Source organism: Bufo gargarizans, chromosome 10, assembly GCF_014858855.1.
Source record: "Bufo gargarizans isolate SCDJY-AF-19 chromosome 10, ASM1485885v1, whole genome shotgun sequence".
In the NCBI taxonomy this organism is placed as follows: Eukaryota; Metazoa; Chordata; class Amphibia; order Anura; family Bufonidae; genus Bufo; species Bufo gargarizans.
In genome coordinates, this window is record NC_058089.1 from 131,115,521 (window position 1) to 131,250,531 (window position 135,011).

Genomic DNA, 135,011 nt, shown 5'->3' on the forward strand with positions numbered 1-135,011 from the left:
GTATATAGCAACAGAGGCCTCCTCCTATCTACACGTATACAGTATATAGGAACAGACGCCTCCTCCTATCTACACGTATACAGTATATAGGAACAGACGCCTCCTCCTATCTACACGTATACAGTATATAGGAACAGAGGCCTCCTCCTATCTACACGTATACAGTATATAGGAACAGACGCCTCCTCCTATCTACACGTATACAGTATATAGGAACAGAGGCCTCCTCCTATCTACACGTATACAGTATATAGGAACAGACGCCTCCTCCTATCTACACGTATACAGTATATAGGAACAGACGCCTCCTCCTATCTACACGTATACAGTATATAGGAACAGAGGCCTCCTCCTATCTACACGTATACAGTATATAGGAACAGACGCCTCCTCCTATCTACACGTATACAGTATATAGCAACAGAGGCCTCCTCCTATCTACACGTATACAGTATATAGGAACAGACGCCTTCTCCTATCTACACGTATACAGTATATAGCAACAGAGGCCTCCTCCTATCTACACGTATACAGTATATAGGAACAGACGCCTCCTCCTATCTACACGTATACAGTATATAGGAACAGACGCCTCCTCCTATCTACACGTATACAGTATATAGCAACAGAGGCCTCCTCCTATCTACACGTATACAGTATATAGGAACAGACGCCTCCTCCTATCTACACGTATACAGTATATAGGAACAGACGCCTCCTCCTATCTACACGTATACAGGATATAGGAACAGACGCCTCCTCCTATCTACACGTATACAGTATATAGGAACAGACGCCTCCTCCTATCTACACGTATACAGTATATAGCAACAGAGGCCTCCTCCTATCTACACGTATACAGTATATAGGAACAGACGCCTCCTCCTATCTACACGTATACAGTATATAGGAACAGAGGCCTCTTCCTATCTACACGTATACAGTATATAGGAACAGAGGCCTCCTCCTATCTACACGTATACAGTATATAGGAACAGAGGCCTCCTCCTATCTACACGTATACAGTATATAGGAACAGACGCCTCCTCCTATCTACACTTATACAGTATATAGGAACAGAGGCCTCCTCCTATCTACACGTATACAGTATATAGGAACAGACGCCTCCTCCTATCTACACGTATACAGTATATAGGAACAGACGCCTTCTCCTATCTACACGTATACAGTATATAGGAACAGACGCCTCCTCCTATCTACACGTATACAGGATATAGGAACAGACGCCTCCTCCTATCTACACGTATACAGTATATAGGAACAGACGCCTTCTCCTATCTACACGTATACAGTATATAGGAACAGAGGCCTCCTCCTATCTACACGTATACAGTATATTGCAACAGAGGCCTCCTCCTATCTACACGTATACAGTATATAGGAACAGAGGCCTCCTCCTATCTACACGTATACAGTATATAGGAACAGAGGCCTCCTCCTATCTACACGTATACAGTATATAGGAACAGACGCCTCCTCCTATCTACACGTATACAGTATATAGGAACAGACGCCTTCTCCTATCTACACGTATACAGTATATAGGAACAGAGGCCTCCTCCTATCTACACGTATACAGTATATTGCAACAGAGGCCTCCTCCTATCTACACGTATACAGTATATAGGAACAGAGGCCTCCTCCTATCTACACGTATACAGTATATAGGAACAGAGCCTCCTCCTATCTACACGTATACAGTATATAGGAACAGACGCCTCCTCCTATCTACACGATACAGTATATAGGAACAGACGCCTTCTCCTATCTACACGTATACAGTATATAGGAACAGACGCCTCCTCCTATCTACACGTATACAGTATATAGGAACAGAGGCCTCCTCCTATCTACACGTATACAGTATATAGGAACAGAGGCCTCCTCCTATCTACACGTATACAGTATATAGGAACAGAGGCCTCCTCCTATCTACACGTATACAGTATATAGGAACAGACGCCTCCTCCTATCTACACGTATACAGTATATAGGAACAGAGGCCTCCTCCTATCTACACGTATACAGTATATAGGAACAGAGGCCTCCTCCTATCTACACGTATACAGTATATAGCAACAGAGGCCTCCTCCTATCTACACGTATACAGTATATAGGAACAGACGCCTCCTCCTATCTACACGTATACAGTATATAGCAACAGAGGCCTCCTCCTATCTACACGTATACAGTATATAGGAACAGACGCCTCCTCCTATCTACACGTATCAGTATATAGGAACAGACGCCTCCTCTATCTACACGTATACAGTATATAGCAACAGACGCCTCCTCCTATCTACACGTATACAGTATATAGGAACAGAGGCCTCCTCCTATCTACACGTATACAGTATATAGGAACAGACGCCTCCTCCTATCTACACGTATACAGTATATAGCAACAGAGGCCTCCTCCTATCTACACGTATACAGTATATAGGAACAGACGCCTCCTCCTATCTACACGTATACAGTATATAGCAACAGACGCCTCCTCCTATCTACACGTATACAGTATATAGGAACAGAGGCCTCCTCCTATCTACACGTATACAGTATATAGGAACAGACGCCTCCTCCTATCTACACGTATACAGTATATAGGAACAGACGCCTCCTCCTATCTACACGTATACAGTATATAGGAACAGAGGCCTCCTCCTATCTACACGTATACAGTATATAGGAACAGAGGCCTCCTCCTATCTACACGTATACAGTATATAGGAACAGAGGCCTCCTCCTATCTACACGTATACAGTATATAGGAACAGACGCCTCCTCCTATCTACACGTATACAGTATATAGGAACAGAGGCCTCCTCCTATCTACACGTATACAGTATATAGGAACAGACGCCTTCTCCTATCTACACGTATACAGTATATAGCAACAGAGGCCTCCTCCTATCTACACGTATACAGTATATAGGAACAGACGCCTCCTCCTATCTACACGTATACAGTATATAGGAACAGACGCCTCCTCCTATCTACACGTATACAGGATATAGGAACAGACGCCTCCTCCTATCTACACGTATACAGTATATAGGAACAGACGCCTCCTCCTATCTACACGTATACAGTATATAGCAACAGAGGCCTCCTCCTATCTACACGTATACAGTATATAGGAACAGAGGCCTCCTCCTATCTACACGTATACAGTATATAGGAACAGACGCCTCCTCCTATCTACACGTATACAGTATATAGGAACAGACGCCTCCTCCTATCTACACGTATACAGTATATAGCAACAGAGGCCTCCTCCTATCTACACGTATACAGTATATAGGAACAGACGCCTCCTCCTATCTACACGTATACAGGATATAGGAACAGACGCCTCCTCCTATCTACACGTATACAGTATATAGGAACAGACGCCTCCTCCTATCTACACGTATACAGTATATAGCAACAGAGGCCTCCTCCTATCTACACGTATACAGTATATAGGAACAGAGGCCTCCTCCTATCTACACTTTTTTCAGAGCACCTCCTCTGGCTGTACCGAGAGGACCAATCATGTTTAGTGGAAGGTAAACGTAAGGCAGTACTCGCCTGTGTCCACTGGGTGGCGGAATAGTACTACGGGACTCCAGATCTACAAACATTCCCCTCGGATCCCTCCACTAGGACCTGACAACTCATCACTGCTAATACTGACACCGGGAGATCTGCAGAACATCGCTCTGTCCTCTCTACCTCCTGACAGATACATAGTGATATAGCTTGCAGATTATTACACCACTGACCCCTCTAGAGATCTGCAGAACATCTCTCTGTCCTCTCTACCTCCTGACAGATACATAGTGATAGTTCCTGCAGATTATTACACTACTGACCTCTCTAGAGATCTGCAGAACATCGCTCTGTCCTCTCTACCTCCTGACACATAGTGATATATCCTGCAGATTATTACACCACTGACCTCTCTATAGAGCTGCAGAACATCGCTCTGTCCTCTCTACCTCCTGACAGATACATAGTGATAGATCCTGCAGATTATTACACCTCTGACCTCTCTAGAGGTCAGCAGAACATTATAAGACAACAACTCTCATCGTGCTCTGTGGAGAAGCAAGTATGGAGGGTTTGGTGCGGATCCTCAGGAATTCCACATCTGCCCGGGGCTGAGCTCACAGCTGCAGCATTGGTGGTTCAGTGGTAGAATTCTCGCCTGCCACGCGGGAGGCCCGGGTTCGATTCCCGGCCAATGCACAGCAGATTTTTTTCCTGTATACGTTTTATCTCTATATCTGTGCATTTATATAAATCTGATCTTAGATCACTGGTGGAAGCAGCGGTCTTTCTGTTTTGCGGCTCAGAATCGCAGCGTCGGTCTGTCCTGGCGGATTTTCTGCGATCTGAAGTAGTGGAGCGGGGAAGTAGACCTGGCGGCTCTGCCTTGTGGCCGGAGGACCTGCTGGGGTCATGTGCAGGTCCTTTGGATCATAGTACAAAGCTGCCATGTTGCCTTTTTGGTACTGATTTTTGGCAAAAAACTCAATAAAACTGCAGTGCACATCCAGTCTGTGGGTCTGTGGCCCCCGGGAGCCGCCCAAACTGCCCGTATTGTAATCTATTATTGCTTACTCTGCTGCGGGTCCAGGGGGACCTGGGAATGACGAGTGACAACCCCAATTGAAGCTGCAGTGGAGGACACTGGGCTATGTCCGGTGACAGGTGACTCTGGGGGTACATCTGGGGGGTACATGTGGTGACTCTGGGGGTACATGTGGTGACTCTGGGGGTACATCTGGGGGTTACATGTGACTGGGGGGTACATATGGGGGGTACATGTGGTGACTCTGGGGGTACATGTGGTGACTGGGGGTTCATCTGGGGGTACATGTGACTGGGGGTACATCTGGGGAGTACATGTGACTGGGGGTACATGTGACTGGGGGTACATCTGGGGAGTACATGTGACTGGGGGTACATCTGGGTGGTACATGTGGTGACTGGGGGTACATGTGGTGACTGGGGGTTCATCTGGGGGGTACATGTGGTGACCTCTGGGGTACATCTAGGGGGTACATGTGGTGACTCTGGGGGTACATATGGGGGGTACATGTGACTGGGGGTACATGTGGTGACTGGGGGTACATCTGGGGGGTACATGTGGTGACTCTGGGGTACATCTAGGGGGTACATGTGGTGACTCTGGGGGTACATATGGGGGGTACATGTGACTGGGGGTACATGTGGTGACTGGGGGTACATCTGGGGGGTACATGTGGTGACTCTGGGAGTACATGTGGTGACTCTGGGGTACATCTGGGGGTACATGTGACTGGGGGTACATGTGGTGACTGGGGGTACATATGGGGGGTACATGTGACTGGGGGTACATCTGGGGGGTACATGTGGTGACTCTGGGGGTACATCTGAGGGTACATGTGGTGACTGGGGGTTCATCTGGGGGGTACATATGGGGGGTACATGTGACTGGGGGTACATCTGGGGGGTACATGTGACGGGGTACATCTGGGGAGTACATGTGGTGACTCTGGGGTACATCTGGGGGTACATGTGACTGGGGGTACATCTGGGGAGTACATGTGACTGGGGGTACATGTGGTGACTCTGGGGTACATCTGACAGGGTACATCTGGGGGGTACATGTGGTGACTGGGGGTACATCTGGGGGGTACATGTGGTGACTCTGGGGTACATGTGACTGGGGGTACATCTGGGGGGTACATGTGGTGACTGGGGGTACATCTGGGGGTACATGTGGTGACTCTGGGGTACATGTGACTGGGGGTACATCTGGGGGGTACATGTGACTCTGGGGTACATGTGGTGACTGGGGTACATCTGGGGGGTACATGTGGTGACTCTGGGGGTACATGTGGTGACTGGGGGTACATCTGGGGGGTACATGTGGTGACTCTGGGGTACATCTGGGGGGTACATGTGACTGGGGGTCCATGTGGTGACTGGGGGGTACATGTGACTGTGGGTACATCTGGGGGGTACATGTGGTGACTGGGGGTACATCTGGGGAGTACATGTGGTGACTCTGGGGGTACATGTGGTGACTGGGGGTTCATCTGGGGGGTACATGTGGTGACTCTGGGGGTACATGTGACTGGGGGTACATCTGGGGGGTACATGTGGTGACTGGGGGTACATGTGGGGAGTACATGTGGTGACTCTGGGGTTACATATGGGGGGTACATGTGGTGACTCTGGGGGTACATATGGGGGGTACATGTGACTGGGGGTACATCTGGGGGGTACATGTGGTGACTGGGGGTACATGTGGGGAGTACATGTGGTGACTCTGGGGTTACATATGGGGGGTACATGTGGTGACTCTGGGGTACATCTGGGGGGTACATGTGACTGAGGGTACATCTGAGGAGTACATGTGACTGGGGGTACATGTGGTGACTGGGGGTACATCTGGGGGGTACATGTGGTGACTCTGGGGGTACATGTGGTGACTGGGGGTTCATCTGGGGGGTACATCTAGGGGGTACATGTGGTGACTCTGGGGGTACATGTGACTGGGGGTACATGTGGTGACTGGGGGTACATCTGGGGGGTACATGTGGTGACTGGGGTTACATCTGGGGGGTACATGTGACTGGGGGTACATCTGGGGAGTACATGTGACTGGGGGTACATCTGGGGGGTACATGTGGTGACTGGGGGTACATGTGGTGACGGGGTACATCTGGGGAGTACATGTGACTGGGGGTACATGTGGGGGGTACATGTGACTGGGGGTACATGTGGTGACTGGGGGTACATCTGGGGAGTACATGTGGTGACTGGGGGTTCATCTGGGGGGTACATGTGGTGACTCTGGGGGTTCATTTGGGGAGTACATGTGGTGACTCTGGGGTTACATATGGGGGGTACATGTGGTGACTCTGGGGTACATCTGGGGGGTACATGTGACTGGGGGTACATCTGGGGAGTACATGTGGTGACTCTGGGGTTACATATGGGGGGTACATGTGGTGACTGGGGTTCATCTGGGGAGTACATGTGGTGACTCTGGGGTTACATATGGGGGGTACATGTGGTGACTCTGGGGTACATCTGGGGAGTACATGTGACTGGGGGTACATGTGGTGACTGGGGGTACATGTGGTGACTCTGGGGTACATGTGACTGGGGGTACATCTGGAGGGTACATGTGGTGACTGGGGGTACATCTGGGGGGTACATGTGGTGACTCTGGGGTACATGTGACTGGGGGTACATCTGGGGGGTACATGTGGTGACTGGGGGTACATCTGGGGGGTACATGTGGTGACTCTGGGGTACATGTGACTGGGGTACATCTGGGGGGTACATGTGGTGACTGGGGTACATCTGGGGAGTACATGTGGTGACTGGGGGTACATGTGGTGACTCTGGGGGTACATGTGGTGACTCTGGGGGTACATCTGGGGGGTACATGTGGTGACTCTGGGGTACATCTGGGGGGTACATGTGACTGGGGGTCCATGTGGTAACTGGGGGGTACATGTGACTGTGGGCACATCTGGGGGTCCATGCGGTGACTCTGGGGGCACATCTGGGGGTCCATGTGGTGACTCTGGGGGCACATCTGGGGGTCCATGTGGTGACTCTGGGGGTACATATAGGGGGTCCATGTGGTGACTCTGGGGGTCCATGCGGTGACTCTGGGGGCACATCTGGGGGTCCATGCGGTGACTCTGGGGGCACATCTGGGGGTCCATGCGGTGACTCTGGGGGTCCATGCGGTGACTCTGGGGGGGGTCCATGCGGTGACTCTGGGGGTCCATGCGGTGACTCTGGGGGCACATCTGGGGGTCCATGCGGTGACTCTGGGGGGTCCATGCGGTGACTCTGGGGGCACATCTGGGGGTCCATGTGGTGACTCTGGGGGCACATCTGGGGGTCCATGTGGTGACTCTGGGGGTACATATAGGGGGTCCATGTGGTGACTCTGGGGGGTCCATGCGGTGACTCTGGGGGCACATCTGGGGGTCCATGCGGTGACTCTGGGGGCACATCTGGGGGTCCATGCGGTGACTCTGGGGGGTCCATGCGGTGACTCTGGGGGCACATCTGGGGGTCCATGCGGTGACTCTGGGGGGTCCATGCGGTGACTCTGGGGGCACATCTGGGGGTCCATGCGGTGACTCTGGGGGCACATCTGGGGGTCCATGCGGTGACTCTGGGGGCACATCTGGGGGTCCATGCGGTGACTCTGGGGGCACATCTGGGGGTCCATGCGGTGACTCCAGGTACCTCCGCTGACAGGTCCGGTTTCCATGGTGACGCGGGGGGGTGTATCCGGCGGCGGAGGATGCCAGGCCCCGCCCCCCGCCGCCGCCGCTGTCTCGGGTTAGACCGCTGTCCTCATTGCGCAGTCGCTGCGTCTTGTCAGCTCCGTCAGTCCCGGGAGCGGCAGCCAATGCAGCGGGAGGAGGAGGAGGCGGGGGCCGGGACATAACCGAGGAGGAGGGAGAGGGCTCGGCAGCTGCAGTGCTCATCCCCCCGTACACGGCGAGCATCCCCCGGAATGCTGGGGAGCCCGGGGTCCCTGAGCGCGCCCCTGAGCTGAGCCCCGGGCCCCCCGGAGCCCCGTCTTCACAGCTTGTGTGCAGGGGCCGCGGTACGTGCATGTCCACGGGGGGCAGATTTAACTTTGACGATGGGGGGTCTTACTGCGGCGGCTGGCAGGACGGCAAGGCGCACGGGCACGGCATCTGCACGGGTCCCAGGGGCCAGGGCGAGTACACGGGCTCCTGGAGCCACGGCTTCGAGGTGCTGGGCGTCTACACCTGGCCCAGCGGCAACACCTACCAGGGCACCTGGGCGCAGGGCAAGCGCCATGGCATCGGCGTGGAGAGCAAGGGCAAGTGGGTGTACCGGGGCGAGTGGACCAACGGCTTCAAGGGGCGCTACGGGGTGCGGGAGAGCGCGGGCACCGGCGCCAAGTACGAGGGCACCTGGACCAACGGGCTGCAGGATGGCTACGGCACCGAGACCTACTCCGACGGAGGTAAGACCCCGGGCCCCTGTGTACACCGAGGGCCCCTGTGTAGTCCCATGTCATGTACAGACTGAGGGCCCCTGTGTAGTCCCATGTCATGTACAGACTGAGGGCCCCTGTGTAGTCCCATGTCATGTACAGACTGAGGGCCCCTGTGTAGTCCCATGTCACGTACAGACTGAGGGCCCCTGTGTAGTCCCATGTCACGTACAGACTGAGGGCCCCTGTGTAGTCCCATGTCACGTACAGACTGAGGGCCCCTGTGTAGTCCCATGTCACGTACAGACTGAGGGCCCCTGTGTAGTCCCATGTCACGTACAGACTGAGGGCCCCTGGATGGTGGGTGGTCCCATGTCACATACAGACTGAGGGCCCCTGGATGGTCCCCTTGTCATGTATAGACTGAGGGCCCCTGGATAGTCCCATGTCATATACAGACTGAGGGCCCCTGTGTAGTCCCATGTCATGTACAGACTGAGGGCCCCTGTGTAGTCCCATGTCATGTATAGACTGAGGGCCCCTGGATGGTGGATGGTCCCCTTGTCATGTATAGACTGAGGGCCCCTGTGTAGTCCCATGTCATGTACAGACTGAGGGCCCCTGGATGGTCCCATGTCAAGACTGAGGGCCCCTGGATGGTGGATGGTCCCATGTCATGTATAGACTGAGGGCCCCTGGATAGTCCCATGTCATGTACAGACTGAGGGCCCCTGGATGGTTGATGGTCTGTTTTTTTTTTTATGCTCATACTGAGGGCCCCTGGATGGTGGATGGTCCCATGTCACGTACAGACTGAGGGCCCCTGGATGGTCCCATGTCACGTACAGACTGAGGGCCCCTGGATGGTCCCATGTCACGTACAGACTGAGGGCCCCTGGATGGTCCCATGTCACGTACAGACTGAGGGCCCCTGGATGGTCCCATGTCACGTACAGACTGAGGGCCCCTGGATGGTCCCATGTCACGTACAGACTGAGGGCCCCTGGATGGTCCCATGTCACGTACAGACTGAGGGCCCCTGGATGGTCCCATGTCACGTACAGACTGAGGGCCCCTGGATGGTCCCATGTCACGTACAGACTGAGGGCCCCTGGATGGTCCCATGTCACGTACAGACTGAGGGCCCCTGCATGGTGGATGGTCTGTTTTTTTTATGCTCATACTGAGGGACCATGGACAGCTCCATGTCCTGTACACACTGAGGTCCCCTGCATGGTGGATGGTCCCATGTCATGTACAGACTTAGGGCCCCTGGATGGTCCCTTGCCAAGTGTAGACTTAGGGCCCCTGGATGGTCGAGTGTTATGTGTAGACTTAGGGCCCCTAGATTGTCCCATGTCCTGTACACACTGAGGGCCCCTAGATGGTCCAGTGTTATGTAGAGACTGAGGGCCCCTGGATGGTACCCTGTCATGTGTACAGTGAGGGCCTCTGGACATCCTCATGTTATTCACTGAGGGCCCTAGGAAGATCTCCCAGCTGTGGGTAGTGGAGTTGGTGATCGGCGCTCTCCGAACCCCCTCTGCAGATCTCACCCTCCACTGGCTTCACCATTGCATTGTACCCGCCGGGTGGCACAGCTGATGTGTGGGCACTGCCCCCCAAGTGCCTGCGTGTGAGGATCATTCCAGATGGAGCCTCCTGTCCTGTGCCCAACTGACTGCGTACAGCGCCGCCCGACAGACAGAAATATCAGACAGACGGATGGAGAGATGGACGGATATCTCTATCAATGTAAGAGTGAAGCCCATATTAGACGGCGCAAATATTGTACGAGTCTCATGAGATGTAATAGGTACGAGAGATTAAACGCAGAGCCGGGAATCGCACGTTTCTCGCCATTCGCGATTTTTTCCTCCTGCTAAATCCGTGTTCCTCGGTCACAGATCCGTTGGTAGAACATGGAGTCGCTTATGGATCACATTGAGGCGCGATACTTTGTAGCGAACTATTAATGACCGAAAGTACAAACGAACATCGCTCTATGTGATGTAACGGTCTCCTAAAACCGTAGAAATGAGAGAGATCCGAGCTACGGATATCGGCTGGTGACCGCGCACGTAGATCTGTACTGAACAAGTACTTACCTTCTGTGTCACCTCCGGCTCCTCATAGATTGTAAGCTCTTGTGTCTCCTCCGGCTCCTCATAGATTGTAAGCTCTTGTGTCTCCTCCGGCTCCTCATAGATTGTAAGCTCTTGTGTCTCCTCCGGCTCCTCATAGATTGTAAGCTCTTGTGTCTCCTCCATCTCCTCATAGATTGTAAGCTCTTGTGTCTCCTCCGGCTCCTCATAGATTGTAAGCTCTTGTGTCTCCTCCATCTTCTCATAGATTGTAAGCTCTTGTGTCTCCTCCATCTTCTCATAGATTGTAAGCTCTTGTGTCTCCCCCGGCTCCTCATAGATTGTAAGCTCTTGTGTCACCCCCGGCTCCTCACAGATTGTAAGCTCTTGTGTCCTCCTCCGCCTCCTCATAGATTGTAAGCTCTTGTGTCTCCCCCGGCTCCTCATAGATTGTAAGCTCTTGTGTCTCCTCCATCTTCTCATAGATTGTAAGCTCTTGTGTCTCCTCCGGCTCCTCATAGATTGTAAGCTCTTGTGTCACCCCGGCTCCTCATAGATTGTAAGCTCTTGTGTCTCCTCCGCCTCCTCATAGATTGTAAGCTCTTGTGTCTCCCCCGGCTCCTCATAGATTGTAAGCTCTTGTGTCTCCTCCATCTTCTCATAGATTGTAAGCTCTTGTGTCTCCTCCGGCTCCTCATAGATTGTAAGCTCTTGTGTCTCCTCCGGCTCCTCATAGATTGTAAGCTCTTGTGTCTCCTCCGTCTCCTCATAGATTGTAAGCTCTTGTGTCTCCTCCATCTTCTCATAGATTGTAAGCTCTTGTGTCTCCTCCGGCTCCTCATAGATTGTAAGCTCTTGTGTCTCCTCCATCTCCTCATAGATTGTAAGCTCTTGTGTCTCCCCCGGCTCCTCATAGATTGTAAGCTCTTGTGTCTCCTCCATCTCCTCATAGATTGTAAGCTCTTGTGTCTCCCCCGGCTCCTCATAGATTGTAAGCTCTTGTGTCTCCTCCATCTCCTCATAGATTGTAAGCTCTTGTGTCTCCCCGGCTCCTCATAGATTGTAAGCTCTTGTGTCTCCTCCATCTTCTCATAGATTGTAAGCTCTTGTGTCTCCCCCGGCTCCTCATAGATTGTAAGCTCTTGTGTCTCCTCCATCTCCTCATAGATTGTAAGCTCTTGTGTCTCCTCCATCTCCTCATAGATTGTAAGCTCTTGTGTCTCCTCCATCTCCTCATAGATTGTAAGCTCTTGTGTCACCCCCGGCTCCTCATAGATTGTAAGCTCTTGTGTCTCCTCCGTCTCCTCATAGATTGTAAGCTCTTGTGTCTTCTCCATCTTCTCATAGATTGTAAGCTCTTGTGTCTCCCCCGGCTCCTCATAGATTGTAAGCTCTTGTGTCTCCTCCGGCTCCTCATAGATTGTAAGCTCTTGTGTCTCCTCCGGCTCCTCATAGATTGTAAGCTCTTGTGTCTCCTCCATCTTCTCATAGATTGTAAGCTCTTGTGTCTCCCCCGGCTCCTCATAGATTGTAAGCTCTTGTGTCTCCTCCGGCTCCTCATAGATTGTAAGCTCTTGTGTCTCCCCCGGCTCCTCATAGATTGTAAGCTCTTGTGTCTCCTCCATCTCCTCATAGATTGTAAGCTCTTGTGTCACCCCCGGCTCCTCATAGATTGTAAGCTCTTGTGTCACCCCCGGCTCCTCATAGATTGTAAGCTCTTGTGTCTCCCCCGGCTCCTCATAGATTGTAAGCTCTTGTGTCTCCTCCATCTCCTCATAGATTGTAAGCTCTTGTGTCTCCTCCGGCTCCTCATAGATTGTAAGCTCTTGTGTCTCCGCTCCTCATAGATTGTAAGCTCTTGTGTCTCTCCGGCCCTCATAGATTGTAAGCTCTTGTGTCACCCCCGGCTCCTCATAGATTGTAAGCTCTTGTGTCTCCTCATCTTCTCATAGATTGTAAGCTCTTGTGTCTCCTCCCGGCTTCCTCATAGATTGTAACGTCTTGTGTCCTCCTCCATGCTCCTGCATAGATTGTAAGCTCTTGTGTCTTCCTCCAGGCTCCTCAGAGATTGTAAGCTCTTGTGTCTCCTCCGGCTCCTCAAGAGATTGTAAGCTCTTGTGTTCATCCTCCTGCTCCTCATAGATTGTAAGCTCTGTGTCCTCCTCCGGCTCCTCAAAAAATTAGATTGTAAGCTCTTAGTGTCTCACTCCGGCTTCCTCATAGATTGGTAAGCTCTTGTGTCGCCTCCGGCTCCTCAGAGATTGTAAAGCTCTTGTGTCACCTCCGGCTCCTCATAGATTGTAAGCTCTTGTGTCTCCCCGGCTTCCAATCATAGATGGTAAGCTCTTGTGTCTCCTCCGGCTCCTCATAGAGTGTAAGCTCTTGTGTCTCCTCCGGCTCCTCATAGATTGTAAGCTCTTGTGTTCCCCCCGGCTCCTCATAGATTGTAAGCTCTTGTGTCTCCTCCGGCTCCTCATAGATGTAAGCTTTGTGTACCCCCGGCTCCTCATAGATTGTAAGCTCTTGTGTCTCCTCCGGCTCCTCATAGATTGTAAGCTCTTGTGTCTCCTCCGGCTCCTCATAGATTGTAAGCTCTTGGTCTCCTCCGGCTCCTCATAGATTGTAAGCTCTTGTGTCTCCCTCCGGCTCCTCATAGATTGTAAGCTCTGTGTCTCCTCCGGCTCCTCATAGATTGTAAGCTCTTGTGTCTCCTCCGGCTCCTCATAGATTGTAAGTCTTGTGTCTCCTCCGGCTCCTCATAGATTGTAAGCTCTTGTGTCTCCTCCGGCTCCTCATAGATTGTAAGCTCTGTGTCCTCCTCCGGCTCCTCATAGATTGTAAGCTCTTGTGTCTCCTCCGGCTCCTCATAGATTGTAAGCTCTTGTGTCTCCTCCGGCTCCTCATAGATTGTAAGCTCTTGTGTTCTCCTCCGGCTCCTCATAGATTGTAAGCTCTTGTGTCTCCTCCGGCTCCTCATAGATTGTAAGCTCTTGTGTCTCCCCCGGCTCCTCATAGATTGTAAGCTCTTGTGTCTCCTCCGGCTCCTCATAGATTGTAAGCTCTTGTGTCTCCTCCGGCTCCTCATAGATTGTAAGCTCTTGTGTCTCCTCCGGCTCCTCATAGATTGTAAGCTCTTGTGTCTCCTCCGGCTCCTCATAGATTGTAAGCTCTTGTGATCGGGGCCCTCACTTGGTTTGTACATGAGCCCCTGAGTGTAAAATGCTGCGCAATAGAAAGATTATTATTGATAGAGGGACAGATATTAGAGAGAAGGATCTATTTGAAGCTCTGAGATGGAGATTGTACAGATGTGACACAGACCGATCTCTCTCCTGCATTGATCTGCATAACCTCTAACAGCTATTGATCTAGTTCTCTAATATCGATGTAACTCTTAGATACATATTGGATACATTGGTATAAGAGAGAGATTGCTGTCAGGTGGATGGATAGTTAGTGGTCGGCTCTTCTGTCTTTATGCAAAGCTGCCTCGTTTTCTGGATGGATCTATCTATGGAATATCTAGCTAATATCTATTATACAGTGCCTTGCAAAAGTATTCACCCCCTTGACTTTTTCCGTGTTTAGTTACATAACAGCCTTAAGTTAAATGTTTTGCTAATCTGAATTGTATGTGATGGATCAGAACACAATAGTCTAAATCGGTGAAGTGAAATGAGAATAATATATAAATAAAACTATTGTTTAAGAAATAGAAAAAAGAAAATTGCCCTGTGCGGATGTATTCACCCCCTTTGTTAGGAAGCCCATAAAAAGCTCTGGTGCAACCAATTACTATTCAGAAGATACATAATTAGTGACATGATGTCACCTGTGTGCAATCTAAGTGTCACATCATCTGTCATTACATATACACACCAGAGGCTGCAACACCTAAGCAAGAGGCATCACTAACCAAACACTGCCGTGAAGACCGAGGAGCTCTCCAAACAAGTAAGGGACAATGTTGTGGAGAAGTACAAGTCAGGGCTAGGTTATAAAGAATATCCAAATCTGTGATGATCCCCAGAAGCTCCATCAAATCTATCATAACCAGATGGAAAGAACATGGCACAACAGCAAACCTGCCAAGAGACGGCCGCCCACCAATACTGACGGACCGGGCAAGGAGGGCATTAATCAGAGAGGCCTAAGGTAACCCTGGAGGAGCTGCAGAGTTCCACAGCAGAGACTGGAGGATCTGTACAGAGGACGACAATAAGCCGTACACGCCAGAGAGTTGGGCTTTATGGCGGAGCAGCCAAAAGAAGCCATTACTGTCAGCTAGAAACAATAAGGCCTGTGGGAGACTCCCAAAATGTATGGAGGAAGGGGCTCTGGTCTGAGGAGACCATCAAAGAAAACGCTGTGTCTGGCGCAAACCCAACACATCACCCAAAGAGCACCATCCCCACATGGTGGTGGCAGCATCATACTGGGGGGGCTGGGAAACTGGTCAGAGCTGAGGGGATGGATGGTGCTAAATCTAGGGATATTGCTGAGCAGAACCTGCCCCACTCTGAGCGTGATCTGAGGCCAGGACGGAGGCTCGCCTTCCAGCAGGACAATGGCCCCAAACACACGGCAAAAGCAACACTTGAGTGGTTTAAGGCCCCTTTCACACGGACGCGTATTCCGTGCGGATGCGATGTGTGAGTTGAACGTATGGCACCCGCACTGAATCCTGACCCATTAATTTCTATGGGGCTGTGCACATGAGCGTTGATTTTCACGCATCACTTATGCGTTGAGTGAAAATCGCAGCATGCTCTATATTGTGCGATTTTTTTTCACGCGACGCAGGCCCCATAGAAGTGAATGGAGCTGTGTGAAAATTGCAAGTAAGTGCGGATGCGGTGCGATTTTCACGCACGGTTGCTAGGAGACGATCGGGAGGGAGACCCGATCATTATTATTTTCCCTTATAACATGGTTATAAGGGAAAATAATAGCATTCTGAATACAGACTGCATAGTATAATAGAGCTGGAGGGGTTAAAAATTTTTTTTTTAACTCCCCTTAGTCCACTTGATCGCGAAGCCCGGCATCTCCTTGTGTCTCCTTTGTTGAATAGGACCTGTGGTGAGCATTAATTACAGGTAAAGGACCTTTGATGATGTCACTCCGGTCATCACATGGTACGTCACATGATTTTTTACCATGGTGAATCACCATGGTAAAAGACCATGTGATGACCGGAGTGATGTCATCAAAGGTCCTGTTGCTGTAATTAATGCTCACCACAGGTCCTATTCAACAAAGACACAAGGAGATGCCGGGCTTCGCGATCAAGTGGACTAAGGTGAGTTAAAAAAAAAATTTTTAACCCCTCCAGCACTATTATACTATGCAGTCTGTAGTCAGAATGCTATTATTTTCCCTTTATAACCATGTTATAAGGGAAAATAATACAATCTACAGAACACCGATCCCAAGCCCGAACTTCTGTGAAGAAGTCCGTGTCTGGGTACCAAACATGCGCGATTTTTCTCACACGAGTGCAAAACGCATGACAATGTTTTGCACTCGCGTGGAAAAATCGCGCATTTTCCCGCAACGCACCCGCCTCTTATCTGGGCCAGTTATTTTGTCCTGTTTGTTTGCATCACAATAAAAAAAAAAACATCTTCAAAGTTGTCGGCAGGTTCTGTAATTACATGATGCAGATCCTCAAACAATCCATGGTAATTCCAGGGTGTGAGGCACCAAAACACGAAAAAAGTCAAGGGGGGTGAATACTTTTGCAAGGCACTGTATACTAGATCAGTGTTTCCCAACCAGTGTGCCTCCAGCTGTTGCAAAACTACAACTCCCAGCATGCCCGGACAGCATTTGGCTGTGCGGGCATGCTGGGAGTTGTAGTTTTGTAACAGCTGGAGGCACACTGGTTGGGAAACACTGTATTAGATGGATATGAGACATGGATCAATACATCTTAGATAGATAAATGTCAGATCTGCAGTCCATGCCCGCTGCCACTGTCCCCTGTGGGCGCCGACGCTACACCACTCACAATGCCGTCTGGCATCCTGGTCGCCCGCGCCCTCTCTATGTTGGTGCTCCTGCCTTATGCTCCCCTAGGGTGCGCTAAATGGCCAATGTGTGTGATCCCAAATCCTTCCCTAGTCAATGACTGAGGGTCCTTGGGCAGAGGGTGCCTGAGCGTTAGGTTCCCTGGTGAACAGCAAAGCTGTTTGATAGTCTAGTGCTATTGCAGTTACCTGTTTTTGTCCTGCGTTCCTGCCACGCTCCAGTCCATGTGCTCCTGCACTTCTAGTTTTAGTTCAGTTCTGTACCCAGTCTGTGCTCCAGTCAAGTCCCCGCCTGCCTGCCTGCCTCGTGTGCTTCACCAGTCCCCGCCTGCCTGCCTGCCTCGTGTGCTTCACCAGTCCCCGCCTGCCTGCCTGCCTCGTGTGCTTCACCAGTCCCCGCCTGCCTCGTGTGCTTCACCAGTCCCCGCCTGCCTCGTGTGCTTCACCAGTCCCCGCCTGCCTCGTGTGCTTCACCAGTCCCCGCCTGCCTCGTGTGCTTCACCAGTCCCCGCCTGCCTCGTGTGCTTCACCAGTCCCCGCCTGCCTCGTGTGCTTCACCAGTCCCCGCCTGCCTCGTGTGCTTCACCAGTCCCCGCCTGCCTCGTGTGCTTCACCAGTCCCCGCCTGCCTCGTGTGCTTCACCAGTCCCCGCCTGCCTCGTGTGCTTCACCAGTCCCCGCCTGCCTCGTGTGCTTCACCAGTCCCCGCCTGCCTCGTGTGCTTCACCAGTCCCCGCCTGCCTCGTGTGCTTCACCAGTCCCCGCCTGCCTCGTGTGCTTCACCAGTCCCCGCCTGCCTCGTGTGCTTCACCAGTCCCCGCCTGCCGCGTGTGCTTCACCAGTCCCCGCCTGCCTCGTGTGCTTCACCAGTCCCCGCCTGCCTCGTGTGCTTCACCAGTCCCCGCCTGCCTCGTGTGCTTCACCAGTCCCCGCCTGCCTCGTGTGCTTCACCAGTCCCCGCCTGCCTCGTGTGCTTCACCAGTCCCCGCCTGCCTCGTGTGCTTCACCAGTCCCCGCCTGCCTCGTGTGCTTCACCAGTCCCCGCCTGCCTGCCTGCCTCGTGTGCTTCACCAGTCCCCGCCTGCCTCGTGTGCTTCACCAGTCCCCGCCTGCCTATCGTTATCTTTCTCAGCGCTATAGAAGTAAGTGAATAGATCTGCGGCAGATGACAGATAAATGTGAAGTAGATGTTACATCTACAGATAGAAGGTAGATATGAGATCGATACCTTTTACCCTCACCTACTGTGTCGTTCCTCCATACCTTTTAGATTGTAAGCTCTTGCAGGCAGGGTCCTCTCCCACTCTGTAATAGTCTGATAATGGTTTTATGTTCCCCCAAAATGGGAGAAAATGGCAGTGAGTCTTATAGTCAGAATGTTAATGACCGCTTCCATTATGGGTGCAGGGAGGTGAGGTCTTCTTCTGGGTCCCGCTGTAGGTGCGCACTATGAACTGATGCTGTGTGCCGTCACAGTACCCAGAAGAAGCGATGGAGAGGTGCGTCCTGTGTCCACAACAAGCGAGGTAAGTTTATTTATTTTTAACGTCAGGTCTGATTGGGGGTCTGATCTGAGGCTGATTGATTGGGGGTCTGATCTGAGGCTGATTGATTGGGGGTCTGATCTGAGGCTGATTGATTGGGGGTCTGATCTGAGGCTGATTGATTGATTGGGGGTCTGATCTGAGGCTGATTGGGGGTCTGATCTGAGGCTGATTGGGGGTCTGATCTGAGGCTGATTGATTGGGGGTCTGATCTGAGGCTGATTGATTGGGGGTCTGATCTGAGGCTGATTGATTGGGGGTCTGATCTGAGGCTGATTGATTGGGGGTCTGATCTGAGGCTGATTGATTGATTGGGGGTCTGATCTGAGGCTGATTGATTGATTGGGGGTCTGATCTGAGGCTGATTGATTGATTGGGGGTCTGATCTGAGGCTGATTGATTGATTGGGGGTCTGATCTGAGGTCAGTATTTTCCTACTCCAAATCCTAGGTGTGTCTTATAGTCCAAAAGATACGGTAGATCTGAGATAGGTAGATATTAGATAAATCGCCTGCTGATTTTATTTTCTGTAAATATAGATAAATGGCGCAGATCTTGCGTTATGAGGTCAGAAGTTGTAAGAGAAAGTAGAATGTTTGAGGGTTTGCTACAATTATATCCATGATTTGCAGTTTAACAGAAACATTGTAGCAACCAGAAGCTGATGACATCACACCTTGCACTTTCCTGAGGGGGCACAATCATGCTGTGTAGTGGGGTCATGAGCCTAATAGGAGGAGGAATGGATGATGGGAGTTATTAATGAGCTAATGCTGATGAGAATTATCTTCCACTTTCCCAGGAACTGTAGTAAAATTTTGGAGGCTGCTAGGTTATTACTATAATGTTACAGGCCCAGTTATTAGTGGAGATTAGGTCAGACCAGTATGATGACCCGTAGACAGGCGCCGCCTATCATCTTTTTCATTCCTTATGGTTTTCTGATTTGTCCGTAATTTCTGGATTATCCAAAGAAAACAACAATTCGGGTTGGCAGCGTTAGTAAGGTGATCCTGAGATAATGCCCTAGCCCCGCCATTACGTCCCCCTGTTATCATTCCTCCCACCATCACTGCCCCCCGGTCTCTTCTGTGCTGAATTATTTAATCTTATTTTTGTTGCAGTTTGTGCTTTTTATGTACAAATATAAATATAAGGTAGTCACATGACCGCTGGTCCACCACATGATATGGCTGTGTACGTGTATAGTACCGCAGGTGACATGAGGGCAGGTTATATACAGTGCAGGCGGTGCGTCTCACTGCTGTCTCTCTGCTGCAATGTTTAAGGGAAGGTTAATGAAAAATAACAATATATATATATACCGCTACTATCTTATGTTCACTTCTCATAATACAAATATCCTGAGTACATTCATTGTGGCATCTCCTATCCATCTATCCATCTATATCTCTATATATCTCTCTCATATATATATATATATATATATATATATATATATATATATATATATATATATATATATATATATATATATATATATATATATATATATATATATTTTCTCCTATCCATATGGCGGGTGATATATAATTGGGGCCGATCCTCATGCAGATCCGCTGAGCATCAAACTGCAAATCTGCTGCAGAAATCACAGATTTCCACCCGGAATCTCAGGAGATAAGCGTCAGATTCTCTGTAGACAGATCATAGCCTTACACATTCCACCATCTTGCACATCAGCCCCTGTGTCGGGATTCGCCAGTGCCTTGAGCGTCGTCATCCCGTGTACCAGTGTGTATCTATAGGTGAACCGTGGTCTTGACCCTGCACTATGGATGGATTAATGCAGATATTAACCCCCGCCACGAGATCCTCCGATACCTGGATAATTGCGGCTGCAGAGCTCGTTCCCTGCGCAGCATCGGCGCTGGATTATTTAGCTATCTGTCCCTGTAATGAGATTTGCCTCTGGGTCCTCAGCTGGAAATATATTGGTATCTGGGGAGAAGTGGGCGCAGCGTGTCACCGCCGGCCCCCTCCCTGGTCATGTGATTGATTGGTGCGCCCATTAATTTATGGAGGGGGGGCGCGCGCGCAGAGTCTTGATCAATATTGGCTGTGGGTTCCTTGGAGAGCATGTGCAAGGCATCGGATCCACATTGCTGAGCGCTTTCATGGCGGGGACCGCGGCACCAAATCTGCTCCATCTGCAGGAACATGTACATGGGTAGAGGGGGGGCATATGACATGTTCCCGTCAGGACCTGGGCGAATTATAAGATGCTGGATGTGAGCTGCCCATGGCGGAGGGATCGCCCCCTCCCTGCTGGGGAATCATCAGTGTAATGAACAGCAGGTCTTATTTGTTACTCCATTTCCCTGGGAGACCGGCACGTACGCAGCGACCGCGCTCTGCAGAGACCAGATCATTAGTGAGGATCCGCCGGATGGGGGGGCGTCATGTCCGCCCAGAGCCCAGCCCTGTAATCAGTCCTCTCCTGTGTACCTACCTCACCCTGGCCGTGTGCGCCAATAGCTGCACATGTATAATACACATATGATCAGCGGTGACATCACTAGAGATCAGCGGTGACATCACTGAGAATGCTGCCTATCCATTGACTAGAGATCATCTGTGAGATCACTGAGAATGCCGCTTATCCATCACTAGAGATCAGCGGTGCATGAATGCTATTTTCCAGTACGCACACTTTACAGGTGAGAATATAGGCTCTGGTCACAGTGGACGGTGCGGCAGGTGTGCGATGTTCTGTGGTTTCCTGCAGCTCATTTTCCACATTCTCCTTATAAAGTAATGCGCCCTGAAAACCTCAGACCAGGAGCCGAGGGTATGAAACGCCCCTGTAATCTGTACTCGGTGCCACCATGACAGGTGCCCGGCTCAGCACCCACATAAGGCAGTGATTGTAGCATCGCCCTGAGCAGCCCGTCCCCCAGTCAGTTGCGGGCTGTGCCGCTGTAACCTCAGATGATTCCTCCCGCGTCCCAGTGTGGGCGCCGCATGTTAATTAGTGTAATTGCAGCGGCCGAGGGGTGTATTAGGAGGTTCTGCAGCGGCCGAGGGGTGTATTAGGAGGTTCTGCAGGGGCCGAGGGGTGTATTAGGAGGTTCTGCAGCGGCCGAGGGGTGTATTAGGAGGTTCTGCAGCGGCCGAGGGGTGTATTAGGAGGTTCTGCAGGGGCCGAGGGGTGTATTAGGAGGTTCTGCAGCGGCCGAGGGGTGTATTAGGAGGTTCTGCAGGGGCTGAGGTGTGTATTAGGAGGTTCTGCAGGGGCCGGGGGGTGTATTAGGAGGTTCTGCAGCGGCCGAGGGGTGTATTAGGAGGTTCTGCAGCGGCCGAGGGGTGTATTAGGAGGTTCTGCAGCGGCCGAGGGGTGTATTAGGAGGTTCTGCAGGGGCCGAGGGGTGTATTAGGAGGTTCTGCAGGGGCCGAGGGGTGTATTAGGAGGTTCTGCAGCGGCCGAGGGGTGTATTAGGAGGTTCTGCAGCGGCCGAGGGGTGTATTAGGAGGTTCTGCAGCGGCCGAGGGGTGTATTAGGAGGTTCTGCAGGGGCCGGGGGGTGTATTAGGAGGTTCTGCAGGGGCCGGGGGGTGTATTAGGAGGTTCTGCAGGGGCCGGGGGGTGTATTAGGAGGTTCTGCAGGGGCCGAGGGGTGTATTAGGAGGTTCTGCAGGGGCCGAGGGGTGTATTAGGAGGTTCTGCAGGGGCCGAGGGGTGTATTAGGAGGTTCTGCAGGGGCCGAGGGGTGTATTAGGAGGTTCTGCAGGGGCCGAGGGGTGTATTAGGAGGTTCTGCAGGGGCCGAGGGGTGTATTAGGAGGTTCTGCAGGGGCCGAGGGGTACATTAGGAGGTTCTGCAGGGGCCGGGGGGTGTATTAGGAGGTTCTGCAGGGGCCGAGGGGTGTATGAGGAGGTTCTGCAGCGGCCGAGGGGTGTATTAGGAGGTTCATAATAAGAGTTTAATAAAAAGTTCTACGAGTTTTCTAATATCCTTTGTGGAATTCCTCCACGCTGGCAAGATCTCTGCTTGCTGTCACTTTTTTTTTCTACAGTGAGCCGGCCTTCCTCCAGGGATTGAAGCTCATAGGTTTACCTGGTCGGGCAGGATTTATGCAGGTTGGTGCTGGTCATGCAGGAGTCAGGGAAAGCTGGGTGACATCCCCGGTGTGGCTGCCGCGGGGGCTGTATGGCCTCACCCAGCTTTCCCAGAAACTGAAACATCTGAACAGAATTGGTGCTGCCCTGACAGAAGAGGACACCTCCAGTTCTATCATTTTCCTGGGGATTTTCCTTGTTTTTGGGGAGACTCCTCTCTATTTAAGTGTTTGCGGACCCTTCGCCTCTCCTGACTTGTCTGTTTTAGGAAATTACAATTCTGGAACCTCCTTTCATTTAACTGCTTTCTGCCGTTCCTCTGTTATTCCTTCTGGAAGTTTGTGAATACATTGACAGTTTGGGTTTTATGGCACAGTTGTCAGTTTAGTCATGTTTCCAGTAGGAATAAAAGAGGACCGGTACCATGCAGAACACCAATGGGGTAAGCTGATCCCAAATTATTGCCTGAGGAACACAAAGCAGGCATGTCAGGAAAGGTGGGGTCTTTAAAACCTTCCCTCCGAGGGTCCCCATCAGAAGTCCCCCTTCCTTCCCACCGTTCCCCCTGCTGAACCGACTGTTAACACTGTAAGTACCAGTCAGCGGGGAGGCCGGAGAGCTGTACTCTGTACGGGGACCGCAGACTGCAGAGATATGGTCTGTACTCTGTAGCCAGGACGGCACAGTAAAGCCTCCATGCTGCAGACTAGGGTGGTCAGGAGGGGCACAGACGCCCGGGGCGATAGCCGGAACATCTGTGGGGAGGGGCGATGGCCGGAACATCTGTGGGGAGGGGCGATGGCCGGAACATCTGTGGGGAGGGGCGATGGCCGGAACATCTGTGGGGAGGGGCGATGGCCGGAACATCTGTGGGGAGGGGCGATGGCCGGAACATCTGTGGGGAGGGGCGATGGCCGGAACATCTGTGGGGAGGGGCGATGGCCGGAACATCTGTGGGGAGGGGCTTGTCCACAGGATTGACGGTAAGTGTCCAACCATTGGGAATCCCACCAGTCAGGAGAATGGGGCCCTTTGCCCCGTATGAATGGAGTGATTGAGCGTGCTCACGGCAGCTCCATTCATGCTCGACCACCACTCCATTCATATGGTGGACACAGGACCCCCGTTCTCCTGATTGGTGGGGTTCCCGATGGTTGGACGCTTACCCCCAATTCTGAGACCACCCTCGATGGTGGAGCACAGAGGGGTCTGTGACTTTCTAATATTCTGTTCTTCGCTGCTTGCTGACCTGCCGAGCCGTAAAACCTGTCCAAATACTTCTCACAGCTGTGGGTTTGTTACAGTTGTATCTCCAGACCCCAGGCTGTCCCCTCAGTGGGCCCCTGTGCAGCACCCTGGAGAGCGCTGCGGTGTCGTCCAGGCTCGCAGCTGCCGCCCAGTTGCAGCACAGGAGCGGATTCTGCCACGTCAGGGGTTTGTCCATTGGACGCAGTATAACCGTCTGGTGCCAGCACGGTTAATGGATAATGGAGATTACTTAGCGCTCGGCTCCTGCCCCTCCCCCAACAGCCAATGCAGCAGCCAAACAGTGACTGAAGTGTTAAGTGCAGGAGGCGGCGAGCGCCCGCAGTTAGATCGCATTATTATCGCCATTCATGTTTCTGCCTGCGCTTCCCACAATGAATCTCCACCGCCAGAGCGGACTTAGCGCCAGGATTCCACACTGCTTCATTTCTTCGTTTGTCTTTACAGTTGTCCGAGCTCCGCTTTCCTGCTACACTGCGCCAAATCCTCTGTGTAAACTGACATGATAAAATGGTGTCTTCCCGCAGCCACCACTAGAGGGAGCTGAGGACCTTGCTCGGGCACAACAGGACCGTCCGGCGCCAGGACAGGGCAGCGATTAGAGGGCTCCGCGGGGAAAGTGAGCGCGGTGAGACCTTCACCCGTACTACAGAAGAGAGAGGCCACCACACCATTAGGCCCCTTTCGCGCGGGTGCGATGCGTGAGGTGAACGCATTGCACCCGCACTGGATCCCGACCCATTCATTTCTATGGGGCTGTGCACACGAGCGGTGATTATGACGCATCACTTGTGCGTTGTGCGAAAATTGCAGTATGTTCCTCTTTGTGCGTTTTTCACGCAACGCAGGCCCCATAGAAGTGAATGGGGCTGCGTGAAAATCGCAAGCAAGTGCGGATGCGGTGCGATTTTCACGCACGGTTGCTAGGAGACGATCGGGATGGGGACCCGATCATATTATTTTCCCTTATAACATGGTTATAAGGGAAAATAATAGCATTCTGAATACAATAAGTACAATAGCGCTGGAGGGGTTAAAAATAATAATTTAACTCCCCTCATCCACTTGTTCGCGCAGCCGGCATCTCCTTCTGTCTTCATCTTTGCTGTTCACAGGAAAAGGACCTGTGGTGACATCACTGCACTCATCACATGGTCCGTCACCATGGTAAAAGATCATGTGATGAGCGCAGTGACGTCATCAAAGGTCCTATTCCTCAAAGAAGAAGACAGAAGAGAAGCTGCTGCGCGAGCAAGTGGATTAAGGTGAGTTAAAAAAATTATTTTTTTTTTTTAACCCCTCCAGCGCTATTGTACTATGCAGTCTGTATTCACCATGTTATAAGGGAAAATAATACAATCTACACAACACCGAACTTCTGTACCAAACATGCGCGATTTTTCTCACGCGAGTGCAAAACGCATTACAATGTTTTGCACCCGCACAGAAAAAAACGCAAACATGGAACGCAATCGCAGTGAAAACTGACTTGTTTTAGTGTAAAAATTGCACCATTTTCCCTGAACGCATCCGGCCCCAATCCGCAACGCCCATGTGAAAGCGGCTTTAAACACAGCCCGGCGCGAACCGCTTATGAAAGGTGAGGGGGTGCGCGGTTATGCCCTGTTCTGATTGCGCCCATGGGCGGGGGGCTTGTTGACATTTAGAGCCCCTATAACCCACTAAAGCCAAAAGTACAAGGTGCAAGTGATCAGTATGGTTTCCATGAATGTTCCCTTTCACTGACAGCAAGCAGAGCTCTTGAAACCCATAAATGTTCATTATACAGGAATCAAACTAAGTCATGAATGTCGACAGCATGTCCTAGCCCCACCCCTTAGCACCACCACTGTCATTAGCCCCGCCCCTTAGCAACACCACTGTCATTAGCCCCGCCCCTTAGCACCACCACTGTCATTAGCCCCACCCCTTTAATGAGCACCAACACTGTCATTAGCACCACCACTGTCATTAGCCCCGCCCCTTTAATGAGCACCACCACTGACATTAGCCCCGCCCCTTAGCACCACCACTGTCATGAGCACCACCACTGTCATTAGCCCCGCCCCTTTAATGAGCACCACCACTGACATTAGCCCCGCCCCTTAGCACCACCACTGTCATGAGCACCACCACTGTCACTAGCCCCGCCCCTTAGCACCACCTGTCACTAGAGGGGTCATGTAAAGTGATGGCCCCCACTGACCCCGGGGTAGTACTGCAGCTCTGTCCCTTTTTCCTCTGCACAGTGGCCCCTGGAGAAGTGTGGGGCCCACTGCAGATCTCTGCAGTCTTGGGATCCCAGTGACGGCTGTCACATGATGTAGGCGGAGCCGCGTTCGCCTACATGCATGTGGAATGTGAAGGGACGTGACTGCAGGTTTACCCGGAGACGTCCTGGAGCCGAGGGCTTAGTCAGGAAGGTGATCGGGTTTAGTGTCCACCAATCACATAATCCTCTTTGTGCTGCTCCTGACAGAGGACGGCGCCAAAGTCTGCACCGCCGGACAGCGCCTCTCTGATGTCACCCACAGGGCGAGCCCCTCCTCATGTCTACCCTGGGGGTTATCTGATCTCTAGTGATGGATAGGCGGCATTCTCAGTGATGGCACCGCTGATCTCTAGTGAACGGATGGGCGGCATTCTCAGTGGTGTCACCGCTGATCTCTAGTGATGGATAGGCGGAATTCGCAGTGATGTCACCGCTGATCTCTAGTGATGGATAGGCGGAATTCTCAGTGATGTCACCGCTGATCTCTAGTGAACAGATAGGCGACATTCTCAGTGATGGCACCGCTGATCTCTAGTGAACGGATAGGTGGCATTCTCAGTGATGGCACCGCTGATCTCTGGTGAATGGATAGGCGGCATTCTCAGTGATGGCACCGCTGATCTCTAGTGAATGGATAGGCGGCATTCTCAGTGATGTCACCGCTGATCTCTAGTGAACGGATAGGCGGCATTCTCACTGATGGCACCGCTGATCTCTAGTGAACGGATAGGCGGCATTCTCAGTGATGGCACCGCTGATCTCTAGTGAACAGATAGGCGGCATTCTCCGTGATGGCACCGCTGATCTCTGGTGAACGGATAGGCGGCATTCTCCGTGATGGCACCGCTGATCTCTGGTGAACGGATAGGCGGCATTCTCAGTGATGGCACCGCTGATCTCTACCGCTGGAGCCCCAGTGCTCATTGTAGGTTCTACATTAATCTCTGGGTGGTGACGTCCCCGTTCTCTGACCCAGAATTCACCATCTGCTTATTAGGCCTCATGCACACGGCCGTTGCCCTAGTATTCCAGGAACAGCGCCACACATTGTACAGTGGCTGTGTTTGGTATTGCAGCTTGAGCCTCGCTGCTGGGCATCGGACCCCCACCGATCAGATATTGAGGATAGCTTCGCAGGATAAGAGTCTGCAGATTCAGACCTCGCCCGGCCTGATATAAACATGGCGGCGTGCGATCTCCGGGGGTTCACACTTGTGCTATTACGGGACACAAGAGGCGTTGATTGTGACAGGTCAGGAGAGCGCGCCTCGTGACGGCTCGTATGTGGGAGGCAGGGTGGCGCTGCTGCGCGCCTCGCCCTCTCAGGATCAGCTGACATAACGATTAATGGAGATGGCAGGGGCGACTGAGGGAGTGTGCCCCGTGTTGTGGGGGAGCTCGCTGCAGGGACACGCTCCCTATCGACGCTCCTCTGATAAATGACGTGTGTTCTCCAGAGCTTCATCCTGTTGTCTCGGGGGCCGAGGCGTAGAATAACGTACAGCGCAGCCGCCCCTCACCCCGTCCTATGAATAGGCCGAGCACTCAGGAAAGCTGGATGAGCATCCCCTTGTGTGCAGAGGAGGACGTGCTGGTTGTCACCCAGCTTTCCCAGGAACAGATATCAGGACGACTTGGGGACTGGTGGCCTCCATGTGGGACGACGCGTTCATCTGCAGGAAGAGAGACTGCAGAGAACTGGGGAGCGGTCTGACAGGAGCAGCGGCGGGTACTTAGCGGAAGTGTTTGCAGAGAAGTCTCAGGCGAGCTGCCGCCACATCTGGCACCGCGCGCCTCAGCCGCCTGCCGAGTGGCACTGGAGCTGCCGCATGTTATCAAGTGCGAAACGCCAGAAAGTTACTACCTGATACTAACATAGCGCCAGAGATGTGCTACCTGATACCAGCATAGCCCCAGAGATGTGCTACCTGATACTAGCATAGCCCCAGAGATGTGCTACCTGATACTAGCATAGCGCCAGAGATGTGCTACCTGATACTAGCATAGCGCCAGAGATGTGCTTCCTGATACTAGCATAGCCTCAGAGATGTGCTACCTGATACTAGCATAGCCCCAGAGATGTGCTACCTGATACCAGCATAGCCCCAGAGATGTGCTACCTGATACCAGCATAGCCCCAGAGATGTGCTACCTGATACCAGCATAGCGCCAGAGATGTGCTACCTGATACTAGCATAGCCCCAGAGATGTGCTACCTGATACTAGCATAGCCCCAGAGATGTGCTACCTGATACTAACATAGCGCCAGAGATGTGCTTCCTGATACTAGCATAGCCCCAGAGATGTGCTACCTGATACTAACATAGCGCCAGAGATGTGCTACCTGATACCAGCATAGCCCCAGAGATGTGCTACCTGATACTAACATAGCGCCAGAGATGTGCTTCCTGATACTAGCATAGCCCAGAGATGTGCTACCTGATACTAACATAGCGCCAGAGATGTGCTACCTGATACCAGCATAGCCCCAGAGATGTGCTACCTGATACTAGCATAGCCCCAGAGATGTGCTACCTGATACCAGCATAGCCCCAGAGATGTGCTACCTGATACCAGCATAGCCCCAGAGATGTGCTACCTGATACTAGCATAGCCCCAGAGATGTGCTACCTGATACCAGCCTAGCCCCAGAGATGTGCTACCTGATACCAGCCTAGCCCCAGAGATGTGCTACCTGATACCAACATAGCGCCAGAGATGTGCTACCTGATACCAGCATAGCCCCAGAGATGTGCTACCTGATACCAACATAGCGCCAGAGATGTGCTACCTGATACCAGCATAGCCCCAGAGATGTGCTACCTGATACCAGCATAGCCCCAGAGATGTGCTACCTGATACCAGCATAGCCCCAGAGATGTGCTACCTGATACCAGCATAGCCCCAGAGATGTGCTACCTGATACCAGCATAGCCCCAGAGATGTGCTACCTGATACCAGCATAGCCCCAGAGATGTGCTACCTGATACCAGCATAGCCCCAGAGATGTGCTACCTGATACCAGCATAGCCCCAGAGATGTGCTACCTGATACTAGCATAGCCCCAGAGATGTGCTACCTGATACCAGCATAGCCCCAGAGATGTGCTACCTGATACCAGCATAGCCCCAGAGATGTGCTACCTGATACCAGCATAGCCCCAGAGATGTGCTACCTGATACCAGCATAGCCCCAGAGATGTGCTTCCTGATGCAAAGCCTATTCAGCTATATTGGAGATATTCCAATGGACATGTCCGGACGCCCTCAGGCTGATGTCAGCAGTAAGTATATGAGGCAAGCTGGACAGATTTGGATAAAGTGATCTGTTATCATCAGTTTTGAAACTTAAAGGGCGTCTGTCCCCTCCATATGGCCATATACAGCGCTTACATGGCTCTGTAGCAAAACCTACACAGGACTGTAACGGGACCTTTGTTATTTTCTTTAGACTTCCAGAAGCAGGAAAAACGACGTTTATTTCATATGCAACTGAGCACTCGCAAGTGCACAGGGGCGGCGTTGAGTGTGCGGGTGCCCGGGGGCGGCGTTGAGTGTGCGGGTGCCCAGAGGCGGCGTTGAGTGTGCGGGTGCCCGGGGGCGGCGTTGAGTGTGCGGGTGCCCAGAGGCGGCGTTGAGTGTGCGGGTGCCCGGGGGCGGCGTTGAGCGTGCGGGTGCCCGGGGGCGGCGTTGAGCGTGCGGGTGCCCGGGGGCGGCGTTGAGCGTGCGGGCGCCCGGGGGCGGCGTTGAGCGTGCGGGTGCCCGGGGGCGGCGTTGAGCGTGCGGGTGCCCGGGGGCGGCGTTGAGCGTGCGGGCGCCCGGGGGCGGCGTTGAGCGTGCGGGTGCCCGGGGGCGGCGTTGAGCGTGCGGGTGCCCGGGGGCGGCGTTGAGCGTGCGGGTGCCCGGGGGCGGCGTTGAGCGTGCGGGCGCCCGGGGCGGCGTTGAGCGTGCGGGTGCCCGGGGGCGGCGTTGAGTGTGCGGGTGCAGCTCGGGATGCGTTGTGCTCGTAGTGCAGAACTTCCTTGGGAACAGACGCGCTGCAGACTCTGCTGAACTAGTAGACAACCTGCTGACAGCACATGAACAACTTGGCTGCCGGATGTCAGTGAAAGTGCATTTCTTGCATTCCCATCTTGACTTTTTCCTAAGGCTACTTTCACACTAGCGTTCAGTACGGATCCGTCTGCATTATTTTAGCAAAAAAAAGCTAAGTGTGAAAATAGCCTCGTACGGATCCGTCCAGACTTTCAATGTAAAGTCAATGGGGGACGGATCCGCTTGAAGATTGAGCCACATTGTGGCATCTTCAAACGGATCCGTCCCCATTGACTTACATTGAAAGTCTGGACGGATCCGCACGGATCCGCACGCCTCCGAACGGCCAGGCGGACACCCGAACGCTGCAAGCAGCGTTCAGCTGTCCGCCTGTCCGTGCGGAGGCGAGCGGAGCGGAGGCTGAACGCCGCCAGACTGATGCAGTCTGAGCGGATCCGCCTCCATTCAGACTGCATCAGGGCTGGACAGCTGCGTTCGGGTCCGCTCGTGAGCTCCTTCAAACGGAACTCACGAGCGGACCCATGAACGCTAGTGTGAAAGGAGCCTAAATTTGGGACACGTAAGTGATGAACATGAGAGCAGTTCCATAAAGATATTTCTAGAATGCAGAACAGGTATCAAGGCCGCGGGAATCCCAACATGATGGCGACTACTGCTGGTTGATGCAACGGGAAAATATGACTGTACACAAATGCAGAAGAGAAGCCTGAAGCACTTTTAGCAGCACTGGGCCTCGCTCAAGTCAGACTTTTAAATAAATAAAAAATAGACTTTTTTAAATGTTGTTATTCCATTACATTTTCATACACTGTTTACTGCACAAACTTTGATGTAGATCAGGAAATGGTTGGAGTAAAACTCGTTCTGTTCCAAATGATTCAATGCTTTCCAAGTGCTTCATTCATTTAGACATACTTATGCATAGCAACAATTTGTGACGTGTTACAGCAATTCTGGCCGGATTCGTGATCCGCACACTGGACTTAGTATAGCACAAATGGTTTTTGCCCAGTAGCAGACGAAACGTTTTTTGTTTGTTTGTTTTGTTGCGTGGTGGATAGTGGTATCTGGGTGTCACGCGGACATCTGTACTTTCTATAGAATCTTTTATATTCATTTTTTGCTGATTTTTGTAAACATAAAGACTATTGACAACATAAGAATTATTGATTTGTTTGATCAGGATCTGTCTGGTGGTCTCGATCCCTTCTCAGGGCATCCTAGGGATATATAAAAAATTCCTGACACCGGATCGCCCTTATCGGGGCCGCCATTACGTTTTATAGGCAGGGCCAATAGTCGGCAGGGGAAGCAGTAAGGGCAAGTATTTTCCGTTTCGGACCACCCTGGTCTCGGCGCCTCTGACTCCCTGCAATATCAGTTTCTTTCACTAACTTGGGGTAATTTTGACAGTTATAAAGGGTACATCTTATACTGGTGATGGAACTCTGCAACCTTTTTGGTACCAACATAGCACCAGCGACATGCTTCCTGATACCAACATAGCGCCAGCGACATGCTTCCTGATACCAACATAGCGCCAGCGACATGCTTCCTGATACCAACATAGCGCCAGCGACATGCTTCCTGATACCAACATAGCGCCAGCGACATGCTTCCTGATACCAACATAGCGCCAGCGACATGCTTCCTGATACCAACATAGCGCCAGCGACATGCTTCCTGATACCAACATAGCGCCAGCGACATGCTTCCTGATACCAACATAGCGCCAGCGACATGCTTCCTGATACCAACATAGCGCCAGCGACATGCTTCCTGATACCAACATAGCGCCAGCGACATGCTTCCTGATACCAACATAGCGCCAGCGACATGCTTCCTGATACCAACATAGCGCCAGCGACATGCTTCCTGAGTAATGAGCTCCCTCTAGTGGTGACTGTATAATCTGTATGTAGTGAGCTCCCTCTAGTGGTGTCTGTATAATCTGTATGTAGTGAGCTCCCTCTAGTGGTGACTGTATAATCTGTATGCAGTGAGCTCCCTCTAGTGGTGGCTGTATAATCTGTATGTAGTGAGCTCCCTCTAGTGGTGACTGTATAATCTGTATGCAGTGAGCTCCCTCTAGTGGTGGCTGTGAGCTCCCTCTAGTGGTGGCTGTATAATCTGTATGTAGTGAGCTCCCTCTAGTGGTGACTGTATAATCTGTATGTAGTGAGCTCCCTCTAGTGGTGACTGTGTATAATCTGTATGCAGTGAGCTCCCTCTAGTGGTGGCTGTATAATCTGTATGTAGTGAGCTCCCTCTAGTGGTGACTGTATAATCTGTATGTAGTGAGCTCCCTCTAGTGGTGGCTGTATAATCTGTATGTAGTGAGCGCCCTCTAGTGGTGGCTGTATAATCTGTATGTAGTGAGCTCCCTCTAGTGGTGACTGTATAATCTGTATGTAGTGAGCTTCCCCTAGTGGTGGTTGTATAATCTGTATGTAGTGAGCTCCCTCTAGTGGTGGCTGTATAATCTGTATGTAGTGAGCTCCCTCTAGTGGTGGCTGTATAATCTGTATGTAGTGAGCTCCCTCTAGTGGTGGCTGTATAATCTGTATGTAGTGAGCTCCCTCTAGTGGTGGCTGTATAATCTGTATGTAGTGAGCTCCCTCTAGTGGTGGCTGTATAATCTGTATGTAGTGAGCTCCCTCTAGTGGTGACTGTATATTCTGTATGTAGTGAGCTCCCTCTAGTGGTGGCTGTATAATCTGCATGTAGTGAGCTCCCTCTAGTGGTGACTGTATATTCTGCATGTAGTGAGCTCCCCCTAGTGGTGGCTGTATAATCTGTATGCAGTGAGCTCCCTCTAGTGGTGACTGTATAATCTGTATGTAGTGAGCTCCCCCTAGTGGTGACTGTATAATCTGTATGCAGTGAGCTCCCTCTAGTGGTGGCTGTATAATCTGTATGTAGTGAGCTCCATCTAGTGGTGGCTGTATAATCTGTATGTAGTGAGCTCCCTCTAGTGGTGACTGTGTATAATCTGTATGTAGTGAGCTCCCCCTAGTGGTGGCTGTATAATCTGTATGTAGTGAGCTCCCTCTAGTGGTGGCTGTATAATCTGTATGTAGGGAGCTCCCTCTAGTGGTGGCTGTATAATCTGTATGTAGTGAGCGCCCTCTAGTGGTGGCTGTATAATCTGTATGTAGTATGCTCCCCCTAGTGGTAGCTGTATAATCTGTATGTAGTGAGCTCCCTCTAGTGGTGGCTGTATAATCTGTATGTAGTGAGCTCCCTCTAGTGGTGGCTGTATAATCTGTGTGTAGTGAGCTCCCTCTAGTGGTGGCTGTATAATCTGTATGTAGTGAGCTCCCTCTAGTGGTGACTTTAGAATATTTTCTGTGTTGATGCAGAGGATTTGGAGCTCTGTATCGGAGACGATTACATGTTCTCTCCGGTTTTACTGTGTTGTTCCTTTATCATTGTCATGGGACGATGTCTTGTATATCACGATATGTAAATGACAGTTTGCTCTTGCTCAGAGTGAATGCTGACAGTGGGTCATAACCAGATATTTTTAGAATGTGTAGGTCGGCGTGCGATGCCATACTGACCCCCATCTCTGTGTCTTCTAGGTACTTACCAAGGTCAGTGGGCGGCAGGAATACGCCAGGGCTATGGAGTGCGCCAGAGCGTCCCATATGGAATGGCTGCCGTTATCCGCTCCCCCCTTCGGACCTCTATAAACTCCCTCCGCAGCGAGCACACCAACGGGACGGCAATGCATCCGGATGCCTCCTGCGGGGTGGCGGGCAGCCCGGCTGTCTCTCGAGGGGGCTTTGTGTTGATGGCCCACAGTGACGCTGAGATGTTAAAGAACAAGAAGAAGGGAATCTTCAGGAGGTCCATCCTCAGTGGCCTGAAGCTGCGCAAGTCCGAATCAAAGAGCTCCCTCGCCAGCCAGCGGAGCAAACAGAGCTCGTTCCGCAGCGAAGCCGGCATGAGCACCGTGAGCTCCACCGCAAGCGACATCAACTCCACCATCAGCCTGGGCGAGGGCGAGACGGAGCTCTCAGTCATCGAGGATGACATCGACGCCACCACCACCGAGGTCTACATGGGGGAATGGAAGCACGACAAGCGCTCGGGTTTTGGCGTAAGTCAGCGCTCGGACGGTCTGAAGTACGAGGGGGAGTGGGCCAATAATAAGAGGCACGGGTACGGGTGCATGACTTTTCCTGATGGGACGAAGGAGGAAGGGAAATACAAGCAAAATGTCCTGGTGAGCGGCAAGAGGAAGAACCTGATCCCTCTCAGAGCCAGCAAGATCCGGGAGAAGGTGGACCGGGCCGTGGAGCAAGCCGAGAGGGCCAGTAACATTGCCAAGCAGAAGGCCGAGATCGCAGCCTCCAGGTGAGGACGGGGCGCCCTGGGGGCGGGATGTGTGGGCGTAGAGGGGTCGTTGGGCTCCTCCTGACGGCAGATAATGGTCTCTTATTACAGTAAAATAATAAATGCGGGTAATGAAGGCAGCCATATCCGCAGATGAGCGACACGAAACCCGCCGTCCACACTCCTCCAGTATGCAGGCCCCCCTCCTGTATGCAGGTCCCCCCCCCGGCCCTCCTCCTGTATGCAGGCCCCCGGCCTCCCTCCTGTATGCCGGCCCTCCTCCTGTATGCAGGCCCCCGGCCCCCCTCCTGTATGCCGGCCCTCCTCCTGTATGCAGGCCCCCCCGCCCTCCTCCTGTATGCAGGCCCCCCGGCCTCCTCCTCCTGTATGCAGGTCCCCCCGCCTCCTCCTCCTGTATGCAGGTCCCCCCCGGCCCTCCTCCTGTATTCAGGTCCCCCCCCGGCCCTCCTCCTGTATTCAGGTCCCCCCCCGGCCCTCCTCCTGTATTCAGGTCCCCCCCCGGCCCTCCTCCTGTATTCAGGTCCCCCCCCCGGCCCTCCTCCTGTATTCAGGTCCCCCCCCGGCCCTCCTCCTGTATTCAGGTCCCCCCCGGCCCTCCTCCTGTATGCAGGTCCCCCCCCGGCCCTCCTCCTGTATGCAGGTCCCCCAGCCTCCTCCTCCTGTATGCAGGTCCCCCCCGGCCCTCCTCCTGTATTCAGGTCCCCCCCCGGCCCTCCTCCTGTATTCAGGTCCCCCCCCCGGCCCTCCTCCTGTATTCAGGTCCCCCCCCCGGCCCTCCTCCTGTATTCAGGTCCCCCCCCGGCCCTCCTCCTGTATTCAGGTCCCCCCCCCGGCCCTCCTCCTGTATTCAGGTCCCCCCCCGGCCCTCCTCCTGTATTCAGGTCCCCCCCCGGCCCTCCTCCTGTATTCAGGTCCCCCCCCGGCCCTCCTCCTGTATTCAGGTCCCCCCCGGCCCTCCTCCTGTATGCAGGTCCCCCCCCGGCCCTCCTCCTGTATGCAGGTCCCCCCCCGGCCCTCCTCCTGTATTCAGGTCCCCCCCGGCCCTCCTCCTGTATTCAGGTCCCCCCCGGCCTTCCTCCTGTATGCAGGTCCCCCCCCGGCCCTCCTCCTGTATGCCGGCCCTCCTCCTGTATGCCGGCCCCTTTTCACAGACTCCTGTCTACCCCCTACTCATCTGAGGCCATACGACATACAATCACTTACCTCTTTGCAGTCAGGATGGTGTCTGTGGTCGAAGAGGATATAGTTTTAAGACTAGATGGTAAGTGGAGGATAATGGGCACTTTGGGTGGCCATGGGCCCCTGGGACCCCCTGACTGGCTGAACTGAGAGGTAACCCACATAGTACACTCCGCCTCGGAGTGGTGTAAGTCGCCCCCGGCCTCGCTGTACGCCAGGGGTATCACCGGGCGGAGTGTGAAGCTTGTGACATGTGCTTCGTGTATTTGTGTTATCATGGCTGCCATATGTACACGCTATAGGTAAAGCCGTAGCTATAGGGGGTACAGCGGCAGCAGGCCTAAATCCTGGGGGCCCAATATCCCTTCCTACCAGTATGATAAATGACACGTGGTAAGTCGGGGGCCCTGGTACAGATTTTGCATCGGGCCCAGGAGCTGGATGTTGGGTTCCTTTTACATAGGAAGACTGAGCGCCGATTGACGCCACATGCTCATTGGCGCTATGCGGCAATCGTCTTGAGGATGGCGATGAATGATCATTATTACGATCATTCATCCACCATGCAGTTTGCATATTGTTGGGGCAGATCCCTGTTTAAATTGGGAGAGGTGCCGCAAAACATGCAATCCCCCAACAAACGACCATTTGCATCTCGGTTATATGCAGCAGTGCTCATTGGCGCGTGGGACATACGTGCGTGGCCCGTTCCGCGTGGGTATGCAGCCGCAGTTGTGACCTGACGTTTAGGCTCCTGCCGTGGCCTCCCCCACACCTTCACGTATTACACAGAGTGACTGCAGACGGGGAATTCCTCCACTTGACCCAGTTCCCCTCCTCCTAATCCATTCCAGCATTATTCTGTGCTGCCACGCGCCTGCCCTCCTGAATCACCTTGCTGCAGAGCCAGGGTGGCATCCTCCGCAATACCCTCGCCGTGCCGCCCTCCGGTGTTACAGTGTATCCAATCCTCTGAGCTGAACGCCTGGACTCCAAGCTGCGACATTGTAGTGAACTATGACAACAGGAGAAAGATTGTCTAGACTAAAAACATTGTAACAAACCCTCAGCTTTGAGTAGTATTCGGCTAGAAGGGGTTTTCACGCTGTACGGCCTGAACCGTCTCCTTATATTATAAATTGCGTGTATTTCTGAGAAGTACGTATGTTGGCAATTGTGATTAGTGACACAACCTCGGGTGCATTGTCTAAGGTAGTCGGAAATCCAGCTCCTGTCTTATCACAGGCTCAGGCCATTGCTTTGTCACTCCCCATGCTTTACACTACAGCTCTGCATTCACTCACAGCTATGACCAAGAATTCCATCCTATCTGTATGGTTTGCTGGGGTCTGTGAAACTCTTGTTCTCCCAGAGGCTCATACTGATCATTTATCCTCCGTGCCTTAGGCCCCCTTCACACGGGAGTTGCAGGAAAAGGTGCGGGTGCGTTGCAGGAACACGCACGATTTTTCAGCGCGAGTACAAAACATTGTAATGCGTTTTGCACGCGCGTGAGAAAAATCGTCATGTTTGGTACCCAGACACGGCCTTCTTCACAGAAGTTCGGGCTTGGGATTGATGTTCTGAAGATTGTATTATTTTCCCTTATAACATGGTTATAAGGGGAAATAACAGCATTCTGAATACAGACTGCATAGTACAATAGCGCTGGAGGGGTTAACAACATTTTTTTAACTGTCCTTGATCCACTTGCTCGCACAGCCTGGTTTTTCTTCTGTGCTGTGTGCAGGAAAAGTACCTGTGGTGACGTCACTCCGGTCATCACATGGTTCGTCACATGGTCCACCACCATGGTAAAAGATCATGTGATGGACCATGTGATGAGTGCAGTGACGTCACCACAGGTCCTGTTACTGCACACAGCACAGATGAAGACAGAAGAGATGCCGGGCTGCGCAAGCAAGTGGATTAGGCTACATTCACACGTCAGTATTTTCCTATATCCCGATTTTCGGTCCGTTTTTTGCGGATCCGTTGTTCCTGAAAATGTTTCCGTATGTCATCCGTTTTTTGCGGATCCGCAAAAAACGGAAACATGTATAAAGTTCAATAATCAAATAAAGTTGTTTGGATTTCTTTGAAAAAAAATTGAAAAAATAAAATAAAATAAATTTGTTATGTGTTTCCAGGAACGGATTCCGCATAAAACGGATGACATACGGAATGACATCCGAATGTCTTCCGTTTTTTGCGGATCCATTGACTTTGTATTGTACCAGGATCCGAATTTTGCGGACAAGAATAGGACATGTTTTATATTTAAACGGACATGCGGAACGGAACAACGGAAACGGACAGCACACATTGTGCTGTCCGATTTTTTTCCAGGACCCATTGAAAATGAATGGGTCCAGATCTGGTCCTGATCTGTTCCGCAAAAAACGGAACAGATCAGGAAAGAAAAAACGGACGTGTGAATGGACCCTTAAGGTGAGTTAAAAAATATTTTTTTAACCCCTCCAGCGCTATTATACTATGCAGTCAGTATTCAGAATGCTATTATTTTCCCTTATAACCATGTTATAAGGGAAAATAATAATGATCGGGTCTCCATCCCGATCGTCTCCTAGCAACCGTGCGTGAAAATCGCACCGCATCCGCACTTGCTTGCAAATGCTTGCGATTTTCATGCAGCCCCATTCACTTCTATGGAGCCTGCGTTGCGTGAAAAACGCACAAAATAGAACATGCTGCGATTTTCACGCAACGCACAAGTGATGCGTGAAAATCACCGCTCATGTGCACAGCCCCATAGAAATGAATGGGTCGGGGTTCAGTGCGGGTGCAATGCGTTCAACTCACGGAAATCTCGCCCGTGTGAAAGGGGCCTAATAATGGGTTGGCGCAGCCCAATATTCCAGTCACCTGCTCTCCACTGACCGAACCCTTCCTGTCTCTGTCCCTGCAGTCTTCAGGCAGAATATTGGCTACATGGTGGCATTTTACTACACATTTCCCTTTACCCTATAGAGGCATAAAAGTAAAATGTAATAGCAGCGTCCTGTTCACAAAAAGGTTGACGGTTGTTACTTGTTACCGGCAGATGTTACTACAATGTGACTAAATTACTACATGAAAAAGTTATATTTACCACCTCTGACATCATCAACGCAGACTTTATACCTCTCTATAAATAGATCGCACTACATGCACAGTCCAGTATTATCAGTGGTACAGAAATCCAACTATTGTAATGCTGACCCTGTGTATGAGAGAACTGCTATAATACTGCTCCTATGTACAAGAATATAACTACTATAATACTGCTCCTATGTACAGGAATATAACTACTATAATACTGCTCCTATGTACAAGAATATAACTACTATAATACTTGCTCCTATGTACAAGAATATAACTACTATAATACTTGCTCCTATGTACAAGAATATAACTACTATAATACTGCTCCTATGTACAAGAATATAACTACTATAATACTGCTCCTATGTACAAGAATATAACTATTATAATACTGCCTCCTATGTACAGGAATATAACTACTATAATACTGCTCCTATGTACAAGAATATAACTACTATAATACTGCCTCCTATGTACAGGAATATAACTACTATAATACTGCTCCTATGTACAAGAATATAACTACTATAATACTGCCTCCTATGTACAAGAATATAACTACTATAATACTGCTCCTATGTACAAGAATATAACTACTATAATACCGCTCCTATGTACAGGAATATAACTACTATAATACTACCTCCTATGTACAGGAATATAACTGCTATAATACTGCTCCTATGTACAAGAATATAACTACTATAATACTGCCTCCTATGTACAAGAATATAACTACTATAATACTGCTCCTATGTACAAGAATATAACTACTATAATACTACCTCCTATGTACAAGAATATAACTACTATAATACTGCTCCTATGTACAAGAATATAACTACTATAATACTGCCTCCTATGTACAAGAATATAACTACTATAATACTGCTCCTATGTACAAGAATATAACTACTATAATACTGCTCCTATGTACAAGAATATAACTGCTATAATACTGCTCCTATGTACAGGAATATAACTGCTATAATACTGCTCCTGTGTACAGGAATATAACTACTATAATACTGCTCCTATGTACAAGAATATAACTGCTATAATACTGCCTCCTATGTACAAGAATATAACTACTATAATACTGCTCCTATGTACAAGAATATAACTACTATAATACTGCTCCTATGTACAAGAATATAACTACTATAATACTGCTCCTATGTACAAGAATATAACTACTATAATACTGCTCCTATGTACAAGAATATAACTACTATAATACTGCTCCTATGTACAGGAATATTACTACTATAATACTGCCTCTATGTACAAGAATATAACTACTATAATACTGCCTCCTATGTACAGGAATATTACTACTATAATACTGCCTCCTATGTGCAAGAATATAACTACTATAATACTGCTCCTATGTACAAGAATATAACTACTATAATACTGCTCCTATGTACAAGAATATAACTACTATAATACTGCTCCTATGTACAGGAATATAACTGCTATAATACTGCCTCCTATGTACAAGAATATAACTACTATAATACTGCTCTTATGTACAAGAGTATAACTACTATAATACTGCTCCTATGTACAAGAATATAACTACTATAATACTGCTCCTATGTACAAGAATATTTCTACTATAATACTGCTCCTATGTACAAGAATATATCTACTATAATACTGCTCCTATGTACAAGAATATAACTACTATAATACTGCTCCTATGTACAAGAATATAACTACTATAATACTGCTCCTATGTACAAGAATATAACTACTATAATACTGCTCCTATGTACAGGAATATAACTACTATAATACTGCTCCTATGTACAGGAATATAACTACTATAATACTGCTCCTATGTACAAGGATATAACTACTATAATACTGCTCCTATGTACAGGAATATAACTACTATAATACTGCTCCTATGTACAGGAATATAACTACTATAATACTGCCTCCTATGTACAGGAATATAACTACTATAATACTGCCTCCTATGTACAGGAATATAACTGCTATAATACTGCCTCCTATGTACAGGAATATAACTGCTATAATACTGCTCCTATGTACAGGAATATAACTGCTATAATACTGCTCCTATGTACAAGAATATAACTACTATAATACTGCTCCTATGTACAAGAATATATCTACTATAATACTGCTCCTATGTACAAGAATATAACTACTATAATACTGCTCCTATGTACAGGAATATAACTACTATAATACTGCTCCTATGTACAAGAATATAACTACTATAATACTGCTCCTATGTGCAAGAATATAACTACTATAATACTGCTCCTATATACAAGAATACAACTACTATAATACTGCTCCTATGTACAGGAATATAACTGCCTCATTCACACTGACCTGTTCCCGCCTGTACTGCAGTGCCCCGTTTTCTGTACGATTTCACTATCTTGTGGTGACGTTATGTAGCGGTTTACAGTTTGATGTTGCGGTGATTGGCTTTAGGTGATTGACTCTTTCAGTATCCGTGTTAGTTCGGGGTTCACTGCTCCTGCGTGGTCTGTATTCTGCTATACGCCGGATGCACATATTACGGGCCGCGGAGTTCCCACACAGGGGAAAAAAGCATTTTGTGTGTCCTGTTATACTGCAGGGGGCGCTCCTCTCTTCGAGCCCCCGTCAGATATTTGCTACTTCCAGGGGCTGAGATACACATCAGATACATTTATACTGATACATTTTTGCTAGGAGATAAGTGGCGCCATATGTTCTCACTAGCTGCTTCTCTCTTGACATAACATGGACAGTTGGCCATTTCTGGGTCAGGGGAGAGGCCGCCCAGCACCTGAAGAGTGCGTTTATTTATGAGTAAATTTAAGGAGAACTCCTCCCGGGCATGGACTGTAACTTGCAGGCTGGAGCTAGATGTTGGGAGTAGTAGTGCAATCCTCCTAGTTGCCGCTGATCCGTCCCGCCGTCTGAGTTCCTCCATAGTTTGGTTGATTTGGAGATAATCACAAAACGTCAAGAGCCCATCGCTTATAGAGAAATGGCGACTGTGCAGCGATCGGACAGACCCTCTCCTGCCTGCAAAGAAGATTGTAGGCGTTCATGCTGGGACCTGTGGTTCCACAGCCGCAAAGGTCCAGAAATGGGCTGAATTTGCAGCATGGGGGTGGGGGAGGCCTGCTTTTATAAAGGAGACGGGAGAGTGAGAGTCATTGTGGCCCCGGCAATCGGAGAGCATGGAGCCCCGGAGTGACACCTGTAAGGGTGTGATGGTGATCCTGCTGCCACAAGATCAGCACACTCCTCTCCTGAAATCCTCTGTGCTGCTGGGAGGACCCTGCTCCTTCTCACCCTGTGACCTCCACAAGATCAGCGCACTCCTCTCCTGAAATCCTCTGTGCTGCTGGGACCCTGCTCCTTTCACTATGTAACTCTCACCCTGTGACCTCCACAAGATCAGCACACTCCTCTCATCCTCTGTGCTGCTGAGAGGACCCTGCTCCTTCTCACCCTGTGACCTCCACAAGATCAGCGCACTCCTCTCCTGAAATTCTCTGTGCTGCTGGGAGGACCCTGCTCCTTCTCACCCTGTGACCTCCACAAGATCAGCACACTCCTCTCCTGAAATCCTCTGTGCTGCTTGGGGTACCTGTCTGTGTAGTTCTCCATGTATGTAACCTAACAGGTCATCAGAAATCTTCTGTGTTTCTGGGCTGGTGATGTCACTATTCTAATGTAATGGTCAGCCTGTTCTCCTGAAATACTCTGTGCTGCTGATGTTTTATCCGTTATCTCTCAGAGCTGACCGGTTATTATACGTGTTATCTGACACGTCCTCCAGGAAATATATTGATTGGGGAAGGTGTAGATGGGCAGCGTGGAGGGGCTTAATCTGGGTCAGTGACCCCAGAGCTATCGACCTGAAGACCGCCCCGGTAGGAATATAAATGGGGTCCACAGCCATGTGTCCCCACATTAGCAGTAGGAAGGGTTTGTTGGGGCCCCCTCCATGGACTGGGCACATTTAGTATTGAGGGGTCTGGAGAAGCTGGGTGTCATGGCGGTTTTATCATCTGGATATGAATACCGCTTTCCCTCCGTGAACAGAATCTCTATCTTTGTTCATCCTAATATATGGAATAGAATTCCATAACTGCAGGGAAGACTGACACGCACTGGTAGAGCTGTGGGTGAGAGGTCTGTGGAACGTGATGTCGGCTTTAATAATGTCCGGAAAGAGAGAAGACGTTCGCGGCTGGATCGCGGGTTACCGCCGGGTGATGGTGAGAACAGCAAGCCTGACCCCGCGACCTCCCGGCAGTGCCGCTCGCCCACTTACCGGATAAGAGTCGGCCTCCTCTCCGCTGAGGCGTCACTTGGCACAGTCAGGCGTCCATGACACGTCCCAGGAGTCACGTTCTTCACGTCATCGCCTCCCGCTGTCTTCTGCACGCCTTGTCCTATTACTATGAATCATGTTGTGATGTCATCGCTGTGCTGCACACTAAGGGTTAAAGTCTAACTGAGGTTTTTCCGCGATTGGTAATTTCCATTGGAATTGTTTTCTTTGGGTACGTTCACACCAGCGGTTTTCTTTTCCGGCACCGAGTTCCGTCACACGGGCTGTGAACTGATCCGGCTTATCCCCCTGCATTCTGAATGGAGGGCGATCCGTTCAGGATGCATCAGGACGTCTTCAGTTCAGTCGTTTTAACTGATCAGGCAAAAGAGAAAACCGCAGCACGCTACGGTTTTATCTCCGGCGAAAAAAACCTGAAGATTTGCCTGAATGACGGATCCAGCATTTTTTCCCATAGGAATGTATTAGTGCCGGATCCGGCATTCAAAATACCGGAATGTCTGATCCATCTTTCCGGTCTGCGCATGCGCAGACCTTTAAAAACGTGAAGGAAAAAACAAATACCGGATCCGTTTTGCCTGATGACACTGGAAAAACGGATCCAGTATTGCAATGCATTTTTCTGACTGATCAGTCTGATCAACGGAACTGCCTGCCGGAATCCTCTGCCGCAAGTGTGAAAGTGCCCGTACCTATAGAATATCAAGGTTACTACACGTATAACACAAGACCTCCTCTACCGCCCGGACAACGCTGTAGGGCAGGGATGGCGAACCCTTTACAGACCGAGTGCCCAAACTGTAACCCAAAACCCACTTATTTATCGCAAAGTGCCAACATGGCAATTTACCCTGAATACCAATATATCTCCCATGTACTTTATCGTGTAGCTGTAATATCCTACATTCAGTGCGCTGCCTGCGCTGCTCATAGTGCGCCTGCGCTGATGAGTGGCAGGAAAAGTCTAAGGCTTATTGGTACACCATAGACTTTATCCAGGGTGCGTGTGCCCACAGAGAGGGCTCTGAGTGCCGCCTCTGGTGTAGGTCATTGTGTGAGAGGAAAGTGATTGAGAAGCGTTCTAGTAGATAGGAGAGTGGAGGGGCGTTCTGGTGGCCGGAGGAGGGCGGAGGGGCGTTCTGGTGGCCGGAGGGGCGTTCTGGTGGCCGGAGGAGAGCGGAGGGGCGTTCTGGTGGCCGGAGCAGGGCGGAGGGGCGTTCTGGTGGCCGGAGGATGGTGGAGGGGCGTTCTGGTGGCCGGGCGATGGTGGAGGGGCGTTCTGGTGGAGGGGCGTTCTGGTGGACGGAGGATGGTGGAGGGGCGTTCTGGTGGAGGGGCGTTCTGGTGGCCGGAGGGGCGTTCTGGTGGCCGGAGGGGCGTTCTGGTGGCCGGAGGGGCGTTCTGGTGGCCGGAGCAGGGCGGAGGGGCGTTCTGGTGGCTGGAGGAGGGCGGAGGGGCGTTCTGGTGGACGGAGGAGGGCGGAGGGGCGTTCTGGTGGCCGGAGGAGGGCGGAGGGGAGTTCTGGTGGACGGAGCAGGGCGGAGGGGCGTTCTGGTGGACGGAGGAGGGCGGAGGGGCGTTCTGGTGGCCGGAGCAGGGCGGAGGGGCGTTCTGGTGGCTGGAGGAGGGCGGAGGGGCGTTCTGGTGGCCGGAGGAGGGCGGAGGGGAGTTCTGGTGGACGGAGCAGGGCGGAGGGGCGTTCTGGTGGCCGGAGGAGGGCGGAGGGGCGTTCTGGTGGCCGGAGGAGGGCGGAGGGGAGTTCTGGTGGCCGGAGCAGGGTGGAGGGGCGTTCTGGTGGCCGGAGGAGGGGCGTTCTGGTGGCCGGAGGAGGGTGGAGGGGCGTTCTAATGGCCGGAGGAGGGTGGAGGGGCGTTCTAATGGCCGGAGGAGGGTGGAGGGGCGTTCTGGTGGCCGGAGGAGGGTGGAGGGGCGTTCTAAGGCATCTTGGTACACCATAGACTTTATCCAGGGTGCGCGTGCCCACAGAGAGGGCTCTAAGTGCCGCCTCTGGTGTAGGTCATTGTGTGAGAGGAAAGTGATTGAGAAGCGTTCTAGTAGATAGGAGGGCGGAGGGGCGTTCTGGTGGCCGGAGCAGGGCGGAGGGGCGTTCTGGTGGCCGGAGGAGGGTGGAGGGGCGTTCTAATGGCCGGAGGAGGGTGGAGGGGCGTTCTAATGGCCGGAGGAGGGTGGAGGGGCGTTCTGGTGACCGGAGGAGGGTGGAGGGGCGTTCTGGTGGCCGGAGGGGCGTTCTGGTGACCGGAGGAGGGTGGAGGGGCGTTCTGGTGGCCGGAGGAGGAGGGCGGAGGGGCGTTCTGGTGACCGGAGGAGGGTGGAGGGGCGTTCTGGTGGCCGGAGGAGGAGGGTGGAGGGGCGTTCTGGTGGCCGGAGGAGGAGGGCGGAGGGGCGTTCTGGTGGCCGGAGGAGCAGGGCGGAGGGGCGTTCTGGTGGCCGGAGGAGGAGGGCGGAGGGGCGTTCTGGTGGCCGGAGGAGCAGGGCGGAGGGGCGTTCTGGTGGCCGGAGGAGCAGGGCGGAGGGGCCTTCTGGTGGACGGAGCAGGGCGGAGGGGCCTTCTGGTGGCCGGAGGAGGAGGGCGGAGGGGCCTTCTGGTGGCCGGAGGAGGGCGGAGGGGCCTTCTGGTGGACGGGCGTTCTGGTGGACGATCTTAATTTGCAGAATAATCCGGTTCAGCGAGATGCTCTCAGCTATTCTGTGTATTCAGTCGATCAGGTTTAGGGCTCATTCACACGACTGGATTTTGTGCCCGATCCTCGGATCTTGCGGAAGTTCCTGTTCTTGTCCGTGTTGTGGATGAGGATGGTCCTGTTGAAGAGACGCACATGGAAGCTGTCCTTATTCTGAGGAGCGAAGTCTGGACATGGCCATGTGCATGAGGCCTAAAACTAAATCGGAAACGCGTTCTATAAAGACCTCAGTGCGGTTCATTTTCCCTGCGTTGTAATTGATTAGGTCCAAAGCTGGAGGAGACGACGTAAGATTACGGGAGAAAGTGAGCAGATGGCCATCTCCATTCCCAGAGAAGAGGTGGGAGGAGATGACGGGCGCTGAGCGGGAGTCATGTGGCGGTGCAGCTTGTCGCATTCTGTGCATGGACCGTGTGTGCACTCTACAGGTGGTAATAAGAGGCCGCCGCTGCCGCAGGTGGAGACGCCCAAATTGCGCTGCATTAGAACCCGCTGGAAAGAGCAGCGGCTGCCCTCGGTGGTTGCTGCTGTCGTCTCCCGGCAGCTCCAGGTTAGACTCCGCACCAGTATCGGTCCCACGTGGCTTATTACTCAGCCTTCTGCGTTTTTCTAGTGGGAATTATATCATGGCAGATCCTTGTACGAGTGTCTTAGTAGAAAGCAGATGCAGCAGAGCTCAGTGTGTAATGAGAGCGGCATGTATTCATAGGACGCCAGACAAACCCACTGCAGTGTCCTGGCGCAGGGAACCGACACAACCAGCTCTGCTACATCTGTCAACCTGTATCCGAGTGCATCAGTAGGTTTATTTGTAACATAAGAAATGGAGAGAGCGCAAGAAAAGAGAGCAAAATAGAAGGGAAGAGAGAGAGGAAAAGAGAGAGCAAGAGAGAGAAGAGCGTCTACATTTGTTTTAATTGATGGGTTCGCCCTCCCTTCCATGCAGCAGGACTGATGATAATCATGGAACATCACTCCCATCATGGAGATTGCTGCTGAGGGTTATCACTGAAGGCTAAGCCCTTGCATCCAACAGGTGTCGGGTTGTCAGATGCGTCCTGTGTTCTGTGCAGGACCAGACGAGGCGGCTGAGGTGCCATGCGCTGGACGTGCCCCGGGTTACACAGGGCAGCGTCTTGGCTCAGACAGGCTAACGGCTTAATTGCTGCCTTTCAGCGCGCAGAGCGTCTGCGGGAAAAAGCCCTTAATCTGTGCGCGCAGCGTTCTCTGATGAGCTGCTGTGGAGCAAAGATGATCCTGATGGGGAAGGCGGAAGAACCGAGCAGGGGGCCGCAGGCCGGGGTAATAAGGGGGCCGCGCCTGGTGTTACCCCTGTCTCTGCTGACATCACCCTGTACAGAATGGTTCAGGATTAGGAAAACATGGCGGCCTTCCCCCGTGCAGCGCCACGTCTGTGCATGGGTTGTGTCTGGTACTACAGTGAATGAGGCTGCAGTACCTCACACCACCTGTGGACAGCTGTGGCGCTGTTCCTGCAAAACAAGGGACCCGATGACCAGGGCAGATCTATACAATCAAAGCTCAACCAGTAGGTGACATTGCACCCAAGGCACCAGTGAGGTAGGTGGGCATCGCCGTCCCCGGCCGTGCTGATTGGCTGACCAGATCTGAGAAGGAGAGGGACATGTTCCTGGTTACTTGACAGGCATCATAATGAAAAGGTTGTCACTTCCCTTCCCCCACAAGGCATTTAAGGCGGTATATACCCCCTACACTGCTGAATGGGGAGATCCTTCCATATATAGTATATAGGTGGGGGAGGGGTGAATTACAGCAGGTGCTCATTACTCGCAACGTCTCCCCCGGTCGCTGCAGTTAATAAGGATGCGGTTGATTACGGGGCAGGTGGTCGCTGTAGGTGGAGGGCTGCAGTGGCATAAGGCGCGTGGCACGGCTGGAGCTGGCGTGGGTTTCTCAGTCTGCAGGAGGAGGCCGGCTGTCTGCAGCGGACATTAATAATTCAGACACAACTTGCGCTCTGGTGGAAGCGCGCGATGGCGGATACACCCTCCAGAGACTCCCGTGCAGGAAATACACATTATGCATAGGGGCTGGAGAACCACAAGTCCCAGCATGACTGGGTGCGCTGGGAGTTGAAGCAGCGCCACCCCCGCCCATGGGTTGTGTCTGTTATTGCAGCTCAGCTTCATGGAAGTGAATGGTGCAGAGCTGCAATACCACACACAACCTGTAGACAGGGGTGGCGCTGTTTTCAGAGGTCAGCAGCCATGTTTTTCTAATCCTAGACAAGTGCTCGGGAAAACCCCTAGAATTGTCCCTTTCCTGGACCCACTCACAGTGTAAGACCCCAGCCCTCGCCGCGCAGACCCCAGCTCACATTGCACCATCTACAATCCGACTATCGGCTAGCCGCGCCTGGTGACGGCCGAGTCTGCGGCACAAGTGACCACAGCAGTAAATACGCACAACCCCGCCACACCGGCCACCGTATGGAAAAACCTGTTATTCCTTCCTTCATGTGTGGATTTCTGTGCAGCGGATGGAGATCTGGCGACTGCTGCGCAATGCCAGGCGGCGGCTGCACAGGCGCATGCAGGTTGTGGTGTATAAAACATAAAAGGGATAAAAACCTTGGAAATGGCGGGATCTTGTGTCGTCCGCGCTTTGGGGGAGGGGGGGGTTACTTTGCTTCCATTGAAACTATTGATTTCGTTTTTTAAGGACACAATGTATGTAAATTGTGCAACAATGTAACAGTTATGTAAATAAGCTGTGACTACACAGGACGCGGCGTCCGTCGCTCTTGAATCTTCGCGCTTCTCTGCATTTATGAATTACGTAGACAAGCGGTTCTGGTTGCGCACTGTGGGAGGGGCTGCCGTTCCGCTCTGACCGCTTGAGTCGCCGTTTCACCTGTTGCTTTCTGTGTTTTTCCGGTCAGGACGTCACATTCCAGGGTGAAGGCTGATGCAGCTGCCGCAGCGGCTCTCAAGGCGCAGGAGGAAGCGCAGATCGCCAGGATTGCTGCCAAAGAGTTCTCTCCATCCTTCCAGCACCGGCAAAATGGTGAGTACCGGAACCCCCACAGCGCTGGCGGCCGGGCCTGGGACTAGTCACTTGCCTTCAGGATCCTCGTTCTCGGTACGCAGCCAATCTGTCACATACATAGCTCCCCGCAGCCTCCTGGTTCTGATCTCCGCAGCGCCCCCTGTGGGTCACATGACCCGTCCTGTGTTATATATTCATCAGGTGCAGATATGGAAGGTATTGAGAGGATCAGCATGTAGCCCCTCCCCCTCATGAATATTAATGCTCCTCTCTTTGCAGACATGTAAATGGTGAATGGAGGTGACAATAGTCACACAAATCACCAGCCAATCAACACCTGAGACTCGCCCTGTACGACCTCTGGCCTCAGGAGGAGAAGGCAAACCTGACCTGTGTGCATTACTTAGAGCGGCTGCAGCCGACTGTATCACACAGGACGGGATTAGATACACGGCTCAGCAGACTGTATCACACAGGACGGGATTAGATACAGAGCTCAGCAGATGGTATCACACAGGATAGGATTAGATACACAGCTCAGCAGACTGTATCACACAGGATAGGATTAGATACACAGCTCAGCAGACTGTATCACACAGGACGGGATTAGATACACAGCTCAGCAGATGGTATCACACAGGATAGGATTAGATACACAGCTCAGCAGACTGTATCACACAGGATAGGATTAGATACACGGCTCAGCAGACTGTATCACACAGGACGGGATTAGATACACAGCTCAGCAGACTGTATCACACAGGATAGGATTAGATACACGGCTGCAGCCGACTGTATCACACAGGACGGGATTAGATACACGGCTCAGCAGACTGTATCACACAGGAGAGGATTAGATACACGGCTCAGCAGACAGTATCACACAGGATAGGATTAGATACACAGCTCAGCAGACAGTATCACACATGATAGGATTAGATACACGGCTCAGCAGTCAGTATCACACAGGACAGGATTAGATACACAGCTCGGCAGACTGTATCACACAGGATAGGATTAGATACACAGCTCAGCAGTCAGTATCACACAGGAGAGGATTAGATACACAGCTCAGCAGGCAGTATCACACAGGATAGGATTAGATACACAGCTCAGCAGACAGTATCACACAGGAGAGGATTAGATACACCGCTCAGCAGACTGTATCACACAGGATGGGATTAGATACACCGCTCAGCAGGCAGTATCACACAGGATAGGATTAGATACACAGCTCAGCAGGCAGTATCACACAGGATAGGATTAGATACACCGCTCAGCAGGCAGTATCACACAGGACAGGATTAGATACACCGCTCAGCAGGCAGTATCACACAGGATAGGATTAGATACACAGCTCAGCAGGCAGTATCACACAGGATAGGATTAGATACACAGCTCAGCAGACAGTATCACACAGGATAGGATTAGATACACCGCTCAGCAGGCAGTATCACACAGCATAGGATTAGATACACCGCTCAGCAGGCAGTATCACACAGGAGAGGATTAGATACACAGCTCGGCAGGCAGTATCACACACGGCTCGGATACAGTGGCTCATGGATGCTTTCACTGTCTGTAGACATTTTCCGGGCTCGGAGAGGGATCTGGGAGGTGACATTTATAGAAAACGTTACGTGACATGAATTCTGCGGCTCCTAATTGCCGGCGCTGCTGCAGCTGTGAGGCGGAATTTGCTAATTCCCGGTGCGGGTTGTGAGTGACCCGGTCCCTCCCGAGCGCCGGCAGCTCAGTGTAAGGCTGAGGTAATCCTGATCCTGAAACGATAGGGGGAAGGGGCAGGCGCGCAGGCAATTAGCCGGGAGCTCCCTGGAGTCAGCTTCTTACCACAAGAGCAGCATCCTGCCCCGGCTGCCAGTCACATGACCAGCGCTGTCCACCTTCAGTGTATCGGATACAGTTACCCTCTCACCGCCTTTCGCCTTCACATTAATGAACCCCCCGTGGGGCAGCGCTATATGTCATGTACGAGGAAGCATTAAAGGAGGACCCTCATGACGTGTCCCAGATGGCTGCATAGACTCCTATAGACCTGAAAGAGATCGCACCGTATACTTTTTTTTTTGGGGGGCGGGGCCTAGGCTCCTATGGATGACAGAAGCACTGCTATGTTTAGACCTATAGGGTGATGTGAATACCGGCCTTCAGCTCAGTGAAAGCTTCTCTTGTATAAATTGTTTCTTTTCATTTTAAAATGTATCAAATAGTAACAATTGCATTTAAAGGGGAACACCACCATATCTATCCTGTCGTCTATATTTCAGAGTTTATCAGTCCTAGTTTACTGCACATTTTACCATTTAGTGACAGCTTTTCAATTTTTCTTGCTCGTGATCAGATTTTTCTGATGTTAGCAGTTGTCACAGGTCCGCCCCCGCGGCCATCAGTGCTCTGTGCCAGGATGCACGTACTGTATACATGATTCTCTAAGGCTATGGCACACGGTGACCGGCACCACCATATGGCTCTGGGTGATGCCGTATCCATTACCAACTCATAGTTATGTGTACCGTGCGCTCTGTGACTGTAATTGCACCAAGCATCTGTACATAATTCATGAGCTACAGTGTCAGGGCGAGGATCGTGTAACCGAGACGCCAGGAATCTCTGCCATAGCTACGCCGGAGTGATTTCAGGGTGAAGGGCGCATGCTGTGTACGATGGCTTGTCAGAAATAAACTGAGGGGCCCCCAAAGTATTAGTCAGGAGGACAGCCCTGAACTGAGGAGCCCCCAGAGTACCTGTCATGAGTAGGACTGAGCCCTGAACTGAGGACCCCCAGAGTACCTGTCAGGAGTAGGACTGAGCCCTGAACTGAGGAGGCCCCAGAGTGCCTGTCAGGAGTAGGACTGAGCCCTGAACTGAGGAGCCCCCAGAGTGCCTGTCAGGAGTAGGACTGAGCCCTGAACTGTGGAGCCCCCAGAGTGCCTGTCAGGAGTAGGACTGAGCCCTGAACTGTGGAGCCCCCAGAGTGCCTGTCAGGAGTAGGACTGAGCCCAGAACTGTGGAGCCCCCAGAGTGTCTGTCAGGAGTAGGACTGAGCCCTGAACTGAGGAGGCCCTAGAGTGCCTGTCAGGAGGACTGAGCCCAGAACTGAGGAGGCCCCAGAGTACCTGTCAGGTGTAGGACTGAGCCCTGAACTGAGGACCCCCAGAGTACCTGTCAGGAGTAGGACTGAGCCCTGAACTGAGGAGCCCCCAGAGTGCCTGTCAGGAGTAGGGCTGAGCCCTGAACTGAGGATTCCCTAGATTGCCTGTCAGGAGGACTGAGCTCAGAACTGAGGAGCCCCCAGAGTACCTGTCAGGAGTAGGACTGAGCCCTGAACTGAGGATGCCCTAGAGTGCCTGTCAGGAGGACTGAGCCCAGAACTGAGGAGGCCCCAGAGTACCTGTCAGGAGTAGGACTGAGCCCTGAACTGAGGACCCCCAGAGTACCTGTCAGGAGTAGGGCTGAGCCCTGAACTGATGATTCCCTAGATTGCCTGTCAGGAGGACTGAGCCCAGAACTGAGAAGCCCCCAGAGTGCCTGTCAGGAGTAGGGCTGAGCCCTGAACTGAGGATTCCCTAGATTGCCTGTCAGGAGGACTGAGCTCAGAACTGAGGAGCCCCCAGAGTACCTGTCAGGAGTAGGACTGAGCCCTGAACTGAGGAGCCCCCAGAGTGCCTGTCAGGAGTAGGACTGAGCCCTGAACTGAGGAGCCCCCAGAGTGCCTGTCAGGAGTAGGACTGAGCCCAGAACTGTGGAGCCCCCAGAGTGTCTGTCAGGAGTAGGACTGAGCCCTGAACTGAGGATGCCCTAGAGTGCCTGTCAGGAGGACTGAGCCCAGAACTGAGAAGCCCCCAGAGTGCCTGTCAGGAGTAGGGCTGAGCCCTGAACTGAGGATTCCCTAGATTCCCTGTCAGGAGGACTGAGCTCAGAACTGAGGAGCCCCCAGAGTACCTGTCAGGAGTAGGACTGAGCCCTGAACTGAGGAGGCCCCAGAGTGCCTGTCAGGAGGACTGAGCCCAGAACTGTGGAGCCCCCAGAGTGTCTGTCAGGAGTAGGGCTGAGCCCTGAACTGAGGAGGCCCCAGAGTGCCTGTCAGGAGTAGGACTGAGCCCTGAACTGAGGATGCCCTAGAGTGTCTGTCAGGAGAAGGACTGAGCCCAGAACTGTGGAGCCCCCAGAGTGCCTGTCAGGAGTAGGACTAAGCCCTGAACTGAGGAGGCCCCAGAGTGCCTGTCAGGAGTTGGACTGAGCCCTGAACTGAGGATGCCCTACAGTGCCTGTCAGGAGAAGGACTGAGCCCAAAACTGAGGAGCCCCCAGAGTGCCTGTCAGGAGTAGGGCTGAGTCCTGAACTGAAGATGCCCTAGAGTGCCTGTCAGGAGGACTGAGCCCAGAACTGTGGAGCCCCCAGAGTGCCTGTCAGGAGTAGGACTGAGCCCTGAACTGAGGAGGCCCCAGAGTGCCTGTCAGGAGAAGGACTGAGACTAGAACTGAGGAGCCCCCAGAGTGCCTGTCAGGAGTAGGACTGAGCCCTGAACTGAGGAGCCCCCAGAGTGCCTGTCAGGAGTAGGACTGAGCCCTGAACTGAGGAGCCCCCAGAGTGCCTGTCAGGAGTAGGACTGAGCCCTGAACTGAGAAGCCCCCAGAGTGCCTGACAGGAGTAGGACTGAGCCCTGAACTGAGGAGCCCCCAGAGTGCCTGTCAGGAGAAGGACTGAGCCCTGAACTGAGGAGCCCCCAGAGTGCCTGTCAGGAGTAGGACTGAGCCCTGAACTGAGGAGCCCCCAGAGTGCCTGTCAGGAGTAGGACTGAGCCCTGAACTGAGGAGCCCCCAGAGTGCCTGTCAGGAGTAGGACTGAGCCCTGAACTGAGGAGCCCCCAGAGTGCCTGTCAGGAGAAGGACTGAGCCCTGAATTGAGGAGGCCCCAGAGTGCCTGTCAGGAGTAGGACTGAGCCCTGAACTGAGGAGCCCCCAGAGTGCCTGTCAGGAGTAGGACTGAGCCCTGAACTGAGGAGCCCCCAGAGTGCCTGTCAGGAGTAGGACTGAGCCCTGAACTGAGGAGCCCCCAGAGTGCCTGTCAGGAGTAGGACTGAGCCCTGAACTGAGGAGCCCCCAGAGTGCCTGTCAGGAGTAGGACTGAGCCCTGAACTGAGGAGCCCCCAGAGTGCCTGTCAGGAGTAGGACTGAGCCCTGAACTGAGGAGCCCCCAGAGTGCCTGTCAGGAGTAGGACTGAGCCCTGAACTGAGGAGCCCCCAGAGTGCCTGTCAGGAGTAGGACTGAGCCCTGAACTGAGGAGCCCCCAGAGTGCCTGTCAGGAGAAGGACTGAGCCCTGAACTGAGGAGCCCCCAGAGTGCCTGTCAGGAGTAGGACTGAGCCCTGAACTGAGGAGGCCCCAGAGTGCCTGTCAGGAGTAGGACTGAGCCCTGAACTGAGGAGGCCCCAGAGTGCCTGTCAGGAGTAGGACTGAGCCCTGAACTGAGGAGCCCCCAGAGTGCCTGTCAGGAGTAGGACTGAGCCCTGAACTGAGGAGCCCCCAGAGTGCCTGTCAGGAGTAGGACTGAGCCCTGAACTGAGAAGCCCCCAGAGTGCCTGTCAGGAGTAGGACTGAGCCCTGAACTGAGAAGCCCCCAGAGTGCCTGTCAGGAGTAGGACTGAGCCCTGAACTGAGGAGCCCCCAGAGTGCCTGTCAGGAGTAGGACTGAGCCCTGAACTGAGAAGCCCCCAGAGTGCCTGTCAGGAGTAGGACTGAGCCCTGAACTGAGGAGCCCCCAGAGTGCCTGTCAGGAGTAGGACTGAGCCCTGAACTGAGGAGCCCCCAGAGTGCCTGTCAGGAGTAGGACTGAGCCCTGAACTGAGGAGGCCCCAGAGTGCCTGTCAGGAGTAGGACTGAGCCCTGAACTGAGGAGCCCCCAGAGTGCCTGTCAGGAGTAGGACTGAGCCCTGAACTGAGGAGCCCCCAGAGTGCCTGTCAGGAGTAGGACTGAGCCCAGAACTGAGGAGCCCCCAGAGTGCCTGTCAGGAGAAGGACTGAGCCTAGAACTGAGGAGCCCCCAGAGTGCCTGTCAGGAGTAGGACTGAGCCCTGAACTGAGGAGGCCCCAGAGTGCCTGTCAGGAGTAGGACTGAGGGGGCTCTTCAGTTCAGGGCTCAGTCCTACTCCTGACAGGCACTCTGGGGCGTCCTCACTTCAGGGGTCAGTCCTACTCCTGACAGGCACTCTGGGGGCTCCTCAGTTCAGGGCTCAGTCCTACTCCTGACAGGCACTTTTGGGGCCTCCTCAGTTCAGGGCTGAGTGCCTGTCAGGAGTAGGACTGAGCCCTGAACTGAGGAGGCCCCAGAGTGCCTGTCAGGAGTAGGACTGAGCCCTGAACTGAGGAGGCCCCAGAGTGCCTGTCAGGAGAAGGACTGAGCCCTGAACTGAGGAGCCCCCAGAGTGCCTGTCAGGAGTAGGACTGAGCCCAGAACTGAGGAGGCCCCAGAGTGCCTGTCAGGAGTAGGACTGAGCCCTGAACTGAGGAGGCCCCAGAGTGCCTGTCAGGAGTAGGACTGAGCCCTGAACTGAGGAGCCCCCAGAGTGCCTGTCAGGAGTAGGACTGAGCCCTGAACTGAGGAGCCCCCAGAGTGCCTGTCAGGAGAAGGACTGAGCCCTGAACTGAGGAGGCCCCAGAGTGCCTGTCAGGAGTAGGACTGAGCCCTGAACTGAGGAGGCCCCAGAGTGCCTGTCAGGAGTAGGACTGAGCCCTGAACTGAGGAGGCCCCAGAGTGCCTGTCAGGAGAAGGACTGAGTCCTGTCCACAGAGCTGCCTCTAGTGCAGTTTCGGCCCTATTGACTTTCACTCAGCCCGATGCAAAAACGCTTCATCTGATTGGTCGTCTTGGGTAATGTCGCAGTTTTTCACTTGTGTGGATTTTTTTTATAAATTATTTCTAACGTTGTGATTTTCTCTTCTCAGGGCTAAAGTGCCAGAGGCCAAAGCACCAGAACTCATGTGATGACATTGAGGTCATCTCAACGGAGACGCCACCACAGGACAGCCCAGAACTGTACCGGAAAGGGACGACGCCGTCAGACGTGACACCAGACGACAGCCCCATGAGAAGCCCCCTCTGCAGCCCGCCGTCCACCCCGCCCCCACCGCAGCCAGCACCCAAGTCTAGGAATAAGAGCGCCCACTTTTCTAGACAGTTGTCCGTGGACGAGGACCGGGGAGTGGACATTCAGATGCTGCTGGAGGGACGGGCCGGGGACTATGTGAGGCCCACCAGCTGGGTTGAGGTCGGTGGGAGCAGGGTCGGGATGTCTGCAGGGAGCCCGCTGGGCCCTTGTTCCATCCCTGAAGACCTCATGATGAAGAGCACCGGCCACAAACACGTGGTCTCCAACCACAAGCCAAGAGAGCGGTGGGCCGACTCCCCGACCACCGTCTCGTGGACTTCCCATAGGACCCACAACCACAGTCCCGGTGAGAACAAGCTCCTGGAGGTGGACGAGGAAAAGCTCAGCAACTACGAGATGGAGATGAAGCCGCTGAAGAGGATGGATTCTTATATGCAAGAGATTCACACCCAAAAAAGACATTACAGCAAAGCCGGGCCCCGGATCCCAGTCGAGGGCCACCACCTAGAGGACCGCATGTATGGAGTCCAGAGACTGAGGTCCAAACCTCAGAACAAGGAGAACTTGAGGCCACCAGCCTCCGCCGAGCCCGCCGTGCAGAAACTGGACACCTTGCGGTTTGGAGAGAAAGGGGAGTCGCGTCTCCTGAGGCGAGACTTAACCCTTTCCCCGCCACAGAAATCTTTACCTGTTGCACTAGAATCTGACGAGGAGAATACAACGGAGCTCAAACCCACGGTAAGTGGCCCTAGACGTCCTAGTGGGGCCCCCAGAGTTGTGTGGCCCCCAGCTGCCTTACTTTGTAATTGGTAGCGAGACGTTATCCTGCTGTACTAGGATTACCTGCAGTCCCATGTAAAACCTTTTCATCTCCAGGAGCTGTGACAAACTCAGCTCTGCTACATCGCTGCACCCTGCTGCATTATCACCTCGTCTTATGGCTGGTGACATGTATGTATTCATTACCTGGATGATGTTTAACCCCTGCTGTGCTGCACCCTGACGGCCATGCGCAGGATCCAGACAGCTTTGTCGCATTTGGTTGGCTGCCTGGATCTTGTTGCTAGGCAACGCCTTATGCTTCCCCTCAGTCAGCAGCATCGCAGTCACATGACCAATGCCAGAGGATGCGTAATAACGAGGGGGGGGGAGGGGAGTGGATAACGAGCGGCCACTAATTACACCCAGATCTATCTATCCATCGATGACGCCTCATATATCTCATACATTCTAAGGGTATGATGTGTAGCTATAGGGCGGTATAATTGCAGTCCCATGGCGCCCGCACATGTATCAGGGCAGAACAGTATATACGTCTTGTACACGTCGTGTGTGTTTCTATTTGAGCTGGATAACATGGACGAGAGCCGTCATATCCTTCAGCACCATGGACAGCACACAGCGGCTGAGGGGTGTATTAGGAGGTTCTGCAGCGGCTGAGGTGTCTATTAGGAGGTTCTGCAGCGGCTGAGGGGTGTATTAGGAGGTGCTGCAGCGGCCGAGGGGTGTATTAGGAGGTTCTGCAGCGGCTGAGGTGTCTATTAGGAGGTTCTGCAGCGGCTGAGGGGTGTATTAGGAGGTTCTGCAGCGGCTGAGGTTTATATTAGGAGGTTCTGCAGCGGCTGAGGGGTGTATTAGGAGGTTCTGCAGCGGCTGAGGGGTGTATGAGGAGGTTCTGCAGCGGCTGAGGTGTCTATTAGGAGGTTCTGCAGCGGCTGAGGGGTGTATTAGGAGGTTCTGCAGCGGCTGAGGGGTGTATTAGGAGGTTCTGCAGCGGCTGAGGTGTATATTAGGAGGTTCTGCAGCGGCTGAGGGGTGTATTAGGAGGTTCTGCAGCGGCTGAGGTGTCTATTAGGAGGTTCTGCAGCGGCCGAGGTGTCTATTAGGAGGTTCTGCAGCGGCCGAGGTGTCTATTAGGAGGTTCTGCAGCGGCCGAGGTGTGTATTAGGAGGTTCTGCGGCGGCCGAGGGGTGTATTAGGAGGTTCTGCGGCGGCCGAGGGGTGTATTAGGAGGTTCTGCAGCGGCCGAGGTGTCTATTAGGAGGTTCTGCAGCGGCTGAGGTGTATATAATGTACTCGTCGGCTCTGCTTCATCTCTGTGTGATGTTTGGACGTCTATGCAGTGTACAATCGCCTAAGAAGCAATTGCTTATTATAAGCTTCCGGTTTGTCAGGGGAACATCCAGCATGTGCCTGTTGGCAATATTAGGGAATTCTGGGGTCTGCTGTTTAGGGCCCCCCTTTAGCTATAGAGCGTCTCCCGCCATGGAGGGCCCATCCTGTGCTGGAATATTAGACAATGCATGGAACTCAATGGGCCCGGTGTAATTCTTCATATCCCCCTGTGGAGGCGCTGCAAGGACACTGAACTCTCCCCGCCAGGGATCCCCACAGATAATCGCAGCGGGGGTCACAATAAGCCGATTGTCGGGGGACTCCGATTGTAAAGCCGCATTCACGCGTCATTGTTCTCCACGGACCGCACACGTCCCCATTCATTTTAATGTGTGTATTCACACGTCACTGTTTTAGCGCGGTCCGTGGGTCCGTTTTCTTAGCATGGATGCACGCTCTATTTTGTCCGTGTTCACGGATCCATCATCCCCATTATAGGCTACATGCACACGACCGTATGCGTTTTGTGGACACTGAAACTAACAACATTCGTGTGCATGTAGCCATAGTCTATGGGTCCGTGAAAACCACGGATGCCACTGTGTTTCACGGATCATTAAGAAGAGATTCTTTGTAGATTATTCTTCAGCTGTTCAGTGTCAGTGAAACACGGACAGCAAAAAACGGACACATGGACGCGTCACTGACTGCCTGGTTACGGATTTGAACACGGACATGTGAATGAGGCCGCAGGCGGTCAGCCGGCACAGGGCGGTAGATCCGACTGCTCGCTTATCATAAATCACACATTTATTTTCTCACCATTATGTCTTATGAGCCGTCAATAGGAACATAACGGCGGCCATCCTCGGATGATGAGGGTGAAAGATGGCCGCCATCAAGTACAGAGTGTAGAAGCGAGGTTTAGACGACTGCGGTAACTGTCCAGTAATGCCCGCTGTGCCCCGCCCACTACAGGGCCTCAGGTCTCCGGGTTCAGAGCCGCCATCCTCCGCCCCTCCCCCCTGACTACATCCCTGTCTCCCTGTTGTCTGAACTCTTTCTTCTTTCTTTTCAGGGCTCTGCCCCCATCCTGGTCGTCATGGTGATTTTGCTAAACATCGGAGTCGCCATTTTGTTTATTCACTTTTTCATTTGACGGAAATTGCTCCAATGTTTGCAAAAAATAAATAAAAAAAAAAGAATAAAACAATGAAACGTCAAAACTAAAAAACAAACAAACAAACCCGGAACAATGGCCGCTGCTTGTGGAGCCCGGAATGGAATGTAGCTCCGTCATCGGCTGATTTTCTGATTGAGCCTCTGCGTTTAATATTCTTTATTTTAACGAGAAGTTTTTTCTTTTGTTTCTTCCAAAGGAACAATACTTCAGTTTCGATCACAGTTTGCCTTTCCCCTCCCCCATGGGTAATGTTTTTTGTTTTTTTTAGGGGAGGGTAATATTTTTTCCTTGCTTGTTTGGCATGAGAGAATGCAAAAGTTAATGACATTTTGTACCCGTCCGTCCCCCATCCCCCGACAGTTGCGTTAAAGACTTGCCCCTGACTCCGCCCCTTCAGGTAGAAGGAGCCATTTATGGTCAGAGGATCTCCTTACGCTGCCCCCTCTGCCTGGAAATGGTTCGGACCCAGTTGGATTGCAAGGACTGTGCCACCCGTCCTATGTCCTGATCTTCCTCGGTTTTCCTTTTGGGGATTACTCTTTACTTTGCAGCTGTTGTCATTTTACCAAGTGCCGAGATCAGCTAAATGTTTGCCCGATTCACCATTTATTAGGTTCCATTGGGAAAACCCACCTGCTGATTTTGTTTCAAAAAATTGTCAGATTGGTTCTTCCATTGTACTTCTAGAAATCGGGCAAGAAATGTGTGTTCCTTTATATGGAAGCGCGGGGCAGACATTTTACTGGACTGATGGGCTCTGGACACTGCCCCCGATTTATCTCCTATAAACTCATCTGATCAACGTTTGTCAACTTGGAAATTAATTGAAACATTTTATTTTAAAAGGGTTTTCCTGTCCCATAATGAATAGAAAATATAAAAAATCTGCCCAGAGGAGTCCAAACCCTGCATTTTTTTGCCCCTTGCACCTGTTTTTCACTGTGTCCTGGCAGGAGGTTTACAAACAGAACTTCCTGCCGGATTTACTCACCAATCCCAGCATGGAGAAGGGAGGTAGAGGGGGAGCAGTATGGCAGAATGCAAGCTGGGATTGGTCAGAAAACCGAAAGGAACAGGAAGTTCTGCAGGTAAGGGAACAGGAAGTTCTGCAGGTAAGGGCACTTTCACACTTGCATAGAGTTCCATCACAGGGGCTGTGAACTGATCAGGCAGATCCCCATGCATTCTGAATGGAGGGCAATCCGTTCAGGATGCATCAGGACGTCTTCAGTTCAGTCATTTTGACTGATCAGGCAAAAGAGAAAACCGCAGCATGCTACGGTTTTATCTCCCGCGAAAAAAACTGAAGACTTGCCTGAACGCTGGATCCGTCCTTCCAGTCTGTGCATGTGCAGACTGAAAAAAGGTGAAAAAAATAAATGCTGGACACCGGAAAGACGGATCCGGCATTTCAATGCATTTTTTTCGACTGATCAGGCATTTTTAAGACTGATCAGGATCCTGATCAGTCTAAGGCTACTTTCACACTAGCGTTGTTTAAATCCGGAGTTCAATTCCGACCCGGGAACTGCCCGCCGGATCCGGAAAAACGTGTGAAAAACGGATTACATTTGAATCCTGATCAGGATTTTGATCACAATGAAAAAATGCATTGGAAAAAACGGATCCGCCGTTTATGGACTTTAACTTTTTTTTCAAATTTTTCGGGTTTAACATGCAAAAAACGGATCCGGTTTGACTGAACACACGGCGCCGGATCCGGCGTTAATGCAAGTCAATGGGAAAAAAGCCTGATCAGGCGTTCAGTCAAAGTGTTCAGGCTTTTTGGCCGGAGGTAAAGATACAACATGCTGCGGTTTTCTGAAAAGCCTGATCAGTCAAAAAGACTGAACTGAAGACGTCCTGATGCGTCCTGAGCGGATCGCTCTCCATTCAGAATGCATGGGGATAAAACTAGGGCTGCAGCTAACGATTATTTGAATAATCGATTAGTTGCCGATTAATCTCTACGATTAATCGATTAATCGGGAAAAACGACAAAATTACAAAACAGAGAGGTTTATATGATCTTACTTGAAAAATTATGTTCAAAGGCCATATTAAAACAAATTGTGGACGACACTATTATGGGGGATCTGTGGACGACACTATTATGGGGGATCTGTGGACGACACTATTATGGGGGATCTGTGGACGACACTATTATGGGGGATCTGTGGACGACACTTATGGGGGATCTGTGGACGACACTATTATGGGGGATCTGTGGACGACACTATTATGGGGGATCTGTGGACGACACTATTATGGGGGATCTGTGGACGACACTATTATGGGGGATCTGTGGACGACACTATTATGGGGGATCTGTGGACGACACTATTATGGGGATCTGTGGACGACACTATTATGGGGATCTGTGGACGACACTATTATGGGGGATCTGTGGACGACACTATTATGGGGGATCTGTGGACGACACTATTATGGGGGATCTGTGGACGACACTTATGGGGGATCTGTGGACGACACTTATGGGGGATCTGTGGACGACACTTATGGGGGATCTGTGGACGGCGTAGTTATGGAGAGGGGGATCTGTGGACGGCGTAGTTATGGAGAGGGGGATCTGTGGACGGCGTAGTTATGGAGAGGGGGATCTGTGGACGGCGTAGTTATGGAGAGGGGGATCTGTGGACGGCGTAGTTATGGAGAGGGGGATCTGTGGACGGCGTAGTTATGGAGAGGGGGATATGTGCACTGTTATGGGCATAACAGTGCACAGATCCCCCTTCCCATAGCAGTGCCATACACAGACCCCCCTCCTCCCCATAGCAGTGCTATACACAGACCCCCCCTCCTCCCCATAGCAGTGCTATACACAGACCCCCCCCTCCCCATAGCAGTGCTATACACAGACCCCCCTTCCCATAGCAGTGCCATAGACAGATCCCCCCTACCCCCTAACAGCCCCGGCCCCGATGCTTGCATCTTTATTTTACCTTTTTACAATGACGCTCCCGCTCCTGTAACAGCCAGGCAGAGCGGACGGCGGCGTAACGTCACTCAATCACGTGACGCGCCCGCTCCGCCCACTTCATGAATGAAGGAGGCGGAGCAGGCGTGTCACGTGATTGAGTGACGTTACGCCGCCGTCCGCTCTGCCTGGCTGTTACAGGAGCGGGAGCGTCATTGTAAAAAGGTAAAATAAAGATGCACCGCCCGCCCGCCCGAATAGCAACGAATCGGCGATTATTCGATAACTGGATTCGTCGACAACGAATCCAGTTATCGAATATAATCGATTACATCGATTAATCGTTGCAGCCCTAGATAAAACTGATCAGTTATTTTCCGGATTTGAGCCCCTAGGACGGAACTCAGCGCCTGAAAAGAAAAACGCTAGTGTGAAAGTACCCTTACTAATGCCATCAGTTGGCATACATTTTGCCTGATCCGGCAGGCAGTTCCGGCGACGGAACTGCTTGCCGGATCGCTCTGCCGCAAGTGTGAAAGTAGCCTAAAGGAACAGGAAGTTCTGCAGGTAAAGGAACAGGAAGTTCTGCAGGTAAAGGAACAGGAAGTTCTGCAGGTAAAGGAACAGGAAGTTCTGCAGGTAAAGGAACAGGAAGTTCTGCAGGTAAACCTCCTGCCAGGACACAGGGATGCCGAGACCAGGGGAAAGAAAGTGCTGACATGAAAGCAGGTGCCTGGGCCAAACATATTCAGGGTTTAGGGTAATCTGGGCAGAGAACTGATCCTGGTTATTGTATGTGGTCCCTGTAGTCACGGTCACATTATGGTTTCTGCATTTTAGTAGCTCATGGCTGGGATTTCCATGATATCAGATTGGCGTCAGACTCCACCCCTTATACTGTTTAACTGCCACAGTCATGTGACAACTAAGCTCCTCCCAGGGCGTAAACAGAATTGCAGTTCTGCACAATGCATCATGGGAGAGCGTTATTAGGTCCCCGACTCATGTGGGTTATACCCATCTGAGACATTGATGGCGTATCCCTAGTATATACCATCTATGGCAGACCATAGGGACCTGCTCCTATCTCTAAAATGGGGCCCCTGAAGTAAAGGAGAGCAAACCGTGCGCGTGTGGCCACGATCAGTCCACTTATACGGGAATTCTGAAAATAACTGAATGAACGCGCTTGGCTATATTTAAATCCCACAGCGGTAAACGAAGCGTGGCAGCAGTTGCGTGGCGCGCTCTCCTTTACTTCGTGGGCGTGTTCTACAGACCCGCCTCTATCTGACATTGGTGGACTCCATGTGGCAGATCAGTCCAGTAAAAGGTTTTGCCCCACCGCCGGGAGGAAGGCCCGTCAGTCATTGGCCTCCATCCCTCGCACAATCCGCTGACCGCCAGGACAGCGAGGATTCTTTTAGGTTTTGGCCCGTTCTCCGCACATGTCCCGCACACTGCCCCGCTGCATGCTTGCTTTTAATGTTCTGGTCATCATCTTGCGCTCAATCAGGGTGTCGCTGTCTGTTCAATAAACCATTTTAGCAATGCAGACATTGGCAGAACACTGAGAACGTCGTCTCCGCGGCAAATGTCGCTTTCCATTCGTGTCTTGTGTCTCAGATGTGATATGAACCGTAAACGGGAGCGTCATAGGGACTGGCCTATGGGACCCCGCAGGTGGGGGCACGACTTATCCCGATTCCAATATGGAGGTTTCTTTGGCGCCAGTCCACACCCTTCCGCAGCACCTGTCAGCAGGATCCTCCCTATTGTGGTGAGGATTTGATGCCGTTTTGCCGCAGAAAAAAGGGTGAAAACCACACAAAGAATTACATGATGCAGATTATCAGCCGATCAATATCCACATGGAACAAAAGAGCAAAGTGTCTCTAATCCCATGCACTTTGTTGGGACTGTATTACGCTGCACAAGAGCCCGCGCTGCAAAAACCGGTGTAATCCACAATGTGTGCAGGCGGCCTAGAAGCTCCGCAGGAAGGCTGCAAGGGATTTTCACAAGACAGGAATCATTTTAATCACATGGTTTAATAGGGTTGGTCCTGCTGACGGGTGCTTTTTAAAGGGAGAAGCAAAGGAGGATCTATCAAGAGATGCAATCTAGACGCTGCACAGCAAAGGGGGGGGGGGGGGGGGAATCTGTGCCCCCTTTGCTAAGTACACCCCTCACGTGGTTTTACTATAAACTTGTCCCAGTCACAAGAAAACCAGTGCCACCCACAGTGCAATCCCACCTATGTTGCAGTCACAATTCTGCTGGTTCACAGAATGTATCTCAGTATCAGTAATGTATGGACACAGTGACTGCACCAGCAGAATAGTGAGTGCAGCTCTGGAGTATAATACAGGATAAGTAATGTATGTGCACAGTGACTGCACCAGCAGAATAGTGAGTGCAGCTCCGGAGTATAATACAGGATGTAACTCAGGATCAGTACAGGATAAGTAATGTATGTACACAGTGACTGCACCAGCAGAATAGTGAGTGCAGCTCCGGAGTATAATACAGGATGTAACTGAGGATCAGTACAGGATAAGTAATGTATGTACACAGTGACTGCACCAGCAGAATAGTGAGTGCAGCTCTGGAGTATAATACAGGATGTAACTCAGGACCAGTACAGGATAAGTAATGTATGTACACAGTGACTGCACCAGCAGAATAGTGAGTGCAGCTCCGGAGTATAATACAGGATGTAACTGAGGATCAGTACAGGATAAGTAATGTATGTACACAGTGACTGCACCAGCAGAATAGTGAGTGCAGCTCTGGAGTATAATACAGGATGTAACTCAGGATCAGTACAGGATAAGTAATGTATGTACACAGTGACTGCACCAGCAGAATAGTGAGTGCAGCTCCGGAGTATAATACAGGATGTAACTGAGGATCAGTACAGGATAAGTAATGTATGTACACAGTGACTGCACCAGCAGAATAGTGAGTGCAGCTCTGGAGTATAATACAGCATGTAACTCAGGATCAGTACAGGATAAGTAATGTATGTACACAGTGACTGCACCAGCAGAATAGTGAGTGCAGCTCTGGAGGATAATACAGGATGTAACTCAGGGTGAGTACAGGATAAGTAATGTATGTACACAGTGACTGCACCAGCAGAATAGTGAGTGCAGCTCTGGGGTATAATACAGGATGTAACTCAGGATCAGTACAGGATAAGTAATGTATGTACACAGTGACTGCACCAGCAGAATAGTGAGTGCAGCTCTGGGGTATAATACAGGATAAGTAATGTATGTACACAGTGACTGCACCAGCAGAATAGTGAGTGCAGCTCCGGAGTATAATACAGGATGTAACTCAGGATCAGTACAGGATAAGTAATGTATGTACACAGTGACTGCACCAGCAGAATAGTGAGTGCAGCTCTGGAGTATAATAGAGGATGTAACTCAGGATCAGTACAGGATAAGTAATGTAGGTACAGTGACTGCACCAGCAGAATAGTGAGTGCAGCTCTGGAGTATAATACAGGATAAGTAACGTATTTACATACGTGCATAAAACGCAATGGGTCCTTGGGTGGATGTGCAGCTTGTGGGTTTTTGACTGAAGTATAAGAGGGAGGTGACGATCCATTCACGTCTTGTGTCGCGGTTTGTTGCTGGGGGGGTCATCCTCTTATTTCTCACCGAAGATTCAGCTGCTCATGTCTCATCTGTGTGCTGGCAGTACCATCCGCTGGAGAGGTGCAGTGCAGGGACCCACATGGAAATCTGCAGTTTCCATCCTTGAGTCAGGAGAAGAGTTAATAGATCAGACGTTAGACACCAGCCCTGCACACAGACACGAAGCTTCTGCTCTGTTGCTTCTGACGCTTGTGCTTTCAGAGCCCTAACACTACATGTGGAAGGAGTAGTGAGGAGCATTACGGGGTATGCAACACGGCAAAAGCCGCTCACAGCTGCCAGGGCTGCCGCTATAGGAGGTCCTGCAGCAGTTGCTCCTAGGCCCTGGCGCCTGAGGGGCCACAAGTTCATTCACCACATTTCTTACAGAGATCACGGGTGTCAAGTGGTCACACGAATTCCACATGCAATCCATGGTGGGTATCACATGTGAATTAGGCCCATTGCAATGAACAGAGTTCTAACAAAAGAGGTTGCAGCCGGGGTATATTCTGGGGACCACAAGTATTCCCTAAACTAGACATGTCAGGACAGGGGACGGGTCCCACATGAAATCGGAGAAAGCCGTGCAAACAGCTGCACTTTCATTTTCATGTTGAGGAAATTACATTTTGCCATTATGAGGGCAGGGGACACTGGAGGCACGAGGTGTGCTGTACCTCTCCACTGTGATTCTATTGGCTGAGTGTTGCTCCATCTAACCAATTTCATCTGCAGTCCGCATCCTACGCCATTCACCCAGGGAACATGGCGTCCACAGCTGGTGGAGGTGGGACAGAGCGGGGAGCAGGGCCGGGGAACATCATGCTGCTGATTGCAGCACAATATATGCAGACACATACTATCGCTGTGCAACAAACAGCAACAATGTATCCTTTTCTATGTCCCTGGTTGATACGTTGTAACACTGCCTGCTGACCCCTCCCCCTTACCATAAATATGCATATTCATTAAATATTAAGCGTTGCTGTTTTGAGTCCCTTGTGGAGGTTGATGTTTTGGGGTCTACCGTAGACAGGCCCCCACCCACCACCCCAGCTGTTAACCCTTTGTTTGCAGGTCCAGTAAGGAATCCACATTGATGGATTTCATGCTGAAGAGCTCCCTAAATTATTATAGGAAGTTCGAGGGCACAGTATAATATGGGTATTACAAAACGAACGAGACCCCCAAATCCCAGCATGCTCTGATCTAACCACTCAAGAGACAAGACTTACACTCCCCTAGACGTAGCGATCCTGCCGCGATCCGACAAGCCGATATCTTTTGGTATTTGGATGCTTGTTGGCAATGGTAAGTGCAAGAGCGTGTGGTGCATGCTGGGAAATAATAGTAAAGCGACTGCACAGTCTATGGTCGCTCCAGCTCTCTATGTATTTCCGCCATAGCGATAGCAGGATGAGGTTCTTTTACCGTCAGCGGCTATAAATGGGTTTACCAGTCCGTAGTTAATGTGCGGCTCGGCCGTCTAAGCTCAGGACTTGCTGCGCACATTATAGTCTCATACTGGAGTGGAAAATCATTCAGACAACGCGCGGAGAAACCTGACAGAACTAATTCTGTGCGCCCCACATATCACTGCCTCGTGGCAGAGAGCAGACTCCTATCAGGTAATGGAGGAGAACAGGGGCAGGAATCCGCCGCACACAGACACCCCTGGTGAAGATGGCCGTCACTGGGAAGTTCAGCGAGATGATGACGACGACATGTTCCCCAAAAAAGATTAAACGCACTTTTCTACATGTTAAGCAATTTAGACTGAAAAAAGAAGAAGACAGGAGTACCTTGCAAAAGTATGTGAACCCCAGGCGATGTGAGCAAGTCTAAGGGTCCATTCACACCTCCGTACTGTATTGCGGATCCGGCCGGCACCCCCATAGAACTGCCTATTCTTGTCCACAATTGCGGACAAGAATAGGACATGCTCTATTTTTTTCCGGCGCTGCGGACCGGAAGATCGGGGGCGCGCTCCGGAAATGCGGACAGCACACTGTGCTGTTCGCATCTCTTCCGGCCCTTTAGAGAATGAATGGGTCCGCAAAATTGCAGAACGGATGCGGACCCATTTGTGGACGTGTGAATGGAGCCCAAGCCTTGCTCACAATCATTAGGAAAGTCCCAGAGATATAAAATGTGTTTATAAAAGCCCAGATTCCTCTAACCTCGTCCCAAAAATACCGCAGCCATGGGCTCTTCTCAGCAGCGGCCGGACACTGGACACGGTTGGGGCCGACAAAGCAGACGACTAGGAGAAGGCAAAGCATTTTTAGGTCGCCATTTCCTCAGTTTGAAATGTCCATTACCAGGGACAGTGGAGGAGACGGTCTAGAACAGTGTTCCCGAACTCCGCTCCTCAGGACCCACCCGCCGGACAGGTTTTCAGGACTTACCGTAGTATTGAGCAGGTGATCTAAGAAGTGTCAGTGTATCAGGACTTGCCTCAGGTCCTCATTGTGTGGGATATTCTCAAACCATGGGGGCCCTGAGGTCTGGAGTTGAGGAACGCGGATCTAGGAGACCTTGTGATAAACACTCGTCTCCTGCGATTACTGGAGGACTCTGGAGAAGTGGGGTCTTCAGCATCCGCCCGACGCTCCATTCTGGTGCGGGAGCAGAGATAGGACTCAAGAGGTGACTGTGGACGACGATCCTCGAGGTTCCAGGGAAGGGAAGTGTTTCATGAAAAGCCTTGTTATAGACGGCCGCCGCCGCACACAGAACCGTATAACTATAAGTTAGGATGTAAGGACAGATGTAGCAGAGCCGAATGGATCACTCATCCCCAGCTGATAAACCACATCCTGGACCATTTAAAGGGCTCCTCTAAAATAAATCTTAATCGCTGTCTAAGGCCTCATGCACACGACAGTTTGTTTTTTTAAGGTCTGCAAAAACGGGGTCCGTAGGTCCGTGATCCGTGACCGTTTTTTCGTCCGTGGGTCTTCCTTGATTTTTGGAGGATCCACGGAGATGAAAAAAAAAAAGTCGTTTTGGTGTCCGCCTGGCCGTGCGGAGCCAAACAGATCCGTCCTGAATTACAATGCAAGTCAATGGGGACGGATCCGTTTGACGTTGACACAATATGGTGCAACTGCAAACGGATCCGTCCCCCATTGACTTTCAATGTAAAGTCTGGAGTCCCTTTTATACCATCGGATCAGAGTTTTCTCCAATCCGATGGTATATTTTAACTTGAAGCGTCCCCATCACCATGGGAACACCTCTATGTTAGAATATACCATCGGATTTGAGTTAGATTGTGAAACTCAGATCCGACAGTATATTCTAACACAGAGGCGTTCTCATGGTGATGGGGACGCTTCAGGTTAGAATACACTAAGTACTGTGTACATGACTGCCCCCTGCTGCCTGGCAGCACCCGATCTCTTACAGGGGGCCGTGATCAGCACAATTAACCCCTCAAAGTGAAAACTCAGCTCTGAAAAAGCTTTTATGCAGACGGATCTGTCTGTATGAAAGTAACCTACGGCCGCAGAGAAACGGACATGGATGCCAATCTTGTGTGCATCCGTGTTCTTTCACGGACCCATTGACTTGAATGGGTCACTGGAGAAAAAAAAGCTGCAAGTGACCTTTCCACTATCGCAAAACAGGGGGAGCAGTCAGCAGCCATCTTGACGAGGGTGGCCCGCGGCTAACCGACACCACACTTCCTCCGGTGGACAGCCATAAAGTCTCCCGTTATTGCACAGGGAAACGGAAATGAAATTTCTATATTTTCACTTACAGGAGAGGAGATGAAAGGGTTAAAGCCGTGAGGTTGGCACAGCAGCGAGATGTCAGGGATACGGAGAGAAGCGTCCGCAGGGACGAGCGTTGTTTGTCTCACGTTGCATCAGACAGGCCGCTGGCAGGCGCTTCCTCTGTGCGCCCCCTACTGGTCACTGCAGAGAGCAGCCCGAGAACAGAGCGCCAGCACAACGCCGGATCATCAGGCGATCAAAAAACCTACGAAACAATTCCATTTGTTAAACTGAAGCGAGCGTCGGCTCTACAGACTTTTTGGGATTATCAGATGCCAGATTAATGGAATTTCATGGTCTTCGTTTAATGCGCCAAAAAAAAACACAGCCACTTTACGATGGGCGGCCACTTATTTCAAACCTCAGTTTATGGAAACTCCCCCGAGTCCACACAAAGATGGGCTCGTCCCCTGCACTATGGCGGCAGCGGCCTCCCGCGGACGGGGCTGCTGTCACCACATTGTCCCCCATGTTCTTATTTATCCCTAAACTCGTAAAACGTCTTCGCCATGGCGTGCGCCACTTTAAGAACTTTCTTCTCTTTGGCTTCGGGGCCCATGTTTGCCCGAGCGAGCTGAATCCAGTGCGGTTCTGTGCGGGGTAAATAATCGGAGTACTTCTCGTGGGGCTCCACCGGGGGGTGCTCTTCTTCATCTGCAAATAATAGTAATACTCAGAATATGTCTACTTCAGATGAGCGGTCACCGCACAGGTCCCTGCACTCACCGCTCTCCTCCTCGCTCTCCTCTTCTTCATCCTCCTCTCCTCCCTCGGCACCTTCTTCTTCCTCCTCTTCACCCTCAGAGTCCGATTCGCCCAACCATTCCTGGGTCTCTGCAGCAAACCATGATAAAATGTTACCGTTATCACAGCGACTGTTACAATGTTGCCGTTCAGAAATTGCTCTATGTCCTGCGTCTCTCCAGCTGTTGGAGAGGCTACAAGCCCCAGGACTGAAACAACGTGGCGGCTCTCCAAAAACAGCGCCACCCCCGTCTGTAGGTTGTTTGTGGTATTGCAGATAAAACTTTAAGTCTATGGGACAAAATTGCTGGAAGTCAAGAAGTCAGTCCGCCACCTACAATAAAGCAGTCAGCAACCTGCAGCTGTTGTGAAACTACAACTCCCAGTATGCTCCATTCAGTTCTATGGGAGTTCCAAGCACAGCTAAGTAAGTGTGAATGCTGGGAGTTGTGGTTTCACAATAGTGCCAGAGATTGCCGACTCCTCTCCTAGAGATATGCCATTAATGCGTAAAAGGGAGTATCCCTTTAAATAAAAGCTATGTAACTATTTACTAACTCTGTGCTTAAAATCGCCATGGTTGTCAAAATCTCTGCTTGCTGTCAGCGAGTGTGAACATAGATTCAAAGGCAGAAATCCTGTCCAGACCCCCATGCAGGTGCAGTGCGCATTAGAGGGGATAGCTCTGATACTACACCTTTGTAGGTTACAATTCGCTTACAGCAAGCAGACCTTTTGAATATGGCGAAACGCAAAATCTCGAATGATGATGCATTATTGACTTCTCCCTGTGTGATCTCGGGGCAGGCACGGCCGCCCTCACCACCACGTGCACTTACTTGGATCCATCTCCACCAGCACCTTCCATTCTTCCATCTTGTGCAGGTCTAGGCTGTACAGGTCATTCAGCGTGAACTGTCGGTCGCCGACTTCGAACATCCCGCCGTACACGTAGAGGACGCCCTGCTTGATGGCCGTCATGGAGCTGGACCTTGGGCTGGGCTCCACCTGCGGCCCAGCAGCTTCCTCCTCAGGCTCTTCTTCCTCCTCGCTGTCCTCCTCAGCAGCCTGGCTGGAGATCACCTGCTTGATGGTCATCACTGTCCCGTCTTCAGCCACCACTTCCTTCACCACCTCGACGGGTTCTGCCGCGCTCTGAGCTCCGGCCTCCGAGGCTTCCGCCTCCACAGTCTTCTCTCCGCGCCGCCTCCTCTTCCGATCGGATTTATGTCGCTGGAGAAATATCAGAGGTGAAGACATCACACGAGAGATCTCGGTTTTATAAGCTAAACCCATCTTCTGTCCTGATAGTTTGTTACAGTGTATCAGTCTGGAGCCCAGAGGCCTCTCCAGACTGGAATCAATTGTGACAACCCCTCAGCTGTGAGAAATACTGGGTCAGAACAGGTTTTCAATTTATAAATGTACACAAGAATATGTCTATTCAATGACAACAAGCAGAGAGATATTGCAAATGGAGAGGCATTTCAATGTAAACATAGGAAAGTCGCAGGACTAAACCAGAAAACCCCTTTAATTCAGCAGTAAAACTGACATTTCTTCTCTATTCACATCCAAAGCTGCACTCAAAATTCTCCCAAATTCATTTCTCAGTGCTGCCCCCTACTGTCGTGCATTGTAGGAGATGATTTCCCAGAATGCAGTGCGGCAGATGGACCCACCTTCATCTGAGCAGCAAACCACCGATTCTTGGCCTGGTCGTGGAAGTAAAGGTCGTTGTAGAAGTCTCCTTCTATGGTTTCCTCCTCTTCCTCATCGTAGACCCCTCCAAAGAGAACGCTGCGGTTGTTGGGTCCCACGGCCATGGAGAAGCCGGTCCTGGGGGTGGGCTTCACGCCGGAGGGGTTCAGACGACTCCATGTCCATTTATCTGGAGAGATGATGAAGAATGAGGATGATGGGACTTGTAGTTTTCCATCACACGGACACATCGCCTGCTCAGCCACTTCTTTGTTTTATCCCTTCCTAGGAAAGCTGGGTGACCAGATGGCTGCCATCACAGCTCCAACAGGGGTCACCCAACGCTCCCAGACTCCCGAATCTGGAGGAACATGAGAGTAAGTCGGGACTGAGAAAACTGAGTGACAAAGTTATGGCAGCAGCCGTATTTGTGTCACCCAGCTTTTCCAGAAACAGATAAAACCAAGAAAAGATTCAGTCACTGGATAGCTCACATTTTAGGGGAAAATGACTTCTTCCCTGACAAATGCATTGAAATACCGGATCCGTCTCTCCAGTGTCATCTGGAAAAACGGATCCGGTATAATTTTTTTTTTTGCATTTTTAAAGGTCTCTGCATGCGCAAACCGGAAAGCTGGATCCGTTTTGCTGGAACACTTAATTCCGGATACGGCACTAATACATTTCAATGGAAATTAATGCCGGATCCGGAATTACGGCAAGTGATCAGTATTTTTGGCCGGAGAGAAAACTGCGGCATGCTGCGATATTTTCTCTGTCCAAAAAACGTAAGAGGGACTGAACTGATGCATCCTGGACGGATTGCTCTCCATTCAGAATGCATTAGGATAAAACTGATCTTTTTTTTTCCCGGTATTGACCCCCTGTGACGGAACTCAATACTGGAAAACAAAACCGCTAGTGTGAAAGTGCCCTTAGGGCAATATGGCTGAGAGTTTGTTACAATGTATCGAGTCTGGACAATCCTCCGTGAGCAGCACAAACCTCTGCGTCTGCTACAATGCATCTCATGGAGGATTCCCGAGACTGGATACAATTGTAACAAACCTTCAAAGGTGTAAAGAAGAGCGTTCCTCTTTACTGACAGCAAGCAGAGATCTTTAAAACGTCTGGAACTAAAGAGCAGAGTCTACAGTATTAGGAAGTTGCAGAACATTTCATTAAATACTGTAATAATTGGGGTTCACATGCCCCCTTTCCCAGGGTGAAATTCGGATGATGGGAGTTGCACGTGGACGTGATTTTGCAGCATGAAACATAAGGAGCTGCTAGTCGCACACTGATATCGCCCCCTGGTTATGCAGCCCCCCGGGACCCTCCTTACTGATTGTCTCCCAAGTTACAGTCTGTAATTACTGGTTAGCAAGCCTGGCATCAAACTGTTTACCAGCTGAAGGCTGCTGTGTGGGCTGAGGGAAGGCAGCGCCGCCCCTGGAGACATGACACAGCCGCACAGGGCGAGAACTACAATCTTACATCTCATATCTTCAGGACGTAAATCCACAGATAGGACTATAACATTGTAATGGCTGCTCCGGGAGTCGGGACCCCTGGGCATCACAGCCACAGAGCAGTCCAGTGACCACAGGGTTAATACAAGCACAAGTTCTTAGCACTGTTCATCCTGATTCATTAATAGAATTACATATTTACAGTGAAGACTGACACATATTCAATTCACTCGGGGAAACTGGATGACAACCTTTTTGGATGCTGTAAAGGTCAACAGCAGAAGTTGTCACCCTCCATTTATTACCTGGGAGGAGACGAGGAGAAAGCGGCAGCGAGCGACTCACCTGCAGCCTCCATCTTCAGAAGGAACATGTCCGTGTGAACGGTGCCTTTATCCACATCCTTCTTCACTCTCTGCAGACACACAAATTACACACGGATTGGGGGCTTTAATGGGACACTAATCCAAAGTCTCCCCATGTGCAGCCCCCTGTTATCAGCCATGTCAGGCCGGCTAGAGGATGACTGTAGGACAGGAGAATACAGTCTATTGCTCCCTGTTATCAGCCATTTCAGGGGAGAGGATGACTGTAGGACAGGAGAATACAGTCTATTGCCCCCTGTTATCAGCCATTTCAGGGGAGAGGATGACTGTAGGACAGGAGAATACAGTCTATTGCCCCCTGTTATCAGCCATTTCAGGGGAGAGGATGACTGTAGGACAGGAGAATACAGTCTATTGCTCCCTGTTATCAGCCATTTCAGGGGAGAGGATGACTGTAGGACAGGAGAATACAGTCTATTGCCCCCTGTTATCAGCCATTTCAGGGGAGAGGATGACTGTAGGACAGGAGAATACAGTCTATTGCCCCCTGTTATCAGCCATTTCAGGGGAGAGGATGACTGTAGGACAGGAGAATACAGTCTATTGCCCCCTGTTATCAGCCATTTCAGGGGAGAGGTGACTGTAGGACAGGAGAATACAAGTCTATTGCCCCTGTTATCAGCCATTTCAGGGGAGAGGATGACTGTAGGACAGGAGAATACAAGTCTATTGCCCCTGTTATCAGCCATTTCAGGGGAGAGGATGACTGTAGGACAGGAGAATACAGTCTATTGCTCCCTGTTATCAGCCATTTCAGGGGAGAGGGATGACTGTAGGACAGGAGAATACAGTCTATTGCTCCCTGTTATCAGCCATTTCAGAGGAGAGGATGACTGTAGGACAGGAGAATACAGTCTATTGCTCCCTGTTATCAGCCATTTCAGAGGGAGAGGATGACTGTAGGACAGGAGAATACAGTCTATTGCCCCTGTTATCAGCCATTTCAGGGGAGAGGATGACTGTAGGACAGGAGAATACAGTCTATTGCCCCCTGTTATCAGCCATTTCAGGGGAGAGGATGACTGTAGGACAGGAGAATACAGTCTATTGCCCCCTGTTATCAGCCATTTCAGGGGAGAGGATGACTGTAGGACAGGAGAATACAGTCTATTGCCCCTGTTATCAGCCATTTCAGGGGAGAGGATGACTGTAGGACAGGAGAATACAAGTCTATTGCCCCTGTTATCAGCCATTTCAGGGGAGAGGATGACTGTAGGACAGGAGAATACAGTCTATTGCCCCCTGTTATCAGCCATTTCAGGGGAGAGGATGACTGTAGGACAGGAGAATACAGTCTATTGCCCCTGTTATCAGCCATTTCAGGGGGAGAGGATGACTGTAGGACAGGAGAATACAGTCTATTGCCCCCTGTTATCAGCCATTTCAGGGGGAGAGGATGACTGTAGGACAGGAGAATACAGTCTATTGCCCCCTGTTATCAGCCATTTCAGGGGAGAGGATGACTGTAGGACAGGAGAATACAATCTATTGCCCCTGTTATCAGCCATTTCAGGGGAGAGGATGACTGTAGGACAGGAGAATACAGTCTATTGCCCCCTGTTATCAGCCATTTCAGGGGAGAGGATGACTGTAGGACAGGAGAATACAGTCTATTGCCCCCTGTTATCAGCCATTTCAGGGGGAGAGGATGACTGTAGGACAGGAGAATACAGTCTATTGCCCCTGTTATCAGCCATTTCAGGGGAGAGGATGACTGTAGGACAGGAGAATACAGTCTATTGCCCCCTGTTATCAGCCATTTCAGGGGAGAGGATGACTGTAGGACAGGAGAATACAGTCTATTGCCCCCTGTTATCAGCCATTTCAGGGGAGAGGATGACTGTAGGACAGGAGAATACAGTCTATTGCCCCCTGTTATCAGCCATTTCAGGGGAGAGGATGACTGTAGGACAGGAGAATACAGTCTATTGCCCCTGTTATCAGCCATTTCAGGGGAGAGGATGACTGTAGGACAGGAGAATACAGTCTATTGCCCCCTGTTATCAGCCATTTCAGGGGAGAGGATGACTGTAGGACAGGAGAATACAGTCTATTGCCCCCTGTTATCAGCCATTTCAGGGGAGAGGATGACTGTAGGACAGGAGAATACAGTCTATTGCCCCTGTTATCAGCCATTTCAGGGGAGAGGATGACTGTAGGACAGGAGAATACAGTCTATTGCCCCCTGTTATCAGCCATTTCAGGGGAGAGGATGACTGTAGGACAGGAGAATACAGTCTATTGCCCCCTGTTATCAGCCATTTCAGGGGAGAGGATGACTGTAGGACAGGAGAATACAGTCTATTGCCCCCTGTTATCAGCCATTTCAGGGGAGAGGATGACTGTAGGACAGGAGAATACAGTCTATTGCCCCTGTTATCAGCCATTTCAGGGGAGAGGATGACTGTAGGACAGGAGAATACAGTCTATTGCCCCCTGTTATCAGCCATTTCAGGGGAGAGGATGACTGTAGGACAGGAGAATACAGTCTATTGCTCCCTGTTATCAGCCATTTCAGGGGAGAGGATGACTGTAGGACAGGAGAATACAGTCTATTGCCCCTGTTATCAGCCATTTCAGGGGAGAGGATGACTGTAGGACAGGAGAATACAGTCTATTGCCCCCTGTTATCAGCCATTTCAGGGGAGAGGATGACTGTAGGACAGGAGAATACAGTCTATTGCCCCCTGTTATCAGCCATTTCAGGGGAGAGGATGACTGTAGGACAGGAGAATACAGTCTATTGCCCCCTGTTATCAGCCATTTCAGGGGAGAGGATGACTGTAGGACAGGAGAATACAGTCTATTGCTCCCTGTTATCAGCCATTTCAGGGGAGAGGATGACTGTAGGACAGGAGAATACAGTCTATTGCCCCCTGTTATCAGCCATTTCAGGGGAGAGGATGACTGTAGGACAGGAGAATACAGTCTATTGCCCCCTGTTATCAGCCATTTCAGGGGAGAGGATGACTGTAGGACAGGAGAATACAGTCTATTGCCCCTGTTATCAGCCATTTCAGGGGGAGGATGACTGTAGGACAGGAGAATACAGTCTATTGCCCCTGTTATCAGCCATTTCAGGGGGGAGGATGACTGTAGGACAGGAGAATACAGTCTATTGCCCCCTGTTATCAGCCATTTCAGAGGAGAGGATGACTGTAGGACAGGAGAATACAGTCTATTGCCCCTGTTATCAGCCATTTCAGGGGAGAGGATGACTGTAGGACAGGAGAATACAGTCTATTGCTCCCCTGTTATCAGCCATTTCAGAGGAGAGGATGACTGTAGGACAGGAGAATACAGTCTATTGCCTCCCTGTTATCAGCCATTTCAGGGAGAGGATGACTGTAGGACAGGAGAATACAGTCTATTGCCCCCTGTTATCAGCCATTTCAGAGGAGAGGATGACTGTAGGACAGGAGAATACAGTCTATTGCTCCCTGTTATCAGCCATTTCAGAGGAGAGGATGACTGTAGGACAGGAGAATACAGTCTATTGCCCCTGTTATCAGCCATTTCAGAGGAGAGGATGACTGTAGGACAGGAGAATACAGTCTATTGCCCCTGTTATCAGCCATTTCAGAGGAGAGGATGACTGTAGGACAGGAGAATACAGTCTATTGCCCCCTGTTATCAGCCATTTCAGAGGGAGAGGATGACTGTAGGACAGGAGAATACAGTCTATTGCCCCTGTTATCAGCCATTTCAGAGGAGAGGATGACTGTAGGACAGGAGAATACAGTCTATTGCCCCCTGTTATCAGCCATTTCAGGGAGAGGATGACTGTAGGACAGGAGAATACAATCTATTGCCCCCTGTTATCAGCCATTTCAGGGGAGAGGATGACTGTAGGACAGGAGAATACAGTCTATTGCTCCCTGTTATCAGCCATTTCAGGGGAGAGGATGACTGTAGGACAGGAGAATACAGTCTATTGCCCCTGTTATCAGCCATTTCAGGGGAGAGGATGACTGTAGGACAGGAGAATACAGTCTATTGCCCCCTGTTATCAGCCATTTCAGGGGAGAGGATGACTGTAGGACAGGAGAATACAGTCTATTGCCCCCTGTTATCAGTCATTTCAGGGGAGAGGATGACCGTAGGACAGGAGAATACAGTCTATTGCCCCGTTATCAGCCATTTCAGGGGAGAGGATGACTGTCGGACAGGAGAATACAGTCTATTGCCCCTGTTATCAGCCATTTCAGAGGAGAGGATGACTGTAGGACAGGAGAATACAATCTATTGCCCCCTGTTGTCAGCCATTTCAGGGGAGAGGATGACCGTACCTCTAGAGCCTTTATGCATGTGATGGACATCAGCTACCAGCTTCTTATTTTGGGGCTACTGCCCCCCTTTCTTCTCACCTGTTTAGAATAGCCACCATAGATAACAATGCTCCCATCCTGGGTGGTGGTCAGCTGACATCCTGACCGCGGTGAGGGGCCGGTGCCCGATGGTGAGATCTTGGACCATGTAAAGGTGTCCAGGTTAAATGTGTACACATCATTATAACATATGTAATCCCTAGACAGAAGAAAAATTATTCAATTCACTGCCAGCAAGCAGAGATCCATTGGAGGAAAGGGGGGGGGGGGGGCAGGCACTTTGGAGAAGGTGGAGCCTGGGGACAGAATAAGGACAGGGGACGCATCAATACAGCTCTACACCAAACATGGTTCTCTGGGAAACTACAACTACTAGCATGTCATAAAAAGCTGCAAGTCTATGATGGGAGTAGTAGTTCACAACAGCTCTACTGTCAAAGGCAGTGATGAGCAGATCTCCACTGTCCAGAGGGATCTTTATCTTCTTGTCTATGGCATGTCTGGGTCAGAGGATGGGCACATCATAGACTACAACTCTCACCGTGTGCTTTCATGGAATCCTCCAAACACTATCAGCTGCCTCTTCACATACACCATGCGATGTCCGCTCCTCCCAGACGGTCCTCCCGGAGATCTGCGCAGGAGACAAGGACGTGACGCATCAACATCTCCATCCCTGAAGGCGTAGACACCTGCACTCATCCCCAGTCTTAACCTATCTGTTTCTGGTAAAGTTGGGTGACAACCAATAGAGTTGTCACCAGTCGGCCTAGTGATGCAGCTCCATGGGAGCGGGGGATGTAACTTTATATATCTGCCTATTAACAGCGCTGTCACTCAGCTTTCCAAGTTCAGTTATGTAAATCAAAAGATAAGTGACCAGGATCTACCGGATGGGGGTTGTGATACCATGAGCTATAGATTCAGGGCCATTATTACCACGGGGGAGGGTCTACACATTGTATCATGGAGGGAGAAGCTCTGACCATCCCCTCATATCTTACTTGATCTGCTCCCAGGTCTTCGTATTGAGGTGAAGCACCCAGAGGTCCTTGTAGTGGTAAAACTGGTCCCCATCAGGAGACGCAAACTCCCCTCCGAAGACCCACAGCTGCCCCCCGGCCTGAGGAACCGCCGCAGCCTGCCAAGAGAGGAAGACACGGGGAGACGGGGGAGGAGATACATCGTGTTACATTGTATCGGCCCACTTGTAGTATTACATCTCCTAATTCATCGCCCCCTGCGCAGGTCAGTCTCATTAGTGGAAGAGACTCATGATTACTCCTCTCCACCAGAGCGATGCCCGGGCAGGCGGGTCACACACAAGATGCCACTAGTCGCCCAGATTCGCCGTATAGAGCACAACTGCAGGGCAACTTCTCCATCGTAAACGTTTTCAGTGCTCTGATTTTGATACGGTTTTTGTCTTGCTTGACCCCCCAGAATGCCCCATTGTGTCCCTCTGGATCTTCAGCCCCAGCTGTATCCTCCGGGCCGTGGGCTCTTTAAGATGATGGTGAAGAAGCCTCTGTGCTGCGCCTGTCATCGCCCTGGACGCCCACATCTCCTCTCGCTGCTTTGCAATCGGGACACCCACTCATTAAGCGTACAGCACTCTCCGCAATGTGACAAGGGGAGGATGGAAACCCCGGCGTCCGTGCCAGAATCCCTACCCTAGCATTACCGGATCAACAGGCATCAAAGCAGAATTAACTGCTGCAATGCCGCAGTGCAGCCATCCCTGATCCGCAGGCAAAATCAACCAGAAGCTCCAAAATTTCCAAATCCCGATCACTTAGTCCAATGTAATTCGGGCTAAACCTCTGCAGAATGAAAAGCGCTGTGTTTCCCCTCCTCATCATTTTCAGGATCTCTGCTTGCTGTCAGCACACGACTGTACGCTTTGTGGTCTGCATACCGTGGATTTACAAAACACAGGTACCGGCCGTGTGGACATCAATGGGTCTGTGGTCCACCTGTTAGGACATGTCCTATACTTTGTCACATCTCCTGCAGCATAGACACATCGATGCCGACCCTCCCGCATCTGAGGGTTTGTTACAGCTGTATCCAGTCTACACAATCCTCTATGACAGGGGTAGGCAATCCAGCTGTTGAGAAACTACAACTCTCAGCATGCATACTTGCTCTGCTCCTCTAAGAACTCACATAGAAATGAATGGAGCATGCTGGGAATTATAGTTTCACAACAGCTGGAGGGCTGACTGTTGCCGATCCCTGCTCTATGAGCTAAAAACATCAGCAGCACGGTCTGTTACAATGTATCGGTGCAGGTAACACGTGTCAGACGATTGCCTAGGCTAAACCCAAAGCTATGAGAAGTATTAGGTCATGATGGGTTTCCAGGCTCTGGATGCTAGCAAGAATATTCTCATTCACTGACAGCAAGCAGGGATCTTGGAAATGGAAAAAAATATATAAAACACAAAGTATATTGTGACGTGAAGGTGGCAAATGGGGATCAGATTGAAATCCAACCATTTTGTTGTCATTTGCCCCCAAAAAGAATGAAGATGGAACTTACCGTATAATTCAGGGAACTGATTGCTCTTCCCCCATGTAATGGTCTATGCCACCCCTCCCCCACCTTCATATGAGTCATCTATTAGCCCCAGGGTGTAATAAACGTGCCCGGACCGGAGGTGGGGGAGGGTAATTCGCCAGGATCCAATAACCGCCGTCTTTAGTAATCAATACGACTACTGAATGGAAAGTGGTCCAGGCTTAATGTGTGTGTGGGAAAGGACGGGGGGGCTAACTTAACCCTTTCCTACAGATCTGGCAATATTCTATGCACTGCAGTGGGGAGGGGGGCACTACCTGATGAGCGCAGCGTCGTGGCGGCGGGTTTGGGATGTCCACTTTGCTCCAGCCGTTCTTCTTGATATTATAGACGTATAGCTCGTTATACAGGAAAGTCTGGAAAAGACAAAAACAAGAGAAGCCAATTAATATAATAAGAATATTCGCACAATTGTTCCACAGCTTTCCCGGACACGTCCCGTACACCTGGGTGACAACCAGTCCGGCTGCCATTGCATCTCTAAAAGTGGTTGTCACCATTAAATGGGAAATCTAACTCCTTATGTGACGTAAGACAGGCGCACACATGAGTTTTAATGGCAGCCATATTGGTTGTTGCTGCAAAAAAAGATAAAATAAAAGTTGTGCATCAAACCAAGTCAAGACTGAACACTAACACCTGATAACGTCCTCTAATGGACAATCTCTATGTGGTGACTCTCCGGAGCTATATCCAGAGCGCCCTCTAGTGGGTGATAACTGTGTGGTGACTCTCCAGTTATATCCAGAGCGCCCTCTAGTGGGTGATCTCTATGTGGTGACTCTCCGGAGCTATATCCAGACGCCCTCTAGTGGGTGATCTCTATGTGTTGACTCTCCAGTTATATCCGGGTATATACAGAGCGCCCTCTAGTGGGTGATCTCTATGTGGTGACTCTCCAGTTATATCCGGGTATATACAGAGCGCCCTCTAATGGACAATCTCTATGTGGTGACTCTCCGGAGCTATATCCAGAGCGCCCTCTAGTGGGTGATCTCTATGTGGTGACTCTCCGGAGCTATATCCAGAGCGCCCTCTAGTGGGTGATAACTTTGTGGTGACTCTCCGGAGCTATATCCAGAGCGCCCTCTAGTGGGTGATCTCTATGTGGTGACTCTCCGGAGCTATATCCAGAGCGCCCTCTAGTGGGTGATCTCTATGTGGTGACTCTCCGGAGCTATATCCAGAGCGCCCTCTAGTGGGTGATAACTGTGTGGTGACTCTCCAGTTATATCCAGAGCGCCCTCTAGTGGGTGATCTCTATGTGGTGACTCTCCAGTTATATCCGGGTATATACAGAGCGCCCTCTAATGGACAATCTCTATGTGGTGACTCTCCGGAGCTATATCCAGACGCCCTCTAGTGGGTGATCTCTATGTGGTGACTCTCCAGTTATATCCGGGTATATACAGAGCGCCCTCTAGTGGGTGATCTCTATGTGGTGACTCTCCAGTTATATCCGGGTATATACAGAGCGCCCTCTAGTGGACAATCTCTATGTGGTGACTCTCCGGAGCTATATCCAGAGCGCCCTCTAGTGGGTGATAACTGTGTGGTGACTCTCCAGTTATATCCGGGTATATACAGAGCGCCCTCTAGTGGACAATCTCTATGTGGTGACTCTCCGGAGCTATATCCAGAGCGCCCTCTAGTGGGTGATAACTGTGTGGTGACTCTCCAGTTATATCCAGAGCGCCCTCTAGTGGGTGATCTCTATGTGGTGACTCTCCGGAGCTATATCCAGAGCGCCCTCTAGTGGGTGATAACTGTGTGGTGACTCTCCAGTTATATCCAGAGCGCCCTCTAGTGGGTGATCTCTATGTGGTGACTCTCCGGAGCTATATCCAGAGCGCCCTCTAGTGGGTGATCTCTATGTGGTGACTCTCCGGAGCTATATCCAGAGCGCCCTCTAGTGGGTGATCTCTATGTGGTGACTCTCCAGAGCTATATCCAGAGCGCCCTCTAGTGGGTGATCTCTATGTGGTGACTCTCCAGTTATATCCGGGTATATACAGAGCGCCCTCTAAAGGACAATCTCTATGTGGTGACTCTCCGGAGCTATATCCAGACGCCCTCTAGTGGGTGATCTCTATGTGTTGACTCTCCAGTTATATCTGGGTATATACAGAGCGCCCTCTAGTGGGTGATCTCTATGTGGTGACTCTCCAGTTATATCCGGGTATATACAGAGCGCCCTCTAATGGACAATCTCTATGTGGTGACTCGCCGGAGCTATATCCAGAGCGCCCTCTAGTGGGTGATCTCTATGTGGTGACTCTCCAGAGCTATATCCAGAGCGTCCTCTAGTGGGTGATCTCTATGTGGTGACTCTCCAGTTATATCCGGGTATATACAGAGCGCCCTCTAATGGACAATCTCTATGTGGTGACTCTCCAGAGCTATACCCAGAGTGCCCTCTATGTAGTGACTCTCCAGTTATATCCGGGTATATACAGAGCGCCCTCTAATGGGTAATCTGTATGTGGTAATTTTTAGAGGCATATCTAGCTATCCATAAAGCATCTTCTATCTAGTGGGTGATGAATCCCCAGAGCCGGTAGCTGTATACACTGCGCCCTCTTGTGGCGATCATGTTAAAAACAGCTTCTTGTACAGTAATGTCTGGTACGTGTAGTCATTTCTTGTCGGACGTGCATCTAATCACATGGGGACATCCCAGCACGCTCCATCATATTCTGCACCTTCCTCACTGCAAACCACCGATCAGCTCACCCCAGCAGTTAGACGAGTGGCCCCTTAAAAGGTGCATTTAAATTCTGAAACTAAGCAATGAACCCTCTTAGAGACCCTGGATCCGCAGGCGAGTCCGAGACCAGAATGTGCAGACTGGTGACTAACGGATATTTCCAGATCTCCGCCAGTATCTGATTAATGATATGACCGGCGCAAGAGACGGACTCAGGGGGCTTCTAGTCGTCATCCTACAATTGCAGGGGTTTTTTTAGCCATTTTTCTTGTTGTTTTTTTGTGGTGGTTCCTTTTTTCACAAACGGCGGGCATTTGCCCAAGCCACTAAGATCGGTATAAAAACCTATAACAATGTAAATCCAGAAAGAAGGGCTCACGCACACGACCTTTGCCTGTTTTGCGCTCTGCTAATTGCAGAACACGGATATCCGCTGTGCGCGTTCCCGCCGGCCCGTAACAGAACTGTCCTGGTCTGTAACGTGGAATAGGACAAGTTTTATTTTTTGGCGGAAGGCACGGAACGGACATGCAGATGTAGACAGACCACGGTGTGCTGTCCGCATCTTTTGTGGCCCCGTTGAAGTGAATGGGGTCACAGCTGACCCGCTAAAAATGCAGATTGGATGCGGACAAAATCCACGGTCGTGTGCGTGAGCCCTGGGAGAAATAAAACCATTAGACAGAGCGCTCATCATAATCGGCAAATGTCATCATATTGAGAATCTGTCACATGTCATCCTAAGGCTGAAAAACCACCCCAAACCAATGCTGATCACAGCTGAGGGTTTGTTACAGTAGGACAGACCACTGTTTGTCAAACTGCGGCACGTGTACCCCAGGGGTAAGTGTTGTCGGTGAGGGGTTATGCGGGGCTGCTCTAGCATGCAGCAATGTTCAGAGCCAGGGACACTCAACTGTTATCGCCATCCTGGCTGAGTACTGCAGGGGCCACAGGGGCCAATGTCTCCCTGCTGTTCACCCTCATGGCAAGGCGCAGACAGCGGCATGAAGCCGGATGAGGTGTGTAACCGATTTTGCCATTTTCCTTTGGCACCTCGGGGCAGCCTTATTTGGTCATCATTATAACTAGGGACATTAGCACTACTGGCGGCACTATAAGGTCGCATGTTATCTACTGGTCCACATTATGGAGGTTTTATTACTTGTGAGGGCGCTATATGCAGCATTAGTACTACTGGGGGACACAATTACTATTGGGGGCACTGCAGGGGACAGAGAATTATTGATATCGGGAGCCCTATTACTGTGGGGGCACCACGACAGTATCAGCTTTGCACAATTATTTTTGGGGGACATTATGTGACAATAATTTTTGTAGGTGGCACTATCTGTGTGCTAATCGTATTTTCAGGGGGACTATCCGCTTCTACAGTGTAGTATTGGGGGGCACAGTATTAGGGTTGCCAGGATGAAGCGTTCAGAAGGTGAGGAGGATGATGAAAAAGTAGAAACCTAAGAAGTCTGTGACAAACGCTGGTGACGGCTGCAAGAAGTCATCATGGAGGAAAGAGAACGTCGCTGGATGTCAGAGGTATGGGCTGTGTCTCCTGTATGTTTGGTGGTGCCGAATGTCATTTCAAACATAATAGTCATCCATCACGGGTCCTAATGTGGAGTCTGCCATTTTGGAGCTATGTTTTCCATCAAATCTGAAGGAACTGCTGGCAGAGGCCCAGAACATGTTCCTAAGGCTACAGGCACACGACTGCATGTGTTTTGCGGTCCGCAAAAAAAAAAAAAGCGGATGACATCCATATGCGGATCAGTTGTAACAATGCCTAAAAAGGACAAGAATAGGACATGTTATATTTTTGGCGGAGCTACGGAACGGACATACTGATGCGGACAGCACACGGTGTGCTGTCCGCATATTTTGAGGACCCATTGCAATGAACGAGTCCGCATCCTAGCCGTAAAAAAAACTGAACGGACACGGAAACAAAGTACGTTCGTGTGCATGAGGCCTAACACCGAGCATTGTGCCCTTCCCTGGAGGTAATTGGCATGAAAAGGTTCAGAAACACAGAAATAGACAATCCTCTAGACTGATACATTGTAACAAACCCTCAGCTGTGAGAAGTTCAGGACAGGTATGGATGGGCTGAGCATCCGGATCCTAAAAATGGGGGAAATGAAACTCAAAGCGGCAGATTTAGGCTGGATTCACACGGGCGTTCAGGTTTTCAGGTGTTGTGTGGATGTAATTATTTTAACATGGTTATAAGGGAAAATAATAGCATTCTTTAATACAGAACGCTTAGTACAAGGTCAATTGAGGGTTAAAAAAAATAATAATATTAACTCCCCTCCTCCAGTTGATCGCGTAGCTGCCGGCCTCCTGTTCTTTCTTCAGGACCTGTGGTGACGTCACTGAGCTCATCGCGGTGATGGACCATGTGGTTGGACCATGTGATGTGACGTCACCACAGGTCCTTTAGCCGGCAGCTCATGATTAAAGAAGTAAGAAGAGATCAAAAGGAGGAGGCGAGTTAATTTTTTTTAACCCTCAATTGACCTTCTACTATGTATTCTGTATTAGGAATGCTATTATAAGGGAAAATAATACAGTGAATAGAGTATCGTCTCAGCAACCAGGCGTGAAAATCGCACCGCATCCGCACTTGCTTGCGATTCTCAGGCAGCCCCATTTACTTATATGGGGCCTGCATTGCGTGAAAATCACTGCTCATGTGCACAGCCCCATAGAAATGAATGGGTCCGGATTCAGTGCGGGTGCAATGCGTTCAACTCCCGCATTGCACCTGCGCGGAAATCTCGCCCGTGTGAACCCAGCCTTAATAAGACCGATCCTCAGAGGCCAAACTGAAATATATGGCAGCCATGAGCTGGAGTGGACAATTAGGACAATTTTCTGGAATAAATGACTAATCTGTCAGGCGGAGGTGGCCCCACCCCCACCACTGGGCCCCACCCCCAGCACTGGGCCCCACCCCCAGCACTGGGCCCCACCCCCACCACTGGGCCCCACCCCCTTTCAAAAAAGGAGCAAAAGTAGAGGAAAATCTCTAAAGTAACACAAATGTCTATTTTACTCCAGAAAACTGACAAACAAGCCGTGACCGAAAACGGCAGAACTCCTCGCTGTCAGATAACTAGGCCTGTGTCCTGACAACAGATACCGAGACGTGCCCTGTGACAGCTGTGCTGGGATCTGTAGTGCCCCTCAGTCGTCTTACAAAACACACATAAAATGGTAGTAAAATGAAGAAATACTTTACTTTTTGGCCATTGAAATATTCACCTCCAAAGAGAATCAGCTCGTCCTTCTCGGGGTGCGGAGTCAGAGAAGCGTTCAGCCTGGAGGAGAGAAACCGCACAATAATGTGCAACCATCTGCAGGGACTCTACGCCACGTATCTAAGCCTATCATATGTGATACTGTCCGCTACGTCATGCATCTCAGCCCGCGGTGTGTGTGTGGTACTGGGCGGCGTATCTCAACCCGCGGTGTGCGTGTGGTACTGTCCGCTACGTCATGTATCTAATCCCGTCCTGTGTGATACCGCCTGCTGAGCTGTGTATCTAATCGCATCCTGTGTGATACCGTCTGCTGAGCTGTGTATCTAATCCTGTCCTGTGTGATACCGTCTGCTGAGCTGTGTATCTAATCCCGTCCTGTGTGATACCGTCTGCTGAGCTGTGTATCTAATCCCGTCCTGTGTGATACCGTCTGCTGAGCTGTGTATCTAATCCCGTCCTGTGTGATACCGTCTGCTGAGCTGTGTATCTAATCCCGTCCTGTGTGATACCGTCTGCTGAGCTGTGTATCTAATCCCGTCCTGTGTGATACCGTCTGCTGAGCTGTGTATCTAATCCTGTCCTGTGTGATACCGTCTGCTGAGCTGTGTATCTAATCCTATCCTGTGTGATACTGTCTGCTGAGCTGTGTGTCTAATCCTCCCCAGTGTGATACCGTCTGCTGAGCTGTGTATCTAATCCTCCCCAGTGTGATACCGTCTGCTGAGCTGTGTATCTAATCCTCCCCAGTGTGATACCGTCTGCTGAGCTGTGTATCTAATCCTCCCCAGTGTGATACCGTCTGCTGAGCTGTGTATCTAATCCTCACACCATAGACTTAGATACACAGCACAGCAGACAGTATAACACCGGATAGGATTAGATACACAGCTCAGCAAAAAATATCACACAGGATACCCATCTCATGACAGGATTAGTCTTTGGTGTGAGATACTGGGCGGTGTATCTAATCCTGTCATGAGATGGGTATCCTGTGTGATACTGTCTGCTGAGCTGTGTATCTAACCCTATCTTGTGCTATGCTATGGCGGCGCGGCTCAGCCCCGCGGTGTGCGGTGCTGGGCGGCGCGGCTCAGCCCCGCGGTGTGCGGCGCTGGGCGGCGCGGCTCAGCCCCGCGGCGGGCGGCGCGGCTCAGCCCCGCGGCGGGCGGCGCGGCTCAGCCCCGCGGCGGGCGGCGCGGCTCAGCCCCGCGGCGGGCGGCGCGGCTCAGCCCCGCGGCGCGGCTCAGCCCCGCGGCGGGCGGCGCGGCTCAGCCCCGCGGCGGGCGGCGGGGCTCAGCCCCTCGGCGGGCGTCGCGGCTCAGCCCCTCGGCGGGCGTCGCGGCTCAGCCCTGCGGCGTGGCTCAGCCCCGCGGCGTGCGGCGCTGGGCGGCGCGGCTCAGCCCCGCGGTGTGCGGCGCTGGGCGGCGCGGCTCAGCCCGCGGTGTGTGGCGCTGCGGCTCAGCCCGCGGTGTGTGGTACTGGGCGCTGTGGCTCAGCCCGCGGTGTGTGGTACTGGGCGCTGCAGCTCAGCCTGTGCCGTCAGTCGGCCTCTTACCTGGCGCTCGGGGGCGGACACGCCGTCTCCACCACTTGCGTTTTCTTGGCGTCCAGTGACTGGAACTCTGCGATTAACGCCTCCAGGTCGTCCTGCGGACACAGAGGGAAGACGCTGACGGAATGACCCCTGAATGGGCCCCCCACTGCACCACCTCAAGGTTACAGTGAGCAGACAGAGGTGCGGCTCTTCAGACACCGTTCTCACCTCATCCTTTTTGGACCTCTTGGAGACTTTCTTCTCCATCTTAGCCGCCGTCTTCTCCGCCCCCTTCACCTTCTTCTCCTTCTTCCCTTTCTTCCCCATGATGTTCTCCCTCCTGCACACTACTGACCAGCCTGGAGTGACGTCATCAGTGTGCGACACGGCGGAGACAGGTGACGTCAAAACCACCACGTGACCCTGTGTCAGCAAGGGCGGGCTGACGCCGAGTCACATGACCGAGGTTTCCCCACAAAAGGCGAGTCACGTGACCTGATTGTGACAGATTCAAATGCGTCCTGGATATTCCAAGTGTGAGGTGATGAAGGACTACAAGTCCCAGAGAACTGCCATGGAGGTGAAGAGAACCATCGTGTATACAGTCCTAGAGGTATACAGCACCATTGTATATACAGTCCTAGAGGTATACAGCACCATTGTATATACAGTCCTAGAGGTATACAGCACCATTGTATATACAGTCCTAGAGGTATACAGCACCATTGTATATACAGTCCTAGAGGTGTACAGCACCATTGTATATACAGTCAGAGGTATACAGCACCATTGTATATACAGTCAGAGGTATACAGCACCATTGTATATACAGTCATAGAGGTATACAGCACCATTGTATATACAGTCCTAGAGTTGTACATCACCATTGTATATACAGTCCTAGAGGTGTACAGCACCATTGTATATACAGTCCTAGAGGTATACATCACCATTGTATATACAGTCCTAGAGGTGTACATCACCATTGTATATACAGTCAGAGGTATACAGCACCATTGTATATACAGTCAGAGGTATACAGCACCATTGTATATACAGTCCTAGAGGTGTACAGCACCATTGTATATACAGTCATAGAGGTATACAGCACCATTGTATATACAGTCCTAGAGTTGTACATCACCATTGTATATACAGTCCTAGAGGTATACAGGACCATTGTATATACAGTCCTAGAGGTGTACAGCACCATTGTATATACAGTCCTAGAGGTATACAGGACCATTGTATATACAGTCCTAGAGGTGTACAGCACCATTGTATATACAGTCCTAGAGGTGTACAGCACCATTGTATATACAGTCCTAGAGGTATACATCACCATTGTATATACAGTCATAGAGGTAATCAGCACCATTGTATATACAGTCATAGAGGTATACAGGACCATTGTATATACAGTCCTAGAGGTGTACAGCACCATAGTATATACAGTCATAGAGGTATACAGGACCATTGTATATACAGTCCTAGAGGTGTACAGCACCATTGTATATATAGTCCTAGAGGTATACAGCACCATTGTATATACAGTCCTAGAGGTATACAGCACCATTGTATATACAGTCCTAGAGGTGTACAGCACCATTGTATATACAGTCCTAGAGGTATACAGGACCATTGTATATACTGTCCTAGAGGTGTACAGGACCATTGTATATACAGTCCTAGAGGTATACAGCACCATTGTATATACTGTCCTAGAGGTGTACAGCACCATTGTATATACAGTCATAGAGGTGTACAGCACCATTGAATATACAGTCCTAGAGGTGTACAGCACCATTGTATATACAGTCCTAGAGGTGTACAGCACCATTGTATATACAGTCCTAGAGGTGTACAGCACCATTGTATATACAGTCATAGAGGTATACAGCACCATTGTATATACAGTCCTAGAGGTGTACAGCACCATTGTATATACAGTCAGAGGTATACAGGACCATTGTATATACAGTCCTAGAGGTATACAGGACCATTGTATATACAGTCATAGAGGTGTACAGCACCATTGTATATACAGTCATAGAGGTGTACAGCACTATTGTATATACAGTCCTAGAGGTATACAGACCATTGTATATACAGTCATAGAGGTGTACAGCACCATTGTATATACAGTCATAGAGGTGTACAGCACCATTGTATATACAGTCATAGAGGTGTACAGCACCATTGTATATACAGTCATAGAGGTATACAGCACCATTGTATATACAGTCATAGAGGTGTACAGGACCATTGTATATACAGTCATAGAGGTGTACAGCACCATTGTATATACAGTCATAGAGGTGCACAAATTTGGGAAAACCTAATTCCAAAATTGTTGGAAAATTATTGATATTATTGTGAAACTTAAAATAAATGAGTTGAATCTTGTGTGTAAATGAGGCGGCGCTATGTGTGGGTGCTGCCACCAGGGGGCGCACAGTGTTGTGTTATTTGGGGAGATTTGCTTCCAGAGATGGCAACTTCATGTGAAGTGCGAACAAGAAGGAGAAGATGGGAGTTGTAGTTCTGCAGCTGCTGGTGTATGGCTGGAGGGTCACTTTTCTGTTAATAATTCCCACCTAATTTTTTTTATTTTTTTGTTGGAACTTTAAATCCCTGAGCTGCAGCTGTTACTTTGTGCCTTGATGTCTTTGTGAAGGACCTTTGGCCGAGTTCACACTTCAGTTATCTGGTCAGTTATTTCCATCAGTGATTGTCTTCTATTACATTGCCCAGTTTGTCGCTCTCCCCGACTCGGCCTCAGTGGCCTCTCTGACGTTCTCCATGGGACAGGCTGAGATTATTATTTCCTCCCCGTCTGCAGATTTCACGGTTGGCAGCCCGTTTCTGCGGACGCACTGGGTTTGTTGCTTTTGCTTCTCTGGTGAAGTCACCCGGCAGGAAGGTCCTTTGTGCAGTTTCAGCAAATCCGAAGATCTCAGGAACAAATAGTGGGACCGGAGTCTGGCTGTGACGCTGATGGGGTGTTATCTGCATCGCACTACCCGGGGGCAGGCTATGGGGGAGCCCTGCCATGTGGGGGAGCCCTGCCATGTGGGGGAGCCCTGCCATATGGGGGAGCCCTGCCATATGGGGGAGCCCTGTCATATGGGGGAGCCCTGTCATATAGGGGGGAGCCCTGTCATATAGGGGGGAGCCCTGTCATATAGGGGGGAGCCCTGCCATATACGGGGGAGCCCTGCCATACGGGGGAGCCCTGCCATATAGGGGGAGCCCTGCCATATAGGGGGAGCCCTGCCATATAGGGGGAGCCCTGCCATATAGGGGGAGCCCTGCCATATGGGGGAGCCCTGCCATATACGGGGGGAGCCCTGTCATATAGGGGGGGAGCCCTGTCATATAGGGGGGGAGCCCTGTCATATAGGGGGGGAGCCCTGTCATATAGGGGGGGAGCCCTGTCATATGGGGGAGCCCTGCCATATAGGGGGGAGCCCTGCCATATAGGGGGGGGGAGCCCTGTCATGTGGGAGAGCCCTGCCATATAGGGGGGAGCCCTGCCATATACGGGGGAGCCCTGTCATATAGGGGGGGAGCCCTGCCATATAGGGGGGGAGCCCTGCCATATAGGGGGGGAGCCCTGCCAAAAAGGGGGGGAGCCCTGCCATATAGGGGGGGGAGCCCTGCCATATAGGGGTGGAGCCCTGCCATATAGGGGTGGAGCCCTGCCATGTGGGGGAGCCCTGTAATATAGGAGAGCCCTGTCATATGGGGGAGCCCTGTCATATGGGGGAGCCCTGTCATATAGGGGGAGCCCTGTCATATAAGGGGGAGCCCTGTCATATAGGGGGGAGCCCTGTCATATAGGGGGGAGCCCTGCCATATAGGGGGGAGCCCTGCCATATAGGGGGGAGCCCTGTCATATACGGGGGAGCCCTGCCATATAGGGCAGCCCTGTCATGTGGGGAAGCCCTGTCATGTGGGGGAGCCCTGTAATATAGGGGGGGAGCCCTGTAATATAGGAGGGGAGCCCTGCCATATAGGGGGGGAGCCCTGTCATATAGGGGGGGAGCCCTGTCATATAGGGGGGGAGCCCTGTCATATAGGGGGAAGCCCTGCCATATGGGAGAGCCCTGTCATATAGGGGGAGCCCTGCCATATGGAGGAGCCCTCGTCAGCCTTACTGGGATGGGGAAGTCTCTGTAGTTGTAATAAGTGTGGGCAGGATCCGATGTAATATTGTGCGGGACTAAATGCCCTCAGATGCTCCCGTAAAGCGTTAGTACGATGCTCCCCAAAGTTCGCTGATTGACTGTGATTCCAGCCGCAGTTCTTGGTGTTGTATTATATTTTTTTTATTTTATTTGCATCTTAAATTTGTTCTGTTATTTTTCAAATCCTATAGAGGAGCCTATAAGAAAAACACCAAGTAGCATCAGGGGAAGGTTGCAGACAATGGCGCCGTCCTGCTGTGCAGCAGCATCATCCACCTTTCGCCTGTTCCCATTTACCTCCTTTGCTTGATTTTAAAGGCTACGTACATCTTCAGGGCAATATTTTTTTTTGTTTTTTTTATGATTGCATTTTACTCATTTTTAGTTAGTCTTAAAAACAAATTATTTAGTTATAAATGATTCAATTATTTATTTATTAAAAACATTCAGCTGTTCTGTCACAAAGGGTTAACTGTCCGGCTGTGCGACCGGTCCTTTCACTTTGTGCCGATCCTCCAATAATCTTTATCTCTAAATTACTAACGGCTCGGCTGTAATGAGTGTTTATAAGGTCAGAGGTAAGGAGTAGTGATGGACGAACACCTGCCGAGACGGTTCGCGAACGCGATCAATTTTGCGGCGGGTCCCATTCATTTTAATTTTAGGCAAACCTGAAAAACCTTCAGCTCCTGTTTGCAGCCAAGAAATAATTACTAGAAGCGCACAGATAGTCCCACAACGTGGACAGTGGCACCAGATGTGTTATTCCAATTTGTGATCTCCATTCATTATTTCTTTCAATGCGAAATATCGGCAATATAATTTTTGCGTACGCGCACGTGCAAATGCACTATAAAGAAAGTATATTGGTATATAACACCCCGCTTCAATCAGTTTTTTTTGGGGGGGGGCGACTGGTATATCACACCAGTTATAATTATCTGTTCCAATAGCATTTGCCCCTCTGTGTACCTGCAGTATCGCAGCAGAACCGCACACGACTGCCGCACAATACATATGCACTATAATATACCGTCTAACATAGAAAGTATATTATCAGTATATCGCACCCTCTGTGTATCACGCCTATCGGTAGCACACCTATACCGGTCCTTAGAAGACTTTTGTGGCCCTATTAGCCAGCGTTTGGTGTCCGTAACCGCCTGTCCTGCTCCGCACAGCGACCTCTCCCTGCACTGGAGGAGCTGAGCAGTGCGATATAGAGATTTATGGGAAAAGATTCAGTAAAACTGTTCCTGCTCGCTCTGCGCTGTGACGTCCGGAGGCGGTCCTATCAGTGATTGACAGCCTGCCCTATATGAGGGTGTATACAGAGGTGGCTGTCAATCACGGATAGGACCGCCTCCATGACGGCAGCGCAGAATGAGGCGTGGTCTGCAGGACCCTCGCATGGATAGTCCGCAGTAACTGCACCACAGGAACCAGCGGGCAACGTTCAGAGACAGACATCACTAAGGGTCAGGATCCCTGGGAGAAGCTCCATCACATATACCTTTGAAGTCACGATCCTCTGTCCCCGGCGGGGGGATGAGTGGGGGCTCTGATGTCCGTGTTCCTTTCTTCTGTTCGCCTAAAACACGTTGTGATCTACAGTGTACACCTCCTAGATTCTGCTTTACTTGTGATCATCTGTAAGTCTGAACCAGGGATGTAACTACCATAGCGGCAGACCAGGCGACTGCTATGGGGCCCAGGGCCAGAGGGGGCCCGGTCTTAGTTGGGATCATCTACTGGAGGTGAAAACTTGGTGAGGACAACTTTTAGCAAATGAAGCAGTGGAAAAAGGGCCCCTGGGTCAATGAAAAAGATTTAGTCAGAAACCCGTCTGATCCTTGCTATGGGGCCCTTACTTCTCTATGTGCACTACTGGTCTGAACCATCCTTTAGATGGTCCATGCTGTCTGCAGTTTGCATTACGGCCTATAGGGGTCGGCATAATCCAGTCTATGAGGCCGTTGTTGCGAGCCTTCTTCGGGTCCCTCGTGCGACACTGAGATTTTGGCTGGTGTAACCTCCCCGCTAGTGTTGCATCATTGCCCTCTTCAGTCCTGGAAGAGAGATGCGCAGACGTCTGGGGCGTGTCCGATCCTATAATGCGGTGACGCACGGCAGACGATTAACACTCCGCTCTTCTCAGATCTCATTGTATATCTTATATCATGTTTCAGTAAACAGAGCAGAGATTGTTCTGGTTAGCGGTTGGAAGAATAACTAGCGGCTCCGCTGCGGTCGGCGCTGTAGAAGAGGTTAATTGCACTTCCCATTTTTGAATGCACATAAAAGTCACATTTGTCGTCTGGAGTCTCCACGAGAGGAAGTCAAAAATCGTGGAGACAATGAAGTCTGGAACTGAAAATTGCTAAATCGTACAAATATAGAATAAAATAAAACAGACAGTGTGACATCACCTCCTCCATGTGCCGCACATACATGTACCGTGACCATAAAACACACAGAGCTATGGGGTATTATACAGTAACAGTCCTGTGCGGCATCCGTATACAGCAGGTTATTCTAGCACTGAGCTGCCAGATATATAGCTACATGTATAGAGGAGGCGTATATAGTACAGTATAGGGAAGCTATATATATAGTAAGGTATAGAGGAGGTATATATAGTACAGTATAGGGGGCTATACATATAGAGGAGGTGTATATAGTACAGTATAGGGAAGCTATATATATAGTAAGGTATAGAGGAGGTATATATAGTACAGTATAGGGGGCTATACATATAGAGGAGGTGTATATAGTACAGTATAGGGAAGCTATATATATATATATACATATATATATATATATATATAGTAAGGTATAGAGGAGGTATATATAGTACAGTATAGGGGGCTATACATATAGAGGAGGTGTATATATTACAGTATAGGGAAGCTATATATAGTAAGGTATAGAGGAGGTATATATAGTACAGTATAGGGGGCTATACATATAGAGGAGGTGTATATAGTACAGTATAGGGAAGCTATATATATATATAGTAAGGTATAGAGGAGGTATATATAGTACAGTATAGGGGGCTATACATATAGTGAGGTGTATATATTACAGTATAGGGAGCTATATGTATAGTAAGGTATAGAGGAGGTGTATATAGTACAGTATAGGGAAGCTATACATATAGTGAGGTGTATATATTACAGTATAGGGGAGCTATATGTATAGTAAGGTACAGAGGAGGTGTATATAGTACAGTATAGGGGAGCTATATATATAGTAAGGTATAGAGGAGGTGTATATAGTACAGTATAGGGAAGCTATACATATAGTGAGGTGTATATATTACAGTATAGGGGAGCTATATGTATAGTAAAGTACAGAGGAGGTGTATATAGTACAGTATAGGGGAGCTATATACATATAGTAAGGTATAGAGGAGGTGTATATATTACAGTATAGGGAGCTATATGTATAGTAAAGTATAGAGGTACCGTATAGCTATATCATCTTTCGATATCATTGACCCCTTGAAGGTGGCCACTCTCACTACAAGTCACACCGTTATTACCAAGCAGCCGTCAGTCAATGCCCTCGTTAGTCAAAATGATATCTCATTGCCTAGTCAGCCAAGTCTAAATCCACACAGTCTTTACCCCTCCCGAATACTGTTTGATAATTAAGGAAAAATGACGTCTTACAATCTACTCGTTGGTTAAAGAAACTCACTTACCGAATGGTTGAGCGCGGTGTAGATTGCGGATATACCGCTGGTGAGAGGAGCGCTAGGGAAATGAGAAAGGCCCAGGGGTTTAAATGGCAGCGTCTCTGCCGTGTGTATGCCATTTCCGGGGCTGGCCCCTAAAACGGAAGTGCGGCGGACTGTGGAACGCAGTGTCACCTGACTTTGCGTTTCACCGGCTGAAAGTTGGGCAAATAGTGGAGCGCGAATGTGGTTCAGAAGGACGCATGCGCGATATGAATAGGCAGGACAGTAGAGAGTACTAATGGTCACTAAGGTGATGTAGGGGAAATCGGGGAGAGGGAATAGAAGAAAAGAGAATACAAGGAGACGGTAAAAGGGGAGCTAAGAATGAAGATGGGAACAGAGGGCGGGAGAGGGGTGGAAAATGAAGGGGAAAGGAGAACACCGACGAGTAAGCGAACGGTAAAGGTTACAATGTGGCATTACAGGGGTCCCGGTCCGTCAATAAGCCTGTGGGAGAGAAGAAGGAGACGTATTATCATTACGGCAAGAATTCTAAGACAATATCCAGTTATAGTAAACTTTGGATTTCATACTCCCTATTCAATCCCTTTGGTTCTAAACTTTCAGGTTTATGGATCCAGAATGCTTCCCTCAGTTTAAGACGTTTGACTCGCCCCCACGTCGGGACACTGGGACATGTTCAATTACTTGGAATTTTAATTGGGAGATATTATGTGCTGCTTGGTGGAGGTGCCATGGGACTGGGAGTAATGTGTGCTGTTCTCTGATGCTTGATTTATGAGGACAGATTGTATTTCTGATAGTTTGTGTGGTCTCCCCTACATAGACGAGGCCACACCGGCATCTTAGGAGGTAGACTACAAAGTCTGAGTCGAAAAAGGTGTGAATTGGGAGAAGTTTGCCTGACTGTGGATGAGAGATCTTGGCCCCTTCCTGTACATGGGAGCATTGTATACAGTGAAGACACGGAACGGTCCCTTTCTATTGTGTGCGAAAGAAGAGTTGTCCCGGAATGCGTGATGTTGAGCCCATATCTGCCCTTACTAGCAGGTCCCGAAGAGTCTCAGGACGTCTGTTGCACATCAGTATCGGAGTGTTGCTCTCCTCTATCTTGGGGTATGCCTTCTTCAGAAGGTGCCAATGGCCTTTAATGATGTTTTGGATGGAAGGAATGAACAAATGGAATTATTTTGGAAGGGGCAGATATTGGCCGTTTCGAATGGGTTGTTGGGTTAATAAGATTTTGTGGGTAACCCGTTCTGAAAACCGGTCTTGCATGTCCTCAACTCTTTCTGTCAATTTGGGGCCTGTCTGTACTATTCTTCGAATCCTCTGGAACAGAGAATCGGGAAGCGTTTTTATGGTACTGATAGGATGGAAGCTGGTAACATGTAATAAAGTATTCCGGCCCGTGGGTTTTCTGTAGAAATCAGTGATGATGAGCCTTTCTTCATTTTTTCTGACTAGTGTGTCTAGAAAATGTATGGACGTTGGGTCATAATTTATTGTAAATTGTAACTCAGGGGTGATTGCGTTAATGTAGTCGTGGAAATCCAAGAGGCTGTCAGCTGTGCCATCCCATATGCGAAAAATGTCATCTATGTATCGTTTCCATAAGGTGAGACGCGCGTTAAAACGTACATCTGGATACATATCTGTTTCCTCCAAGTCTGCCATATAACAATTGGCATAAGGTGGTGCTACGTTAGACCCCATGGCCGTCCCCTGTTTCCGCAGGTAGAATTGGTCCTGAAACATGAAAACGTAGTGACGAAGAACTATCTCTAGGAGATCCATACACAATGCCACCACCTCGGGGTGTTTGTCTGCTGTTCTGGAATTCCAAGAACACATTTTTTGTCACATGGGACGTGATAAGCTTATACTTTAATACATCACCAAAAAGGACTTAAAACAGTAGACAAACTACTAAGAAAAGCAGACAGACACGCCGAGGTGGTGGCATTGTGTATGGATCTCCTAGAGATAGTTCTTCGTCACTATGTTTTCATGTTTCAGGACCAATTCTACCTGCGGAAACAGGGGACGGCCATGGGGTCTAACGTAGCACCACCTTATGCCAATTGCTATATGGCATGCGTCCTTCTGAACCGCATTTGCGCTCCACTATTTGCCTTACTTCTGGCCGGTGAAACACTGCGTTCCACCGTCCACCGCACTTCCGTTTTAGCGGCCTGCCCCGGAAATGGCATACACGCGGCAGAGACGCTGCCATTTAAACCCCCGGGCCTTTCTCATTTCCCTAGCGCTCCTCTCACCAGCGGTATATCCGCAATCTACACCGCGCTCAACCATTCGGTAAGTGAGTTCCGGACGCCGGTAGGTCTTTTGACTGCTTTCTTTAACCAACGAGTAGATTGTAAGATGTCATTTTTCACTAATTATCAAACAGCATTCGGGAGGGGTAAAGACTGTGTGGATTTAGACTTGGCTGACTAGGCAATGAGATATCATTTTGACTAACGAGGGCATTGATTGACGGCTGCTTGGTAATAACGGTGTGACTTGCACTGAGACTGGCCACCTTCAAGGGGTCAATGATATCGAAAGATGATATAGTTATATATACATTGAGTAGACAGTAACTAATCGTTTCTGCTATAATACCGTAGGGAAATCCATATGGAACTCTATATTAGGACTCTATTGAAATGAGAAAAGACACTATACCTAATGCGGTTTTAGACCCAGACGGGTAATTATATATGTTATTTTCATGAATTAAGATACTTCTATTACATATTCTCTTGACAATGTGAAATATGTACTTATGTGATTTATTGACTCATATTTACTGTAGTCCTGAAGGTCATAAGGCCGAAACGTTACTCAAAGCCGCAGTAACTTTACAATAATATAAAAAAAAAAAAGTTTAAGGCCTCTTTCACACTTGCGTCCGGATCCGGCATAGAGTTCCGTCGTCGGGGCTCTATGCCGGAAGAATCCTGATCAGTTTTATCCTAATGCATTCTGAATGGAGAGAAATCCGTTCAGGATGCATCAGGACGTCTTCAGTTCCGGAACGGAACGTTTTTTGGCCGAAGAAAATACTGCAGCATGCTGCGCTTTTTGCTCCGGCCAAAAATCCTGAACACTTGCCGCAAGGCCGGATCCGGAATTAATGCCCGTTGAAAAGCATTAATCCGGATCCGGCCTTAAGCTAAACGTCGTTTCGGCGCATTGCCGGATCCGACGTTTAGCTTTTTCAGAATGGTTACCATGGCTGCCGGGACGCTAAAGTCCTGGCGGCCATGGTAAAGTGTAGCGGGGGAGCAGCACATCATATGCTGGAGTCTTTGTCACTGCATGTATTTTTAGTAAGTGAGATTTATTGAATGGGCTTATCTTAGTGCAATTATTTATTAAAAGTAAAGTTTTAACAAGGTCACCCACCGAATTGTTAATATATGAATTGCACCACAATGTATCAAAATTGTACCCTGAGAATATGGACGCATCTAGACATATATTTACACAGTAGAAGTAGCATATGGCTGATGCAGGGCTCTATATAACACCGTATATATGAGGAATATCTGGCACAATACAGAGGCGGTGTATCCTAGGTGTAGGAGGATATCTGGCACAATACAGAGGCGGTGTATCCTAGGTGTAGGAGGATATCTGGCACAATACAGAGGCGGTGTATCCTAGGTGTAGGAGGATATCTGGCACAATACAGAGGCGGTGTATCCTAGGTGTAGGAGGATATCTGGCACAATACAGAGGCGGTGTATCCTAGGTGTAGGTGGATATCTGGCACAATACAGAGGCGGTGTATCCTAGGTGTAGGTGGATATCTGGCACAATACAGATGATCTGTAAGCTGGCAGTTAATCAGTTAACGGTACGGCAGCCGCAGGTTTCCATTACGCAGCTGTCGGGTCGCGTGCGCTCCTGTGCCGGTGACTCGGGGCGGCTCTTATCGGAGGATGGTCATGTGACCGCGCCCCGGATGGACAATTATAATCATTGAAATATACCTCCTAGAGACAAATCCAGTCATTCACATGTACAATGATGGCGCAGACCAGTCTGTCATCGCCGTCATACGTACGGCAGCTTCCCAATAGACTTTGTGCTTCAGTTTCTCATCGTTTACAATATCTCTGCTTGCTCGCAGTGAATGGAACCATTCTCATTTACAGTGAGAAACAGAAGTATTTGAACACCCTGTGATTTTGCAAGTTCTCCCACTTAGAAATCATGGAGGGTCTGACATTCACATATGACTTTTATCCCGCACACTGGGGGGTTCTATTGGTGCGGACGCTTGTCCTCCTGTAGCTTCAGGCAGACGCTGATCTCTGTCCCACCGAAGACCCCGGCGGGCGGGCGCTGTGGGCACTGGTGCAGGACAAGATCACCCGACGCCAATATTTCCTCCTCTGAGAAAGAAGGGCAGAGCTTCTCAATGCTCCATTTCTTTTCAGTCACCGTGTGGTTTTGGTTACACTCGGGGTTTGTATGGCGGTGGTTTTTTGAGGATTTTGTTCTCTTCCGTTTCTGAGGTCCGTGTTTCTTAGAGTCATTGGGTGCATTTTTAGGTGATTTGGCCTTTTCTGTGGGCCTATCCTACCAATGACCTGCTATTTCTAACCATTGTTCTCCTCCTTTTTGCATCTATGTTGCGGGTCTCACTGCGGGTCAAAGTGTGTCTCCCAAACACAGTCCTTTGACCACATCCATGTGATAGGGACGATTGTCACCGTCACATGGAAATGGACTACATGAGACAGAATAAAAAAAAATAGGAAATCGCATTGTATGATTGATTTTTTTTTAAAATAATGTCTTTGTCTTGCACTTCTGAACAGTGTTAATATTTGGTCCAGACGCCTTTGTTTGCCGTTCCAGAGGTCGGACGTCTCCTGCAGTTCTTCACCAGGTTTGCACACACGGCGGCAGGGGTTTCGGCCGACTCCTCCACACCGATCTCCTCTACATCTGTCAGGTTTCGGGGCTGTCGCCGAGCAACACTGAGTTTCAGCTCCCTCCAAAGATGTTCTACTGGATTTAGGTCCGGAGACGGGCTAGCTCACTCCATGCTTCTTACGGAGCCGCTCCTTGGCTATCCTGGCTGTGTGCTTCGGGTCGTTGTCATGTTGGCAGACCCAGCCACGACCCATCTTCAGTGCTCTGACTGAGGGAAGGAGGTTGTTGCTCAAAATCTCACAATAAATGGCCCCATTCATCCTCTCCTTAAAGGGGTTCTGCCGTTTTTTTTATCCTCTGGATAGATCATCAGCATCTGATCGGCGGGGGTCCGACACCCGGAACCCCCAGCAGTTTGAGAAGGCAGCGGCGCTGCGGCCTTCTCGCTGTTTACCGCGGGCCCAGTGACGTCACGACTTGTATCAGTGGCCTGGGCGCGGCTAAGCTCTGTTCACTTGAATGCAGCTTAGCCGCGCCCAGGCCAGTGCTACTAGCCGTGACGTCACTGGGCCCGCGGTAAAAAAGAAAAATCTTTAAATAATCATACAATGTGATTTCCAGAATTGTTATTCTGTCTCTGAGTGGGGACGCACCTACAGTGTGAATTTCAGACCCTCGCAGGGTGTTCCAACACTTCTGCACATCCAGAATATCCACACTTAGTCCTGTCCTCGGCTGATGAATTTGCTAGGCCCCTTTCAGACGAGCGGGTTTCACACTGAGTATGCGGCAGCCCCCGTCCCGACCTCCGAGCACTGGTGGGTCTCGTAGGATTATATTGATGTAACCCTTAGAGGTCTGGAATGTATTGGATAAGTGACATAATGCAGAGTGTGGAACTCGCTCGTCTGAAAGGGGCCTTGCAGTGTATCGGTGTAGACAGTCCCGCATGTATACACCCTTCTGTTTGGCTCATATAGGTAGTTATGTATCCTTATGCTTGTAGCGCAGTGACATGACCCAGTGGGTGCTGTAATAGACAGTATAATAGTGCAGGTAACACTTGGTTCATAGATCCCCTAGACTTCGGCTTATGTAACATAAATCTGTGTGCACCCCTCTGATTTACCTCTATTGCTACCATGTATCCATATGAGTCTGTCCTGACAGTGTGTCTGATGAATAAGGAGGTTACAGTGTATCTAATAGGGGAGCGAGCCGTATGTGTGGTGTCCGGCTCACCGCTCTGCACAGTGCACTGAGGTGGAAGGACCTTCCACATGAATAGGCCATGAGCAAGTGTCACCACACCGAACATAGGAGGGAAAGGGGTGAGGGAATAAGGCCTGGAAACTAGGGACAGGGGATGGACACCTCCTAGTAAAACCCTTATCAAAGTCCTGAATAACTACCAGTATGAACAGACCCCAGAGGTAGGTGAGTTCATACACAGGAATACCTAGTGTCCTAACTCACCCTATAGGACCCTGGTACTAATGTCAGGACTGAGACAACTTGTTCCTCCAAAAGGAAGGACGAACAGGAGTATTCTTCAGGCCTAAATACAAATGATAGGGAAATCCAACACACAAATTAACCCAAACAAAATACAAAAGGGAAAGAAAACACTTAACTTCAAGTGGCTATGGCAGCACCAGGAACTCAGCCAAGATCCACACACCAGCTATCCACAGGTCCAACAGCAGCTATAAACCGCACAGCATTGTGGGAGAAGGTTAAATGACCCCAATAGCCACACCTGGGGAAAGAAGGTGAGGCAAGCACCAGAAACAGCACAGACGTCATCTGATCCAAACAGAAAACATGTCAGATCAAAGCACGTGCTGCCAGTCTCACAGATCTCCTGCCACCTGGAGAGAGGAGGGGATGTGTCTCTTCACCGCCGCTCATCTCAGCAATTGTACAGGAGGAAAAATCCTACCTGAAGGATCAAGAAGAGACGCACAAAACAAGAGAGGTTGATAAACGAAATTAGGAGTCAGGACGATGGCGCACCACAGTGTATATGGCATGATAAGTGTGACGCAGCTCGCTTGGTTTAAGGGATCCCCCCCCCCCCCCTTGCCGTACATTTACACCTATAATTTGTGGTGCATTTTATGGCTTCTTCTAGTCATGATGCTTTTACCCTTTTTTTTTTTTCGAAAGCCCGAGAACCGTGACTTTCTTCATCCAGTGCAACAAAACGTGCAGCGTGCCAAACAAAACCGTGCACCAGCATGCGGTCTATCGCGGCATGCTTTCACTCATGCCCTGGTCTTGGCAATGTTATAGTTTCATTGTGCACTCCAGGGGCACCAAGTGCAAGGAAGACGAAGGAGAAGGAACACCCCGTAGGGCAGATGCGTAGTCTTAAGTAACACTGACGTCTGATCCGGGGGACCCAGGGTGGTGGGCTTGTATGTACCTTTCCCCCACCTAGAGCCATGAGCAAGCTGTTTTCTACGAAAATAGAGCTGCACCCCTTGCCCTCCTTTTATACTGTGTGCTGACATGGTGAAGTTATATGTGTATTGGTGTTGGGTGTAATTATGTTGTGTGACCTGGTTATGAAAATACTGTCAGCACCCCTCTCTGACCCCCCCCCCCCCCCCCCCCTTCGTTATCTCCCATTGTACTCTGAAGGCGCTCGGAACAATGCCATGCTGGCCAGGCTCCTGCTAGGGCTGTCTGGAGCTATTAGCAGGTGGACCCCCGTGGTGCGGACAGAATGTCTGGGGAGGGGAATGTGATGGGATTTTAGTTTTATCTGGTCTCAATTTCTGTATATAAGTTTGTGCAGTTGCTCAATAAAAGGAGATTTTTGTTTCACCTACACTGAGTCTCGGCCAGTGACTGGGGAAACTGGGAGCTACAGATCAGCGGTTTGCAATATCTCCTGAGTAAGGAAGAATACAGAGGCGGACATACTCTTCCTGAGTACTGGGGGTCCGTCACATTGGTGGCAGCGGTGGGATGCTCTTCCTTGCCTAAGGAGACATTCAAACCACCACCGGGACCAAGTTTCTGCTGATATCGGAGAAGAGCCACAGTTGCCTACAGCCATGGAAGCGCTGGCCCAGCTCCAGAATCCTGGTTCTGCCCAGGTAATGCTGAGAAGGAGAGACGCTTTGCGCCGGGAGATCTGGAGGGAGACTCTTCTATTGCAGCAGCATTATTGTGGCAAGGTCCTCCCTACATCTGAGGAACGATACTGGCAAAAATGGGACTTGCGTGTTCCTTTCCTGGCAGAGCAGCCCCGTGGAGATAAGACTAAGATGGATGGGCTGCTCCAAACGGAACTGATGCTGGATGATGGGTATCGGGCGCTGCAGTGGTATGTCCCCCAATTGTGTCCATGGCTGGAGAACAATGATCCCACAGAGGGCTATGACTTCGGCGGCCAGGGACTTATATTTGAGGCACTCCAGGAGGATCCACAATTTGGGAGTGCACAGGAGTGGAGAAGGGAGGACATACGTGATTTTAGGGAGTTGGAACTTCCCAGTGAGCTCGGATTGAGGACTGATTTGGACTTTTAGTTACACAGGAATGGGAGCTGGAACAGGCATAACAAAAACTGTTCGACACTGCTCAACAGCATGGCCCAGCAACCACAGATGTCATGGAACTACTAGTCCCAGCTGAAGAGCTGGCATCAGGGCAGGACACTACTGACCTCTGCCCAGCACCAAATGCACCTCTGAAACTCCAGGGAGCCAGGGCAGGCAGCCCCTCTCCCCAACCGCAGGCCGATGCAGAAGAACTACTAGTCCCAGCTGAAGAGCTGGCATCAGGGCAGGACACTACTAACCTCCGCCCAGCACCAAATGCACCTCTGAAACTCCAGGGAGCCAGGGCAGGCAGCCCCTCTCCCCGACCGCAGGCCGATGCAGAAGAACTACTAGTCCCAGCTGAAGAGCTGGCATCAGGGCAGGACACTACTGACCTCCGCCCAGCACCAAATGCACCTCTGAAACTCCAGGGCAGGCAGCCCCTCTCCCTGACCGCAGGCCGATGCAGAAGAACTAGTAGCCCCAGCTGAAGAGTTGTCATCAGGGCAAAGCTCCACAGGCGTCTTCCTACCACAATCAGTGACCCTGGAGACTCTCTGCGAGGCCACCAAACTGGCAGTTTACTTCCCAGCAGGAGAGCTGGCAACAGAGCAGAGTGCGGTTAGCCCCCTGAAGCTTCTGGGAGAGATGGCGGCCAACCCCATTTCCTCTTCACCAGCTACAGAGGTAGGGGACCTGATAGACGGATGTTGGGGGGAACTCCATATGGCAGGTGGAGATGGGACCGAGGTCTCTCCAATGGCCCTACAGGGATGCTGGGCGGTCGGCCAAGATCCCCAACGGCAGCCGGAGGTTCAGGGAGTAGGGATAGTTGGCAGTATGTAAGAGGAGAGCATCGTCTCCCTTCCCCAGCAGTGTGGGAACTCACCCAAGATCCACTGCAACCCCCCCCCCCCCCCCCCCCCCTCCAAAAAAAAAAAAAAAAGCACAGAAAATCTAGCACGCTGTAATTTGTGTAGCTGCGGACTGAGCCAAATGTACACATTGTGATCAAAACACAATATCACAGTGCCATCCTCTCCCCCTGTCCCCTAATGTGCCAGTATCAAGTTCCTCTCTCCTACCCCCTTCATGTGCCAGTATCATGGCGCCAATAGCCCGCCTCCCCCGTGGCAGTAAAGTAACAGTCCGGTATTTAAAAAAAAAAAAAAAACACTTTTAGAAAAGTTTGTCATGGGATTCGAACTCATGACCCCTACACATCAGAGGCAAGGCATTTACCCTCACAGCCATGAATGCTGTCTAGGTAGTTGCTTAAAAAAAAAATATAAGACTTCTACTGTAGGTAACTTTGCCCACTGTGTGTGGATGTAGCAGAGCTGGGTGTGTTGGGGCAGCTGTCATGTGTATGGTTGTACACTAGGTATCAGTACACTAGGTATCAGTAGGAGTCTTAAAAAAAAAAAACACTTTTAGAAAAGTTTGTCCTGGGATTCGAACTCATGACCTCTACACATCAGAGGCAAGGCATTTACCCCCACAGCCATGAAAGCTGTCTAGGTAGTTACTTAAAAAAAAAAAAATAAGACTTCTACTTATACCTAGTGTACTGATACCTAGTGTACAACCATACACATGACAGCTGCCCCAACACACCCAGCTCTGCTACATCCATACACAGTGGGCAGCTGTCATGTGTATGGTTGTACACTAGGTATCAGTACACTAGATATAAGTAGAAGTCTTATTTTTTTTTTTTTTTTTTTTTTAAGCAACTACCTAGACAGCATTCATGGCTGTGAGGGTAAATGCCTTGCCTCTGATGTGTAGCGGTCGTGAGTTCGAATCCCAGGGACAAACTTTTCTTAATGATGAACTTCTAAATGATCTCCTATGTGTCAGCTGCGAAGTGACTGAACATACTCGCAGCGTATTAGGCCGACAGAAGAAGTGAAGGAGATGAGGTCAGTAGGGGGCGGGGCGCCATGAGAGGAGTCACAGACAGCAGCAGCACCGCACAGACAGCTGTGAAGCCGCTTAGCCTGCCCTGCACAGTGCGCTTCACCCCCTGATTTCAGCCGCGTTCTCCTGGCTTGAGGCTTGAAAGGGAACGGCGTTCCTGCCATGAAAAAAGTGCAGGAACGCCGTTCCCACGCGTTCCCCCTCCACTCGACCCCTGCACAGGGGGACAGCACACCTAACTCCGATGGTGCAGATTGGACTGCGGTCTCTGGACCAGACCTATGGGGATGCTGGACGGCCGGTACAGATCCCCGACCAACCTCGCAGGAATGCCAGGAGGAGCAGGTAAGCTCTCCCTCCTCTCTACAGAAGACCCGCAACCAGGTCCTGGGGGTAGGATTACCTGACCACATCCCAGCAGAAGAGCTGGCATCTGGGCAGAGCGCCACTGGCCTCTGCCCTACCTGTCCCTTTGTTACAGGGCAGGACTGCGCACTAGTTTGCCCCGCTGGCACCAGGGCAGAGTACCGCTGATCTCTGCCCACAAAGCAACCTCCACTCCCAGCCAGAGAGCAACACAGAGACCGGGAGTACCAGTTACCAACACAACCTCGCCACTGGGTTTTGGAGGGGCCTTTTTGCCAGCCTCATTCCTAGCGACTACGGACCTAGGAATTTGGAGACCCCCCCTTGTTTGGTTAAACAGGGTGTCCAGGGCACATAGAAGGCTGTTGCGGTGGAGCCTGGCCCTACAGCCCTTCAATTTCACAATCCAATACTGGCCTGGGAAACACAATGCGAATGCTGATGGACTATCTCGTCAAATAGAACCGGACGGGTGACTATCATGGACATCCCCAAGTGGACCCGTAGAGGGTCTCGCCGGTTCTGCCATCCTTAAACTGGGGAGCTATGTGACAACATGGTGAAGAGTTATATGTGTATTGGTGTTGGGTGTATTATGTTATGTTGTGTGACCTGGTTATGAAAAAACTGTCAGCACCCGTCTCTGCCCCCCCCCCCCCTTCCCCTTTGTTATCTCCCATTGTACTCTGAAGGAGCTCAGAACAATCCCATTCTGGCCAGGCTCTTGCTAGGGCTGTCTGTTTCCATGTCTGGAGCTATTAGCAGGTGGACCCCTGTGGTGCGGTGCAGACAGAATGTCTGGGGAGGGAAAGGGGGATGTGATGGGATTTTAGTTTTATCTGGTCTCAATTTCTGTATATAAGTTTTTGTGCAGTTGCTCAATGATCTTTCACCTACGCTGAGTCTCGGCCAGTGACTGGGGAAACTGGGAGCTACAGATCAAGTGTTTGCAATATCTCATGAGTAAGGATACAGAGGCGGACATACTCTTCCTGAGTACTGGGGGTCCGTCACAGTGTCCGCTAATCCTCTGCGCCTGGTGATGGGACCGAACGCCGTTTTATACAATTATCCCATTAGCTCCTGTATGTGGAATGTAACACAGTTTGCCTACTAAGTCAGAGGTGCTCCGGAATGAAACGCGGAGTGATGGATGACACCATGGACAACATCACTTTCTAGGGATAGAAGTGTTAGAGGTCAACCATGAAAGTGCCAGCAGCCAAAATGTCTCCCGTCATGGGAGAAGCAATGGAGATATTGGGTGATTGATGGGCGCAGGGGGTCAGTCCATACACCACCTGCCATCCTAGCTGAAGTGCGCTGGGTCAGTTCTGCTGCATTAGTTTGCAGAATTCAGACTGACCCACAGGTTAGATCATGGGCGATGTCTACAGCCACTTTACGGGGACATCCACACCTAACAGGTTTACTACGCATCACATCTGCAGTTCCAAAGGGAAATCTGCATTGGATTGTGCTGATTCAATGTGTGCTGATTTCTTTATTTTTTCTGCAAATTTTCGGATTCAGTAATGCTGAATCAAGATAGAACTCTGTGCTGAAAATCTGCAAAAATCCTCAACATTTCCGCAACAGAAATTGACTTACTGCAAGCGATAAACTCGCCACGGGTTAATTTCTACATGAACCTTTGTGCAGCGTGTGGCTGTGATCTCCACAAATCTCCTTCGCTTTGCTGGTACTGTAATCCCCTGCGAATGTTACACCGCGAGCCGGGCAAATACGCTGGGTGTGGATGAGCTCTGATGGGTGTCAGGGGAGATGGAGGTCGTTTTAGGTGGATTTGTGCAGATAACTTACTTCCTGAGCCGCTTGGCGTGCACAGATTAAGCCGCCATTCCTTACTCTACCTGATTGGACACTTTTTTTATACCATTATTTTGTGCCAATCTGAGATGTAATAATACACTGCCCCTTACGTAATGCTGGAGACGTACAGACCGATACAAAGTTACAGAAGTGGAAGTGTGTAACCCATAGCAACCAGGGTCACCATACACTGGCAGATACAATCCAACTCCTTGTCGACCATATTGTATTATCATGTCCGTGCATCAGAAGTGGAAGGTTGTGTAACCCGTAGCAACCAATGAGAAGTATCACCATAGGCTGAGAACAGCAGATACAATGTAACCAGTTGTTTTATCAGGTCTGTGGATGGACACTTAATACCCTCGGTGCTGGGATGGCGGTGACTCAGGCGCGATAAGTAGGTCAGGTAAGTGCTGCCCATGTACGGCTTGCGACCGGGCCGGGCCTACCATAAACTGGATGCAGTTCCTTCAGCTGCTGCGACCAGTTTCTAATATTTTGGTAAGTGAATAACATGAGCAAATAATGTATCCTACAAAAGACCGTAAGGGGGCAAGAAGCGCTTCTGCCCCAGCGCCGGGGTAACATGGTGTGAACCAGGTTCTGTGTCCTGTATTTGTGATTTGTAAATTTATAATTGCCTCCACTGGGCGTCCTGCACAGGAATGACTATTCTGACACCCATCATCTCCACACTACAGTCCCCATTATCCTCCAGCACAGCTCATCACTCAGATTGTTGTCACGTGTTTATTTTCAAAATGCAAAAAATCTTACAACCTCTATCTGCCAATAACCTTGTACACCGGGATTCTCACGCAGCGCCACAAGTGTGCCGGGACAATTAGATTGTGAGCTCCAGGACAGCTCGCACTGTTACATACAGACTACTTTGTAAACTGTGTGACCGCACTGCGCTCATTCTGTCACATCACGAAGCGACCTAATGTATAGACAGTGTGACCTCACTGCCCTCGCTGTGTGACATCACCATCCGGTCAGAGTGCGGTCTGCTACGTAGAGTGTGTGACCTCACTGCCCTCGCCCTGTGACATCACCATCCGGTCAGAGTGCGGTCTGCTGCGTAGACTGCGTGACCTCACTGCCCTCGCTGTGTGACATCACCATCCGGTCAGAGTGCGGTCTGCTACGTAGACTGTGTGACCTCACTGCCCTCGCCCTGTGACATCACCATCCGGTCAGAGTGCCGTCTGCTACGTAGACTGTGTGACCTCCCTGCCCTCACCCTGTGACATCACCATCCGGTCAGAGTGCGGTCTGCTACGTAGAGTGTGTGACCTCACTGCCCTCGCCCTGTGACATCACCATCCGGTCAGAGTGCGGTCTGCTACGTAGACTGTGTGACCTCACTGCCCTCACCCTGTGACATCACCATCCGGTCAGAGTGCCGTCTGCTACGTAGACTGTGTGACCTCACTGCCCTCGCCCTGTGACATCACCATCCGGTCAGAGTGCGGTCTGCTACGTAGACTGTGTGACCTCACTGCCCTCGCCCTGTGACATCACCATCCGGTCAGAGTGCGGTCTGCTACGTAGACTGTGTGACCTCACTGCCCTCGCCCTGTGACATCACCATCCGGTCAGAGTGCGGTCTGCTACGTAGAGTGTGTGACCTCACTGCCCTCGCCCTGTGACATCACCATCCGGTCAGAGTGCGGTCTGCTACGTAGACTGTGTGACCTCACTGCCCTCGCCCTGTGACATCACCATCCGGTCAGAGTGCGGTCTGCTACGTAGACTGTGTGACCTCACTGCCCTCGCCCTGTGACATCACCATCCGGTCAGAGTGCGGTCTGCTACGTAGACTGTGTGACCTCACTGCCCTCGCCCTGTGACATCACCATCCGGTAGGAGTGCGGTCTGCTACGTAGACTGTGTGACCTCACTGCCCTCACCCTGTGAGATCACCATCCGGTCAGAGTGCGGTCTGCTACGTAGACTGTGTGACCTCACTGCCCTCACCCTGTGACATCACCATCCGGTCAGAGTGCGGTCTGCTACGTAGACTGTGTGACCTCACTGCCCTCGCCCTGTGACATCACCATCCGGTCAGAGTGCGGTCTGCTACGTAGACTGCGTGACCTCACTGCCCTCCCCCTGTGACATCACCATCCGGTCAGAGTGCGGTCTGCTACGTAGACTGAGTGACCTCACTGCCCTCCCCCTGTGACATCACCATCCGGTCAGAGTGCCGTCTGCTACGTAGACTGCGTGACCTCACTGCCCTCGCCCTGTGACATCACCATCCGGTCAGAGTGCGGTCTGCTACGTAGACTGTGTGACCTCACTGCCCTCGCCCTGTGACATCACCATCCGGTCAGAGTGCGGTCTGCTACGTAGACTGCGTGACCTCACTGCCCTCCCCCTGTGACATCACCATCCGGTCAGAGTGCGGTCTGCTACGTAGACTGCGTGACCTCACTGCCCTCCCCCTGTGACATCACCATCCGGTCAGAGTGCCGTCTGCTACGTAGACTGCGTGACCTCACTGCCCGCCCCCTGTGACATCACCATCCGGTCAGAGTGCGGTCTGCTACGTAGACTGAGTGACCTCACTGCCCTCACCCTGTGATATCACCATCCGGTCAGAGTGCGGTCTGCTACGTAGACTGTGTGACCTCACTGCCCTCGCCCTGTGACATCACCATCCGGTCAGAGTGCGGTCTGCTACGTAGACTGCGTGACCTCACTGCCCTCCCCCTGTGACATCACCATCCGGTCAGAGTGCGGTCTGCTACGTAGACTGCGTGACCTCACTGCCCTCCCCCTGTGACATCACCATCCGGTCAGAGTGCCGTCTGCTACGTAGACTGCGTGACCTCACTGCCCGCCCCCTGTGACATCACCATCCGGTCAGAGTGCGGTCTGCTACGTAGACTGCGTGACCTCACTGCCCTCGCCCTGTGACATCACCATCCGGTCAGAGTGCCGTCTGCTACGTAGACTGTGTGACCTCACTGCCCTCGCCCTGTGACATCACCATCCGGTCAGAGTGCGGTCTGCTACGTAGACTGTGTGACCTCACTGCCCTCGCCCTGTGACATCACCATCCGGTAGGAGTGCGGTCTGCTACGTAGACTGCGTGACCTCACTGCCCTCACCCTGTGACATCACCATCCGGTAGGAGTGCGGTCTGCTACGTAGACTGCGTGACCTCACTGCCCTCGCCCTGTGACATCACCATCCAGTCAGAGTGCGGTCTGCTACGTAGACTGTGTGACCTCACTGCCCTCGCCCTGTGACATCACCATCCGGTCAGAGTGCGGTCTGCTACGCAGACTGTGTGACCTCACTGCCCTCACCCTGTGACATCACCATCCGGTCAGAGTGCCGTCTGCTACGTAGACTGCGTGACCTCACTGCCCTCGCCCTGTGACATCACCATCCGGTCAGAGTGCGGTCTGCTACGTAGACTGCATGACCTCCCTGCCCTCGCCCTGTGACATCACCATCCGGTCAGAGTGCGGTCGCCCTGTGACATCATCTGACCAGTGACCACATTACATGACATATCGTTCCCAGGTTCATCCCTCTGCAGTTCCTTAAAATCTAATTCTGACAAGTTAGTCGTTGGCGATTACCGCTCCGCGTCTTCGTGTTTAAGCCTGGCCACTAATCTTTCCACTTCTGGTATTTAAGGATTTGAAAGATGGGAACTTTCACAATTATGGATTTAGAGATTTCCATTAAACCGTAACCCCAGGGCAGATATTTCTGGCAGCTGTAAAATAAGTTCTGACTGCGGCACCAGTCAGCACTGGAAATACGTGCCCGGCGTTAATGAGCATAATCCTCATCCATTACTGCAATGGTCCTCAACCTTCTTCGCACCAGGGACTGGTTTCATACAAGACATTATTTTTCTGGGGTCCGGGGGTGGTACTTTTGGGATGGAGGTTAATCACATACATAAGAAAACACAAGGGGCATAGTCCGTTGTTGTTTGTATTAGCGATTGAAACGCTACTACAATCATTTCGACAACACCCGGATATCGCTGGAGGGACAGTCGGCACCACAACCCATCAAACTGCGGCTTTTGCAGATGATGTATTATTGCTTAGCATGAACCCCCTTTCCAGCAATTGTATCAACACTTCAGACATTTAACACACTTTCCAATATTTCGGTAAACTTGTCCAAATCCACGGTCCTGAATGTATCGCTCCCTTTTTAAAGACATGGCCGCACTGCGGAAACTTCCTTTCAGTGGACTACTTTCTCTGTAACATTTCTAGGAGTGAAGCTCACCCAAGACTATTCCCAAATATTCTGAGAAAATTTTCTTCCGTTACCCAAAAGACTATACCATATGTAACGTGGTTTGGTCGCAGAACGCTCCTTAAGACCATTCTGATGCCCACCGTACTTTACTATCTTCAAGCTCTGCCTATATCAATCTCTAAGTCTTACTTAAAAAAATTACAAAATATCTTCTCAAAATTCCTGTGGGGAGGAAGGAAAGCCAGATTGCCTTTCAAACAAATACAGCGCCCTGCCAAAGGTGGGCTTGGGGTCCCTCTACGCTTACCATAAAGCGATAGTGTGCTCCAGGCGTCTAGAATGGCTGAGACCATACGGAAAACGTCTAGACTAACTGGTCGAGCATAATCTGTCCTCCATTCCACTTCACTCCTTACTTTTTCTAGACCGTACCATTGCGGATAAACGTCTACGCCAGGCATGTCCAAACTGCGGCCCTCCAGCTGTTGCAAAACTACAACTCCCAGCATGCCTGGATAGCTTTCAGCTATTTGGGCATGCTGGGGGTTGTAGTTTTGCAACAGCTGGAGGGCCGCAGTTTGGACATGCCTGATCTACGCACTGATGTCTCTATTACTAGATACACGTCACGTATGTGGTTAGACTGTCTGGACCAGCTCTCTCCTAATTCCCTTGCACTCCTACAGGTGAGAGACGCGCTCTTTCAATCCACTACCCATTTTCAAGAGACTCTACCTGAAAGAGTGAAAACCTTTAATCGCCCGGCCCTAGAGTTGTGTCCAGACAATGATGTCCCATCCCTTGATGGGTAGCCTTTCAATGGGTAGCCTGTCTACCTTTCATTTGGCCCATTTTACTCAGACCATTAAAAAACATTTAATAAACTTCTCCGACCCACAGGAACGCTCTGTTTTTGAGAAATTAGCTCTACAAACTAAAGAGCCAAAGAGTAAAATATCCAAACTCTACAACCTGTCCTAAAAATCACCCATGTTTTGAACGATGGGAGAGGGATTGAGACATTACTTTGAGTCCTAATGATTCAAAACAAGCCCTGCTGAATTTCTCCACGGTGTCCAGATGTGTGAAATTGCAAGAAAATAGTAATAAAGTACTAATGCAAAGGTACTATACTCCGCAACGCCTAAACCGTACCTTCCCTGACTGCAGCCCGAGTGCTGGAGATGTAATAGGGACACATGGACACATTTGGTGGACGTGCTCAAAAATAAAACCCTTTTGGCAAAAGATATGCAAAACCATCTCAGTTCAGGTCTCTGCCTTTTTGGGATATATGGGGACTTCGAATGCTCTAAACACACCCGAATCCTTAGTAATATATTGTTAGCCGCCTCCAGACTATTAGTAGCAGTGCACTGGAAGTCTCCAGATCCTCCCAACGTTTCCCACTGGATACAGAAATGTGACCTGGGACGCCCGCACCGCTCTCCAGTTCAAGAGAATTTGGAAGCCTTGGCGAACATTCAGACACTTCTCAGAAACCTAAATTCCTCACAAAAAGGCTATATCAAGCAGACCTTGGCTCTTATCGGACAGAGGTGGCCTTCTAAAGACGTTTACAATATTATAACTTCTCATGTAGTGCTCTTATATTCCAGGGAGACTGACAGAGAGTTACAGATCCGCACCAATCCCATCGAACCTCCCACCGCCCTGGTTATGTTCCTCGAATGTTTGTTATTTAGTTTAGACACTGGAAAATACATTGTCGTGATGCTATCTATATCTAACTGACCTTTACATGTAACGGCTACATTGACAGTGTACAACAGATATGTTATCATGTCATTTAATGTCGTATTTTTTATATGGTTTGTATCTAAACCTTTGTTATTAAAGATTACAATGTAAAATCCTTAATAAAAATAATTTTACAACATAAGAAAACACAATAAAATACATATTACAGAATAAGTGGTCAACATTGCCAATAATAACACTTTATAAAGGCCAATTAATACCGCTACACCGTGACCCAGTCGTTGATAGTCCCCACTCGGTGATGTCTGCTCCGGCCGGAGTTGTTCTCCTTCCTTTTTCTCAGTCCTGATGACGTCTCCTGACCACAACTTCTTTCTGCCTAATTGAACACACCTATTTGGTATTAATGCCTCCTTTTATGCCCCGACGTGGTAATCATCACTGTTTAGGCCCCATTAGATATGGTGACCCCCCCCCCCCAGTACTGCCCTATGTACATACAGTGGATATAAAAGTCTACACGCCCCTGTATAAATGTCAGGTTTCTGTGATGACAAAGATAAATCGTTTCAGAACTTTTTCCACCTTTTAATGTGACCGATAAACTGTACAACTCAACTGAAAAACAAACTGAAATCTTTTAGGTGGAGGGAAGAAAACAAAAAAAACTAAAATAATGGTGGTTGCATAAGTGTGCACGCCCTCTTATAACTGGGGATGTAGCTGTGTTCCGAATTAAGCAATCGCATTCAGAATCCTGTTAAATAGGAGTCAACCTACACCGGCCATCATGTAAAGGGGCCGAAGACATGTCCTCAGTAAAGGGGCCGAAGACTTATGCCCTCAGTAAAGGGGCTGAAGACTTATGCCCTCAGTAAAGGGGCTGAAGACTTATGCCCTCAGTAAAGGGGCTGAAGACTTATGTACCGAGTAAAGGGGCTGAAGACTTCTGTCCTCAGTAAAGGGGGCCGAAGACATGTCCTCAGTAAAGGGGCCGAAGCCTTATGTCCTCAGTAAAGGGGCTGAAGACTTATGCCCTCAGTAAAGGGGCTGAAGACTTATGTACCGAGTAAAGGGGCTGAAGACTTCTGTCCTCAGTAAAGGGGGCCGAAGACATGTCCTCAGTAAAGGGGCCGAAGCCTTATGTCCTCAGTAAAGGGGTTGAAGACTTCTGTCCTCAGTAAAGGGGCCGAAGACTTATGTCCCGAGTAAAGGGGCTGAAGACTTATGTCCCGAGTAAAGGGGCTGAAGACTTATGTCCTGGATCTGCCATCATGTCGTTATATCCTATAGATGTACTGTCATATGGTGCTCTGCAGTATACTGTAAGTATAAGGATATATGATGGGCACTGAACCTGCATTTGCTCTCCCTCCATTGCACTTATAAGATAAGAAGCCTTTATTGTCACTGTACAATACAATGTAATACAATGTACAATACAATGAAGTGTTGTTTGGAGCAATCCTAGATGCCATGGACAGAGGAACAAGAACTGACATTAAACTAAAGCATTACACTAGAAAAAAAACAAAACCATTGCACTAGAAGGCGTTACTATTCACAGGTCACAGCAGATATATAGTAAGTGCTTGTGAGTATATATACACTGATCAGACACCGCTGCAGAGAAGAGGTCATCATGGGGACACGGAGGCAGCCGTCACTTACAGTCTGTGGTAGTTTCTATCCTAGGAAGGGGCGATAATCTCTGAGCATTTAGGAGACTGATTGCTTTGGGGTAGACGCTGTTCTTCAGCCTAGTGGTGCGGGCATGTAGGGCTCTAAGACGCCTACCAGAGGGTCGGGGAGTGAACGGGCTGTGGCCGGGGGGAGTTGGATCCCCGCAGATAGTTTTTGCCCTGTTGCTGCAGCGAGCAGTGAAGATGTCCTCCAGTGATGGTAGCTGAGGACCAGGGATTCTGCAGCCATTCTGATGATGCTCTTGAGGGTCTTCTTGTCCTCAGAGGAGCAGCCGGAGGACCACCCTGTACTGCAGGGTGTGATAACGATTCTATGGTGCAGCTGTTTTGGGAGTTGTGCTTTCTTCAGACTCCTCAGAAAATAAAGCCTCTGAAGGCCTTTTTTTTGGTAATTTCTGTTTGTTTTTTATCCATGACAGGTCCTGACTAATATGAACTCCCAAGAATCTGAAACTTTGAACTATCTCCACGTTTCCACCATTAATGGTATTGGGACGGTGTCCATTTTGTTTCTTCCAGAATCGGCTCCTTTGTTTTCTTGGTATTGAGTAGGAGGTTGTTGTTCTTCCTCCATCTCTCTAGGTTCTCGGCCTCTTTCCTATAGGCGGTTTCACCATTGTTGGAGATCAGGCCGATCGCGGTCGTGTCATCTGCACATTGTATAATGGTATTGTGATTAGGTTTACAGTCATTTGTGAAGAGGGAATAAAGGAGAGGGATCCGCACACAGCCTTGCGGTGCCCCGGTGTTTAGTGGTCAGGATGAAGAGAAGGGCTTGCCCATGCCTACGATTTGTGGTCTTTTGTAAGAAAATCCAGTATCCAGTTGCACAGGTCTGAGCTGAGACCCAAGTTGTTCAGTTTCGTTGCCAACTTGTTGGGAGGGACGGTGTTAAAGGCCGAGCTGTAATCAATGAACAGCATCCGCACAGCTGTCTCTCTGCTCCAGTGTGACAGCGCAGTGTGAAGGGCCAGTGAGACGGCGTCCTCAGCCGACCTATGTGCTCTGTAAGCAAACTGGTATTGGTCCATGGAGGTGCAGATCCTGCTCTTCATGTGCCTGAGGACAAGGTCTTCAAAGCACTGCATAGCAATAGGAGTGAAAGCCACCGGGCGATAATCACTTAGGGTCTTCACCCCGGCCTGTTTTGCAATTGGGACAATTATGGAGGACTTCAGGCAAGTGGGGACAATGGCCGGCTCCAGTGAGCTGTTACACATACTGGTAAACACTGGTTTCAGCTGTTTAGCACAGTTTTTTAGGACTTTTCCAGGAACTTCATCAGGGCCGGCTGCTTTGTGGGGATTAATGTGGCTGAAGGCCCCTTCTACCTCCTGTGCTCTCAGCATCAGGGAACATGATGGAGCCTCTTGCTGGGCTAATCCGAGGATCGGCAGCTCATTGTCAGATCGTGCAAAAAAATTATTTAGGTCATCAGGAGAGAGAGAATTTCCAGAGTTGATAGAACAGGTGCTGCTCTTATATTTCGTGATGGACGTGACACCCGGCCACATGCGTCGGGAATCAGAGCTCGTGAAATGATGTTGTATCTTTGCTTCGCCTCCTTAACGCCCCTCGTCAGATCGGGCCGGGCTGTTTTGTACTCCTCTCGGTCTCCATTTCAGAAAGCAATGTCACGGGCCTCCAAAAGGTTTTGAACAATTCTGTTTATCCATGGTTTCCTATTTGGGAAGGTCCGGGTGATTTTGGTATTGGTGACATTGTCCATGCAGAATTCCATATAGGACCGGACAGAGGAGGCGTACTGTATATGTATAAGTCTGGTTTCCTTTGTAGCTGCCGGTTTAAACAAATCCCAATCTGTGTCCTCAAAACCATCCCGTCGTCTCATTGTGGCTCCTTCAGGCCAAACTCTGTCTGCAAAGTGAGCTGAATCCTGGTGAGAAGAGGTTGAATGCCGTCCGATGTTCTGTTATCTGCTCATTTCTATGCAATACTTGACCAGGACGAATACACAGGACCAGTCACTACAATAAGATCCCCACTCGCCCTATTATACAATGTTTAGTGAGATCTGCAGATTTTGGGTTTTATTTGGAACCCTCTCCATCGCTTTCTCTCTAGAACTGTGCAGGGTCTTGGTTGGTGCAGAGGTAGAGAGCAGTGCACTGTGCTCTGACCAATCAGAAGTCTCGGTGCGGCTGCCCATAGGGGCTAGGGTTGTGGGACTGCAGCTTCATCCCCTCCACCCCTCACTGTACCCCCTCCTTACTGTCTTGAGGTTTTTAGCCCCACCACAGGAGAACCGAAGCATTACACCGCTCTCATTGAACGAATGCATGGATGTAGCGGGTCCTCCACAGTGAGGGGCGCGTTAGAAAAGCCCAGGTTTCCTCTTCTGTATTTTTGTTATTGTCCAAATCAGAAAAAAACAGTTGCACAATAAGTCAGTGACAGCGCCGTCAGATTTCCTCTCGTACGAACCCCCAGCACATGAAAGCCCTGGACCACTCCAGCAGCGGGGAGCTTACAAAGAATCCCTTTTCATCTTTCCAGAAGTTTTGGTTTCCTGTAATTTTTGTGATGGAAGTATTTGCTCTTTTCCTGTTTTTTCTTTTTGTTTTTTAAAGCTGTTCTGGATTTTGCAGAAAGTTCAGCCGATACTTGTGGTTACTAGTGATGGACGTCAGCCGGGCCGGGACGATTAACGGCAGGCGAACCTGAAAACCCTTCAGGTCATATTTGCAGCCACCAAATACAAACTTAACAAATCATCCCACAACATGGACAGTGACAGACCGGAGGGGGATCATTGGAAAAATTCCCACAAATATATGTATTTTAATCAGGGGCCATTTTTATGCATCTCAAAGGGAAACTGTCAAAAATCTGCCCTGCTGGAGCCTAGAGGAATCTCATTTCAGGCCCCAAAAATGAGGCATTCACCCGACAGAAAAGAACTAGTGATGATGTGGCTGGAGGTACATTACTGAATAAAAAATGTACTGTAGGCCACGGGAGTACAGGCCACAAAAGTTAGGCATTCACCTGACAGAAAAGGCCATTTATGCCGCGGTATATACATAAGACAGGGACCAGTCTTTGTTCTGGGTGGTGGCGGATATGTGTGGGCTGGCATGAGGAAATTCAATTACACGTGATCGTCACAGGTGTTGAATTCCTCTGAGATCCATGCCTCATTCATTTTTAGAAATGTGAGGTAGTCCACGCTGTCGTGAGCTAGGGGAGTGCGCTTATCGGTCACCAACCCCACTGCTGCGCCTTTCGGACAGGACACTGGACGAGGGTCAAGCCAAGAGTTCAATGGCAAACTGTGCCAGCTCTGGCCACAGGTCAGGCCTGCACACCCAGTAGTCCAGGGGTTCCTCGCTTCTCCGAGCGTCCACATCGGCCGGTAACCCGATGTAGTCGGACACCTGTCGGTCTAGGCGTTCCCTGAGGCTGGATCCGGAGGGCGGCTGTCGATGGGTTGACTGCAAGAATGATCTCGTATCTGAAGTGACCAACACATCTTCAAACCGCCCTCTTCTTGCAGGTGCGGTAGGATTGGTACCAGCACCAGTTTCTCTGTCAGTGGAAATTCCTCTGCCAGCGCCCGCAACAGCAGAATGCAGCATCTCTCACAGCAAGGCCCGGAAATGCTGCATTCTGACAGCCCTCTGTGATGCTGGGAACATGTCCGCCATTTTGTGTTTGTACTGGGGGTCTAAGTACGTTGCCTTGTCTGCTGTCTCTGCACCCCTTATAGCTATGCCCTTGTCTGCTGTCTCTGCACCCCTTATAGCTATGCCCTTGTCTGCTGTCTCTGCACCCCTTATAGCTATGGTCTGCTGTCTCTGCACCCCTTATAGCTATGCCCTTGTCTGCTGTCTCTGCACCCCTTATAGCTATGGTCTGCTGTCTCTGCACCCCTTATAGCTATGCCCTTGTCTGCTGTCTCTGCACCCCTTATAGCTATGCCCTTGTCTGCTGTCTCTGCACCCCTTATAGCTATGGTCTGCTGTCTCTGCACCCCTTATAGCTATGCCCTTGTCTGCTGTCTCTGCACCCCTTATAGCTATGGTCTGCTCTCTCTGCACCCCTTATAGCTATGCCCTTGTCTGCTGTCTCTGCACCCCTTATAGCTATGGTCTGCTGTCTCTGCACCCCTTATAGCTATGGTCTGCTGTCTCTGCACCCCTTATAGCTATGGTCTGCTGTCTCTGCACCCCTTATAGCTATGCCCTTGTCTGCTGTCTCTGCACCCCTTATAGCTATGGTCTGCTGTCTCTGCACCCCTTATAGCTATGCCCTTGTCTGCTGTCTCTTGCAGTCTATTCTATTCTATTTCTGGGGTGATCATTAGTACGGCCGCCATAAAAATAAAAAAAAATGGATGGGAACCAAACGCAGCAGAGGCACAAATGTCTCTGTGGATGGGCTATGCATTTGATGGATGACCTGCTCATCTCCCATCTGGACTGGATAGCTTTCCATTGACTATATCGGGGTCCGGGGGCACCACTGGGCATCTGCTCTGGACACTGCCCAATGGAGTGACCTGCCTGCTGACCTCACCAGATTCCGACCATCCATAGATCCCCGCCGATCACACAGGGTCCCACCATCCATAAATCCCCGCCGATCACACAGGGTCCCACCATCCATAAATCCCCGCCGATCACACAGGGTCCCACCATCCATAGATCCCCGCCGATCACACAGGGTCCCACCATCCATAGATCCCCGCCGATCACACAGGGTCCCACCATCCATAGATCCCCGCCGATCACACAGGGTCCCGCCATCCATAGATCCCCGCCAATCACACAGGGTCCCACCATAGATCCCCGCCGATCACACAGGGTCCCACCATAGATCCCCGCCAATCACACAGGGTCCCACCATCCATAGATCCCCGCCGATCACACAGGGTCCCACCATCCATAGATCCCCGCCGATCACACAGGGTCCCACCATCCATAGATCCCCGCCGATCACACAGGGTCCCACCATCCATAGATCCCCGCCGATCACACAGGGTCCCTGCTTTTAGCCTTGTTCAGCGGTAACAAAGCAGTCGCCAGGCAAAGCCAAAATGTTGTGTTCCCAGTGATGGGACGAGGTGTTCCAAAGCGCGGCATCGGATTGGCTGAGAGTTTGGGTGGTTTTTATTCACTCCATGTGTGGAGGGGAATCTGCCATCAATGACATCCAGACGGCCCCGGGGCCCATGTTTTTCATATTATATTCGCCGACGGAGGCGCATTAACAGTCTTATTGGCTAAAATGCTTTATACAAGGTCATCCTGAGACCTGGATCCTATTAACTCCGCAAGTAGCTTTACTACGGGGTACAGTCTGCTGAGCTGTGTATCTAAGCCTATCCTGTGTGATACTGCCTGCTGAGCTGTGTATCTAATCCTATCCTGTGTGATACTGCCTGCTGAGCTGTGTATCTAATCCTATCCTGTGTGATACTGCCTGCTAAGCTGTGTATCTAATCCTATCCTGTGTGATACTGTCTGCTGAGCTGTGTATCTAATCCTATCCTGTGTGATACTGCCTGCTGAGCTGTGTATCTAATCCTATCCTGTGTGATACTGTCTGCTGAGCTGTGTATCTAATCCTGTCCTGTGTGATACTGTCTGCTGAGCTGTGTATCTAATCCTGTCCTGTGTGACACTGTCTGCTGAGCTGTGTATCTAATCCTATCCTGTGTGATACTGTCTGCTGAGCTGTGTATCTAATCCCATCCTGTGTGATACTGTCTGCTGAGCCATGTATCTAATCCTATCCTGTGTGATACTGTCTGCTGAGCTGTGTATCTAATCCTACCCTGTGTGATACTGTCTGCTGAGCTGTGTATCTAATCCCATCCTGTGTGATACTGTCTGCTGAGCCATGTATCTATCCTAATCCTGTGTGATACTGCCTGCTGAGCCATGTTATCTAATCCTATCCTGTGTGATACTGTCTGCTGAGCTGTGTATCTAATCCTTCCTGTGTGCATACAGTCTGCTGAGCCATGTATCTAATCCTATCCTGTGTGATACTGTCCTGCTGAGCTGTGTATCTAATCCTATCCTGTGTGATACTGCCTGCTGAGCGGTGTATCTAATCCTATCCTGTGTGATACTGCCTGCTGAGCCGTGTATCTAATCCTCTCCTGTGTGATACTGTCTGCTGAGCCGTGTATCTAATCCTGTCCTGTGTGATAACTGTCTGCTGAGCCGTGTATCTAATCTCTATCCTGTGTGATACTGTCTGCTGAGCTGTGTATCTAATCCTATCCTGTGTGATACTGTCTGCTGAGCTGGTGTATCTAATCCTATACTGTGTGATACGGTCTGCTGAGCTGTGTATCTAAATCCTCTCCTGTGTGATACAGTCCTGCTGAGCTTCTCCTGTGTGATACTGCTGCTGAGCTGTGTATCTAATCCTCATCCTGTGTGATACTGCCTGCTGAGCTGTGTATCTAATCCTATCCTGTGTGATACTGTCCTGCTGAGCTGTGTATCTAATCCTATCCTGTGTGATACTGTCCTGCTGAGCTGTGTATCTAATCCTCTCCTGTGTGATACTGCCCTGCTGAGCTGTGTATCTAATCCTATCCTGTGTGATACTGTCTGCTGAGCTGTGTATCTAATCCTATCCTGTGTGATACGTCTGCTGAGCTGTGTATCTAATCCTATCCTGTGTGATACTGTCTGCTGAGCTGTGTATCTAATCCCATCCTGTGTGATACTGTCTGCAGAGCTGTGTATCTAATCCTATCCTGTGTGATACTGTCTGCTGAGCTGTGTATCTAATCCTATCCTGTGTGATACTGTCTGCTGAGCTGTGTATCTAATCCTCTCCTGTGTGATACTGTCTGCTGAGCGTGTATCTAATCTATCCTGTGTGATACTGTCTGCTGAGCTGTGTATCTAATCCTATCCTGTGTGATACTGTCTGCTGAGCTGTGTATCTAATCCTATCCTGTGTGATACAGTCTGCTGAGCTGTGTAGCTATCCTCCTGTGTGATACTGTCTGCTGAGCTGTGTATCTAATCCTATCCTGTGTGATACTGTCTGCTGAGCTGTGTATCTAATCCTATCCTGTGTGATACTGTCTGCTGAGCTGTGTATCTAATCCTATCCTGTGTGATACTGTCTGCTGAGCTGTGTATCTAATCCTATCCTGTGTGATACTGTCTGCTGAGCTGTGTATCTAATCCTATCCTGTGTGATACATGTCTGCTGAGCTGTGTATCTAATCCTATCCTGTGTGATACTGTCTGCTGAGCTGTGTATCTAATCCTATCCTGTGTGATACTGTCTGCTGAGCTGTGTATCTAATCCTATCCTGTGTGATACTGTCTGCTGAGCTGTGTATCTAATCCTATCCTGTGTGATACTGTCTGCTGAGCTGTGTATCTAATCCTATCCTGTGTGATACTGTCTGCTGATACAGTCTGCTGAGCGTGTATCTAATCCTGTCCTGTGTGATACTGTCTGCTGAGCTGTGTATCTAATCCTATACTGTGTGATACTGTCTGCTGAGCTGTGTATCTAATCCTATCCTGTGTGATACAGTCTGCTGAGCGGTGTATCTAATCCTATCCTGTGTGATACTGTCTGCTGAGCTGTGTATCTAATCCTATCCTGTGTGATACTGTCTGCTGAGCTGTGTATCTAATCCTATCCTGTGTGATACATGTCTGCTGAGCTGTGTATCTAATCCTATCCTGTGTGATACTGTCTGCTGAGCTGGTGTATCTAATCCTATCCTGTGTGATACTGCCTGCTGAGCGGTGTATCTAATCCTACCCTGTGTGATACTGTCTGCTGAGCGGTGTATCTAATCCTATCCTGTGTGATACTTCCTGCTGAGCGGTGTATCTAATCCTCTCCTGTGTGATACTGTCTGCTGAGCTGTGTATCTAATCCTATCCTGTGTGATACTGTCTGCTGAGCTGTGCTGATGAGCTGGTATCTAATCCTATCCTGTGTGATACTGTCTGCAGAGCCGTGTATCTAATACTCTCCTGTGTGATGCTGTCTGCTGAGCTGTGTATCTAATCCTATCCTGTGTGATACTGTCTGCTGAGCTGTGTATCTAATCCTATCCTGTGTGATACTGTCTGCTGAGCTGTGTATCTAATCCTCTCCTGTGTGATACTGTCTGCTGAGCTGTGTATCTAATCCTATCCTGTGTGATACTGTCTGCTGAGCTGTGTATCTAATCCTATCCTGTGTGATACTGTCTGCTGAGCTGTGTATCTAATCCTATCCTGTGTGATACTGTCTGCTGAGCTGTGTATCTAATCCTATCCGTGTGATACTGTCTGCTGAGCCGTGTATCTAATCCTCTCCTGTGTGATACTGTCTGCTGAGCTGTGTATCTAATCCTATCCTGTGTGATACTGTCTGCTGAGCTGTGTATCTAATCCTCTCCTGTGTGATACTGTCTGCTGAGCTGTGTATCTAATCCTACCATGTGTGATACTGTCTGCTGAGCGGTGTATCTAATCCTATCCTGTGTGATACTGTCTGCTGAGCCGTGTATCTAATCCTCTCCTGTGTGATACTGCCTGCTTAGTGTACGCACAGCAGTATACCTGCTCCGTGCCCCGGCTGCGGACTGTATGCGGCCGGTCCGCAGTATACCTGCTCCGTGCCCCGGCTGCGGTCTGTATGCGGCCGGTCCGCAGTATACCTGCTCCGTGCCCCGGCTGCGGTCTGTGTGCGGCCGGTCCGCAGTATACCTGCTCCGTGCCCCGGCTGCGGTCTGTGTACGGCCGGTCCGCAGTATACCTGCTCCGTGCCCCGGCTGCGGTCTGTATGCGGCCGGTCCGCAGTATACCTGCTCCGTGCCCCGGCTGCGGTCTGTATGCGGCCGGTCCGCAGTATACCTGCTCCGTGCCCCGGCTGCGGTCTGTGTACGGCCGGTCCGCAGTATACCTGCTCCGTGCCCCGGCTGCGGTCTGTATGCGGCCGGTCCGCAGTATACCTGCTCCGTGCCCCGGCTGCGGTCTGTATGCGGCCGGTCCGCAGTATACCTGCTCCGTGCCCCGGCTGCGGTCTGTGTACGGCCGGTCCGCAGTATACCTGCTCCGTGCCCCGGCTGCGGTCTGTGTACGGCCGGTCCGCAGTATACCTGCTCCGTGCCCCGGCTGCGGTCTGTGTACGGCCGGTCCGCAGTATACCTGCTCCGTGCCCCGGCTGCGGACTTTATGCGGCCGGTCCGCAGTATACCTGCTCCGTGCCCCGGCTGCGGTCTGTGTACGGCCGGTCCGCAGTATACCTGCTCCGTGCCCCGGCTGCGGTCTGTGTACGGCCGGTCCGCAGTATACCTGCTCCGTGCCCCGGCTGCGGACTGTATGCGGCCGGTCCGCAGTATACCTGCTCCGTGCCCCGGCTGCGGACTGTATGCGGCCGGTCCGCAGTATACCTGCTCCGTGCCCCGGCTGCGGACTGTATGCGGCCGGTCCGCAGTATACCTGCTCCGTGCCCCGGCTGCGGACTGTGTACGGCCGGTCCGCAGTATACCTGCTCCGTGCCCCGGCTGCGGACTGTGTACGGCCGGTCCGCAGTATACCTGCTCCGTGCCCCGGCTGCGGTCTGTGTACGGCCGGTCCGCAGTATACCTGCTCCGTGCCCCGGCTGCGGACTGTATGCGGCCGGTCCGCAGTATACGGGCACTGGTAGTGTACACTCCTTTGCACAGATGTGGCCCCATTGACTTGAATGTATGACTTCACCCATCTGTTTTGCGATGCGGAGGCACAGACTGCGAATCGCTTCCATGGGCTTCTGATCCGTGCCTCGTGTACATGAGCCCTAAGGCTGAGTTCACACGGGCGAGATTTCCGCGCGGGTGCAATGCGGTAGGTGAACGTATTGCACCCGCACTGAATCCGGCACCATTCATTTCTATGGGGCTGTGCACATGAGCGATTTTTTTCACGCATCACTTCTGCAATGCTTTAAAATCGCAGCATGCTCTATATTCTGCGTTTGTAACGCAGGACAGGCCCCATAGAAATGAATGGGGCTGAGTGAAAATCGCAAGCATCCGCAAGCAAGTGCGGATGCGGTGCGATTTTCACTCATGGTTGCTAGGTGACAGTCTATTCACTGTATTATTTTCTCTTATAACATGGTTATAAGGGAAAATAATACAATCTACACTACAACTAACCCAAACCTGAACTTCTGTGAAGAAGTTCAGGTCTGGGTACCACAGTCGGTTTTTTATCACGCGAGTGCAAAACACATTGCACCCGCGTGATAAAAACTGAACATCGGAACGCAATCGCAGTCAAAACTGACTGCAATTGCGTACCTAATCGCGCGGGTTTGCCGCAATACACCGGGACGCATCCGGACCTAATCCGGACACGCCCGTGTGAACTCAGCCTAAGCCTGTGATGTCTGATACTGCTGAGCTGTACATCTACCACACAGACTACAGCCCCCATCATGTACTATTACAGAGCTGCAGGGAATGTCAGGAGGATACAGGGCCAAGCATTTCATATTGTGGTCCGGCGTGCCCAGACAGTGCCCGTCTCCTTTCCGCGCCATTGCTGCACCTTGTCTCCATACCTTACATTACAGTCTAATTGCTGCTGACATATGGGGATTTTCTCCGCTCATTAAACCTTGCAATGAGGAGGCTGGTATTAAGCATTATCTGTACAGAGTATTTAGGAACCGCTGCGCACAGTAATACCAGGGGCTGCACAACGGAAAAATGTGCACTACTGCCCTCAGCATCATCCACTGAACATAAGACTACCTCCAAAATCCTACAGGTAGAGCCTCGGGGGAGAAACTTTCCCTGCCATCTGAAATGAGCAAATATGATGACATCACAGCGTGCAGGATCTAAATACTCTGATGACATCACAGCATGCAGGGTCTAAATACTCTGACATCACAGCGTGCAGGATCTAAATACTCTGATGACATCACAGCATGCAGGATCTAAATACTCTGATGACATCACAGTGTGCAGGATCTAAATACTCTGATGACATCACAGCATGCAGGATCTAAATACTCTGATGACATCACAGTGTGCAGGGTCTAAATACTCTGACATTACAGCGTGCAGGATCTAAATACTCTGATGACATCACAGCATGCAGGATCTAAATACTCTGATGACATCACAGTGTGCAGGATCTAAATACTCTGATGACATCACAGCGTGCAGGGTCTAAATACTCTGACATTACAGCGTGCAGGATCTAAATACTCTGATGACATCACAGGATGCAGGATCTAAATACTCTGACATCACAGTGTGCAGGATCTAAATACTCTGATGACATCACAGCGTGCAGGATCTAAATACTCTGATGACATCACAGCGTGCAGGATCTAAATACTCTGATGACATCACAGCGTGCAGGATCTATATACTCTGATGACATCACAGCGTGCAGGATCTATATACTCTGATGACATCACAGCATGCAGGATCTAAATACTCTGATGACATCACAGTGTGCAGGATCTAAATACTCTGATGACATCACAGCGTGCAGGATCTAAATACTCTGATGACATCACAGTGTGCAGGATCTATATACTATATATACGATATCACAGTGTGTACGATCTGTACTCTGTATGGTGACATCATGTTATTTACTGTCCAATCTACAATGATTACATCTCTGTGCAACTAGAGCTAAGTGCAGTTACATTGTACTCCAAGTAGTACCCTCTGAAGCAGAAGCACTATTTGGAGAAAAGTATAAGGCCCTATGTCTTAATCATACAAACCGGATTCCAAAAAAGTTGGGACACTAAACAAATTGTGAATAAAAACTGAATGCGATGATGTGGAGATGGCAAATGTCAGTATGTTATCTGTAATAGAACGTAGATGACGGATCAAACGCTTAATCCGAGTAAATGTATCATTTTAAAGGAAAAATATTTTGATTCAAATTTTCACGGTGTCAACAAATCCCCCAAAAAGTTGGGACAAGTAGCAATAAGAGGCTGGAAAAAGTAAATTTGAGCCTAACGAAGAGCTGGAAGACCAATTAACACTAATTAGGTCAATTGGCAACATGATTGGGTATAAAAAGAGCTTCTCAGGGCGGCAGTGTCTCTCAGAAGCCAAGATGGGGAGAGGATCACCAATTCCCACAATGCTGCGCAGAAAGATAGTGGAGCAATATCAGAAAGGTGTTACCCAGCGAAACATGGCAAAGACTTTGCATCTATCATCATCAACTGTGCAGAACATCATCCGAAGAGTCAGAGAATCTGGAGCAATCTCTGTGCGTAAGGGTCAAGGCGGTAAAACCATACTGGATGCCCGTGATCTCCGGGCCCTTACACGACGCTGCACCACAAACAGGAATGCTACTGTAAAGGAAATCCCAGAATGGGCTCAGGAATACTTCCAGAAACCATTGTCAGTGAACACAATCCACCGCGCCATCCGCCGCTGCCAGCTGAAACTCTACAGGGCAAAGAAGAAGCCATTTCTAAGCAAGATCCACAAGCTCAGGCGTTTTCACTGGGCCAGGGATCATTTACAATGGAGTGTGGCAAAATGGAAGACTGTTCTGTGGTCAGACGGTCACGATTCCAAGTTCTTTTTGGAAATCTGGGACGCCATGTCATCCGGACCAAAGAGGACAAGGACAACCCAAGTTGTTATCAACGCTCAGTTCAGAAGCCTGCATCTCTGATGGTATGGGGTTGCATGGGTGCGTGTGGCATGGGCAGCTTGCATGTCTGGAAAGGCACCATCAATGCAGAAAAATATATTCAGGCTCTAGAACAACATCTGCTCCATCCAGACGTCATCTCTTTCAGGGAAGACCCTGCATTTTTCACCAAGATAATGCCAGACCACATTCTGCATCAATCACAACATCATGGCTGCGTAGGAGAAGGATCCGGGCACTGAAATGGCCGGTCTGCAGTCCAGATCTGTCACCTATAGAGAACATTTGGCGCATCATAAAGAGGAAGGTGCAACAAAGAAGGCCCAAGACGATGGAGCAGTTAGAGGCCTGGATTAGACAAGAATGGGAGAGCATTCCTATTTCTAACCCTGAGAAACTGGTCTCCTCGGTCCCCAGACGTCTGCTGAGTGTTGTAAGAAGAAGGGGAGATGCCACACAGCGGGGAAAATGGCCTTGTCCCAACTTTTTGGGGATTTGTTGACACCATGAAATTCTGATTCAACATATTTTTCCCTTAAAATGGTTCATTTTCTCAGTTTAAACTTTTGTTCCGTGATTTATGTTCTATTCTGAATAAAATATTAGAAGTTGGCGCCTCCACATCATCGCATTCAGTTTTTATTCATGATTTGTATAGTGTCCCAACTTTTTTGGAATCCGGTTTGTAGATTTTAGGTGTGTAAATGAGCTGCATTGGCACAGGTGTATAACATCCAGCCTCTAGCCGTACAGTCTACCATTACCACAGTGTATAACATCCAGCCTCTAGCCGTACAGTCTACCATTACCACAGTGTATAACATCCAGCCTCTAGCCGTGCAGTCTACCATTACCACAGGTGTATAACATCCAGCCTCTAGCCATGCAGTCTACCATTACCACAGTGTATAACATCCAGCCTCTAGCCTTGCAGTCTACCATTACCACAGTGTATAACATCCAGCCTCTAGCCGTGCAGTCTACCATTACCACAGGTGTATAACATCCAGCCTCTAGCCATGCAGTCTACCATTACCACAGTGTATAACATCCAGCCTCTAGCCTTGCAGTCTACCATTACCACAGTGTATAACATCCAGCCTCTAGCCTTGCAGTCTACCATTACCACAGTGTATAACATCCAGCCTCTAGCCTTGCAGTCTACCATTACCACAGTGTATAACATCCAGCCTCTAGCCTTGCAGTCTACCATTACCACAGTGTATAACATCCAGCCTCTAGCCAGGCAGTCTACCATTACCACAGGTGTATAACATCCAGCCTCTAGCCAGGCAGTCTACCATTACCACAGTGTATAACATCCATCCTCTAGCCGTGCAGTCTACCATTACCACAGTGTATAACATCCATCCTCTAGCCGTGCAGTCTACCATTACCATAGTGTATAACATCCAGCCTCTAGCCATGCAGTCTGCTATTACAACAGTGTATAAAATCCAGCCTCTAGCCATGCAGTCTGCCATTACCACAGGTGTATAACATGCAGCTTCTGGGAGGCCAGGAGAATGTTACCTGCCTGACTGCATTGTGCCAGCTGTACAGCCTGGTGGAGGAAGGGTAATTCTATGGGGGGTTTCAGGGGTTGGCCTCAGACCCTTAATTCCAGTGAAGGGAAATCTTAATTGCGGACCATTGTATGTAATCCAGCTGAGGGAAGGCTCTTTTACTTTCCCGCATGACTGTGCCTCAGTGCACAAAGCGAAGTCTGTAACGGAATGTTTTGGGGAATCTGGAAGAACTTGACTGCCCTGACCTCTACTCCATCCAACACTAGAACGGTCTGCGGGCCCCCCACTCCAGCATCGGTGTCTGACCTCACAAATGCCCTGGATGAATGGGCAAAAGCTTGTAGAAAGCCTTAGCAGAGGAGCAGTGGGGCCCCAACTCCTGGTAATGCTTATGGGTGCAGACTGGGAGGCCCCCTATACTTTTCTCCATATAATGGATGTTTGCCACCTTTCTGAGCCTCTGATAAATCAATGTTTCTGTTAATTTGCAGATAAGTTACATTGTATCAGTGCAAGTCTGATGTAACGAGTAACCAGGAAAGGCCGCATTCACATTGTTTCTGCTTCAAAGGTAAGCCCCTGTAGTTTAATGGCCGATGTGAGACGCCGGAGTCTGTGTCTGTATAGTGTGATGTTTGCTATGGAGGTTTACAGGAAGGTTAGGGGTTAAACCCGCTGAGCTGCCCGCAGGTGACCTCACCAGTGCACAGTGTGAGCATGTCCTTCTCACTTCCCCTTCTAAGACGCCAAACAATGGAGCACTCTAAAGAACAGATTTAGACTTCTCCTCGCCCGGCGGGGGTCCTGCCCAACAGGAAGGGTGCCCGACCTCAAGGCACCGGTTCAGGTATCCAGAGGTCCCGTTAACCATTGACATGCAGTGCTATCTTCTGGATGGAAGCCTCCATTTATTAGGTGCTCACTTGTGCTGATGTCAGCATTTAACCCATTGTGGTCAGGACTAGGAACTTGCATTCCTGGGTCATGGGCAGGGGCGTAGCTAAAGGCTCGTGGGCCCTGGTGCAAGATTTCAGCTTGGGCCCCCCTTAGCTCAGTGCTTTGCGGCCAGGGAGGCAAAAAATGAAAAATTGAAACCCCCCCAAATTATTGAGCTAACCCCTTCACTCCAGCCAGGGGTGTAACTTGACCAGCATGCACTTTCCATAATACCCGTGTCTTCTTATGTGGCACAATGGTCTTTGGGCCCCTCAGGCTCCTGGGCCCGGTAGTAGCTGCTACCTCTGCAGCCTCTATAGCTACGCCCCTGGTCATGGGTGAGAATCTGCCCGAGGCCGATGTACATTCATGCTCATATGGGATTTCCTCTTGCAGAACGCGGTGGCTGCAGGGGTTCATAAGATTAGAAAAACATGGCTGCTTCCATCCAGAAACAGCACCACACCCATCTACATGGTACTGCAGCCTGGCCCTAGCCACTCGGGGCCTGAGTTTCACCTTAGGGGCTCAATACTGGAGAAGAACTGATCATTCAGAATGCATTAGGATAAAACTGGAGAGAAATCCGTTCCGGATGCATCAGGACGTCTTCAGTTCAGTCACTGAACAGCATTTTGGACGGAGAAAATACCGCGGCATGCTACAGTATTATCTCCGTCCAAAATTCCGGATCAGCTGCCGGAATGCCGGATCTGGCATTAATTTACATTGAAATGTATTAGTGCTGGATCCGGCCTTAAAAATACTGCAATGCCGGATCCGTCCATCTGGTCTGCGCATGCACCAGTAAAAGTGTGAAAAAATATATATAACGGATCCGTTCCTGCAATGCATTTGCTGCAAGTGTGAAAGTAGCCTAAGGCTACGGTATGCAGCGTTGCAACAAAAAGCGCCCCCCCCCCCCCCCCCTCCACACCATCTTGCATTGTTGTTATGTTTTGTGGCGCAGATGTTCAAAACTCCCTCCATATGCAAAAACCAAATGACGTACGGTAATTCCCTTTTCATGAATCCTCCATGACGGCATACCGTGAGATGACCGGCCGCCAACCAGGTAGGGACCGGAGGTATAAATTTGACTCTCCTCCGGCTCCTCCTCAGTGTCTTTCTGGATCGACAGCCTAGGCAACCTCCGGCACTCCAGCTGTTGTGAAACTACAACTCCCAGCATGCATACTTGCTCTGCTCTTCTGAAAACTTTCATAGAAGTGAATAGAGCTTGCTGGGAATTGTAGTTTCACAACAGCTGGAGTGCCGGAGGTTGCTGATCCCTGGGAGAGTGTTCTTTCGAATCTTTTCATTTATTCTTTTTTGTTTTGCGCACCATCACCTATGTGTAGTCCCATCATTGCTGCTTCTATATCATATATACCTATCTATTCTTATGAACGTGTGTGTGTGTATATATATATATATATATATACATTTTTTTTTTTTGGGTGGGAAACCCCTATGCCGTCATGGAGGATTCATTTTGTTTTTCCCCTTCATCCTCCATGACGGCATACCATGAGATATAACAGATTAAACAACTAGGGTGAAGAACTTCCCTCCCAAAGCCTAGGTCTTGTCCTGCCTTAACATGGACCCTGTAATGTTTGATGAATGTATTAGGGCTGGACCGAGTGGCCGCCCTACGGATCTGTTCTAGAGAAGCGTTCGCCTTCTCCGCGCAGGAGGCAGAGACGGATCTCGTAGAATGGGCTGTAAAGGCTTCAGGAGGAGATTTCCCGAGCGCCTTATAGGATTCTGAAATCGCCGTTTTGATCCATCTGGAAACCGTATTCTTTGTCGCTCTCTGCCCTTTATTTGTACCAAGAAACTGGACAAATAAAGAGTCCGTCTTTCTGAAGGCTTTCGCGGCTTCTAAATATATTACATCCAATTTAGGAAATCTTTCCTCTCCTTCTGTTTTTGGGTCGTCACAAAACGAGGGAACCAGTATTTCTTCTTGCCTGTGGGAAGGAAGGAGTTATCCAATTTAAACGTAATTCTATCTGAAGAAAGGACACCGAAGGGCTCGGTTCAGGGCCCGGATTTCCCTCACCCTGCGGGCTGACGTAATGGCCACGAAGAACAGGGCTTTTAGTGTTATATATTTTATAGAGATGGTTGATAAGGGTTCAAAGGGACTTTCTATTAAGCCTGATAGAACCACATTGAGATCTCGGGGGGGGTCGTGGCTCTTAACGATGGCCGCAGTCTGTCTGCCCCTTTTAGGAATCTGATAATCCAGGAATGATTGGCAATCTTCTCATCAAAGACTGCACTAACAGCCGCCACGTGAGCCCTCAGTGTTTTGGGACGAAGGCCTTTCTCCAGCCCGGATTGTAAAAAGCCTAGAACGGAAAACCTTTCAGGGGATACTTTCTCTTTCATACACCAGGTAATAAAAGCTCTCCGCACTTTATCATAGCTTTTGGAGGTCATCTCCTTTCTGCTGGCCGTCATAGTGTTAATGACGAGATCTGTCAGGCCTCCAGCCCTTAGAACCAACCTTTCAGGTTCCAGGCTGCCAAATGCATCCTCTCCACCTCGGGATGGAGAACTGGTCCCTGCGACAACAAATCCTGATCCCAAGGAAGGATCCATGGACTTTGGATGGACATGATCTTTAAAGGGAACCTGTCACCAGGATTTTGTGCATAGAGCTGGGGACATGGGCTGCTAGATGGCCGCTAGCACATCCGCAGTACCCAGGTCCCATAGCTCTGTGTGCTTTTATTGTGTTAAAAAACAGTTTTGATTATGCAAATGACCTGATATGAGTCCTGTATCCGGAGATGAGTCAAGCGGAAAGGAGCCCAGCACCGCCCCGCGTCCTCCGAATCTCCTCCTTGCTGGCTGACGTCACAGAGCTGGAGCGCCAAAATCTCGCGATGCGCGAGCTAGCGCATGCGCAGTGTTGGCATCATTTTCATTCCCTGTACTGGCATCAGCACTGGGAACGAACTACGCATGCGCTAGCTCGCACATCGCGAGGTTTCGGCGCTCCAGCTCTGTGACGTCAGCCAGCAAGGAGGAGATTTGGAGGACGCGGGGCGGTGCTGGGCTCCTTTCCGCTTGACTCCTCTCCGGATACAGGACTCATATCAGGTCATTTGCATAATCAAAACTGTTTTTTTACACAATAAAAGCACACAGAGCT

At 50.4% G+C, this 135,011-nt stretch overlaps 2 protein-coding genes and 1 non-coding gene across 4 annotated transcripts; 2 read left to right on the forward strand and 1 right to left on the reverse strand.

Moving 5' to 3' along the window:
• Window positions 1–4,183: 4,183 nt before the first annotated feature.
• On the forward strand, window positions 4,184–4,254 carry TRNAG-GCC. The gene has a single exon. It is a non-coding gene; the product is annotated as a tRNA-Gly (tRNA).
• A 4,229-nt stretch (window positions 4,255–8,483) lies between these two features.
• Window positions 8,484–60,609, forward strand: JPH3 (junctophilin 3). The gene is made up of 5 exons (XM_044270247.1): window positions 8,484–9,031; window positions 33,917–34,694; window positions 48,946–49,070; window positions 56,018–56,919; window positions 59,375–60,609. The coding sequence occupies exons 1-5, from the start codon at window positions 8,650–8,652 to the stop codon at window positions 59,453–59,455; spliced, it is 2,268 nt and encodes a 755-aa protein (XP_044126182.1). The 5' UTR covers window positions 8,484–8,649; the 3' UTR covers window positions 59,456–60,609.
• A 9,525-nt stretch (window positions 60,610–70,134) lies between these two features.
• KLHDC4 (kelch domain containing 4) lies at window positions 70,135–88,984 on the reverse strand. 2 transcript variants are annotated; one of them, XM_044269915.1, is made up of 12 exons: window positions 88,824–88,984; window positions 88,617–88,708; window positions 87,040–87,118; window positions 81,328–81,426; window positions 79,491–79,627; window positions 79,028–79,120; window positions 78,526–78,685; window positions 74,118–74,187; window positions 72,282–72,490; window positions 71,439–71,832; window positions 70,582–70,689; window positions 70,135–70,509 (listed from the first exon to the last, which is right to left on the reverse strand). In XM_044269915.1, exons 1-12 carry the CDS (start codon window positions 88,920–88,922, stop codon window positions 70,331–70,333), a joined length of 1,719 nt encoding a protein of 572 aa, XP_044125850.1. In that variant the 5' UTR covers window positions 88,923–88,984; the 3' UTR covers window positions 70,135–70,330. The 2 variants fall into 2 exon arrangements, with proteins under 2 accessions (XP_044125850.1, XP_044125852.1); XM_044269917.1 differs by lacking the exons at window positions 87,040–87,118; window positions 88,617–88,708 and having other exon boundaries at window positions 88,824–88,981.
• Between the last annotated feature and the right edge of the window lie 46,027 nt (window positions 88,985–135,011).

Coding starts and splice junctions, on each gene's coding strand:
- KLHDC4 (XM_044269915.1), bottom strand. CDS start 88,922: ATGGGGAAGAAAGGGAAGAAGGAGAAGAAGGTGAAGGGGGCGGAGAAG. Junction 87,119..88,616: donor TGTCCGCCCCCGAGCGCCAG/GTAAGAGGCCGA, acceptor TCTCTCCTCCAG/GCTGAACGCTTCTCTGACTC. Junction 72,491..74,117: donor TCTGAAGATGGAGGCTGCAG/GTGAGTCGCTCG, acceptor TCATCTCTCCAG/ATAAATGGACATGGAGTCGT.
- JPH3 (XM_044270247.1), top strand. CDS start 8,650: ATGTCCACGGGGGGCAGATTTAACTTTGACGATGGGGGGTCTTACTGC. Junction 9,032..33,916: donor CGAGACCTACTCCGACGGAG/GTAAGACCCCGG, acceptor TGTGTCTTCTAG/GTACTTACCAAGGTCAGTGG. Junction 49,071..56,017: donor CTTCCAGCACCGGCAAAATG/GTGAGTACCGGA, acceptor TTCTCTTCTCAG/GGCTAAAGTGCCAGAGGCCA.